Below are 133,319 nucleotides of genomic sequence, written 5' to 3'. Positions count from 1 at the left end.
ATTCGAGAAGGTCTTGCGGTAGATGAAGCATTTTCCTAACACTTATATGTAACTTTCCACATAGGGTTGTCAAGGCAGGAAAAAAAAAATGATTAAAATATATTTTTGTTTTTTCTGTCTTACTCACAGCAATAATGTCTAGGTGGAGGTCATTGTTCACGTTTGTTCACTTGGTAAAAGAGGCATCTAGCATACTGGTCATAAAATAAAACATTATATTTATGAAATAGTACAGCAATGACTGGTTTTGATGTTAGAAAGTGATCGTCTATAGCTCAACATCGAGATGGTTCTATATAAAAATTAAACAGATTTTGACAAATATCCTGATAAATTTATCCAGAGCATAACAAAAGAAAGAACAAAATTATGTGATTCCATTCATCACAAATAAAATGGGAAAACATATTGACGGTACATCTATTCTTATCTCTAAGAGTTTTGAACACTCATCGATCTAATCATGCTCCGGTAGATTCCTACTAGTCTTTTTTTTCTTTTTTTTTTTCCTGTCTAAAAGCAGGTACATTTGAAGCGAAGTCTAACCCAAAATGTGAAAAGATAATTAACGGGACCATCAAAGTAGTTAGACGATTTTAACAAATGAATAAAAATGATAGACTTGAGTAGTAGTCACATTAATTTTCTTTAAAGCTGATAAAGGATGCTTCCAAATGATGCTCCTTTTATACGTTTGTCTATAGAGACTTGTATGGTACTCTATAAAATGTGGGTTGTGTTTGGGACCTCGACATCCATTCGTCTCTTAACCCATAGTACTTAGTCATTCCCATGGATCTCCCCCGTTCCAACCATTCAATCTCTTTAGGAGCTCCACCCCGGCCGCTGGCTTATCTCTTTCTATTCCTTCATTGCACTACATTATTGTCCTTCCAAGCTCCTGCACTCTCTACCATTGCAACAAGAAATACCAATGACCTGCAAGCTCTCCTATCCATCAAGGCTCATTTGTATCCACCTGAATCCTCGTCTTTATGGGGCAATGAAAATCAAACTACCCACTATTGCAAATGGTTAGGTGTGAAGTGTGGTAGCCCTCAACATCCTAAGAGAGTCACAGCCCTGGACCTCGACTCCCTTAACTTAACAGGCCAAATATCACCTGATATAGGGAACCTTACCTTTCTCCAAAGGCTCAACCTCTCTGGTAACCAACTGCAGGGATATATCCCACAAGCGCTTGGCTGCCTGTTTAACCTCCAATTTCTCATTCTGATGGACAATGCTCTTGAAGGCACTATTCCCACAAGCCTAGCCAATTGCTCCAACCTTGTGCTTCTAAACCTAGATGGTAACAAGCTAGTGGGGGAGATCCCAATGGAGCTTGGGACACTCCCTAATCTTTCTCTTCTCCTTCTTGCTAGAAACAACCTCACAGGGGTCATCCCTCCTTCTTTAGGCAATCTCTCGTCTTTGGTGGGCATCGACCTATCGGACAACAATCTAGGGGGACAAATTCCCTCGAGTTTTGGTAGACTAGTCCGCTTAAAAAATTTTACTGTAACCAGCAATAAATTGACGGGAGAGATCCCACCCTCTTTTCTTAACTTATCTTCCCTTTGTAATTTCTATGTTGGAGATAACCAGCTCTCAGGGGTGCTCCCATCCAGTATGGGTAACACGCTCTCTAGTCTTCAAGTTTTGCAAGCATTCAATAACCAGTTAGAAGGTCCCATTCCCGTTTCACTGGTAAATGCTTCTAGGCTTGAAAAAATTGTTTTGTGTTACAACAAACTTAACGGCCTAGTGCCTAGGAATATTGGTATGCTACGAAATCTAGTTTCAGTGTGCCTTAGCAATAATTTACTAGAAGCTAAGCAAGGCGAGGATTGGGAATTTTTGACATCCTTAGGCAACTGCAGCAATCTGAAAACGTTGGATCTGTCCAACAACATGCTGGGAGGTATGCTGCCAAGCTCAGTAGCCAAGCTATCAACTCAACTGACATGGCTAGGCTTGGGACAGAATCAGATAAATGGAAATATTCCTGCAGAGATTGGGGGATATATCAACTTAAACATGCTTCGCATGGATCATATGCTTCTTACAGGTATCATTCATTCTATAATGGAAAAGATTGATCACTTCGATGTGATGGAAGTACCGATATATTAGACTGATGACTTAGTTTGGTCAAGGTTGATTTGTTTATCATTATTTTGAGCTCAATTCAAATTTAACCTCATACAAGTCAAAAACAATCCTAATTGATTAGGATTAAAAGTGGACTGGACAATATCCATCTAGATCCACTTCATATCCGAACCTAATGGAATATAGATATATATTTGAACGCTTTACTAATATGTATATCCATATCCTTATTCATGTCTATTAAAGAAAGAACCGTACAAATTTAGACAGACGACTATCTAAACTATATTGAATATCTAATTCAATTTGCAATCTTGTTTAATCACAAATAGAACTCATAAACTTTTAACAAAAAAAAAAGATTTATAATAATATGTCATGGACTTAATTTACCTTCATTCTATGATATTCATTTGTGTCCACTTCTATATCTGAATCTGTTGAAATAGGGATGTATATTTAAGCACTTAACTAATATTCATATTCATATCTATATTTGTCAAAGAAAAAGATACAAATATAGATAGACAACTATCCGATCTACATCCGAATATTCAATTTTTTTGTAATCTTATATAATTTTATATAAAACTCATATACTTTTAAGAAAAATAAATGACCATATCAACATATTACTGGCTTAATTTATATTTAGTGATATCTTTGATTTTATGGTTATAAAGTTTAAGTACTATTTAAGTTATATCCATATTTATATACATAGCTCCAATATCACAATATGTATCTGTGTCTGTTTAAAACTTTAAAACAATTACCAATATAAATTTTGCATTCGATTAATATTTATATCCTATTGAATGTTATATAGCACTTATGAACTTTTAAAAAAAATAAGTGACCATACTAAAATAATATTGGCTTAATTTATCTTCTGTTTAATAATATTTTTGATTCTATGGTTACGAAGTTTAGCTAGTATGTATTTGCAATATTCAATATATATCTGGATCCATTTAAAATAAATATGAATATTAAGTTTTGCATCCAATCAATATTCATATCTAGTTAATCTTGTATGGCAATCATGAACTTTTAAGGAAATAAATGACTATATTAATATGTTGCTATATTAATTTACCTTCTATTTGATGATATCTTTAATTTTATATTATAGAGTTTAACCTATCTGGTTTATATCTATATTTGCTTATATATTTTCAATAAAATTATATCTATTTATATCCATTTTAAAACGAAGAAGAATGACACATGCGCGATATGCTGTGTGATAATAAAAATGAAAATATAATTTTATACAATAGAAGAATATTATTAATTTGAAAAAAAATGGATGAAAAATTAGAGGCACGATACTAATCCTCATAATCGCTTTGATTGTCATGCCATGGGCTAGCACTTTAATTGTAGAAAGAAATAGATGGAGTTTCTTTTCAGTCTTTTACCACCTTCAATAGGTGTGATACTAAAAATTTCAAATTATTCGTATGTAGAAGATAAATAAGAATCATTTTTTGTCATTTTTTAAGTTATCAAAAAAAATAAGAACCAGAATTTTTTTTGACTTTCTTTTCTTTTACACAGCTTTGAAATAATATTATTTTTCATTTATTGCTAATGAATTATTTCTTCTGAATTTATTTCAAGATTTTCTGAATTTTTATGTATGTGTGAGTTTCCCTTTTTCACATGACTTACTACAATTGTTTGATTTTTTTTTTGTGTATATGATATTTTTCCCATTTTTCATGTTGATATATATATATATATATATAGTTAACCCATCTTCAAGTAAATTAAATTTTTAGCACCAGAACTGAAGGTCACGTGCTCAAATCCCTTTAAGCTTTTTTTTTAATTTATTTCTTTAATATATCCTTTTCTGTTAGAAATAGGAAAGAGGATCACACATCCTTCCACTTTAGAATTTATTGAAGTCCCGCTATTAAGGAAAACAAAGCAAGAAAATAAATAAGAAGATCGAGACGAGCAAGAAAAAAAAAAAATAAACAAGAGAAACAGCTAGGAAGTGACTTGTTCCCTGTTATTATCTGAACTCATTTGCACCTTCACATGCATGATTTAGACCTTGGCGAAGGAGGACAATTAATGCTTCATATGCAATGCTGGCCTCTTCCCTATTAGCTTGACATATGATCATTATTGTTATCGTTATTTTGGTGAGAAGTTAGGATTCTTACCATGATTTTGTGCACTCATTTGACGCATACATAGAAGTCATATAAATATACAAACTTTTGTTTCTAAACTTTCTCAATTTTTAGCTTTCTTTGTTTTTTTTTTCCTTTTCAGTTTGTGGCTACTATTATCATGAAAAAATATTCATTGCAATGGTGATACCATGTCAAATTTATAATAAATTAATGAAAACCTTTATATTTCATCGATTGTTGTGTATTGCATTGATTCTTATGAATAATACCCTATACTACCTCCGTGTATTTCATCCATTCCTAACTTTTCGTTGGTTTGTTACAACGGTGATGTGGTATCACCATTGCAACGAATATTTTTTCCCAGCATGCCATTGCAATGTTGCCATCAGTGTCACCATTAATGCTATTACTACTATTACTATCATTTTCGTTGTTACCGTTATTGTCATTACCATAACCACAACTGTGTCACTGCCACCATAGATTTCCATTGCAACCATCACTATTCCATTGCCTTACCACACCAAATTTATATTTATATTTTTAAAAAACAACTCATTATACCAAACACATTAAAATTTCTAAAAATTTAAAGCAACAAAAAGAGAACTTTACTTTTTCTTTTAATAATTAAAAAATCAAAAGTGATAACAAACAGAACCTTAACCAACTTATATATCTCTTTTCTTTTTAACTTATCTCTATCATGGAAGAAGTAAATGAAATGTATATTCAGTTGGATCATAAAACAATTTTATCCAGTTGGTTTGCTAAATTCAAATGTTCAATCGAGAAATGAGGCACCACATGAATCACTGCTCGCAACAATATGTTTTATTAGTCACATAAACAAATATTCGATGATATACCATTTTATCATGTTCTTTGGTTTGGTGCATTCAATGTAGTGAAAGGATACATCTAAGAATGAAATTGTGCATCCCATGAACCAAATACTAGTCATGTTTATGTTGTGCAAGCTTGTTCATAGATCACTAATATGCACTTATTTCACTGTCATAGGTGTCATTCCTGCAACTATTGGGAAGCTTCAGAAACTAGAAAAATTGTTCTTAAACGAGAACCAATTCACAGGAGTTCTTCCATCCTCTCTCGGTGACCTAACACAGTTGCTTGAACTCCATTTAGATCAAAACAGTTTGCAAGGAGGAATACCCTCAAGTTTTGGGAAGCTACAAGAGTTGCTACTCTTGGATCTCTCACACAACAAGCTTTATGGCTCCTTTCCCAAGGAAATAACAGAACTTACTTCGCTGACAGATTACCTTAACTTGTCACATAACTCACTGATTGGGCCCCTGCCATCAGAAGTTGGCAGATTGAAGAATCTTGGAACATTTGATGTTTCTGAAAATGATTTGTCAGGAGAGATTCCTAGCACCTTCTCAGATTGTCAGGTCCTGCAATACCTCTATATGCAAGGCAACCATTTTCAGGGGGCCATTCCATCTTCTTTGAGCTCTTTGAACGGTATTACAGTACTAGATCTCTCTCGTAATAACTTGTCCGGGTCCATTCCAGAATCTTTTGAGGGCTGTCAGAATTTGCATCTTCTGAATCTCTCCTTCAATGATCTCGATGGCCGAATACCAAATGCAGGGATCTTTCTGAATGCAAGTTTGGTGTCGGTTGTCGGAAACCACAATTTATGCGGAGAAAACCATGAGTTGGACTTGCAAATATGTCCCAACCAAGAGTTCAGCAGACCACATGAGCCTCATGCACTCAAAGTAGTCATCTTCACAACTGGAATTGTGGTACCTCTAGTTGTTGTGTTCCTGTGTGCTATTAGACTTTGGAAGCCAAGGAGCAAGATATCTTTGCCTCTGCTCCCCTCAGAGGGCAAGTATCCAATGCCTTCTTTTGCTGAGTTGGCCAGAGCAACTAATGGGTTCTCTACGGCTAATCTAATAGGTGAGGGAAGCTTTGGCTGTGTGTATAGGGGAGTGGTGAATTTTGAGCCAAAGGAGGTTGCTATTAAGGTATTCCATCATCATCAACGAGGGGCTTTAAAGATTTTCCAAGCTGAATGCAAAATCTTGAGAAGCATTCGGCATCGAAACCTCCTTAAGATCTTGAATGCTTGCTCTAGCTTCGACCACAGTGGTCATGTTTTCTTGGCTCTGGTAACCGAGTTCATACCGAATGGGAGTTTAGACAAGTGGCTACACCCGAGAGTGGACGGGGGGAGGTGTCGCATAAGTTGACCCTTCTTCAAAGAGTGAACATAGCAATCGATGTGGCTTTGGCTTTGGAGTATCTACATCAGTACAATGGCACACCAATTGTTCATTGCGATTTGAAGCCAAGCAATATTCTTTTGGACAAGGATATGGTTGCTCATGTGTGCGACTTTGGACTTGCCAAATTTCTGATCACACCCCCTTGTGGGGATTCTTCTCCAGTGACAAGCCATACAATTGGAATAAAAGGATCCATTGGATATGTTGCTCCAGGTGAACATCTTTTTCAGCTTGCATTCCGTCTTTGATGATATATATTTTGTCTTACATTATTCTCAAATTATACTGCGTTCGTTAAAGGCCTTGAAATTTTTTAAAAGTTTGAATTGGTTTGCATGTACACGTGTATAATATGCAGCCTGACCAAGTTACAATTTAGTAATTGGATAAGTTCTAGCTATTATGAGGGTTTTTAAAAGTTCTAGCTACAGACAAATTGTTATTTTGATGCACACACAAGACACAGACCTATATAAATTGAATGAGAATATTATTTATGATATTTTCAATTCATTTTTCGAAAATTAATATTTTATTATTTACCTTGACTAATTGACTTGGATAAGTTCGTCCGTCCATTTTCTGATAGTCTACTCATTTCAACCTATGCTAAAGTATACTAATAATTTTACGAAGACTAGTCGTATGGTAGTCAATAGGATATAGGAGCACATCATCAGAAAGGGAAGGCGATTTTAAATACTTGGTCTAGTAGTGTGAGAACTTTTGTTATTGGATCAATAACATCACACAAGTGCCAACCTAATTTTGTTTGAGCTGTAATGATTATTTTTCAACTATGTGAACATTTGCATTATTTTTTGAGATTGATTTTCTTTTGATAGAATGATACATATGGCATACTATGTTAGAACTAAAATATTATTGTCACAACCATGGCTCCTTTTTCGTGTATATTTAACAATTCTTATGTCATAACATTTGTAAAAATAGAGCTCGAAACCTTTAATCATTATGAAGGAATTTAAATATGTAGAGCATTTAATTTTATGGTCAGTTAACTATGAGCAGAGTCTCATTAAGTCTTGCCATTTGCTTTCAATGCGAAATAAATAATTTATTCTTTATTTCCATGTGAACTGTAAGAGTATGGCATGGGCAGCAAAGTCTCTACTCAAGGGGATGTGTACAGTTATGGAATACTTTTGCTGGAGATGTTCACTGGACTAAGACCCACTGATGATAGATTTAAAGATGGTCTAGACCTTCATACTTTTGTAAAGATGGCATATCCTCAACACGTAATGGATATACTAGACCAGGCTCTACTCCTGGACGAGGAGAATGGAATAAATATATCCTCTTGTCAAAGTGCAGTCAGTGCAAGCGAGGAAGCTCAGAATTGCTTGCTATCAATCATTAAAATTGGTCTCTTCTGTACCGAGGCATTGCCACAACAACGAATGAATTTGGGAGACGTCATCAAAATAATGCACGCCGCTAGGGAGACACTTCTAAGAGATTCACCTCGTGAGAGTCCAAAAATATCTCAATTGAACAACTACAATGCATCTTCCTGAGAAATATTTAGGATGGTGTTGCACATATTGGTGTCATATATATACTAATATATACTGCAAAGTATGAGTGGTAGACAGTCTTATAGATAAAACAAATCAAGAGTATACTGTGGTGTGTATCAAGATGAATCGAGATATGTACAATAATCTATGCCTGCTTCCTACTAGCATTGATCTTCATGTGTATCCATCTGTGCTATATGCTTATAAGCCTCGCTGAAGTGTCTTTCAACATTCTTCCAGATAGAAAATAGAAGAAAAACAACATATGATATGAGGTATATATGCCTGTCTACTCCTCCACCATATCAACCTCTTCTGCCCCTGGCCACTTTAGATCCTAATTGATCATCACCTTGACAAAGCATTAGCATCTGCATGCCTTGCGAGTTTCTCTCGCTCTCTATCTTTCTCTCAAACAAATGTTTTTTGTAAATTCTCTACTAGATCGATAGGATTAGCCACAGAATGGGCAGCTGATTCTGTTGCAGGCAAAGATTATGCTTGAGCAATGGACTTGTAGTTCATACTTTGGCCATGGTGCTAGATATTCACTTGTGAAGCTAACTGCTGATAATTTTTTTAATTGCTGATTTGTTGGATTACATTTTTGGGTATGATTTTTTTTTTTCTAACATATATTCTTGTAAATTGATAAGTTCCTCTTATATAATTAAAATGAAGCATATTTACAGTGGCGGTGTCATGGCTTTACGCACCACAAGATTTTCACTATGGTTTGCACATCACAGGTGCAACAATAGGAAAGGCATTTTTCTTTTTTAATCAACCATTGAAATTAAAATGTGTACAATTTTCTATGTGCCCTTGAATAGTCGATAACAGTCAAATATATTGGTGAATTAGGAGTTCACCCTCAGTATTTTTGTACTGCATGCCATTGTTTTACATCTTGGTTTTGCCCTTTTGTTTTGGTTGCTGGATGAACTTGTAGATGAAGTCTTGCACTTGGAACTTGTATCCTAATTCATTTAACATGTGCCTTTTGTTATTCTATATCACCATTCAATCTTCAAATTTCATTTTGCTTCAAAGTCAGCTTTCATGTTGGCAAAAGTCTTAATCAATTGAATGAATTTTTGTAATATGGAAGAAGAGGCAAGAAGCTTGTGTTTAATTTTTCATTTATTAGTTACGGGTTGCTGCTCTTCTCAAGCCTTTAGGTCTCATTGATATCTTTGCATTGTCTTTCAGCTTTGGGATGTTGGCAATCTGATTGCAATTTGAAAAATTGTTTCATATGCTATTTTACATTATTAGGCAAATTTTAATTTTGAGAAATTAGAGGCCTATTTGATAGGAAAAGTGGATGCTCTATGCTTATAGTTGAGAAAGTTGGCAAGGTTACTAGCTTTATCTAGTGATAACAATGGCACAACACTCTCTTACAAAAGTTTGTCTTGCTAGAAAATTAAATGTAGACTAGCTCATGGTTATGTCAACTGATGATTTTGGTATGATCTCCACATACATAGTCAAAAAATATTCTTTATTTTGGTAGGCTCTATAATAACTATGTCTTCTACATTAAGGATTATTTATTTAAAGAAATCGAAATATCATAGTACAAGTTTGATACTTGTATTATGACTCTAGCTATGCATATTTGATCTAAGGAGCAAGTCTTCATTACACAACCCTCATGAATCAGCTGACCCCATCAAGCTCCACTCCTTGGACTTCACATACTTGTGCATGTTTCTAATTTATATTGAATATAATTTCTAAGAAATGTTACATTTAGTGAGCTAATTTATTTTGTAAGTTTACCATAGAGCCCACTAATTTGAATTAGCATCAAGCTCATCTAGTCAGTTGACCCCATCAAGCTCCACCCCTTTGGCCTCATATGACTGTGCAGGTTTCTACTTTATATTGAATATCATTTCTAAGAATTGCTCCATTTAGTGACTTAATTTATTTTGTAACTTTATCGTAGAGCCTACTAGTTGAATCAGCACCAAGCCTCGTTAAGTCAATTGCCCCCATCAAGCTCCACTCCTTTGGCATCACATGCCTGTACAAGTTTCTAATTTATATTAAATATCATTTTTAAGAAATGATACATTTAGTGAGCTAACTTATTTTGTAACTTTACCATAGAGCCCACTAACTTGAATCAGTATTAAGCTCCATCAAGTCAGCTGCCCCCATCAAGTTCCACTTCTTTGGCCTCACATGCCCATGCAGGTAACTAATTCATATTAAATATCATTTCTAAGAAATGTTACATTTAGTGAGTTAATTTATATTGTAACTTTATCACATAAGAGCCTACGACCTTCAATGGCATCAAGTCTCATCGGCCTTATTACACCCCATCGATCCTCTGGCATCTCAGACTCCCTATATGTTGATCTAATTGCAAAAAGTGATTTTTTTTTTTTAAATGAAGTTCAGGAACTTAGCTCAATCAACCAATGATACATATTTTGTGTGCAAAACATAGCTTAATTAACCAAAGATTCATAGGGCTGTGCCAATATATACATATTGGCATATTATAACTTGCTTAACCCAAATAACACCATCCCATATGAATAGAAGTAGGAGTACAATGGCATGGCACATTTTGCATTGGCATAGCATGGCACATTTTGCATTGGCACAACACGGTGTAGTTTGTTGGCATGGCACAATTTGCATTGTCACAACATGATGTAGTTTGTTGGCATGGCATAGTTATATTTGATCGCCTCACCTTCTGATTTCTACAAATTCTCCCATGTTCTCATCTTAGCTTCCTTCCCCTTGTATGTTTTGAAAATGTGTAGAATGTTAGATTTAGGCATATCAAAATAAAAGTATTGAAGTTTATCAGCAAGATTTCAATAGTTTAGGGAAGCACTCTCCATTTCAATAGTTTAGGGAAGCACTCTCTAGAGTTCTCGATTGAAGAATCTTCTTTAACAAAATGGAGCTCTATGCTGACTTGAGAGTGATAGGATCATGCAAAGATTGAGTTACAGTCCTCTGAGGAACATAAATTTTCTTTTAGGCTTGTTAGGACACCTTTATATATGAGTTAATTTAGAGAAATAAATTAGCATATAAATTGAAGTATAGTAGCACAGAAGTTAGATAGCTATTTCAACTTGCATTAGTAGTGAAGCAAGCTACAATACTACTGCATTTTGGATGGCTATTACTTCCATTGTCCAATATGAGATCATCTTTGGATATACTTTGATTAAAAAGTGATGTTTAGTTCTGCATAATTCTGGGTTATTAGTTGCGACAGGTAAACAGGGCCATCACAGATTGGTTTGTTCCAATTGAAACATGTATTCATTCATTTATTGGGAAAAAAGGACAAAACTTGCAATATATAGTATGTTATCTTATAAAGGAATTTTCAGATCATAACTTCCCTATGTGCCAGTGTGTGCCTAGAACTAGTACTTGGCATAATGTGACAATGCACATCCTATGCTATGTGCTATGAGTTATGGTACATCTTCCTATCTCATCGCATGGACTAGGCACAACTCCATGTTCAGATTTTAAGCACCTAGTTTTTAATAAGACAAGAGACCAAGTTCAAATGTACATAATGAGAGATCTAAATGATCAAGAATGAGGTATTCAGCCACCACTAGCAAGACTCGCCATGCATTTGATGACAGAAACCATAAATAAAGGAACGCTAAAACCAAATTAAAAACCATAACAATAGATAAAGCAAAGTATCAACCATAGTATAGTACAAGCGCTTTTCTTATGCAGTACAAGTGCTTGCTTGCTCTTAAAAGGAGACTTTCAGCCACAAAGTAGCTAAACATCACCTCAACCAAACTGAAATTAACATAAACAAGCCAAGCTTGATCATGTTTTGAGGTCTAAAATAAAGTTCAAGCCAAGTGTGTGAAAACATAGCTCAATCAACATAAGATTCACAGGGCTATGCTAATATATACATATTGGCATATTATGACTTGTTAAACCCAAATAGCACCATCCTATATGAATAGGAGTATGAGTGCACTGGCATGGCATGCATATTTTTGCAGTTGGCACGACATGTCACATTTTGCATTGGCATGGCATGCCACAGTTTATTGGCATGGCACATTTGTATTTGATTGCCTTAGCTTCTGATTTCTACAAATTCTCCCATGTTCTCATCTTAGCTTCCTCCCTCTTGTATGTTTTGAAGATGTATAATAGGTCAGATTTAGACATATCAAAATAGAAGTATCAAAGTTTATTAACAATATTTCAATAGCTCAGGAGAAGCACTCTCAAGAACCCCCAAGTAGGAAACAGAAACTAAATTTTGTCAATGCACTAGGCAATACCAATAACATGAGCAAAGAAATTTCATTTTTAAAACGATGGCTGATCTTGCAATAGCATAATGTAAAAATAAAATGGTAATTTTACTTCGACATGGATTTTGCTGTATCTACTACTTCCCTAGAAGAAGCCTTAGCCTTCATTGTCTTCTTCCATTCTATGATGTTTAGAGCCATGGCAATGTGTTTCTTGAAAATTCTTGATTGGTTGTAGGGTTTTCTGACGATCAAAAAGCTAAATCTTGACACCATCAAACTAGTGGAATATGCTTTCACATGGTGATCTGTTATAAGTGAGTCTAGCAAGCAAGAACTAGTAGAAACTGAAGATGTTTGTCTTCTCCAAAAAGACACCTTTGTGATTATGATAAAGTCTGCTAAGAAAAGTTTGAAAATCTGACTATGATAGCCTGCTAATGAAAAACACATAATAGGATTCACCTAATTTTCTCTATTCTATAAACAACCAATTAAGGATCAAAGTGGAGAAGTGATAAAGATAGTGCAGGCATTTAAACTAAAGAATATGACAGTGCCAATAGATTGAGGTGATCAGATGTGTCACAGATGGGAGGGGAAGTTGAAGGGATCATGGACTGAAGTTGTTAGTTAGGACCATAAAAGCTTGTGTAATGCAAGGGGTACACTTTTGGAGTGGATAATTGGAAAAGATTCGTCAAAGTCGAGACAGATGGTTATGACAAGGCCTGCTAACCATGTTTCTTAAGTGCTATAAGTGCTGTTTTGTCTTGAAACTCTAATTGCTTGTTCAACCATTTTGTAATTTTGAACTTATATGTTATTAACCTCATCTTGGTGTCTAGGACATCATATACCTGGAATATTGCAGATGCCTCTAAGGGTGTGATTATGATAATCATATTTAGCTTTTGAACATAAGCTAGCATGTCAACTTTGAGTCCCTTGCCATAGAAAGCTTGGATTATTCTTTCTTATCCTTTTGGAATGTTATATTGTTACGAAATATTTGCTATAATTAGCATGCTGAAAGCATATACCACTCATACCGGGTTTGAGCATTAAAACCAACCAAATCCAGCCTTGTCAATTGCCCCTTCTTTCATGAACAAAACTTTAAAATCCACTATAGTTAAAATTTTTTTGAACTTCAAATTTGCTGGAATGGCAAAGTTTGCACTGGCACGATATAGTTCTCATTAGCATGACATAGTTCATATTGGCATGGTACAATTAGCACTAGCATGGCACTGTTCGCCTTGCCATGTATAAAACGAATGAAAAAAAAAAATATTAGACTTATAATGATATTTTGACCAAATAACATGATCAAATAAATGGCTAATTGTAGAAGACTTCATAAGATAGTCTCCATATTCCAAAAGATAATCTCATGATAATTGCTCATTTTGCATTTCTATTCTACATCATATAGACTCTATATGTAGTGAGAAGGGTGTTCGAGGCCCTACGAAATGCAAAGACATTTGGAGTTTACCATAGGATGTGCATTTGCCAATCAAAATAAATGATTTAGGACAGCTAGTAAGAAATAATGCATCTAAGTTTTCTAACTTCTTTGGAATATGCAATTGCTCTAAGAGGTGATTTGGCACCAATAAATTATCTTGATTAGAGGACCATGATGGATGAGAAGAAGGACCATATGTGGAAAATAGTCTTGGTATTAAAAGGTCCATATCTTACAAATTTAATGTATTAATACTTTTGTTGTATAACTCTGGTCTACTCAATGTGTTACAGATCAAGTGCGATATCAATCCATTTTCTTATGATTAGGTTATGAAATCACCTTTATAAAAATGAAAGGATTGGACTCATCTCAAAGTTAATTTTGTGATCCATCTCTATCTACTGCCTAGCAGCATGATGTCATGCCTAGCAGGAGAGTCATTTCTAAATAATATGAAGTTTTGGTCTTATTTTGGAACAGCGATGAAGTGAAGGTAAAATACATAACTTATTTTCACAATTTCATCCTTATATTCATAAATATATAATTTGATTCAAATGTGCTTAGGTGTTAAAATCTTGTTTTATTATTTTAGAATCATAGTGCTAAAAATAAATCTAGTTGAAAAAAGTAAGACTTTAGCTATATAGGAGGAACAAGAAGCTTTATAATCATCAACGACAAGCAGGTAGGTACCCAATCTTCTCCTCTATAGATATAAATATGTTGCCACATGTTAATATGTTTATCAATAAATGCATACCTAATTATTGAGAATCTTGTGATTGTAGGCTTCAAAGTCACTTGATGATAGGCCACCTACACGAGCAAAGCTTTTCCTTCTTACCCGTCAACATAAGGATAAGACCCCTATAAACGATGCAATAGCATAGATAATTGTTTGTCTAATGATTTAACTTTTCAATTCTTTCTTCTAAATTGATTTTTAAATTATTATTTATAAGAATCTAAATTGTTAGTTTTTCATTTCAAGATGAGCTATGTGAGGCTATTATCCAAAATCCTAAGTTAGTAAAAAGAGGTCCGCCCCGAATGCTCAATATGCAATAGTCATGGGATAAGAGAAAAGTGGGTACATTGAGTGGTAGGATTGGGTTTCTAACCTAAAAATTACTAAAGCAAGAACAAGAATCATGCGAAGCCATAAGAAATGCAACTAAAACTAAGGAGGTTTGTACCTTAAAGCAAGAGCTAAAAGTATATCAGTAAGAGAAGAAAAAACTACAAGAAAAGTGCATAGATGTGCAGAAAAAGTATATGGATGTAGAGTAGAAATAATTAAGAGATATAGCGTTAATTTCTTCTCTTGTATAGATTATAGAAGAACTATGCAATCATGCACCTATAGAGCATAGCTAGAGTTGATAACTTATGTATGCCCCTCGTATAATAGACAGGCAGTCATTTTGAAGTTTGTATGAAATTTTTTGTACGATGTAAAATTAATATAATATTTGACTTAATTCTTTGGTCATTGTAGGTAGCTAACTGATGCATCTAGCGATCATGAGGATTCGCTGATGCATGCTCTCGACTCATCATCCTTAAGTCATGTTGTTCCGAGTCATCAAATAAAATTTTTAAACCTGCAATAATTTATTTGTGTTATCTATTATGTTGCATTTGTATCCTCGCCTACTATTACATATTCTGCTTTTCATTTGTTTATTATATGCATCATCTATTAGAGTTATATATATATATATATATATATATATATATATATATATATATATATATATATATATATATATATATATATATATCAAAATATTTCTTTATTTCATTTTTATCTGATGATAGTTTAGGAAGCACATAATTATTATAGTTGAACTAATTTGGTACTTATACTGTAATAAAAATCAACAATAATATTTTCACATTATAGAGAAATAGAGAAAAAAAGATAAAGTTACAGCATGCTTCTTCCCTTAAAGTAAATAATCATACTTTATATGACTTATCTCAAAATTTATTGTCCCAACTTTTTTTGATATTTTATATTATTATATATGAATTTCTATTTGTAGGAAGGAAATAGAGTTGTGATAAAGAGTTTCAAAATACCTTATTTTGATGCAGTACTAAGAACTCTTGTAAATAAAGATCCTAATAAAGTTGTGGGAAAGAATACACTTAGAGATCAATTTTGGGAGATATATGTTGAGTGGATAATGAGCTTTTGATAAGACTTAATGGACATTATATAAGAATTGGAGATGTCGTGAAGGATACATTGCATGGCCTTCAACTTTTATAATAAACTTATTAACATAATATACTTTATAAATTATTTTATTATTTTTGTATACTAATTTATATAATAATGATCTAAATACTTGATTTATTTTTATTTTGCAAGTGGCGCCTACTTAGGCATTGGATGAATTTCTTTAAAACTTGGTTTCCATTTCTCATATTTATGTACATAGTTTTTAATGAATTGTAATATGTACTTTGGGTTTGTCTTTTCTGTAGAGTGTTTATACTTTTACTTTAAGGATAAATTTATATTTTCAATTTGATTTTGTGAGATGTTATTAGTATTTTCTAGAAGTATCAATAATATATAATTATTATTTTATGTGGATGGTTTTATTAAGAGCACTTTTTAATTCATACTTCTGGTTCCAGGATGTGTTATTTTATAATATAATGAACATACAATATATATTTCAAACAAATTCTATATAGATTGAATAAAATAATGATATTCAATCATTCAAAATATCTACCACTAGTATATAAAATGTTGCAAAAAATAATTCAAAAATTAAACTATAAAGGTATCACTTGCATCTAAAAGCATCGATAAATCTATCCTTTTGAAAAGCAATTAATCTCCGACAACGTTTTGCAATGCTGCTATTTACTTCTTTCTTTTTACTTTATCATTATGCTGTAGTTTTTAGTACTGCTAAATGATTTGGCAACATTTCAGAAATGCTATTAAATATTTCAAAAATACTATAAAATAAGAGTTTTTGTGGCATTAATAACAAAATTGCTATTGATTAATAATTTTTCACTAGCAAGTTTGGATGCCACTAATTAATGTTTATTGATTACATTTTCTTTTACCTTTTTCTTTGCATGACATTTTTTTGTACTGCTAAAAAAATTGAGGCGATCCTAAAATATTGGTAGATATTAAAAAAATGCTGCTATAAAGAGTCTTTTAGTGGCATAAATGAAAGTGTTACAGATTCCTCAGTGCCCTTTGCTGAAATGGTGGTTGCTTGGGTTAAATTAAAGTGGCTATATTTAAGCTACATGCACAGGAACTCTGGGTGGAGGGCGATTCACTAATACATTGGGTTTCTAAACTCATGTGGCTAGTCGGACATTACCTCCTTTGTTGTGGGACATGATGGTGTGGGAATGGGTTTCTTATGCATACCATGAGGCCAATCAAGCTGCTTATTACTTAGCAAACAAAGCCTGAATGTCTGACTCTATCATTTGAGTTAATGACCAAATCCATCCAGAGTTTGCCATTGCTTTATGGGTCGATGCTTGTGGGGTTGTCTTTGAATGATGATGATGTTGATAAGAGTGTATATATATATTTGATGAATGCCTGTCTTGGTGAAATATTAATATTTGCTTCCCAGATTAGCTCTATTATCTTTGGAGTAAGCTGAAATGTTGGTGGGTTTGTGTGTATCTTTCACCTAGTCAGCTTCATATTGTAAATTAAAAAAAGAAAGAAAGGAAAATATGAAGTAGGTACAACCTGTAAGAAAGTATCTCAAGCAAAATTGCAGCAAAACATATTAGTGATGCATACCTCTAACCATAATTCTTCAAGTATTTGATTAGAGTCTATCCATAAATAAACTTGAAGGAGTGTTCTAACCTATAACTTCATAAAAGCCATAAACCGATGGATTGAAAATAGACTAGGCTAGGGATGTTTATTAGATAACCAAAACATCATCAGCTTCCTTCCATCAAGGAAACTAGCTACCTTAGGCATAATTAGAGATAGTGGATACTTATATACAATCAAAAGTTATCCCATTAGAAAGCCATCTATATGTGCCACATATAGGGATATGTCTAATATTCTCCCATTTGGCCCAAATGATGTAGTCAGATAATCCTTATAAGTGATAGTTAACACAATAGTATGGCTATAATCATTTTATTGTCACTCAACTAATTAGTTAGTTACGTAATTATTATCCAAATAGAATTCTCTATATATAAATAATGATAGTTGTGCTCTTTTGGTGAGCATTTCTTCCCATGAGTTATAATATATGATACTTTCTGATTTGAGTTCCTAATGAACTTTGTGAATTATCTTCTTATAAATCATTCCGAGTCCAACTTTATTAATCCAAATGGATCATATTCTGTATATGACAAATTACTTAATGTGCATAATAGACATTATATTGTTAATTAATAAAATATGTTTATAAACATAAATAATAATTAGAGAATTAAAATAATAACTCAAAATGAGCCAACAAGCCCCATATAGCATACATGATCCCTGAACAACTGAGACGACAAATCTTTAGACATCGGATCAGCGGTCATTAACTTAATACTTATATGCTGAATAGCAAGTTCTTGCTTTTTAACATTTTTTCTGACAATCAAAAACTTCATAGCGATGCATTTTTTTCAATTTTCACTCTTGTTATTTGTAGGAAAAAACTATAACTAAATTATCATAGAAAATCCTTAATGGCCTAGCAACAGAATCGATAACCTTTAGCCCAGTTATAAAATTCTTCAACTATAATGCTTATGATATAGCTCCACATAATGCGATGAATTCTACTTCCATAGTAGATGATGCAATAATAGTTTGTTTGACACTTCTTCAAGATACAATATCACCAGCAATATGAAAGATGTATCATGAAGTTCACTTTTTTATATTTATGCATTCAGCAAAATCTGAATTTAAATATCCAACTACTTTTAGATGGTCAAAATGCCTGTATGTAAGCTTGAAATCCTTTGTTCCTGGTAAGTACTTCATAACTCTTTTGGTAGCTTTCCAATACTCTATACCTGGGTTATTTTGATATATACCCAACATTATTACTGTATATCCAATATTAGGTCTAGTGTAGATTGTGCATACATAAGGCTCTCTATTGTAGAAGCATAAGAAATATTTTTTTTATTTTCATTTTAATATATTTTGAGGATATTGATTCAAACTGAACTTGTCCTTTTTGGCAATCGATGTCGCAATAGAAGAATAATCCTTCATCCTAAACCTTTCCATAAGCTTTTTAATGTAGGATTTTCAAGATAGTTCTAAGATTCTTTCGAGTTCTAAGATTCTTTCGACTCTATATCTATGAATCTCTATGCTAATGACATAAGAGGCTTCGTCCATATCCTTTATTTCAAAGTTCTGGATAAGAAATTATTTGGTCTCATGCAATAAGCCGAAGTTACTGCTTGCAAGTAAAATATCATCTATATATAGGACTAAGAAAATATATTTACTCCTACTGATCTTAGGTATATAGATTGATCAATGATATTTTTTATAAAATCATATAGAGAAACAATATTGTCGAACTTTATATACCATTAATAAGAAGCTTATTTTAGTCTATATATAGATTTCTTTAGCTCCCAAACTAAATGATTATTCTTTCACTATGAAAATCTTTAAGCTGACATATGTATACCTCTTCTTCAAGTTCTAATTTAAAAATACTATTTTTATATCCATTTTATGTAACTCTAGATCAAAATGAGCTACTAGTGCCATAACTTTTTTAAATAAATCCTTCTTTAAAATTGAAGAGAAAGTTTCATGATAATCAATACATTCTTTTTTGAGTGAAATCCATAGATATAAGTCTAATCTTATATCATTTGATATTACTAGATGAGTCTCTTTGGCCTTATAGACCTATTTATATTCAATGATTGATCCTCCTTTTAGTAATTCAATGAGATCCTAGATTTTATTTTTAGCCATAGATTCTATTTCTTCCTTCATAGCATCATACATAGTATGGATTTTCTCCACCCATGGCTTGTGAACATAAATTTGGATAATCTTTTTCCAACATCATAGTCAGACTCTTGAACGCATGCAATATAATCACTAAAAATTGTCGGTCTTCTAATTTTTAAGGATATTCTTACTCCCACTATTTTAGTTGTATCTTGAATGGTGGTTTCTATATTACCAGTTCTTTCATGGGATAGCTCCTCATGAGGTTGTTGTTGTTGAATTGGTTACTGTTCAACAAAATCTAGAGAATTATCTTGAAAAGCTACCAAGCATGGTGTATTCAAGTGTACTACCAGTGGTTCCCTTATTTCCTCAAGTTCTATCCTATGAAGAAATTCACTCCCATTAATTTCATGATTCTTAAGAAATTTTGCATTTGTAGCTTTAACGATTTTGGAGTATGTGACCGACAAAAAACCTAAATCCTTTGGAATTAGCTGCATAGCTAATGAAAAAACCATTTATTGCTCTTGCATGTAGTTTCTTTATGTGTGAACTATAAACTCGCACTTTAACTAGATATCCTTATATGTGTAAATATCTTAAACTTAATTTTCATCCACTCCATATTTTAAATGGTATTTTAGAAACAATCTTAGATAGAATCTTGTTTATGATATACCAATGGTTTTTAAGACTTCACTGCATAAGGATAAAGGTAAACTTGAGTTGCTTATAATCATACTTCTAATTATATCCATAAGTGCGTGGTTTCTTCTTTCAGCGACACCATTTTGTTATGATATATCTGACATTAAGTATTAGATAATAATATACTCTTCTTCAAGAAACTTTACATATGGACCCATCATTTGTCCCTTTTATGTGTACCTTCTATAATATTCTCCATCCATATCTAATCTCACAATAATTTTTTTTTTATTTCTCTATCTCTACTTTGAAAATCTTAAAGGCATCAAGTGCTTCTACTTTATCAAATAAGAGTAGAGAAACATCTATCTTAAATGATCATCAATAAATGAAATAAAATATTTCTAACTATTTAGATATGGATAAGAAAATGGTTTATAGATATTCATGTATATAATTTCTAGAAGCTTAGTACTTCTTTTGATACATTTAGTGATCTTATTAGTCTGCTTTCCCTTTATGCAGTCTACACAAGTACTAAAGTCCATAAAGTCAAAAGCCTTTAGGACTTCATCGTCTACTAACACTTTAATTCTCCTTATGGAGGTATGTTTGAATCACATACGTCAAAATTTAGCAGAGCATTCATTAATAATACCACATTTAATGCCCACTCCATTATCATGCAATGTTAAAAGACTAAACATATAACTAGGGTCTAATACAAATTTAAATAAATTATTAACTTACATTTTAGAACAATAATTTTCTTATCTTTCAAAAGATTCATAACTGAACCATGAAAATTCATATACAAGTCAATCTTGATATAGAAACCAATTTTTTAGAAAAGGATAGAATATAAAAGGAATTTACAAGATCCAATTGAAAATCATATTTTAAAACCAATCTATAAATCCCCACTATTTCTATGTGTGAATGTATTGAATTTTCTGAATAGATACTTTGTTCACTTCCTATTAGTTTTCTCAGGTTTTATCCACCAAAAAAAATTATCAGAAACATCCTTGGCTTTCTTAGCATTTCCTTTAGCACGATTCACATAATGAGCACTTTTAGGTGTCTTATGCTTCATCTCCTGTTCTTGCACACACATGGTCAGAAGTTCATTAATTGATATTTTTTCTTATTTGTGCTATAAGATAATTTAATCAGTCTATATTTTGGATGAAGAGTTAAGAATGAAATGCACTAGAAATCTAGGGACCTTAATTGAACGGCAGTATCTATCATTTCCATAATGTTCTTTTGCATATGTGTCATGTCTACAAATTTCTTCATTAGGATGCTTCCTAATATCTTATCTGAGCTTACAAATTATTCATGTAAAGCTTTCATATAATCTCTAACCTTATTGTATTCGTAGATTGAACCTCCACTATAACAAAACAGGTTATTAACGATGAAAAATTTTCATCACTAACAATCTATTTTCATCACTAATAATTATTAGCGATAAAATATTCATCGCTAATTATTCATCATAAATAATTACGTCGTTGATAATATTTTATGATGAAAAAATATTTCATCACTAATAAATGATATTTACGATGAATAATTTTTATCATTAAAATATTTTCATCAAAAAATTTTAATCATAAAAAAAAATATTTACGATGAATTATAACATCACTAAAAAATAAAATACTAATAGCAACAAAAACTTTTCATCGCTATTGATTTAATTAAAATATTTTTTGAAATAAAATTTTTAAAAATTTTCAATGATGAAAAATTTTCATTGCAAAAAATATTTTTTACAACGAAAATTTTTCATCACTATTAATTTAATAAAAAAATTTAGAAAATAAAATTAAATAATATTAGCGATAAAAATCTTATGTCATAAATAAGATAATTTTTGATAAAAATTTCCATCACTAATAATTATTTACGAGGAATAATTATTCATCGCTATTAATTATATATAAAATTTTAATAATTTTATATTTATTAAAAAAATTAAACTATCATACTAAAATATTTTTGGTGATGAATATTTTATTAAAAATAATTCCATCACTAATAATTTAATCATATTTTTTTTTAAAATAATTTATGAATATATTTTTTTAATTTATATCTATAATATTTTTTATAAATTAAAAAAAATAAAAATAAAAAATTTATACAATAAATAGATAAATAAATTTTATTATTTTATTATATTAAATTAAAATTATAAAAAAAAATTAAATAAAAATAAAAAAATACATGAAGAAATCGTCAAGTGTCGGCATCTGGAGAACGAACTGGAGAAGGAGAGCGCTCGAAAGAGCTCAGATCGGCTTGCTGCTGCCTCATCAGCTATATCTTTGCTCCATCTGTGCCATCCGCTCCATCATTTGGATCTGAAGCTGCTAATACTCATCGACGCATGCAGCCAACTCCTTAGCTCGTTGCTCAGCCTACTGTCGATCCACGGTAGCCTGCCTCTGCACCTCCATCAACCGAGCCTCACATGCAGAATGAATTTCAACCCTAGATGAGCATGACGATGAGGGAGCAGTGATCCTATATCTTAGACCCCTAACATAACAGAATCTCGTACCAAGTATCTGATCACAGATCTCATCATATGTGGATGCGGTCGAGCCCTCAGGGATAGGCTGGGATCTCATGTCTGTTATACAGTCTTGAAAATTAAAGTTATAGCTATTTTAATTTTATAATAAAAATCAGTCTATGTATAAAAGAATAATTAAAAAAACTTACAAAGAGCTCCTGGCTCCCCGTCGTCCATTCCCTAACGGTCGCTGGTGGGTCCGCTGGTAGATATCGATTCTATCAGGAAGCTCGGCACTCTTAGTATTTCTCTATAATTTAAAAATTAATTAAAAAAATTTTAAATAACTACAGAATTATATACTAATTAAAAATTTAAAATTACCTACCATATGCTCCATATAACGAGCGAACAACCTCGAACTCTTATAATGCGGTACGGTCTGTCTCGCCTGATTCGTGGCATTCTGGACACATCTTCTCTGTATAGTTATCAGTCAAATTAGTAAATAACAAATTTAATTTAAGAATAAATGATTCAATCATTAAACTCTAAAAAAAAAAAAAAATTGGATGTGTAACCTGATATGCCAGATTCTCGTAATGCCGGCATATGACAGTCTAGTCATCCATAGTGATGCTGTCATAGGGCTGCTACCGCGCTGTCTCCTCCCCATGATCCTGCACCACATAGTACCAATGCTGATGCATGTGATGGCAATAATCCCTGAAATACAATGATAAATGAGTGTCCACGGCTCGCCTCACATGATCCTCCTCAAAATCAATGATGTCGAATATATCCTGCCAATAACAAATATTAGAAGAATACTATACAAATTAAATATTCATAATATAATTTATTTTACCTGTAAGTGGGTGTACAAAACCACTCTCTGAGTCAGTAGAATGTGATGCCAATCGAAGAGCATCACGGGGGTATAGCTGCGGCATATGATGTCTAGCTCAGTCTGCCACGGCTCGCACCATCTCCTAATGGGCCTGGTATAGCTGGCTGGTATCTTGATCCAGAGATACTGTCTCGAGTGCTCACGTCTTCAACACTCTAGAGCAAGGTTCTTCGATGGATCTCATCCTTGCCTCACTACAGATGAAGACTAGCTTGAAACAATAATAAATAAATCATTAGTATGATAGCTATCCAAATAAAAAAATTAAATTTTATTATATAAAAAATATAATAATACCACTGGGACCACTTCACTGGGATCTACCTCACTAGGACCTACTAGTGCAGGACCCTCTAACAATGGAGTTAGGTGATAATGGAGATCAATGAAGGCACCTTAACCTCCGGACTAGACTGTAAATATGAATGTCGTTGTCTGTCTTCTGGTGCCATACCTGCAATAATTGATATATAAATAAATATAATATTGAATAATAATAATAAAAAATAAATAATATTTTAATGAATACAATTATATCGCATACCATTATTGCAAAAAAAGATTGAACGAAGAATATATATCTACTCATCAATATTCGTATTTTTCTCGATATATAAATCCTCCTCTAAATCACAATAATCGATATATGTATCATCTTCTATCTCATCATCATTTATGAACTGATCGTCGCTCTTCGACTCATCAAGATTAAATACAAAATCAGCTTTAACTTCATTGGACGGCAGATCAACCATATTCAAAGGTGCCGTTACAAGTTCTTCATCAACCAAAAGCTCAGCTAATATTTGTTCTTCTTGCTGAAAAACTTCTTCTTCATATAAATTTAAATTTTTATCCATTTCTAATCGGGTTGGTATGTCATATACATCTCTAGTATTATTTTTTGTATAACATGCTAATTACCTCGATACTTTAGATCCTTCAAATATGTTATTTGTTTCGCTTAAGTTGCTAATATATACGGCTCATTTTGGTACCATGTTCGTGCAAAATTTATACTGATAAAGTATGAATCGATATAAATACTGATCTTTTTATTACTAATATCAAACCATTCACACTGAAACAAGAATATAGAATTACTGGACCCATACTTTAGTTCTATGATATCTACTAGTACACCATAATAATCAATCTCTTCTTCTTCTTCATATCCTGTTGTAGCAGTCTCACTATTCTGAATTCATCGTTGCATCTCAAGCTCCCTTGTGTGAAATCTCATTCCTCCAGTGATACAGGATGCGTAGTGATTAATCTTTCAATCGGGACTACATGCTAAATCGTACAACTCATCGGTCGCACCCACTTCTTTATTGAAATACTTATATTTCATCTACACCATAACATAAAAAATTATGTTGGTTCAAATAATATTATTTATAATTAAATAAATAATATATCACTAATGCAACTTACAAGATCACCAAACTATTTTGTAAATTCTCTCCAATGTCGATCATCGGCATCCATATTATTCTCTATACATAGTATACTCTTATGCTCACTGTAATAAGTTATGATTTTTAATTTTACATCGATATAAAAAAATTACTTAAAATATTAAATAGTATGCTAAGATGGTATTTACTCAATAAAATCTTCAATTTCTTCATAATTATTTAGAATGTAAAAGTGTGCCTTGGATAACTCATTAACGTCTATAAATTCATATCTCCTTGCACCAATAGGTTGAACCGTTTGTTTAAATATAGACAACATCGGTTCATTGTCATCCCATTCACGATCTGCATTACGATCTATACGATTGAATCTTATTTCGATATCGTAAAGATACATCGAGCAGAATATGACACACTCCGTAGCTACATATGCTTCTATTATAGATCCTTCAGGCCTTGCTTTATTACGCACTTACTTTTTTAAGGTACACAAGAATCTGCATATAAAAATAAATTAAAATTTTAGAAATATATTTATATCTTATAATTGATATGACAAAGTACATATAATTTTTTTACCTTTCAATAGGATACATCCATCGATAATGTATCGGTCCGGCCAAAAGAGCTTTCTTTGGAAGATGAATAGCTAGATGCACCATAACATTAAAAAATGATGGTGAAAAAATTTTTTCTAACTTACAAAGTATGAGTACAATATCCTTCTCTGATCTCCCAAGTAAGTTAATTTTTAATTTTCGATAACACAGTTCTCAGAAAAATACTTCTAGCTCCATCAATGCAATTTGAACATCACCACCCAAATAGCCATGCATGACCACAGGAAGCAAACATTGCACATCACATGGGAGTCATGACTTTTCATGCCAGAGATATTACCGTCGTTGTTCCCAACACACCGCGATATGTTTGAAGCATATGCATCAAGAAATTTTACGGTTTTGAACCATCCACAGAAATTCTTCTTTTCCTCCCAAACAGTGAATAACATGTAGGTGGCATAAAAAATATCTCACCTCAATGAACTAAATGTAATTTCGATCAGATTCTCATTTCTTGTAAATCAAGGTGAGCTTTTGTACTATCTTTTATTTTTTCTGAGTTGTTCAATATAGTACCGATGATATTATCACAAATATTCTTTTCAATGTGCATTACATCTAGATTATGATGAAATAGTAGCTGCTTTCAATATGGTAGTTCAAAAAAGATGCTTTGCTTCGTCCAATTCAGCTCAGCTTCAGTATGCTTCTACTTGTGAATACCTGATATTTTTTTAAATTGGATATTTTCAATGACTTCAATTTGTTCTAAAATTTTTTCTCCACTAACTTCTTAGGTGGGGGACACCGGTCGAACTTACTATCAAAATATTGGTTATAATGGATCCTCCAAGAATGATTAGCAAGGAGAAACCATCGATGACCATGAAACATATTTTTCGTCCGTGCTTTAAATATAAGGAGGATGCATCCCTATTGCATATTGGACATGCAAGATATCCTTTGATGCTCCATCCAGATAAATTTTCATATGCAGAAAAATCATTTATGATCTATAGAATCGAAGCATGCAACTTAAAATTACTTTGACTCACAGAATAATATGTCTATACCCCATTTTTCCACAGCTCCTTTAGATCATCGATTAAATATCGTAGATATACATCAATTTTATTACCTAGTACTTTCAGATCCAGAATCAACAGTGACATAAAAATAAATGATTCTTTCATGCACTTTCAAGGTGACACATTATATACAACTAGTATCACAGGCCACACACTATAAGAGATACTCAGATTGCCAAAGGGATTAAATCCATCTGTTGCTAGACCAAGTCGGATATTGTGCGGGTCACTCACAAAGTACAGATGCTTTGCATCGAAATCTTTTCATACTAAAGAGTCAGTCGGGTTGCTAAGTATGTTCTCTTCTAGAATTCGTTGCTCATAATACCATCTCATTTCTTCAGCTATCTTTGTGGACATATATAACCTTTGAAGTCTTGAAATCAATAGAAAATATCTCAAAATCTTTTGAGGAATCTTCTTTACTTTCTTATTATCGATTTTGTATCTAGGCTCACCATATTTCGGACATTCAGTTGCTTGTTCGTTATCCTTATAAAATAATATACAGTCATTTTTGCATGCATGTATAAGAATATATCCAAGTTTCAATTCTCTCATGTATATTTTTGCTTCAGAATATGATTTCGGAAGTCTCTCTCCATCAAAAAGAGCTGCTTTAATCAATGTCAAAGTTTGATCAAATAAATTCTAACTCCATTGATTCACGATTTTAATATGAAGCAATTTTATCAAAAAATCTAACTTGAAAAACTTTGTATAATTTCGATAGAGTGGCTCTCGTGCATCCTTTACAGGCTTTACAAACTGTTCAAAAGTCCCTTCTACCTCAAGTCAGATATTATGTTCATGATTAGAATTGCTTTCAGATGTAGTAGTACTCATGCGTATATTTGAACAAGTATCTTGATGTAAATCATCTAATAATTTTCTAATATCACTATGTTTGACAGGTCCAGTAGTATCACTATCATCTTCAATATCATCATCGTCGCACACCACTTCATTCGAATCACCCTCCCTATGCCATATCCAATAAGTATACTTCTTATCCATACCATAATGTAGCAGATGCTCCTCAACAAGTATTATGTGATGATATATCAAATTGACACACCTCTTGCATGGACACTATCTGACTAGCAATGTCAGCCTTATGCCGTGCAAATTCAATAAAATCTCGAACTCTTTTTTGATATTCAGGCAAAAAAATACCTCTAGCATTCATTCAATTTTTGTTGATATCCATCTAACAACAAACATAAAATCATTAACAACCAAAAAATGGTTCAGTGGTATTCTGGATCTCGATCTGAATTCTAGACTGAATTGCTATCCAAATTTTGACCAAAATTTCGATCCAGATCCAGACACGGATCACTTTATACAAAACAACATATATTAAAAAATACAAGTTGAACAGTAGCACAGAAGATATCCTTCCATCAATTTAATGAAGTAAAAATACATGATCCTATCCATTTCAAATCATTACTAACAGGTGTGACCCTATCTCTTTCAGAAAAATAATAATCTTATTATTGTTATCAGTAGATATTTCATCTTATTTTTATGAAAATTTTGACAGCATCTCTCCATGGTTCTCCAAGTATACGATATGAATATGGTGTCTATGTACCCTATCTACCATATATCCAGAGAATAATAGACAGATAACTACTGAATATCATATAATGAAATAAAATATCAAGTATTAACAATAATAATATTATTACTTTTTCAAAAAAATTTGAATACGAAATATCCAAGAGTCAATCTCGATGAAGATCGATTCTTGAACAGAAATCTACGTCTCAATGTAATTTAACTACCATCTTTGAACATGCATTCGAAGATGAATTTCTAATTTATCGAAAAAGAATAACTCCGTATTAAAATTTTTTCATCAAAAATTTCAATAGAATTTTTTCTAAAATAAAAATATTTTTTATATTTAATTATAATTTCAGCAGCATACAAACTAGCACATAAAATAATTAAATTGTAATAAGTAACAGTAATGTGCATTGTGTTAGTAAAAAAAATAATTAATAAAATAATTAAATAATTTTAGTAGAAACACTAAAAAATAATATGTAATAAATATAATTAATCAAATAATTAATCAAATAATTTTTTTGACCCCATCTCCTCCGATCGCCTCCTCCCCGGCCCCATCCTCGTCGGCCTCAACCTCATCCTTGCTGGCCCGGCCCGGCCCCATCCCCGTCGGCCCCACGATGGCTCGAGAAAACACCAAAAAAAAACTTACTGGTGGCAGACGCAGGCGCCGCCAGCCCGGCCCGACTCGATCCCCATCCTCGCTGGCCTCGGCCTCATCCTCGTCGGCCCGGCTCGACCCCATCCCCGCCGGCCCCAGCATGTGCCGCCGACCCGGCCCCATCCCCATCGGCCCCTCGGTGGCTTGAGAAAACATCAAAAAAAAAAACTTAATAGCGGCGAACGCAGGCGCCGCCGGCCCGGCCCCATCCCCGTCGGCCCCCCGATGGCTCAAGAAAACACCAAAAAAAAATTTACCGGTGGCAGACGCAAGTGCCGCCAGCCCGACCCGACCCGACCCCATCCCCGCTGGCCCCGGCCACATCCCCGTCGGCCTGGCTCGGCCCCATCCTCGCCGGTGTCTCTCCCATCCCCGACGGCCCACCGGTGGCCCAAGAAAACACCAAAAAAAAAACCTTACCTTACTAGTGGACGGCGATTGTGGACAGTGATGGCAGTGGATGCGGCGGCAGCCGGACGGCAAACGCGGCGGCAGCCGGATGGGAGAGGGGGGGTGAGCAGAGAGGGCGAGGGGGGGACCAGTTTCGTGTGAAACCAGGGGGGAGGGGAAGAAAATGGATTTCGAGATCGGACTTGACGAGACGCGACCTATTAGTGACGAAAATTTCATCGCTAATAATTTATTTTCATCACTAATAATTATATAAAAAATATTATTTATGATAAAATAAAAAATTTCATTGCTAATAATGTTATTAACGATGGAAAAAATTTTCATCGCTAATAGATCCCATCAAAAAAAAAATTTCTCGCGAAAAAGTTTTCCATCAAAAAAAATATTTACGACGAAAGGCTTTGTGTCGTTAATTATGTTATTAGCGACAGAAAAATATTTTCATCGCTAATAATTATTGAAAAAAAATTCTCTATTTTTTCAAAAAAATTGTGATGAAAATAAACATGAGCCATGTGATGCAATTTAACTCCTTGGTTGGTGGGTCTTCCACAGAAAGTTTATATATATATATATATATATATATATATAGCTAAGTTAGGATCAGAAAATAAACATGAGCCATGTGATGCAACTTAACTCCTTAGTTGGTGGGTCTTTCATAGAAAGTATATATATATATATATATATATATATATATATATATATATATATATAGTCAAGTTAGGATCAGATCGACAGTATTTGGACTCAGATATGATCATATCAAAATTCTATAATAGAAGTTCTAAATCAATAATTCAAGCCATTGAATGATTCAAGCCGTTGAATATAATCTAATATCTCAAAGCTGCTTGCACACAAAAAATCATATGATTTCTAATCCTTAACTTATGCATCTACGAGTTAAAAATTGAATAGTCTAAATAAAATTAAATTAGATATATTTTTTTGATCATTTGATGCATAGGTTAGGAATCTTCAAATCATATAATATTTTTGTATACAAGTAGTTTTGAAATAGTAGATTATATCCAATGATTTGGATCATTGATATGAGATTTTTATTATTCAGTTTTGATTTAATTGGATCTAAATATGTATATATTACTTTGAAAGGATAAACACTTTGTAATCCTTACTGGCCTCTAAAGGTTTCACGATAGGTACCTCAAGTATTCATGTGAGGTCCTTACCTCTAAAGATCCCACCATAGGTACCTCAACGATTCACACATCATTTTATCATGTCAGAATCTACTTATATTTTAGACTATGATTGTAAAGTTATAATATAAGATGGGCAACCAACATAAACGTCAAAAAAGGGTTTACAGATATAAGTTTGATTTTGTTTAGAATTGAATGAACAATATTGTTTGATATTTATATGAGAATGAGTTTAGAATCGGGATCCAAATCTTTCAATAAAAAATTATTTAAACTGGATCACGTTGTCTAGGATGCATATCATGTGACTTTGTTTCAATTTGCTTATCTAATCTTTTATTTTCATCATAAATACATATTATTTATGATATAATATTTTTATTACAACTAATCTGTTATTTTTAATTTTTTTTAAATATTAGCAATGAAATATTTTTATAGTAAAAAAAGGTATTAGCGATGGAAATATATTTTTTCGTCACTAATAGTCGAGTTTTTAAAATTTAAAATTTTTTTATTTTTTATATATTAGTGATGAAAAATATTCATCATAAATCATCAAGGATTTTGTGATGGATAATTAAAATTCCATCATAAATATAGGATTATTTACAATGTAACCTTTTCATCATAACTAATCTTTTATTTTTAAATTTTTAAAACTTTTTAAATATTAGCAACACAAAAGTTTCATCGTAAATAATCCCATATTTGTGATGAAATTTTAATTATCCATCGCAAAATTTTTGATGATTTATGATGAATATTTTTTATCGTTAATATATAAAAAATAAAAAATTTTAAAATTTTAAAAACTCGACTATTAGCGACGAAAAACCTATATTCTGTCACAAATAAGCTACTTATTTACGATAAAAATATTTTCATCACTAATAGTCTAGTTTTTAAAAATTAATTTTTTTTTATTTTTTCACATATTAGGCACGAAAAATATTCATCATAAATAATCAAAGATTTTACGATAGAAAATAAAAATTTCATCGAAATATAAAATTATTTATGACGTAATATTTTTATCACAAATAATCTATATTTTTTAAATTTTTAGTTTATTTTCATCATAAAAATTTTGGTATTAGCAACGTAATAACTTTATTTATCATAAATATATTAATTATTTATGATGAAAATTATTTCATCACTTCTAGTGGAGTTTTTGAATTTTTAATTTTTTTTATTTTTCACATATTAGCGATGAAAAATATGCATCATAAATGATGAGTGTTTTGCAATGGAAAATATGTTTTCCATTGCAAATATTTTGTTATCTACGATGTAATTTTTGCATCATAAATAATCTTTAATTTTTAAATTTTTAAATTTTATCGACAAAATTTTATCATTAATAATTTTTATTTGTGACATAAATGTCATTTTCATCACAAATAAGTTAATTATTTGTGACAAAAAATTTTAAAATTTTAAAATAATCTTTAATATTTAAAATTTTAAAATTTTTTATTTTTTTTCAAATATTAGTAATAAAAAATTTTAGTCATAAATAATAAATATTTACAACAAAAAATTATTTTTCATCGCAAACACTTGTATAATTTACGATGCAAAATTTTTCATCGATAATATTTAAAAATTTAAAATTAAAATAATATTTTATTATTTACGATGAAAATAATTATCGCAAATAAATTATATTTATGACTAAATTTTTTTCATCACTAATATTATTTATTTACGATAAAAATATAATATTATCGTAAATATTTGTTTATTAATGATAGAAATTTTGAAATATTATAAATAGTATTATTTGCGATGAAAATTTTTTCTGTCATAAAAAAATCATCGTAAAAACTCTCTTTTCTTGCAGTGCCCTAATGTTTTTACTCATAATATGAGACTTAATGGGTATAAGACAATCGATAAGATCACTGCCACCGCTTACAAGTAGCTCTCTCATTTGGTGTACTTGATTCTACAAGGATGAATGGTTTATCCATGTGGAAAGCCAAATCTAAATCCGTACATCTCCGGGTCTAGAGAATCTTATTCTTCTAGTCAAAATAATTATCACCCAATAACATTGAAATATGAAAAGTGTAATTAAGAAAAGCAATAATAAAAATAACTACAATAACTAAAGATAAATATACATCAATGCTATGAAACACAAAGTTAATTTGAATTAACTAATTGTTAAATCTAATAGTAAATTCTAAACCTTCCTATGGTCAGAGGTTACCAACATCCATAGAATTTATTTAATTTTTCATTAATAAGACTAACAAACATTAACACAAAAATAAAATATTCCACACCCATAGGCATAGAAAAATTTTTATTTTGATCTCTATTTTACTATTTTATTTCAATTAATGTACTAAAATGGCTACCTCCCTGTAGAGTTGGATAATCATGCCATTAAATAATCACTTATTCATATATGACTAAAATTCATCGTATATCACAATAATTTAAGATGTTGTGGCTACTTGTAAGCTTACGATGACTCAAAATTTTTACTATAAATAAATTATCAGCTCATTCAAATGCTGATAAATAAAATAAATAAATAAATAAATCATGTAATGTGCAAATCTAACATCCTGCCATGTGTAGGTCGTTGTTGTACCAAAGTGTAAACAGAAATTAATAAATAAATCCTCAAAAAATTATCTATAGATCCCTATTTTCTTTTTTTTGTTATAGATTAATTCTTTATGATTTAGGTGATCCCAAGCCAGATTGGTTCACATGAACCATAGTCAAATTAAATCAATAAAACATCTATCTCTGTCTAATCAGATAAAATTAATTAAGTCTGGTTTGACCACTTATATGTGAATCAAAGTATGATATTATCTCCCCGGCTTTCATTCTTTATCTATTCTCTTATTTATTTATTAATAGTTTATATATGATGGGAGGATGAAGTGTTTTTAAATTTCCCGTTTTCAAAAACCAATGTCCCATCAACTAGGAAAGAAAAATTGAAAAACAATCGAAACCTACTTTCGTTGGTGCTTACATCTTCTATTTAGTTCCTGCACAACCTGCATTGTCCGCTAATATATCCTTCGCGAAATGCAAAGCGCCCAGCCGCGTATGCGAGATATCCGATCTGGATGCCAGCATATTCATATCTATATTTATTTTATTTAATAAATATAAATATAGATATAAATATTATTTAAATACAAAAATTTATATCTATATTTCTTTTTAAAATAAATACGGATATAATTTAGATACTGAAAATATGAATATAATTAAAGATATAAATTAAATAATTAAATTTTATGACCATAAAATCAAAAATATTACTAAATAGATGGTAAATCAAATTAATAATATATTTATATAATTATATATTTTTTAAAAAATAATAAATATTATATAAAATTATATAACATTATAAGTATATTTGGATGTTTGGATACGGATCGGATAGTTATCTATTCACATCTATATCTATTTTTCTTTGATAGATATACGGATATGAATATTACTTAGATTTTAAAATTTTTATTTATATTTGGATAAATTTAGATACAAAAATAGACCCAGATAGATATTATCCATAACATTTTTATCCTTAATAGGCATATACTATGCAGCTTAGCCATATACTTGGGCCACCTGGGCCATATGCATGGTGGTTGAGGCCCGCATAGGGAACCCCAAACAGTAACGATGCGGCAAAAGCTACAGGGTAGCAGGACAATTGTATGGAATGGCCAGCGGCAGAGCTCTTTTAAAGTCGTGCTGAATAAAACTTTATGAGGATTAGAATCTGTCTCTCACATTTTCTTTTAGCTGGGATCCATGAAACAACGAGATGGAGGTCCGATTTGGGTTGGATATAAATAAAATTTTTACCCTAACAGGACCTCAAAGATAAAATTTTTATAGTTAAATTGATAATAAAAAAAATTATGATCGAATGTGTTTCGAGAATGTTCATCAAAAAATAAATATTTGAACAGAAAAATTATGATCGGATGTGTGTGTTAAAATATTAAAATAAATAAATAAATAAATTTTAAAAATATTTGAATAATTTAGATAAATATTATATAATTATTTTTTTTATGAATGTTTTAATATATATATATATATATATATATATATATATATATATATATATATATATATATATATATATATATATTTATATTTATATTTATATGTGTGTGTGTGATAGATGATGATAATTCAATCATAATTTTTTTTCTGACCGATTTGATTATAAAATTTTTTTCAGACCCCAGGACCTTATTAGGCCTTCGAGATGAATTAAAATAGAAGATGAGAAAGACTTCGGCACATATAGAGATCCACCAACAATAGTCCGACCAATAAAAACAGGAGGGGTGACTCATCCCGTCCCCTGTAAAGGCCATGGCCAGGCGGGGACTTCATCTACCTACCGACTTCATCATTTCTTTATTTTTTTTTTATTGTTGTTACCTTTTCCCCGCAATGGGTTCCTTCCCGCATGCGGAGGGAACCTCTCTCTTCCCAGTTCCAACCCTTGGTTTCTTCCTAGTCTTCGGTTCCGGCGAGCGCCATAGGCCAGGTTTTTTGAGAGATTTTAACAAACACAAGCAGAGCCATCATCCTCTTTCCTGCGAATATGGTTTGGCTTCCTGATCTCGATGTCTTGCACCGCCACGTGGAAGCAGAAGCTCCCGCAGGCAAAGCAAAGAACGGCTCTCGGGCAGAGTGCAGCTTCGGCTGTTCTCAGATGCCACCAAGGTGACTTCTGGAGCAAACCTTTTTGCTCTCTGTTTGTCTTTCCTTTTTTTAAAAAAAAAATTATTATTTTAGCATTTGAGTTCCGTTACAAGTTCCGATCCTCTCTGGTTCTGGCCTTGACCATAGTTGTCTAAAATTGTCTCTGTACCGAAGAGAAAATGAAGAGGGATCCATACCTGTAATCATGGCCATCCATGTAATACACGGCAGCCCTGATCATAGCAGCCTCATGCGGTGTCCGGAGCAGCGCTCTTTGGCAGTATATGTCTCTTTGCTTGCTAACTATTGATCCCAATTTTTTTTTTTTAAAAAAAAAAAACTTGAAGAACATGAAAATTTCCTGGACTCTTTGATACCGGTTTGAAAATTTAATAATCAATTATCTTGCAGTTTACATCAATCTCCTTGCATACTTGGCAGGAGAACTTTTTTAAGTATTTTCATCAAATTAAAATCCTAACTACTCTTGTAATGCATCTCTTTCCCATTACGGTGGTTTAAATTATTTTAGAACAAAATTAGATACACCGTAGCTGCACGAAGAAAAGAAAAAAGAACAGGGAAGCTAAAAGGCAAGAGCCACCAGCCCAAAATCTCCCCGAAATCTTCTCCCTTTACCGATTGCCGGGGCCATCCAGAGTCAGTGATGTTGGAGCACGATCCCGGCTCTTCCCACGAACTTTGGGTGCAGCGGAACCAGCAATAAATAGATCTGGAGTCGTCTAGACACGATCCAAGATCCTTGACGAAATCAGTCTGGTTGCTGTCTTCTTCGTCAGCCTTTCGTTCCAGATGAAGAACGCCTCTGAAACTACCTCTAAAAAATCCAAGATCTGGTACCCAACCAGATCAGACATGGACCGAGGTCCTCCAATTCGTAGATCTCGAATCGGGGTATTTTAGATAGGGAAGAAGATAGATGGAGACAGACCTCGCAGATCTATCCTGCTGCAGCCTTTCTTGTAGATCTATTGATGGAGATCTCACCCACGCCTCAAACGACCTCAGATCAACTCCAGATCTGAGAGGGACTTGTACCAACCTCTTCTCAAGAGATTTCAGATCCTGGACCTGGTGTTTGGGCGCCTGCAAGAGGGGGAGAGCAGATCTAGTAGGCGGCTGCAAGGGGGAAGGGGCTAGTGCCTCCCCTTCTTCTCTTTCCTTTTATGGACCGGCGGCAAGAAACCCTAGGGTTTCTTGCTCCTGGGGTGTGGAGAATTGCTGGAGAGAGAGGGAGAAGAGAGAGAGAGACTTGGGAGAAAGAGTCTTGTATTTTCTTGGCTTAATCAAACCTATACATGTACATGTATATATAAACACCGGGTCAAGTGATCCAAACCCAAATCTCCTTTGACTAAATTTATGGGAGATTAGGTTAACCTAAGCCCATGTACACCCATGACTCAACCTAATCTCACCTATCCTGGGCCCAGACCTGACCCATAAAGAGTTGGTCCCTTGAGGTCCACATAACCTAGGCCTCAAAAACTCGAAAGGCCCACAGCCTTTCAACCTAGGGCCCAACTAGCCCTAGAGCCTCCATGAAGCCCTCATGAATGATGGACCTTGGCCTTAGCCTTGGTCTCCTGGGCCTTGGGCACACCACCTGGATCATAACAATCTCCATCTTGGTGTCCCAAGGTCTCAACCAGCTCCACTCTGTCCTTGCGACTGTAGATCCATTTGCAGCCAATGGACCTCTTCCCCTGTGGCAACTGCACCAATCGTCATGTCTGGTTCTGGTGGAGAAACTGCATCTCCTCGGACATTGCCTGGATCCACCGCTCTCTGTCCTGGCTCTCAATAGCCTCCTGATACGTATATGGGTCTCCATTCGCTGTCACCAGGGCATATGACAGCGTCTCCTCGAAGCCATATCGGTCCGGTTGCCTGATGGTCCTCTTGGGCTTGTGTAGGGCAACACCGATATCAGTCCTCGATCCAGCTCGCTCCTGCTGGACCTCTCCGCCTCGATCATCTGTCCGAGTCCTCTCCACCTATGGAGACACCTTAGGTAGGTGCTCCACCTGAATGTCATGTCCTCCAGTAGTACCTGCAAGAGGCAAAATCAAAGAGGTAAGCTGTCCAGCAGCGCCCTGCTGGACCTCCTCCTGCTCCTGCTGCTCCTCCATGCCTGCTCACCTCCGTAGGACTGACTCCTCATCAAAAGTCACATCCCGACTAATGATGATCTTCTTCTCCAAGGGATCCCACAGCCTGTATCCCTTGACTCCTCGCGGATAGCCTAGAAACACCGTCCTACGTGATCTGGCGTCTAGCTTGCTCCGCTCACCAGCTCCAATGTGCACAAAGGCTGTGCACCCAAATACCCATAGATGGCCCAGTCCAACTGTCCTCCCAGACCACACCTCCTCTGGAAGCCTGCCATCCAACCTGGTGTGAGGTAACCGATTGACCAAGTAACCGGCTGCGTCAACTGTATCAACCCAGAATGCCTTTGGAAGTCCTGCCTGCAGCCTCATGCATCGTGCCTTTTCCAAAAGTATTTTGTTCATCCTCTCGGCCACCCCATTCTGCTGTGGAGTCCCTTTAACTGAGAAGTGTCTCCTGATCCCACACTCCTCACAGTAATCCTGAAACTCTCTGCTGGTGTACTCTCCGTCATTGTCTGACCTCAGACACTTCACACTCCTCCCCTGCTCCTTCTCCATCTCAGCTTTTCAGATCTTGAACTTGGTGAAAACCTCTAACTTCTCTCTCATGAAGTAAATCCAGAGTTCCCTTGAGAAATCATCAATCAGGGTCATGAAGTATCTAGCCCCATTTCTAGCTAAAACTGGGGCTGGTCCCCACACATCCGTGTACTAACTCCAGAGGGACTGCACTGCGGACTGTACTGATGGTGAACTGAACTCTCCTCTGCTTTCCCATCTGGTAGAGCTCACAGATCTCTCCTGTAGCACCATCCTCCAGATCAGAGATGAGTCCTCTCCTGCTCAACTCCCTCAGCCCCATGTCACCCATGTGGCCTAGGCGGTAGTGCCACATCCTGTAAGTCCCCTCCTGGTCCTGTGCTGCAGCTGCTGCATAGACTCTCCGGTCACCACAGATCCTTCCATGCGATAGAGATTATTGTCCAACCTCCTGCCTCTCATCACCACCATAGCTCCATTGGAGATGTTCAGTACTCCGCTTCTAGCCCTATTGCTGAAGCTGTATCCACTGCGCTCCAAGTAGCCAAGTGACACCAGATTCTTTTCCAGCTCCGGGATGTGCTTTACATTTGTCAATGTCCTCACAATCCCATCAAACATCCTCACCTTGACTGTCCCTATCCCAGTCACCTTGCAAGGATGATTGTCATCTAGAGTTACTGATCCCTCATCTGTCTTGGTGTATGTAGCAAACCAAGACCTGTGTGGTGTGTAGTGATGTGAGCATGCAGAGTCTAGTGTCCACTCCTCTGTGTAATGTCTGTGACCATCTGATACTACAAGTAGATCATCCTCCACCTGCTGCCCAGCAACTGCACTCACTGATTCTGAGCCACTTCTTTCTCCCTTCTTGCTCTTCCATAGTGGACATTCTCGCTTGAAGTGCCCGAACTCATTGCACTTGAAGCATTTCACCTCTTTCTTTTCCTTCCTGGACTTAGACCGTCCCCTGGACTTGCTTCTGCCTCTGCCTCTACCTGTCCTCTCCCCTACTGCCAAACCCTCTTGGGGAGCCCGATCTCTGGTCAACTTTTTCCTCTGCTCATTGGACCTCAGCACCGAGATCATGTCCTCAAACTCCAGAGTCTCCTTGCCGTAGAGCAGTGTAGTCACCAAAGAATCATATGATCCGGGTAGCGAACATAGAAGCAACAGGGACTTGTCCTCCTCATCCAGCTTCACCCCGATATTCATCAACTCCGTGCACAACTGGTCGAACCTCTGAATGTGGCCAATCACATCAGATCCCTCCTACATCCGAAGACTTTACAACCTCTTCTTCAGCATTAGCTTGTTGCACATATTCTTCCCCATATACATGGTGTGCAACTTTGACCAAAGACCCTTCGGGGTCTTTTCTTCCAGCACCGAATACAACGCCGCATCCGCCAAATATCCTCTGATCATCGAGCATGCTTTCTTCTCCAATGATGCCCACTGTCTATCTGTCATTCCCTCAGGCTTCTCATCCAAAGCCTGATCCAGATCTGCTTACACCAGAAGATCCTCCATCCGGATTTTCCACATGAAAAAATTCTCCTTGCCATCAAACTTCTCAAAATCGACCTTCATATTGCTGTCCATGACTGGATCCAAGCCAAACAAGCAATATAAAATCAAGAAGTGTAGAATATACCTTGATGGTACCTTGCTGAAAATTTTCAGCACTTGGGATCTTCAACTTCTTGTGCTTGGAACCGCTTCCTCACCATCATGGCTCTGATACCAACTATTGGAGCACGATCCCGGCTCCTCCCACAGACCTTGGGTGCAGCAGAACCAGCAACGAATAGATCTGGAGTCGTCTGGACACGATCCAAGGCCCTTGACGAAATCAGCCTGGTTGCTGTTTTCTTCGTCAGCCTTTCGTTCCAGATGAAGAACGCCTCTGAAACTATCTCTAAAAAATTCAAGATCTGGTATCCAACCAGATCAGACCTGGACCGAGGTCCTCCAATTTGTAGATCTCGAATCGGGATGTTCTAGATGGGGAAGAAGATAGATGGAGACAGACCTCGCAGATCTGTCCTGCTGCAGCCTTTCTTGTAGATCTATTGATGGAGATCTCACCCACGCCTCAAACGACCTCAGATCAACTCCAGATCTGAGAGGGACTTGTACCAACCTCTTCTCAAGAGATTTCAGATCCTGGACCTGGTGTTTGGGCTCCTGCAAGAGGGGGAGAGCAGATATGGTAGGCGGCTGCAAGGGAGAAGGGGCTAGCGCCTCCCCTTCTTCTCTTTCCTTTTATGGACTGGCGGCAAGAAACCCTAGGGTTTCTTGCTCCTGGGGCGTGGAGAATTGCTGGAGAGAGAGGGAGAAGAGAGAGAGAGACTTGGGAGAAAGAGTCTTGTATTTTTTTGGCTTAATCAAACCTATACATGTACATGTATATATAAACACCGGGTCAAGTGACCCAAAGCCAAAACTTCCTTGACCAACTCTATGGGAGATTAGGTTAACCCAAGCCCATGTACACCCATGACTTGACCTAATCTCACCTATCCTGGGCCCAGACCTGGCCCATAAAGAGTTGGTCCCTTGAGGCCCACATAACCTAGGCCTCAAGAATTCGAAAGGCCCACAGCCTTTCAACCTAGGGCCCAACTAGCCCTAGAGCCTCCATGAAGCCCTCATGAATGATGGACCTTAGCCTTAGTCCCCTGGACCTTGGGCACACCACCTGGATCATAACAAGTGACTCCTTTGCTCTCCCTTTGCAGTGATGAATCTCTCCTCCATTGCTACCCCATTATTCTTTCATTTCTCCTCTTGCCTCGCTTCGGGCCCAACGAGCCAACCTAGAATGATAGGAAGTTCCTAGCCTGACTTGAGCTCAAGCAGATCTTGGCTCGCTCACATCTTGCTTGCGGCCAGTTTATACCCTTATGTGCATCTTTCAAATGCCGTAATAATTTTTTTTATAAAAAAAATTATATGGATATTATCTTTTTGAATTTATTTTTATATCTGAATTAATCTGAACATAAATTTAAGAATTCGATTAATATCTATATGCATAGACAACTATGCGATGCATATCCGAATATTCAAATTTATATATTACTCTAGATAATTTTATATAGTATTTATTAATTTTTAAAAATATATATATTTATGTAAATATATTATTAATTTGATTTATTATTTATTTAACAATATTTTTAATTCTATAGCTATAAAATTTAATTATGTAAGTTATATTCGTCATTATATCTATACTTTCACTATCCGAAATATATTAATATCTATTTAAAATAAATATAGATATAAATTTTTATATCCAAATAATATCTGTATCCGTATTTATATTCATTACATAAAACAAATATGGATATAGATATGCTGGTATCCGATCTGTATCCGGTCCAATTTTTTGTCAAGAAAAATTATCGAAAGAGAGAGGTTTTTGTCTCCCCTAAACCGAAACTGTTTGGTTGGTTTAAGTAATAATAAAATTTATTCTTGCAAAAACTTGTGTTTGGAGGAGATGTTAACTTTGTTTTTGTTGATTCTGGCATTTCATAGAACGTGATTTTCGAGGTTTATGAACTGAGAACCTTATTTTTTCTAAAACCGAGTCTCTGGAAACTCTTCCTTCTTCCTATTTAGAAAGAAGATCCCATCTACCTCTCTCATGGGAGACCGACAGACCTTGAGCCTTGGCTTCACATCCCTCTCTCTCACACAAATGGCGACAAGTCTTGACCATTTCATTCAATCATGGAGATCCAAAACCTCCATGGCTCTTCTCTCTGCATTCTTTTTTGGTCCCTTTAGTTAGTAGCTCTTGTAGAAAACTGCCAAAATGTTACAATGCAATGGGCTTTAGTTCATTTTGGTATTATTGTTGAGTAAGCTTTAGAATCAAATTTTAATCTTTTTTTTTTTTGGTAGCAAAATTTTAATCTCTTTATTCTCGCTTAATAGAAGTCTTATATGAAGCAAAACATAAGCAAACAGAAGAGCTAATAAAACAAATTCCTCATTACCAAATGTAGAATCTACTTTCATAAAATCTACACCGTGGGTTTCACTCGTTTTTCTCAAAATAATACCGGGGCTGAGATACTTCAAGAATAATACTTAGGCTGAAGTTCCAAAAATATTTCTAAACCATTCGGATGCGAACCATGCACACTCTTAGATAATTCAATTATTCTTCGATGGTATTACATAAGAGTGTGCAAATGGTTCGATTAATTGAAAATCAAATCATTAATTTCCTTGGTATTTGGTTTGATTTTCTCCTAAAAATTTCGGTTTTGATTTACAATCGAATCGAAGTTTTTTAATTGGTTCGGTCTTCGATATTTAATTGGATAACTTTGATGAATCGAAAATTGAAATTATCTAATCCTCTTCTACTTAATATTTAGATTTGATCTAAATATTACTTAGATCAGATCCAGTAGGACAGTGCCAAATCCCATGGTTAATAACACACCATGTTATCTATTGTATTTCACCAATTCTCAATTTTGTGCTATCCACCGTGCATATGCTCCGAGATTTGTCCAAACCAAAACTAAAAGTCCAGCATAGAGAAGCTCAAAATTGAATTACTGAATTGAAATTATTTCGATTTGCTTTGTTCGATTTTAGGCCACTTCGATTTGATTTTTGGTTCATAAAATATAAGTTTAGATGTTTGAATCTCAGTTTAGTTTGAGCCGAAGAACCAAATGCACACCCCTAGTATTCCATGCGCGAAGACTGACTTCCACCCTTTAATTGCTTTACATTTGTGAAGACTTCTTTGCTCCAAGAAGACTTGGTCAAACACGATGAGTAGGTGCAACCGTCCCACAAACAATTTTCCGATCGACCAATGAAAATATGAGGGGCGGCTCGTTCCTTGCCCTGCAAGAAAACGCCGTCATCAGGTTGATGAATTTGAGTTGGCTAAAGGTTCGTTCCTTTCCCTCTAAGAAAACGCGCTTAATTACTTCCATCTCACGCAAAGTTACTTCATGGATTGATTCCGTAGTTGGCATTCAGCAACTAATCTTGGAATCGGGAGCTATTTATCCAGTATGATGGTTGGGAAAGTCGAGAGTCCCACGCAGCAAGGGATGGTGACTTCCTATGCTACAATATATACTACATTTGGGCATATAAAAATAGAAGAATCTTTGAAAATGTTCAAGACAGCCCTTCAAGGAGGTAATGGGATGGTTGATGTCTCTGATTTTATGGGGGCCAAAAGTTTGGAGGAATCCTTGACAGTTGGAGAAATCTGGGGTTCGACATTATAGGTTTAGCATCCCAGGTGATTTATTTTTATCGAAATATTATTTTATATTTTTTAAGATCAACTTCAACAGCAAATAAAAGATAGAGGTCATCATGATGGTGCTGACTTTATTATTTATGATTCGTGGTGCCTCAAATTGAGTTAAGGGTTGTTCGAGAGGATCTGGTACACATTGTTACCATCTTATATACAGATAGGATGGTGTTGGAAGAGGATTTGAGGATGATAATTTTCTGGTAGACGACCAACTCCTGATGGCAGATACTCAAAAACTCATCATGCAATGTTCATATTATCTGATTTGGCATTAATATGGCTGATTGGGTGGTATTCTTTGCGGATGATAGCTGAGATTCTTTATTCACTTTATATTTTGGTTATCTATGGTAACCATTTTCAACAGAGGCAAAGGGGAAAAAAAAAAAAAGCATCGTGCGCTCTTGATGCCATGTACTGCCACGTGGAAGCAGAAATACGCAGAAGCAAAGCCAAGAATGCTTGTGTAGTAGCTTCCTCCATTTTCGGTTATCATCAAGGTGATTTCTAAAACAAATTTTTTGACCTCGATTAATTTCTATTTATTTTATTATTTACTTTTCTATATCCGCAGGCATATGTTGGCTGTTTCAGGTTCTGACGCTCTATTGTTCGGGCAAGTAGCCCATCATTTGAATGGCTCTGGATCTAATTTTTCTGCACCGTGGATTGGATCAGATCAAAAATTTGAGCCTATCCTTCAAATGGACAGAACTCGAGTTTGCATTGACCTAGTCCAAGTTCAACCTGGATCCGATTATTTAAACTATTTATATCCCTCAAATATTTTGAGAGTTTACCAAATTGGATCCCAAACCTAATCTTAAAATCCCAAATCTTATTGTTGCCTCGCCTCACTGCCTTCTTGTTGCCGCCACATCACCCGCTCCCCCTCTTGTCGCTGTTGTGATCCAAAAAGCCTTGACGTTCGACTCGACGTCCAAAGCGACCAGGCTCGAGTCTAGGCGGTAAGCTCAAAACCCAAGTCAGACTGTGAAAGAGCCTGGCTAATGTTAATTATGGATATGGTTGGGCCGACTTGAATCCAAGCCAACCTACCCGACAAATATATATATATATATATATATATATAGTAAATTAGATAAAAATTTTTATTTTATGTTTCAAATTAAAAATAATTCTCATTTGAGTTTAAATTAAAGGTAGCTTTCTATTTCAAACATAAATTAAAAGCAACTCGCCATTTTTATCTGAAATGATCTTTATATCCTTATACTATCATATGATTATACAATAAGACAGTATTGTTTTACAATAACGTAGTACTGATTTATAATAAGATAGTATTGTTTTGTAATATCGCAGTATTGTTTTATAATATGGTAGTACTGTTTTATAATAAGGCAATACTGTTTTATAATAGTGTTATATTATAATAAGACAGTACTGTTTTATAATAAAGCAATACTGTATTATAATAAGACAGTACTGTTTTGTAATACCCTTACATCATAATAAGATAGTATTATTTTACAATAAGATGGTATTACATTATAATAAGACAGTACTATTTTTTAATATCGCAGTGTTGTTTTAGTGTTAGTTTATAACTGTAGGGACAATTTGGTTATTTATGTTAATTTGGAAGCTGCTTTTAAGTGAAACTCAATTGAAAAGTTATTTTTAATTTTAAATTCAAACGAAGAGTTTTTACTAGTTTACTTTTTTTTTTCCTTGAAATTGAGACACTAAAATATCTTTTATTACAAGAGCCTGCTCAAATCTTTTTGTATATATTCATATCATTTTAATCAACTTTCCATCACTTGCTCTGTTTGTATAACTCTTATGATCTCTTAAATATATTTATTTCTTAATCTATCATTTCTAGTTTTACTATAAATCCATCTTAACGTTCTCATATCTGCCATATAATTTATTTTTGTATACTTAATTTCCCTGTACCATCATACGACATTGCAAATCTTACTATTATTCTCTTTTAGATCTCCAAGATGTGCGCTCATTACATAATATTTCAGTTGCACCACTCCACTTCATCCAACCAGCTTTTAATTCCATTATATATTTTTGTCCATCTCTCATATTTTGTACAATGGATCCTACAATAATGAAATTGATCACTCTGTGGTCTTCAAGGCTAGTTGAACCATGCTAAATCGGTTGATTTGGTGCATACCGAATAAGACTAGTCAGTTATCGATATGATTTATTCGATTTGCTCAAATTGTAACTCTAACTGACATCAAATAATAAGAAGAGCACCACAGTCAAAAATTTACCTCATTCGTGTGAAAGATGGATGTGACATCCTACAACCTGTTGAGCAAGTGGACTGCTCATGTGCGAGGTCGTGTTCGGTTTCAAATTTAGTTTGCACTTAGCTTGCTCATCATGAGCTGCTCAATGTATTTTGCAACCTTAAAGATTAAATCAATGTAGTTTAAATATGGTTCAAAATTAATTAATTTTTTAAAATAAAAATATTATATAATATAATATTTTATATGATATTTTTGCATCCTGAAAGAAAAAAAAAAAAAGAAAGAAAAAGAACCCATTTACCTCTCGCATTGGAGACCGACAAGCCTTGAGCCTCGGCTTCACATCCATCTCTCTCACACAATGGCAACAAGTCTCAACCTCTAAATTCAATCATGGCTCTTCACTCTATGTTCTTTTCTTGTCCCTTCAGTTAGTAGTACTTGTTGAAAACTACCAAACTAATAAGCACGCAGCGGTCTTTCATCCATTTTTGGTATTATTGTTGAGTTCATATGCTTCGGAATCAAATTATTTTTTCTTTTCTCTCCTAATAGAAATCTCATATCAAGCAAAATATAGGCAAAGGGAAGAGCAAATAAAATAACTTTTCTGGCCACCAAAATTTAGAATCTATTTCTATAAAATCTACACCCTAGATTCCACGCGTTTCACCCAAAATAATACCCAGGGCTGAAATACTTGAAGAATAATCCACGAAGAAATTATCTATAGATTCCTAAATTGATTCAGAATTATTTTTAAATTTTTAAATTTTTTAAATTTTATAAAAAAATTTTGAACTGCTAAAGAGTTATTTTTAGATCTCTGCCGTCTATATTCAAATTACATAAGTTTATTTTCAGATTACATAGATTATGCAAATAATCTGAATATAAATTTGTGTAACTCGAATATAAATTTATGTAACCTGAACATGGATCTGTATAATCAATCTGTGTAGATGGTAGAAATTTAAAAATAATTTTTAACAGTTTAAATTTTTTTATAAAATTTAAAAAATTCAAAAACTTAAAAATAATTTTAGATTAATTTAAAAATCTATAGATAATTGTTGCGTTCCCTGAACGCAGACGCCGTTTTTGACCGTAATCCGTGTTTTGTTTTTGGTAAAATTGGCAACCTTAACGCTTCGACGTAGTGGCTTTTTGTTTTCTTTTTGGGTAGAACGCAGTAGCCTATCTCAGGACCTAAAGAAGATGGTTTCAAAGAATACGATCGCGTTCTTGATCTTGTTACCTCTTATGTTTGAGGTGGCGCCATCGCTTGCTCAGCCCTCCGATTCCCCAGACCGTGGAGTTGCTCCTGATTTTTCCTACTCCCGGGGCAATCTCGAGGTCTCTGCACCGAAGCCGTCTGCTTTGGGCCGCCGTACCCTCCGCGGCGGAGCATCGCTCGCTGTGAACAAAAACCAGGCTCCCTCCCCCGCCGATGCTTGCAATCTCCAGCCCCACGCTCTTGGCCCCTGCCACGGTATTAGTTTTGCATCCATAGATTATTCCATGTTATTAGAGCCATATAATTGCTTAACCCACAAAGTTTATAAGAAAATTGTCATATATGATTTCTTTACTTTCTTATAATTTTTTTTAATGATAAATTTTCATGTTGCTTTTTTCCTTTCATTCTCTGGCAGCCATATAGCCCCATATTTTACCTAGATTTTGTTGAACAAGAAGCGTGCTTGGTCATCCAAGATTTTCCTTTGTAGCCTTCAGTTTCTTCGAAATCACTGAGACAGCGAATTCTCCTACGTGAATTGGTTCACAAGGTTAAGAGGAAGTGACAGGAGAGTACGGCAAAATACTCAAAATAATAGAAAATGTGGAAAAAGAGATAAAAATATATATTAGATTTAAAGGTTCATTTTTTTTTTTTTTGGGTATGTTAAAGGTTTATTCTTTAATGGATAAATACTATAGGAAGATAGGTCAATTTTATTATGGATAATTTTTTTTTTCATGAATAAAAGTTACTCATGATAGAAGAAAAATCATATCTATCTAGAATATGGATAAATCATTTTTTCATCGGTTCTCATTTAGTATATTTATATTATTTATTTATATTATTATTTTATCTCCTGTTAGTTCGGTTGGAAAATCATATCTTTAGAGAGAGAGAGAGAGAGAAAGAGTGTGTGTGTGTGAGCGAGCTCAGCTTTCATTCTTAGCTTTGTTTGCGGTTGGCCCGGACGGAAGAAAAGACCATATGAGTAAGAATTGTTTTATCAATCCTAAACCTTTAATAATGAGGCTCCTCAGTTCAGGAAGTCGATCAGTGGATCGATGGGAAGAACCTTTGCCTGCCGCTTTTGATCCGGTCAAAAAAATTTTTTTATTTTATTTGTAAAATAATATTAAATATATAATAATATCATAATAATAATATAATATAAAGAGGAAGAAAGATCCAATGACGAAGGAAGAAACGGCGTCGGATCCTCTTGGAATCAAAACGCTAAAATGCAAGCGACGCCCTATGCATCCTTCCATTGGTTATCGAACTCGTGTTCATGGTGTGAATCGTGGGGCCCGCCCTATATCTTGAACTTCTGATGCAAGGAACCTAGACGCCCATTTCTTTTTCTTTCTTTCCTTTTTTTTTTTTTTTTTATCTCTCTGGCTTTCTTTCCTTGCTGCTCAATCTTTCCGGCGACTTCAGTTTCGAGCCAATTGCTGCTCAATCTTTCCGGCGAGTTCAGTTTCAAGCCAATGGCTGCTTGCTAGCTGTTGAGGACTTTTGGGATGGGATGGGGAAGCTGACCGTAATCTGGGAGTCAACGAATTTAGATGGTTTGGCAGGACGATTGATGATGACTTGTTGGATCGGTCTAATGGACAGATCTAAGAAAGCTTTAATTTAAAAAAAAATATATTTAAAGTGGAGTGAGAAATAAAATAAATTTTTTAATAATTTTATTTTATATAAATATATTATAAATAATTTAATTTATTTGACTATCACAAAATCAGATATTTTTAATTTAGTTGACATTGCCGACCATTATATACAGCATTCTTGATGATCACATATCAATCCAATTATACAGGTTCTAAGATATATTATTTATTGATTATAATATTTTATATACTAATAATTTTTTAGTTAACTCAGATATATTTTATTGTGGAACATATGATATATAATATGATATGTTATATAATATCCTTAATACTATATTTTATAATACGACGAAGGAAGACGTGTAGGTGTGATGTAAACGCAACTCTTCCTACCCCTGATCTATCTGGCACCCCCATTCAAAATCCAATTGTGCTGCCTCCCCACCGACTCCAGCCTCCGCCAGTTTGCCTGCACCCACCTCCACGTCTTCTCTTTCTCACCGTCTTCACCCGTCTCCCCATTGCTCACCTCCCAACCAGTGCCAAAGAGCATTCGAAGGTAGAGGCAGAGGGTGGAGGGTGGCGGAAAGGGAAGAGGGAGCGGATGAGGGTGTTATAGGAAGAGGTGGTGGGAGAAGACGGGCCAAGGAGGGGAGGTGGAGGGGAAGTGGTGGCGGTGCTGGGATGAGTCTGGTGGAGGAGGTGATGACGGTGGCGGAGTGACTCCGGTGGAGAGGGAGGAGGTGGAGGAGGAGACGGGTAGAGGGGAGGTCAGTGGTCAGTGATGGCGACGACAGAAAGGAAGGGGAGGAAGTGGTGGTAGTGGTGGGGTGAGTCCGGTGGAGGAGGAGGAGGAGGAGGTGGTGGTGGTGGCAACGGTGGTGGAGTAGTCCGGTGGAGAGGAAAGAGGTGGCCCCGAGGGGGTGGCTGGATGGAGTAGGTAGATCATGAATCGCGCATGCAAAGAGAGGAGAAAGGCCGTTGGTGCCACTGTAAAATAGCCTTGGCGTTCTGCAAAATTAACCGGACCGGCTACAGGGTGTTGCCGTGGGTGGATCTTGACCATTCATTCTGGATTAGAGGACGATTTTATCCTTTAGAAATTGAGATCCAAAGAGGTTAGAAATTGTAGAATATCAAATATGATATTCTATATGTACATGAAATTGGACATATTCATTCCATCTGAATGGTCAATTATGTACATTAAAATCCAATATGGTTGAATGTTTCATTCTTTGCAAGCATGGCCTTTGTAATGCTGTACTATATATAAGAATATTCACAGTCGTACCGGTCTAATTAGGCCAATGAAAAACTAAAATTTATAAATAGTGATGGAATAACTAAGTCACATCTGATTTTCCAACAAAATACCATATTAGATCGCATTAGAGTCAGCATAAATGCAGTCATGCCAAAAAGTATTTATGACACAATTTAGTTTCAAATATCGCTAAAGATAATCCTATCCACACGTTCATGTGGATCAAATGCTCTTCTGCTCAATATGTGGCATTAAGCACTATGTAACATAGGCCCAAGTTATATCAAATTTCTAGCTGACAATTACTTGCAATGCATGATTCCCTATCCTAAAGAAACCAAAATTTATTCTATTTTTCACATGTTTTTAAATTGTTATGCTGCATTTCATGTCTTTATAAACAATTTTTTAAATTCTTGCTCCTACAAATTTGTTGTATGCAGCTGGGTCTGGAGTGACCGAGTCACCAACGGAATCTCCGAAAGGGATGTCTGCATCATCGACCCATTCGCTCCATACAGACAGTAGGTCTCTCTTGCATTTAGGGAAGATTATTTTTGGCATATATTGCTGCTTTAAGTTAAAACAAGCACAGGGATTTAGCTTTTTCTCTCAGGAAAAAAAAAAAAAAAAGATTTCAAGCCTTAAACATTTTGAGCAGGTTTTTTTCGCAATTGTAGAGCAGGCTCTATTGGTATTATTGTTGAGTTTACATGCTTTAGAATCAAGTTTTGCATTCTTTTTTTTCTCCCCTAATAGAAGGCTGATATGAGGCAAAATACAAGCAAACAGAAGAGAAAATAAACAAGTTTTCTTACTGCAAAGTTTAGAATCTATTTTTATAAAATCTACATCATAAGTTCCACTCCTTTTTCTCAAAATGATGCTTAGGGCTGAAATACTTGAAGAATAATGCTCAGATGATTCTATTGTTCTTTGATGATATTACATGCGTGAAGTCTTCCTCTTTTCCTCTTTTATCATAAAAGAAAATATATAATTTAATCCTTCTAACTTTTCAAGCAGGTTTTTGTCCCGATTGTGAGAGCGGCTCTATTGATCCAAACACACCAATACAGACTCCACCGTAAGAACATCCAGATGCCATCGCTACCATTTGGTAAGTCTCGATTCCTCACTCTCTCTCGCTGATGAAATGAAACACTTTATTTCTGCAATTATTTTTGACGATGGACCTGTTTCTAATTATAATGCCAATTCGTCAACCATGATGATAGCCATATCTATTAATTTGCTTTATGGAGCCGATAAAGATCCTGATTGTTTTAGCTTGCATATTTGATAATTTGAGTAGGAATGATGTACATGTTACACAGAGATGGACAAACCGTTTGTGTTAATCCAAGCAGGATCCTAAGGAAAAAGAGTTCTTTAATAATTCATTTTTCTATGTTTAGAACCATTGTTCATCCGGATGTGTCAAAAATCAATGACTAGCCCGGGTCAAAAACCCAGTAAATAGACCTTAATGGCTAACCTCCTAGCAGCAAACCTGCAGTTGCATGACAGAACAAGCAAAATGGGGAATATTAAAAGGAGGATGCACATAATCTTAGACTGCAATGCCAATTCTAGTGTCAGAAGGCAGTGATAGATGATGGGATAAGAATCACAAAGAAAGTTTTTGATGATAAATGGCAGCCTACTTTGGGTTCTTCCTTGAGTGGATACGTGCAACATAATATTGTTACAATAGGTTATAACAAAGTATTTGTTACACAATAGGTTATAATAGAATATTGGTACAACTTAAAATCTGGATTATAACAAAAAGTTGTTATGAGCTAGCATAGTTTGAATATTTTCAAATCTCTAATTGCTTATTTGCTAGCGTCATGAGTTTCTCTCTGACACACGCTCCCTCAAGCTAAGCAACCGTAGAATTACACTAAGCTTGGACCGAAGATAATAAGCCCAATGTGGGTGAAGCCCCTTATTGAAAATATCAGCTACTTGGCCCAGAGAAAACACAAACTTGACATTAACATGTTTATGGGCTACCTTTTCATGCACAACATTGTAGTCAATTTCGATGTGCCTCGTTCGAGCATGGAACATAGGATTGAAGGTAATGGCAATAGCAGAGGCATTGTCACAAAGAAGAAGAGTATCTTTAAGGGGAATATAAAGCTCTTCAAATAGTAAGCATAGTCAAGAAATTTCTACAGTAGCATGTGCTAGACTACAATATTCTTCCTCAATAGAGGACCAAGCAACCATAAGTTGCTTTTTAGTGAACCATGACATAGGATTGGGGCCTATGAAGATGCAATAAGCACTAGTTGAGCATGGATCTACCAAATTTTCTATCCAATCTGCATCACAAAAGCCTTGTATACAAATTGAATTTGATGTAAGGCTAAAATCGGATCAGATAAGGATTAGATACCAATACATCCATATCCATATTTATTTTATTTGATGAATATAAATATGAATACAGATATCATTCAAATATAAAAATTTATATCCATATTTGTTTAAAGTAGATACGGATACAATTTGGGTACTAAAAGTATGAATATAATTGTGGATATAAGTTGGATAATTAAACTTTATGACTACATAATTAAAGATCTTATTAAATACATGATAAATCAAGTCAATATCATGTTTATATAGTTGTATATTTTTTTTAAAAATTAATAAGTACTATATAAAATTATATAGAGTTATAGATAGATTCAGATATTCAGATATTCAGATACGGTTGGATAGTTGTCTATCTATATCTATTTTTCTTTGACGGATATGGATACAGATATGGATATTAGTCGGATCATCAAATTTCTATCCGTATCTAGAGTGATTCAGATATGAAAATAGATCCGAATGGATATTATCCATACCACTTTCATCCTTAATTTGAAGTGAAGCCCATAATCAATCGTGCCCTTGAGAAATCATAAGATGCACTTGACAAATGACATAAGTTTGCTTTAGATGGGTGCTGGAGGTACCGAGATGTTTGGTTGATAACGAAATTAATTTTTAGTCGAGTTAATATTAAATACTATGAGGCACCAACAATAGATGAATGATTGGAAGGATCAACCACAACTAGGATAGAAGTGAAGTTAGATGTTTGTGGAGTGGTGGGTGAGCTGATGGGTTTAGAATCCAAGAAGCCGATACGCTGAAGGAGGTCGTGCATTTATTTTGTTTGAGTTAAATATAAACTAGTAGCAGTGCGATGTGCTTCAAGGCCCCAAAAGTAGCAGGAAAGCGGTCCAAGGTCCTTCATTTTGAAGTATTCGCCCAGTTGAGAAATAAAGAGCCAAATGAACTTGAAATCACTCCAATAAGTAAGATGTCATTCACATAAACTAGGAGATAAGTAGATTTTGAACCATCATGACAAAGTGGATCTGATACTGCAGTAGAGAAAACCAACTCCACTAGTTTAGAGAAAAATTCTTCATACCAAGCACAAGATGCTTGCCAGAGACCATAGATAGACTTTTACAACTTGCAAACATGGTTGGATTTGTCAAGATCCACATAACCTTGAGGTTGGGCCATATAGACATCCTCCTTGAGATCACCTTGGAGGAAGCGTGCTTTCAACATCTAGTTACTGAATGGACCATTTGAGGTTGATGGCCAAACCTAGGAGAACATGAACTATAGTGTGCTTAACAATAGGACTGAAAGTTTTTAAAAAATCAATCATGAGCTGTTGATGAAAACCTTTGGCAACCAAAAGAGCTTTATATTTGTTGATGGAACCAATGGGATTGCACTTGATTCAATAGACTCATTTGGATCCCATAATGTTTATACCTGCTTGGTATGGAACAAGGGTCCATATATCCAAGTTTGTTACAAGGTAGTGAATTCAATATCTATAGTAGATCATCATTCAGTTGATTTTGAAGTCTATGTACGTATATGAGGAGGGTTCAATATTAGGATGCATGGCAAGTAGAACCTTAAGCGGAGATATCACATGTTTCGTTTAACAACACTAGATTGTGATCTTATTGTCATTAGATGATTGAGAGCAGGAGTAGCTAGAACTGATTGATATAGTTGGGATGTGTTAGAGGCAGTGGTAGAACTATTGGGGTGATTTTCTGAGTTTGGTCCAGCATTCATTGGTTGCTGAGACTGAGATGTTAGACTTGTCACAGCTGTTGGGATAAGTGAAGGTGGGACAAAGGCACTAATATTGTGGCTAGATATAAAGATAGAAAATGGGCTACGGATAGAGGCCCACTGTGGTTGGCAACACGGGACAACTCCACTTGAGAGGTATGCAAAGACATCCCTACAGAAGGAGCTGAAGTAGAAACTAGGGTGATAGGTGGCAAAATGCAAGCCAGTCATCAAGAAAAACATCAAGATAGACCCTAAAGAAAGGGGAATTGGATGAAATGGGTAATATGATTCGTCAAATACTACATGGCAGGAGAGATAGAGATGATCGGACTTATATAGGGTCTAAAATTCTAAACATCTATATCCTTTTTGAGTTGTGTAATAGTCTAGAAAAATACATTATATTATCTTAAAATCTAGTTTATGAGTGCAATATGAGTGAAGTTATGGATAATAAGCGCATCAAAAGGCATGAAGATGACCATAGTCTAGTTTGGTATTCAACAAAGCTTCATATGGTGAAATTTTGTTACAAAGTATTGGCATCCAATTAATTGTTAGAAAAAGTTAAGATACGTGGTGAAAAAATAATAATAATAACTTTTCGATTAAGCACACGAGATCTCATCTCGAAATAATATGAAAAATCTGGATCCCTCATAATTTTAAGATTAAGATTAATAAAAGAAAGTGAGATCAAAATCATAATCTTTGCGTAGATAGATCTTTATTGCAATCTGATGATCATAGATATCTTCGTGGTTTTTTTGAAGCTGCGCAAATGCCGGCCTCTACAGATATCCATATAAGATTCTAATCTAATCAATGGTCTCTGATCTCACCAGAGTGCTAGTTTCCTCACAGAGATTCCTCTTATATGATGGTGGATTTTTTCCTCTTATTTTTTATTACTGAAAATTTTTTTCAAGGATTTCAGCTTTTCTCCTCACCGTGAGATTGCACGCTATGCCCTCTTTAGTGTGAGAAAACTCCTTTTATAATGTGAGCCCTTTCACATGAGAATCCTAGGGCATCATCTTTGATGCATCAAACTCTTTGACCAATCAAACCTTAGGCATGAAGGACTCTTAGGCATCAACACTTTTAGCGCGTCCAACTCTTGGGCACGTGAGATGTCAGGAGATAAACAGAGTGTGAAGTCTTTTTTACATGAAAAACTTGGGGTGTGGACTCTCTTGCATGTTAGATCTCATATAGGACGTGAGAAGTCCTTTTAAGCATCAAACACTTTGACGCATATCAAATTTTTGATAGATCAACTTTTGATTGATCAAAGGTTGTTAGGAGTATAAGTACTTTGAGATTTGATGGCGTCAACTCTTTGATGTGTCAAACTTTTGACATATCGATCTTTTAACTAATCAAATCCCATGGTGATTCAAAACTGATAATCCAACCATCTGATCAATCACAACTTTTTACGTGTGTGACCCATAGATTCTATTCTATTTGGTAGTAAGATATATTATGATCTTTATTATAATATCATTGAAATTATTTTCAATGGGTCAGAATAATTCCAACTCATCTTAATAAAAATTATCGATCTTCAAGATAATTTTTATGGATCCCACAATCCATCAGTGATGCCTAGCAGTATGTAGTGGTAATCCAACAGAACGAAATTGAATGAACCTATAGGTGTAATTAATGCATGATATAGTCCTTCTATCGTGAGTTCCGACTAGATAGAGATTATGAAATTACTCATCAAACCCTATCATCTGTTATATATTTAATTATTCGACTCGTGCTCCTAATGTGAAAACGGTAAAAGCCCTTTTTCACTATTTATGCTGCCCTAGCTAAGGTTTTCTAAACTTAATCTCATAAATCATATAGGATCAAATTTCTTATCTATCAAGAGTGATAGATTCCATACAGACGTACATCCTATTTCTATTATAAACCTACTATAGCCAACATATACTGCAAGGATCTACATGGCTAGAGATCAGATATATATATACAGTCAAACTACAGTAATCTTATTGTGAAAATAGTTGAGGCATCACTGGCCAAAGAACTAGTCACACTACTACAATATCGAGTAAGTCACTGATAAGTAAATAGACATCCAAGTAACTTTTCGTATCGATCATATTCGATATCCTTACTCACTAATAACCATCTGCACTCTCGCTTCAATATCTCCATACTATAAACTCGAGACTCATCTATGCTTAAAAGAAAATTGACTTGTGCACCAATTTCATCAGATCAATCATCGCCTCGATGATGATCCATTGATTAGAAACATTTAAGAATCAATCACTAATGATACATACCTCAAATATTTAACTCTTAAAAATATATGTTATCATCTTATTAATTTTTTGGATGATTTATGGATACATACACAACATGAATAAAATTAAAAAACTCAATTTCATTAATAACAAAAGATCAAATACAAAATGATGTCCTAGAATAAATTTATGTGTATGGTTGATTGATTTCTAGGACATTCATCTAATATTAATGAGATAGGTAGCAGTGAAGAAAGTATTAGACCAGTATTTAAGAGGAATTGAGGAATTAGCCATTAAAGTTTGTCTAGTTTCAACAATATGTCGATGTTTACATTTTGAAATTCTACTTTGTTCTTGGGTGTACAGACATGTAGTTTGTTGGATGATGCCACGTGAGTGGAGGAAAGGAAAGAATGAGGTACCCACATATTCATCCCCTCCATCAGTACATAGGATTTTAAGATTGGATTCAAGTAGTGTTTCCATTTGGGCTTTAAAGGATGCAAACACAGAAACAACATCAGACATGGACTTCAAAGGGAACAACTATGTATATCATGAAAAATTATCCACAAAAATAACATAGAATTTAAAGAAAATATTAGACACAATGGGAGTTGGTCCCCAAACATTATTATAAACTAATACAAAAGGTTTAGAGAAAACATATGAGGACAAAGAAAATGAAAATTTTTTACTTTTTCCTAATTGACAAGAGGTGCAAATAAAGGAAGACTCTTTTAGTGGAAGAGATGCTTGAGATAAAATCAAATGCTGAATATTTATAGATGAATGACCAAGATGCTTGTGTCATACCTTTGACTGAATCCGAAGATTGATTAGGAATGAGGGAGATGTGCCTGTGGGTCCGTAGAAATAGAGACCATCTTCAAACTTACCTTGGTAGAATGCCTGCCTCAAATGCTTATCTTTTATCACAAAGCCACAATCATCAAAACAAAAGCAACAATAATTATCATGACATAGTTTTTATATAAAAAGTAAATTAGCAGAAGCATCAGGATAATATAAAACATATGAAAATACAAAGGTACGTGAGGAGGTGGAGAGTGAGGTAGATACAGTTCTAGAAATTTTCAAACCTTGTCCATTTCTAACTTGGACATTATAGGTACCCTAATAAGGCAAACTAATGGATAGATTGGCTAGATCTGCAATAATATGGTTTGTATCTCCAGTGTCAGTAAATCAAGTAGTTGCTTCTGGAGTCAGAGGAGCCACCATTGCTGCTAGACATTGAGGTGGAACCAGCCCTTGGTAGGGATGGTCCATGTGGTGAAAGCAGTCAATTGCAGAATGATCAAGTTTTCTACAAATTTGACAAATGGGTCCATTATTGTTGGAGCTGGTAATGCGATCGATGATATTGGTGCTGGCCAAGCCGTTGTTGCAGACCCCATTAACTGACAACTATTGCACAAAGTATGGGAACAAAAAGAGACTTCCACAATAGATAATTATTTGCATTTAATTTGATTGGGATAAGGCTTGATATATTAGAAATCATCATAGTGGGGGCCGTAATACTTTGGACTAATGATGAAATGGACAGCGACACTTGAAAACTTGCTGCAGATGAAGTTATGGTAGATGCATCATAGCAAGCTGGGGTAGAAAAGGATTATCTAGCTATCACGCTCTTGTGACTCTGATACCAAATTACAAAAGAAGTTTTCGTTGATAAATAACAGCCCACATTGGGTTATTCCATGATTGGATATTTGTAACATAATATTGTTACAATAGGTTATAATAAAGTATTTGTTGTGCAATAGATTATGACAAAATATTGTTACAGGCTAAAATCTAGATCATAACAAAAAGTTGTTATGAGCTAACATAGTTTGAATATTTTCAAATCTCTTGCTTATCTATTGGGTTCATGAGTTCCTCTCTAACAATAAGGTCTACAACCATTTTCATTTAGGTCATATTTGATTGTGAGGAGTTAGACTTTGGAATGAAAATTGAAATAAGTGACTTCCATTTTAGCCATTTAGTTGGAGAAGTTACATTCCCATTTTGATTTTCAGAGGGAATGGGAACACCGCAATCCCCCAAAACCCAATTCCTATGCTTTTCTTGTATTTAAATCTCATTTTGATTCTGATTCTGGTCATGAATCACATGCATCAGGGGATATGATCATTCCAATTCTGATTCTAATTTGAACTGATTTTGATTCCAATTTCAATTTCGGTCATGAACCAAATGCACCTTTAAGGAAATGAGATCTAATGTTATTGTTGGACATCTTTAGGAGGAAAATAAGAAAGAAAAGTTTTCTGGTTTCAACTATGACCTAGCATTCTAAAAAGCATTCCAATACTTACAAGGGTTCGAACCTCTAGAAATAGTTTTTCGCATCTACTGCATGGGACATATATTAAGCCTTGGCTGATTATCGAATGCACTATATATCACCTCATTTGAGCCCCTTCTTCAAAAATAAGGCTCTTTGGATGGCACACAAGGTTGGAAAATATGCTTCTAGTTGTCAGCCTAGATGCATTTGTTGTTTGATAGTTGACATAATATAGTAATAGACATCTTACATACATTATTGGATATATAATTTCATAATAACTTTGAATATGGTTTGGCACAGAGATTGTAGAGCTAGGTGGTCAGTCCAAAAACAAGCTTTGATCAAGCAGCCACAGGAGAAAGAGTAATGAAAATAGGGTCTCAATCCTAACTATGTGAATGGAAGGGAGAAGGGAGGCATCGCACTGCTCTAACTGGGAGAAGGAATGGGGTAGCGGGGTGCCATCCTATGACCTTATCTTCTCAAGGCATTCTATCTCCCCTGCTAGAGCCATCCCCCCTTCTCTCTCTCTTCCCCCATGCTGATTGCCATCAAGGTTATCGGACGTTGCCACCTGATCAAAGGTAAAACTAGCCCATTTCCCTTCCTTCCCTATTTCTCCTATTCCCTACCCTATGTCTAACATTGTCACCTCCTATTGGACATTGCAGACCATATACGGTCACCTCGCTAGTGAACCCAAAGTCCCCTTCCTCTCTTCTCTTCATGTCCTTCCCCTTTGAGGGTTGAAGCCCCTTCTCTCCCTTTTGCACTCAATTAGGAATGGCATAGCCATCCCCTGTTTCATCACCACTGACACCCCTTCCCTCTCTTTCTTCCTCTCTCTCTTCCTCTTCCTCTCTCTTCTTATTCCTTTCCATCTCTCTTATAGACAACCCTAGGCCCTTCTCATTCCCTTGCTCTCACTCTCTCTCTATATATCTATCTCTCTTTTTCTCTAGTTCTCTCTTTTTTTCTATCTCCTCTTGTCTCTCTCTCTACTTTCCCTTTTTCTTTTTTATCTTTCTCTTTGTCTCTCTCTTGTCTTTCTTTGCCTTTATTTTCTCAATCTAAGTCAAGTCGAACTCGATTCTCTCCCCATTATTGACTCTAGTTGAGTGTCATTCCCACCTTGCTACTACAACAAAAATAAATAATGACATATTTTGATCATAAAAAAAAATTATTAAGAAAATATAACTTTGATGATGAAAATTTGCTATCATAATGCTATTACAGCTAGTGATTTTTTCATAATGAAATTATTTTTGCCAAAAAATTGTATTACCAAACATCTTGTACCAATTCCCACCATATGGACAAAAATTTTTTATGTTGACTTTTACTAATTGTGGCAAAATTTATCATGATTAACAATTTATAAATTTCTTGACAAAATATCTTGGATCACTATTTTTTTTTTTACTTTTGATGACTTAAATTTCTTATCACCTGTTGCATCAAGGTTCTGGGGGTGCTGATGTGGTCGAGGATAGAAAGAGGTCCGAATGCCAGGATATCAAAATGGACCTACAAGAGAAGTCCACTCAACCAAAAGTGGGGGCCTCTGGCAGGGGATCCTCCAATACTTAAGTCAACTAGAGCTTGAGCATAGAGAGAGAGTATGGGAGCTGAGAATAGCATGGATTGGCTTATCAGAGCTTGCCCCGAGGGTCTCCTTATTATCTTTTTGTATAGAGAGGTACCTAAGTTTGTTAGGCCTAGACCTGTAGGTTATCATGTCTGAGCCCGTAGGTTGTTAGTCATGGGTGTTTGTTGTATCCATGTGGTTACATTTCGAAAGTTTATTAGGAGATTCCAACAGATTATCCACATAGCATGATCAGTTGGCAGACTGAGATCGTCTTGTAGATGAGGTGCCGTCCCAATCAGATCTGTATTAATACAGATTGTGGGAACTTATCCTTGGTGGTCAGCGAAATCCCGACCCAAAGGTCGGCATTGGTTGCGGACTTCATTTCTATTGATAATGAGGTGTCGACCTGGAGGTCGACGGAAATTTGGGCTGGTGTGATCATTTTATCTTGGCTTTCTTCTGTTATCATCTCGGTGTCTTCATTGACCCTTGATTTCTGAGGATGAGTCTCGAGATCCATGACTGAGGTGGCATGACCCCATAACATCACCTATTTTTGTTCTATTTATGAAAACTAGAAATTATCTATGGCTATTTTTTTTTGGTAAAATAGTAGTATCACCAAATGTTTGGCACTAATTCCCACTGCAAAAGAAATTTTTTTTCTGTGACAACTTTTATAATATGGTGACAAAATTTATTTCATCACTAAGGATTCATAAATTTCATGATAAGATATTGTGGGTCACTAAACTTTTATGCTTTTAGTGACCTAAATTTCTCATTATAGATTTTCTAGAGCTAATTCCCACCATATGGAGGAAATTTTTCTGGTAGCTTTTACTGTATAATTATCACTAAAAATTTAAGAATTACATGATAAAATATTTTGGGTCACTAAAGATTATTCTTTTGGTGACTTAAATTTTTTATCACTTACACTTGCTTCATTTTTTAAAAATAGAAATTATGTACAACTATTATTTGTGATAAAAACAATAGTGTCATCAATGATTGCAACTTTGCTATAGAAAAAAATTATCACCACAAGTATGGTCTTTTGTATAGTTTTGAGAAAATGTTTGTGATAATTTCTATTATATCATGACAAATTGTCATCACTAACAATTCATATAATTTATGATGAAATATCAGTAAACATTTATTCATTTATCACTTAGAAAATATAGAAATAAGTTAATTGTAAATGTTGCTATGGATTAAAGATGGAATCAAAAATAAAATTTTGTCACCACAAATATGTTACAAAATTTTGGATCGTTACATGTAGTTAATTATAAGTACTATTTGGTGACAAAATAATGGTTGCAAAATATTTTTGTAACAATATTTTTCCAACCAATTATTTATTTATTGTTGGGGGTCTGGCCAGGACACCATCACCATAGGATCTTTTCGATACCACTCGCATTGCACTCGATCATGTATAGATATTGTAAGAGAAAGAAAGAAGAGAAAAAAAATATAAGATAAGAGAAAATAATCAAGTACATGGATCAACTCAAGACTCACCTCCACGGGGTATGCAAAGCTTCACTATGAGAAAAGAACGAGTACAAGAGAAGATCTTCACACTCTCAACTCTTATATACAATCTCTCTTAACTAGAAGCTACTCTTACAAAGCTCTCGCTCGAACTAAGAAAGACCTATCTGCCTTACGGATCTCTCACTGCCGACTGCAACAAAATAATCTTAGGGTCAGCACTTATTTATAGCCCAAAAATCTTCATCCACAATGTATCAAAAGGCCCTCACCAAAGTTCTGTTATGACTCTATATCCGAAAGTGAATATAATTCCTCTTTGATCGCATCAAACAGCCTCTCCAGCCGCTAGATCAAGACCACAAGCCACTCTGGCTGCACGATCGTGCAAAAACAAGTCGTAGACCTGATAATTCAACTGTAAACCATCCTCGATCTATCATAATACTATGAGCCACGAGAAACGAAGGAGAAACCACCTGTCGGTCCATGTGGACCATGTGAAATGGGGCGGGAAATGCCCGTCGGTCCACGATGAGGCATGGACTGTGTGGAGTGGCCTCCCACATGTTTGCCTGCACGCTCGCCTGCTCGAACTGGGCTTGGGCTTCGCTCAATTGGGCCACGGGCCTCCTACTAGCTTGTGCCAGCTGTGGGCCACTCCAACTACTTTCAGTCTGCTTCTTCGCATGTATCTCCTCCATTTGGACTCCTTTTGGATCATTTTTGGGCTCGTTGGATTTCGTTCGTCATCCTAGATTTCATTCTAAGCATATTATGGATCGAATCTCAAGATTTTTTTCAATAATCTCCATCTTGACTCAATATTAGACCTTCATAATAACTCTAAGAGCTCATCTCTCACCCCCATATCCTGGGACAAACATCTATTGCTCATGGATGGGCAAATATAGGAGTCGAGCCAAGCCACTCGATCCCATCTCCATCATGGGCCATGTCTACTCTGATTTGAGACCTGCTCGAGGTAGCCACTTGCGGTAATAAAAATTTCACCTTGTGATGTCATCTGTCATCCTCTCGAGTCTTCTGTCTCATATTCGATCCATCTGCTCTTAGAGCTCCATCTCGCATTAGGCTTTCTGCCAAAAGGTAGCGTCCTCCATATTGCTTCCCCTTCATCACGATCCTATTACCGTACATGACCTTCAAGATTCCTCCATCAGCTCTCCACCTATAGCTGCTTGAGTCAAGTCTGCTCAGAAAAATTAGATTTCTTTTGAAGCTAGGTATATATCGGACCTCACCCAACTTTCTCACTGCTCCATCATGTATCTCCATACTGACCGTCTCGATGTCTTTAATCACACAGCTCGATCCATCCGGCAAGTAAACAGTGCCCTCACTATTCTTCAAGAACTCAAACAGTTCTTCTTTACAACAAACATGATGGAAATAAGTAGAATTTAAGATGTACTACTGGAAAGGAGTAGATACCTCGTTTGAGACCATAAGCGCATTACCGATCTCAATGTCACTACTAGCCATCACCATAATAGCCATCGTCCGACCCTTAAGTTGAGGGCAATTTCTGACTTGATGCTCTAACTCATTACATCGGTAGCATCTGATCTTGCTGTAGTCCCTCGTCCTGGACTTGGACTGCCCACCTCATGATCTTCTATCACTTTATCTTCTGCCACCATGTCTTTCAGTCACCGTCAGAGCTAAGTCACCATTTGAACTCGAAGCTTGATTCTCCCGTCTAAGAATCTCGTTCTAGAGAAGTACAGAAATTATGTCTTCCATCTTGATGGTGCTCTTTCCTACTAGAAGAACAGTCACCAAGGACTCAAAAGAGGAAGGAAGTGATGATAGCAAGATCAATACCTTGGTCTTCTCCTCAACTTTCTCACAAACACTGAGGAGGTCGGTAAGGATCTTCTGAAAGTTGTTTAGATGCTCCTATATGCTCTGTCCCTCATCATCCGTAGCTAATAGAACTATCCTAGAGGAAGAGAGGGTTGGTAAAAGACTTCGCTATATACAACTCCTCAAGCTTCGATCACAGCACCGTCGAAAAAATTTCACCAAGCACGTGGATCACCATATCATCTATCAAATACAAGCGGATCGTGCTCACCGCCTGCATTTGAAGTCGCTTTCAAACCATCACCTCCATGGTAGTCGGCATCTCCTCGCATAAGAGAGTGTCAATCAACCCCTGCTAGATGAGCACGTCCTTCATCCTTGATTGTTAGAGGAAGAAATTGCTCTTTCCATCAAATCGATTAATCTCCATCTTGATTGAACTTGTCTTCTCTATCTTTTTCAATCTCGATCAACACCATCATGATCTGGGCAACCTCGTATACTGGTACCGTCTGAGCTCTGATACTAGTTGTTGGGGAGTCTGGTCAGGATACTACCACTATAGGACCTTTTCGATACCACTCGCATTGCACTCAATTATATGTAGATACTGTAAGAGAAAGAAAGAAGAAAAAAAAATATAAGATAAAAGAAAGCAATCAAGTACATGGATCAGCTCAAGGCTTACCTCTATGGAGCATGCAAAGCTTCACTATGAGAAAAAAATAAGTATAAGAGAAGATCCTCACACTCTAAATCTTTATACACAATCTCTTTCAACTAGAAGCTATCCTTATAAAGCTCTCACTAGAACCAAGAAAGACCTCTCTATCTCACGGATCTCTCACTACCGACTGCAACAAAATAACCTCAAGGTCAGCACTTATTTATACCCCAAAAATCCTCATCCACAATGCATCAAAAGGCCCTCACTGGAGTCCTGTTAGGACTCTATATCCGAAAATGAGTCTAACACCTCTTTGATCGTATCAAACAGCCTCTCCAGCCATCATATTAAGATCACAAGCTACTCTGGATGTACGATCATGCAAAAACAACCTGTAGACCCCGTAATTCACCTATAAACCATCCTCAATCCACTGTAATACTGTGAGCTGTGAGAAACGGATGAGAAACCGTCCGTCGATCCATGTGGACCATTTGAAATGGGGCGGGAAATGCCCGTCGATCCACGATGAGGTGTGGATCGCATGGAGCGGCCTCTCACATGCGTGGCTGCACACTCGCCCACGTGCGCTAGGCATGGGCTCCACTCAACTGGGCCACGAGCCTGCTGCCGGCCCACACTGGCCATGGGCCCCTCCAACTACTCTCGATTTCTTTCTTCACGCATATCTCCTTGTTCTGGATTTCGTTTGGATTGTTCTTAGACTCGTTGGATTTCGTTCGTTGTCTTGGATCTTGTTTTAAGCTGATTATGGACCGAATCTCGAGATATTTTCCTCAACAATTATCTTGAACTTGCAAACAAGTTGGGTTGGTCAAGGGCATGTTTAATTAGACTAAACCTCCATGCTTTCATAATTGAGTCTTTCATTTTAGACTTGGACCATGCATATGTTATGCCGAGAGAAATATTTTAAATTCAATTGATCATTTATGTCAGGTCTGACTGAGCAAAGCATGACCTAGATCCAACACAAAATTTTCATGTTTCAGTTATGCTTAGGTCTGATCATATTTATAATTTGAGTCAAATATTTAGCTATCCTTTGACAGCTTAAAATAATATTTGAAAATTAAATAAAATCATGCAAAAGTTTTAAACAAAATCAATATATTTATAAAATAAAGAAGAATTGTTATTGAAAATGTTCTTTCATTTGTTTTAAGGTAATAATCATTCTTAGGGTACAAGTTACATGATTTTGGACAAGGCAAAAAGTATTACATGATTAAGGTTTTAGGTAGGTAGGACTAGATCTTGGTTGTCGGAAATATTTTTGGCCAACCTGGTATATTTTTGGCAATGACAACATTCTAGTGTTTGTTTCACTGCATTAACTGGTTCATGGTGCCATGAATCTGTTTTGATGATTGGGTGACTCTAATGGACATAGTCTATTACATTTTACTCGAATGTTTCCTACCCTATAAGAAACTGTTTTTAAACTATTGTTTAATAATAAATTCTTGTTTTTAACATTGTTCTTCTGGTGGTCATGCTGTTAAATTCTTTTTCAACCTCTTCCATTATGATTCTTCAACTTATTTTTGATTATTCTATATGCAGATTGATGATGGTACTTACGGCTCACTATAGCTTTGGCGATTATAGATTTTCTTCTGGTCATGACTCAGAAGCATTATCTTCCGGCCTTTTATTATCAATGATCAGGACATTTTGGATGGGACGTTGTTTTTTCCTTTATGGATGATATTATGTTTCAAATAATAATTGTAGATTTCTACCAAAAAATAATAATAATTGTAGATGTTGTGGATATTGACTAGCTTTGTCGACATGGACGATGAATATGTTGAAAAATTCTTGATATTTTTGTAATAAATATCTTGATTGTGGATGCAATATAATGGATTGTATTAATGATATTATCAATTGTATTTATAAGAAAATTAGTCATGGCTAAAAATTGGTGCTGAAATGCTTGTCATAAAATTCAATTTTGGTAATGGAACATAATCAAATTATTTTAATATACAGTGATGAAATATTTTTATCACAATAATGATTTTGGTGATGATATTTGTTGTCACAAAATACAATATTTGGTGACAAAAATTGATTTATTATAAAATTATTATTTTATTTAATGATGAAATATATTTGTCACCCTATGTTCATCATATATGCAATATTTTGATCATGATTTTTTTTTGTCACTAAATTCAACACTTGGTGGTGGAATTTAACTCATCACAAAATTGCCATGATATTAAGTGATAAAAAGATTTTGTCACCGTATGATCATCACAAATGCAATATTTTGGTGATGAAATTAGTTCATCACCAAATTCAATGTTTGATGATGAAATTTGACTCATTACAGGATTACCATAATATTTAGCAATGAAGTATTTTGTTACAAAATCTAAACTATTGCATCATAAAAACTTGAAGTCGATCCATTATTATAGGCTTAGTTATGCAAAAATTTTAAACCTTTTAGAAGTTTTCAATTTCATCATAAACTTTTATTTAGTACAATTAAGTCATCAAACTCTTAATTTATTTTAATTTAAAAAAATTGACTCTAACTTTTGTCTGTCTGTCATGATTGAGTTATCACGTGATATCATATAACCTGCTTATGTGGATATAGAAAAGATACTGGAGTCTTTCTCTCCCCTTTTCTCCTATTTTTTTTTATAGGGTTTCTACCAATGGAAAGACTAAAAAAATCCTCTTCCTCTGGATCTATATCCTCTCTCCTTTCCATCTCTTTGGATTAAAAGGAAGAGTTTTCATTTTTGGTTTGATAAACTATGAAGCTAATGCAACTTATCTCCTCCAACCTCCTTTCATCACAACTTCACCATTCTACTCATCTCTCATCAATGGGAGGAATCCTCTCTCTCTCTTTTTTTTTTGATATAGGTAGGGAATCATGCAACTCTGATGCGAGTACACCTTATCAAATCAAAGTACAAAATATCCTGCAAGGCGAATGGGTACCTCGGGCTGTGTCGCCAAATCTAGTCTCCTTCAAAATGCTCAGTGACAAAAGAAGCAACCTAGTCTGTCGCATTGTTGGCCTTACGGAAGACATGACGAACCGACATATTGATAAACTCTCGGATGGAAGCCTAGATAGCACGGAGTAGCAGATGAGCCTCCAGTTGTCTCGTGTCATCTCGAATTTAGCTGATAACAGTCATTGAGTCACCCTTAATACATATCTTCTTTGCCCGCAGCTCCCGTCTGATGCAAATGGCGTTCAAAGCTTTACATCTGGGACGGAGGGCTCAAGTGGATTAAGAGCTTATAAGGAAGATTAGATTTATAGGCTATTGCCTTATTCTTTTTATTGATTTTTTTTATTATTTTCTTACCACATAAGCAACTTGATACCATATAAACAAGCTAAGTGATAACACCATTACGATAGGACAATAGAAGTTAGAGCCAAGGTCCAAATTGAAACAATCTGAAAATTCTATGATTTGATTGTATTAAATAAGATTTTAGGATAAAACTAAAAACTCTAAAAAAGTTAAATATTTTTTGCATAATTAAGTCTAAATTTTTTTAGTGATGAAGACATACCCTTTATTGACAAAGTTTTTCTACTTTTTGTGATAAATAATTTCATCACAAAAACTATAACCTCTTTCATGATGAGTTTGTTTACATCACAAAAGGGTATCCTTTGGTGGCGAAAAAAAATTATATGGTGATGAATATTTCTAAATTCTTATGACAAAAGAAAGTGCCACTAAAATATTTTAGTATTTGGTGACAAAAATATTTTCATCACTAGAAATATATATTGAGTGATAGAACATGTCTTTTGTCACTGTGTACCTCTAGTGCGCACTTTTCATGATGAGCATCATGATGATTTTTTCATTAATCAAGGATATTATTTTTTGTTATGGTGCTCTTCTCTATTTTTGTAATCTAGTGTCTATCTAACTATGTAGGTGAATAATAATTCAGATGTGGAGAGGATTGGCATAAGGTCTCCCTGAACCCACTAGTTAAGGTAAAATCTAATCCATTAGTTCCTTAATTTAACTATTGAGATTAGGTTGCAGAAAACTTAGGCTAAGGAATAGGGTTGAGGAACCAGATTTTTGGAATTTAGAAGACTAGAAATCATCAATTAATTATTTAAATTAGTGAAATTGGTTAGGTTGGCCTATGGATTGAGTTGACATGTTATGCTACCAATAGAGGTTATCAATGTTGATCAAATAGGATACTTAGAGCTCAAAATAAAGAAGATTAAAGAGGTTTGAAAAGAGAGAAAGCAAAATTACAACATGCACAAATTTGCATGGTTTAGCGGTCTATGTCAATGAACAAAAATAGAGCAAAGATTCAACTATAATAAAAATAGAGTACAATAACAAAATTACTGGACAAAATGGAGTATAAGAACAGAACTGTTCTCAACAAAATCCTAATCCTAATACATTCTATCTCTAATTTCCTAAAATGAGGTGAAAGAGGATGTATATCACAAAATCATTTCCATTCAAGTTTTTTCTCCAAATTTGTCGAACTAAAATATGTAGCAGGATAGGTCATGGAACCTCAAGACACACTTAATAGATCCCTATGCATAATCACCTATACGTGTAACTATGGATATTTCATATATGCATATGTATCATGTGCTAGTGAGTATAATATGGCAAAGATTATAGTACCATTTATATTGATTTCTTATGATATTAAATTATTCTTAATTGCAGTAAACATATCATACATAAATAACCTATAAAAAGAAGGTATAATTGAAAGGTCTAAAACTAAGGCCATTGGACTAATTACAGTATTGTGGATGGCCTCACTATAGGTAGGAGTGTAGTACTATGGTTAGCTAGTTATGGATTGGAGCATGATCGTGAGCAGTGCAAATGCTAGAAATTAATCATGCATATTAAAAATAATTAAATAATAGAACTATTAATCTGGTAATATATAATTGCATATTAAAACTGCTATTTTAGAGATATGGTAAAAAAAAATCTCGATATGGATGTTGGTATTGTTTATATGTGAGATATATATTAGATATATTAAATAATTATTATCACTAGATTATTGATAAATTATTGTTATGAGTCTTATTATTTTTTTTAAAATTATATATTTATTAAAATTATTATTTTATTTATATTGGTGTGCATATGTGGGGGATTTTTAACGAGCTAATAGCTCATATCAGTATTTTATCTCCTTTCTGGATTGTAAAATGCCAAGCTTTACACGATTTAGAATTTTGAAAAAGGTGATAGATTCTATATTTGATATCAAATGTATTGAGCCCTGTATTTTGGACACTCATTATTTATGAAATATTTTGCTTATCTTATTTTTTAATATATTGTTATTAAGTATTTGGTTCAGATCTATTGACCTAGCATATATTCTAAGGTACCAACGGGATGCATCGTCATGTCATGCAACGGGCCTGAGTGCCAGGTTTCATCTATTTATAGCCTACTGTCCTCTATTATCATATCAAATCAGTATTGATTTATTAATATAATCAGTATTGATTTATTAATTTTCTAATTTGGCAAGTAGCATAAGGCTGGGGCTTATTTTTTTTTTTTTCTTTTTTTTTTTTTTTTTTTGTTCTAAGGGAACATGCATTATTTCAACTCAAACATTTTTTTGGTACAATAGGTTATTTGCTATTTTTTTTTGGATCTGCGACCCATAACACATAAACAGTTGGAAACCAAAAATCACAAAATCATGATACTAATTTGATTTATAGAATAGAAATGCCCAAATTAATCTGTATTTATTTTAAACAAGAGTATCACAAATCCCGCCTTTTCCGAGGGCAGAATCATGAAGAACACAAGATCTGACAAAGCAAGGAGAAGGCAAAAATATTACGGAAATTACAACTTCACTCTAATATCGGAATTTTCAGACGCACCTGTGGCCAAAATCGCACTCACCGCGTGCTTTATCCCGTGGGCAGGCAAGTCGCTGAGGAAGTGCACGACGACGGCCGAGCACTTCTCCTAAAGAAGAGGAAAGGTATTGACTTGAGTCAACCATTTAGATTTTTCAAACCAGTGGCTAGAATTTGGCCTTTCGCGTGCTTGTCCTTGAGTGTGGACCGAGCATCCTTTTTGCGGGATGCGCGGAGGCTGTGGGCCCCATACAAGCCCGTTGCGGGAAAAACCATAATAAAAGACTGTCGGGCAAGCACCGACCCGGCGCGGTAGTCGCGGAACAAAATGAGACCTGTGAATTAGGAAAAGAAAACTGGTAATGGACCGAAGATAAAAATAGTGAAAGGGCAAAAGATATTTGCTAATAATCAACATTTGATCAAATCTAGGAATAATCATCAATGGGTAATAACCCGACGCGGTCTCAATTCATCCAAAAAGAAAAATCATAACCAGCATATAAAAAAAGTGCTGCACCACAATATGGTAGAAAATGAATATCCTCGCGGTCCTAATCGCACAGATTCACATCTTCATTTGTATAAATATTAGGTACAAGAGACCCCCGAATATAACGAAGAAAATTTCTAACATCATACTTACAAACTTCTCTCTTTTTCATCCATCATGTTTCTTCTTGAAACTCTATCTGTTTTGAACATCAGAGGACTCTCATCGAATATATTTTGGCAACCCCCCAATTATTGTTTATAGCTATATATCAACTCTAATGCCGTGCTATGCTTCTCCAACTCCACCAAGCAAAGTAACTCACCTCTCTATCTATCAGGTCAGATTTTGAATATACCAGGTTGGAGTATGGGGAAGGATTCTTTTCTTTTGAGATTTCTCTAGAGAGCTCAGAGAGATGAAGTCCAGATAAAACAATCATCACTCCATCAATCAGCCCCAATAGGAGTCCCACGATTCCTAGCCTAGCCTATGCGGTCTCTTACTCTATAACTAACTCCTGAGGCAGTAACGACAAACCAGTTTAATCTACTCATCCAACAAATATAGAATTTGATGAAGATGGTTCATGATGTATGACACCTGAATCGGATAAGGACCATAGTGCATCTAGATCGACAAGTCTGCCCGGTACAAAATGTTGGTTACTGCCCCAAAAACTCAAGTTGTCTCCAAGAGGATGACCTCTCTGGTGATCATTCCAAATGGATTCTAGTTTGAGAGACTTGGAATCCCTCCAATCGAAAAGGCTCTGCAAGAGGCCAGCCACAATCAAATAATCGAGGAAATGAACCTCAAAATCGAAGCCTTAAGAGAAAGACATGCTGACCAAGGAGAAGATCTGGAGATTACCATCGATCCACCTTTTTCTAAGGCAATTACGGATGAGCCACCACCAAGGAGATTCAAGATTCCCCGTTCGAGATGTACGATGATGGCTCAAACTTGACGGACCACCTTGAGAGCTTTAAGGCTCTTATAATGCTACAGCTGACCACCGATATAGTCTTATGCCAAACTTTCCCAACCACCTTGAGGAAAGCAGGAAGCTACTTTGTCTCGGATCTATTCATTCTTTTGATCAGTTCAGCTGATAGTTCATGGCTCACTTTGTAAGAAGCTTGAGGGATAAGGACTCCACTAGCCTATTCGCAGTGAAGTAGAGGTAAGATGAGTCCCTCAGAAGTTACATCAATCATTTCAACATGGAGATGTTGGAGATTCATAACTTGGATGACAAGACTGCAATATTAGCATCAATGGGCATGTTGAAATTCTATCACTTCTACTTCTCCTTGAAAAAGAGGATTCTCAAGGATGTAACCACATTGCTATCAGGAGCTAAGAAGTACATCGAGGGGTCAAGAGGATGGAGAAGAGTTGACAAAAAGGTCTAGATGTGAAGGAGACAATTGCCCATAATTGAGGAGCATACCACCAGGGTTTGGCAAGTTTACTTCTCTAAATACACCAAGGATCCAAATCTTAATGGAGATAGAATGTCAACGTATTTATGATAGCCGAAGAGGATGGAGACTCCTTCAAACATCAAGAATTTTTGGAAGTGTTATCAGTTCCATAAGGATTACTGACACAGCACTTAAGAGTGCATTCACTTGAAAGATGAGATCGAAGTATTTATCTATCAAGGATATCTTGGGCAATACTTAGAAAACCATTGTTGGGAAGAAAGAGAATTGTGGGATAGGCCCTCCCTTGAGAAATTGGAAAACCATCGACCCACGGCAAGGGTCATTAACACAATCTCGAGAGGACCCATAGCATGAGGGTTGAGTTCATCGGCCTAGAAGAATTATGCTTGAGTAGCTCAAATTGGAGACTTTGCTCCAAAGAGACCAAGATCTGCATAAGATATATATCTTTCTTGGATGTTGATCTGGGTGGTATACAGATCCCTTATGATGATGCAGTTGTAATTTCTTTTGCAATAGCTAATTATGATGTATAGATGGTTTTGGTCGACAACGAAAGCTCCGTGAATATCTTATTCTATGAGGTATTACAAAAAGTGAATCTACTAATAGGTTGGCTTAAGAGAATTGACTCTCCTTTGATTGGTTTCTTTGGAGACCTTCTATTAGTGGAGGGAGTAATCATCCTTCCAGTTACAACTGGCCAAGAACCTCAATAGGCAGCCCTCATGCTAGACTTCTTAGTCATCAAGGTCTTCTTAGCATACAACATAATTTTTGGTCAGTCTGGATTATACATGATGTGAGCTATGGTGTCCACCTATCACTTGATGATGTGATTCTCCATCAGTGGCAGAGTAGGCAAAGTTAGAGTTGAGTAGGTAGTGGCTTGGCAGTGCTATGTAGCCACCCTTAGGAGAAATGAAAAATTGCTAGAGATGTCACCAATCGGAGGTCTGGACATCTGATATGAGTAGAAGGAATAGCATAGAGAACTAATTGAGGAACTTATCTCCATCCTACTTTTTGATGGGAAAAATAGTCGAGCAATCCAAATTAGCTCGTTTCCCAATGAGAAAACAAAGAATCAACTCATCTAGTTCCTCCACTCCAACATCGTTCTATTCGCTTGGTCATATTAAAAAATACGTCTCAAGATTCAGTCCACATGAGCCCACAGCGAGGTCTAGCACAACGAACGGATTCCAACGAGCCCAAAAATAATCCAAACAGAGAAAATACGGGCAAAAGAAGATCGGAGCAGACAGCACGGTGCAAGAAGCGGCGAAGGCCAGCGGCAGACTGGCGGCAGCGCGATCGGGCCCGATGGAGATGCACACATGCTGCCCAACACACGGGCAGGCCCAACACCGGCCCGTGCGTGGGTGCCAAGCCCAGCGGTCCTGCACGGTCCATTATGGACCGTAGGGCACTGGCGGTCCATGGGAGCCGCGTGGACCAAACACGCGGTCCACACATGGTTTAGGATATTTTTTGCACGATCTGACGGCCCGGATCATAGCCAATCACGATCAGATGGCTGAGGTTGATTTCAGACTTGATCAGGTGATCGATGGCCCGAATGTGCGTGATCGGATGGCTCTGGTGTGAGCTAATCATGATTGGATGGTCATGGATAATTCTAGGCTTGATTGGGATTCTGTTTCTTAGTGTAACAGTATTTTGAAATTTTTGGAGTTTATAAAACTCCGATTGATGAGTTGTCAGTTGTGTTGGAAAGCTGATACATCCTGAAAATATAGAAAGGCTTCAAGAGAGATTTTAGAGAGCTTTTGTAAGGATTTTAAGGCTTCTTATTGAAAGACTCTTGTACAAGCATTGAGTGGTGAGTTTCTCTTATATTGATTATATTTTATTCTCTCATAGTGAAGCTTGCACACCCTGTAAAGGTAGGCTTAAAGCTGATCTACGTATTTATACAATAAATTTTATTTTATTTCTTCTTTCTTTCTACTGCACCATGTGGTACCGGATCCTTCGCAACAATTGATATCAGAACAAGGTGGTACCAGAGCATAGGTTGCAGTGGTGGTGATCGAGATAGAAGATAGAGAAGATAAGCACAATCAAGATGAAGATCAACAGATTTGATGAAAAGAGCAATTTCTCTTTATGACAGGTGAGGGTGAAAGATGTGCTCATCCAATAAGAGTTGATCAATGCTCTCTTGTGCGAGGAGAAGTCGACCACCATCAAGGTGCAGGATTGGAAGTGGCTCCAGATACAAGCGGTGAGTATGATCCGCTTGTACCTAACAGATGAGGTAGTGATCTATATGCTTGGTGAGACTTCCTCAATGATGCTGTTGTCGAAGCTCAAGGAGTTGTACATGGCGAAGTCTCTCACCAACACCCTCTTTCTCTGGAGATAGTTCTATCAGCTATGGATGATTGAGGGATAGAGCGTGCAGGAGTATGTCAGCCACTTCTAGAAGATCCTCATCGACCTCCTCAGCGTTGGTGAGAAAGTTGAGGAGAAGACCAGGGCATTGGTCTTATTAGCATTGCTTCTCCCTCCATATGAGTCCTTGATGATTACTCTTTTAGTAAGAAAGAGCACCATCAAGATGGACAAAGTCACCGCAGTGATTCTCCAGAATGAGATTCTTAGGAGAGAGAACCCAGCTTCAAGCTCAGGGGGTGGCAGCTCAACTTTGATGATTTTTGGAGGAGTAGGAGGCAGCATATAGAGCAACAGAAGATTGCGGCAAGGGCGGTCCAAGTCTAGGATGAGAGACTTGGACAAGATCAGATATTATCAGTATGACGAGTGGGGACATCTAATCAGAGATTGCCCTCAACTCAGGGCTCGGATAAGGACTACTGCAGCGACGGTCAGTAGCGAGTCAGAGGATGATGTCCTAGAGATATCTGATGAGGTATCTACTTCTTTTCAGCAATAAATTTTAGTTTCTGTATGCACCTATCATATATATTGCAGAGAGGAGCAGTTTGACTCTCTGAAGAGCAATGGGCATTGTTTATCTATCGGATAGATTGAGCTGTGCGATCAGAGACATCGGGACGGTCAGTTGGAGGACACATGATGGTGTAGTGAGGAGATTGAAAGAGGTCCGATACATATCTGATTTCAGACAGAATCTTATCTCACTAAGTAGACTAGATTCGAGAGGCTACAGGATGATAGTTGATGGAGGAATCCTAAAGGTGTTGTGCAGTGATAGGATTGTTCTGGAGGAGAAGAAGAGGACGAGAGGATATTACTATCTGATGGGGAGTCCAATACGAGGTGGAGCTTCAGAAGTCAGAAAGAGCTCAAAGCGAGGTGGAGCTCCAGATGGAGGTGGTCGGTAACTAGACGAGAGACTTGGGAGGATAAGAGGCGACATCACAGGATGAGATTTCTATTACCACAGGATGATACCCCGAGCAGATCTTTGATCAGAGTGGATACAGCCCATGATAGAGGTAGGATCGAGCGGCTTGGCTCGACTTTCATATTTGTCCATCTATGAGACAGCAGGCATACCCAAGGGCGTGAGGGTGAGATGGATCACAGGCTCTCAGAGATAGGTATAGATCGAATATTGAGTCGAGATGAAGATTGTTAAAAAATATATCTCAAGATTCGATCCATATTGAGCCCACAACGAGGTCCAGGATGATGAATGGAGTCCAACGAGTCCAAGAATAGCTCAAATGAAGTCCAAACAAAGAAAATACGTATGAAAGAAGATCAGAATGGATCGCACGATGCACAAAGCGGTGGAGGCCAATGGCGGCATGGCTGGACCCGATGGAGATGCACGTGTGTTCATGGCCCAGCACACAGTGGGCCCAATGCGGGGATGCACGCAGGCCGGCCCAGCTTGCATAGGCGCCCAGGCCCAACGCTCCTACGCAGTCCACCGTGGACCGTGTGGTGCTGGCGGTCCATGGGAGTCACATGGACCGAACATGCGGTCCACACATGATTCAAGATATTTTCTGCAAGATCCGACGATCCAGATCATAGTCGATCGTGATCGAATGGCTGAGGTTGATTTCAAGCTTGATTAGGTGATTGGTGGCCCTGATGTGCACGATCAGACGGCTCTGATGTGAGCCGGTCACGATCGGATGGCCACGAATAACTCTAGGCTTAATTGAGACTCTGTTTCCTAGTATAACAGTATTTTGATGTTTCTAGAGTCTATAAAAATTCGATTGATGAGCTGTCAGTTGCGTTGGAAAGCTGGTGATATCCTGGAGGTGTAGAAAGACTTCAAGAGAGATTTTAAAAAACTTTTGTAAAGATTTTGGAGCTTACTATTAAGAGACTCTTGTACAATGACTGAGTGGTGAGTTTTTTTTGTATTGATTGTACTTTATTCTCTCATAATGAAGCTTGAACACCCTGTGGAGGTAAGCTTGAGGTCGATCCACGTATTTATATTGTGTTTCTTATTGTGTTTCTTTTTTTTTTCTGTTGCACCATATGGTACCGGATCCTTCGTAACAGGTCGGCTACCAAATATAAATTTTTTTTTTATGATGCATAAGTTAAATGTAAGTCGTAAGTATCATTCAGTCGATCAAAAAAAGTGGAACTTTCTCTTCAAGATCCTAATAAATGTGAGAAATTTCGAATAGACCGAGGGATGCCAATTGGTGTTTGATAAGCTAAAGCAAAACCTCAGTCTCCACCACTTCTCACCAAATTCGAGATTGGGAAGAATCTATACTTCTACATGGCCATCTCCCTTATAGTAGTTAACTCAATTCTTGTTAGGAAAGAGATCAAAAACTAGAAGCCTATCTATTATGTGAACAAATTACTTCAGATGTTGAGATAAGATACCCAAGAATGAGAAAAATAGCTTATACTTATCATAGCTCGAAGGTTGTGACCATATTTTTAAAATCACATTATTATCATCATAATTGGTCAACCATTGAAGCAAGTATTACATAGATTAAAAATTTCTAGTTGCTTAGCCAAGTAGGCCATTGATCTTGGAGAGTTCGATATAAATTATCAATCTAGATTTGGTATAAAAGCACAGACCCTTGATGACTTCACCATTGAGGGTGTGCTTGTTTGGGGGGAGTGGAGGTTTAGAATTGAAATGGGAATGGATGACTCCTATTCCAACCATTTGGTTGGAAGAAGTCTCATTCCGATTTTAATTTTAGGATGGAATGCAATGGCCCAATCTATTAGATTTTCTATAGGTATTAGTGCATGTAGATTTTAAAATTTTTTTAAATCTAAAATATAATAAAAAATTAGATTAAAATATTTTTAATTTAAACATATATCATCTTATGAAAGTACCTATAGATCTAGTTTATATACTGAAATTAACATAAACTGATTTTAGAATGAATAAGCAAAAGTCTGTGATCAATTCACACATCTGAATCATTTTTCTTTTGCCTAAAACCTATAACTAGGGTTGAATCCGATTCAATCCCTAGATCTGAGATTGAACAGGCTTTGAATCAGCAGCACAAGCATCCTGTCTCTACGGATATCTATAGAGCCGATCTGGATAGACTCCTCTTAATCCTTCTTGCTTGAACTGAAAGTCTGAATGGGCTTGAACCAAGCCTGAATAGGGATAAAGTTGTGAACCCTTTTGATCTTTCTTTCTTGATTCTTGAAAAAGACAAAAATCTTTCTTGATTGCTCAACTAATTAAGAAGAATAATAATCAAGAAGTAGTTGTAATTAACTCTCAACAAACTTGAGAGAAAAAGAAAGAAACCATCAATAATTTATGGCACCAACCCTTGACACCAACATAAAATTGCTTCTCTCTAAGATCCAAAAAGGGGACGTCTAGAGAGAGAGGGCGTGGGTAAGAGAGAGGGAGGAGAGGAGGCATTGGGCACAATAATAGGTGGCAGCAAGGATGGAAAAGCATGAGATTATGTGAGAAGTAACACTAGGGTCCTTTAAATAGACAACATAAGGGTGTTATAATCAAATTAGGATCCCTCCTCCTAATCATATTAAAAGTTCTAGCTTAAATATACTTGGACCAAATAAATAGAGTGCCACCCATAACTCACTCACGCCTACACCCAATGCTAGGCGTCCCATCACATGGGATCCAATTAAATGTTCACAAATCAGCCCACATGGTTTCATCAATCAAGAATTTCTTTCTTGATTTAATCCAAACCATAAATTAAGTATCCAACTATTGGAGGCCATTGAATCAAATTCAATCAGGTTCAAATCAAGTATAAAAATTGACTAATGCTTATCATATAAGCAAACTAACTACAAGAGAAATTAGGTTCACCTAACTGCAAGTAAGGTTAACATAAACCCAATAAGATTTCTCTAAATTCATATTAATTGATGTCTCATAAGCTCAATTATAACCAATCCAGATCTTGTCTCTTTATGTGTGACTTCATAGGTTCAATTCTATCTAGTAGTGAGATATATCATGATCTCTATCATAGGTATTATTGAAACCCCTTTCAGTGAGTTGGAACAGTTCCACTCTAACTTAACAAGGATCATTGATCCAAAATGATCTTATTGAGTACTCACAATTCATCAGTGATATCTAGCAATATATAGTGACAATCCAGTAGAATCAAAATAGAACCTCTAGATGTAGTTGACATATAATATAGTCCCTCTATCATGACTCTCGACTAGAGGATAAATCATGGATAAATCGTCAAATATCATCATCAGTCATATGATAGATCCAATCAGCTTAAGTCTATTAGTGATTCTAAATGAAAATTTTCTTTCGTCAATCATACTGCTATGACCATAGACTTATGGACTCAGCTTTTCAAATCTCATAGGATTATTTTTCTCTATCAAGATCGATAGATCCCATCTAGATGCACATCTTGCTCACACAGCTCAACCAATTAAAGCCAACATTCACTACAAAGACTCACAATCAAATCAATACTTATGTGTAGTCAAACTACAGCAGTTTTACTTTGAGCAATTGTGACACCATAGGTCAACGGATTAATCACACAACTACAGCATTGAGATGATCATTGACAACTGGATAAAAATCCATATGATCTCGCATATGATCACGCTCAATACTAGTTATTCTCTAACAACTATCCGCACTCGTCGCTTAGTGTCGCTACACTATAGACTAAAGACTTATCTATCTCAAAGTAAGCAAATCGTGTGTCGGTCTATCTTGATGGATTACCATCCCCGTAACTATCTTATGATCGAAAGTAATTTAGAAATTGATCATACATGGCTCTAATTCTCAACACTTAAGAATATGTATCGTAATATCAATTTCAAGGATGATTCAATGATGCATAATACTTGAATAAAAAATAAAAAATTATCTTTTATTGATTAAATTAATAATTTAAGTATAAATTTATATCATAGAATAAAAATATGTCAGCCAATAATTGATTTCTAGGACATACATCTAACAATCTCTCACTTGGACTAAAATCAATTAGCCATTAATCTAAACTCCATCTTTCCAAGGTGGGCTTCTATTTTGGACTGACTCAACTGCTGTATCAGTAGATCTGCCATGTTATCAGTAGAGTCTATTTTTCGCATCTCGACATATTACTTCTCAAGATAGTCACATATGATATGAAACTATCATTCAATGTGCTTTGATTTTTGATGAGATTGGAGCTCCTTAGCAAATGCTATGGCTCCATTGTTGTCATCATACAGCAGTATGAAACTGCTGTTCAATGTGCTTGAACCAAGTTCCGCGATAAACTTTTTAAACTAAAAGATTTCTTTTGTAGCATCCAAAGCGGCGACATACTCAACCTCTATGATCAAATCTGTGATGATGCTCTACTTGGAATACTTTCAACTGACTGCACCATCATTGCAAATGAACACATACCTCGATGTAGACTTTCTATCATCAGAATCTGACATGAAGTTTGAATCTATATAATCCTCATTCATAATTCAAGTGCTCCTCCAACGATCAAGAATAAATCTTTAATCCTTCATAAGTACTTAAAGATATTCTTCACAGCTATCCAGTGCTCCTTATCTAGATTTGACTGATACCTGCTTGTGACACTCACAGCAAGGATAATATTAGGTCGAGTACATAGCATGGCGTGTATGAGGCTTTCTATTGTCAAAGCATAAGAGATCCTACTCATATGCTCGATCTCCTCAGAAGTGGTAGGATACATCATCTTGGAGAGTTGAATACCATACCTAAGAGGTAGCAAATATCTTTTAGAATTTTTTATGCTGAACCGCTTCAGCACTTTCTCTATGTACATCTTTTATGACAGGCCAAGCATCCTTCTAGATTTATCTTTATAAATCTTTATCCCAAGGATATAGGATGCTTTTCCTAGATCTTTCATAGAGAATTTCTTAGACAACCAAGCTTTGATCAAGGTCAACATGAAAATATCATTTTCAATAAGGAAGATATCATCTACGTACAGTACGAGGAAGACAAGCATGCTCTCACTGACCCTTTTGTAAACATAATATCGCTCTTCATTTTTAATGAATCAAATGATTTGATCGTATCATCAAAATGAAGATTCCAGCTCTGAGAAGTCTGTCTTAGTCTATAGATGGACCTTTGCAGCTTACAGACTCGGTGATCATTGTCATCGGATGTGAAATTCAGAGATTGCTCCATATAAATATCTTTCTCAAGATATCTATTCAGAAAAGTAGTTTTCACATCCATCTGTCTGATTTCATAATCATAGTAAGCTGCAACAGCAAGCAATATGCGGATGGATTTCAGCATAGCTATAGATAAAAAAGTATTATGATAGTCAATACCTTCGCACTGACTATAATCCTTCACCACTAGCCTCGTCTTATAGGTATCTACCTTACCATCAGTATCTATTTTTCTTTTATAGATCCATTTATATCTAATAGGAATAATTTTCTCAGGTGGATCCATTAAGGTCCATACCTAGTTCGAGTGTATTGAGTTAATTTTTGACTTCATTGCACCTAGCCATTTTTCAAAATTAATATCAGACATCGCCTCACCAAAAGTACTAAGATTATCACCATGATCGTCATCTCCCATAAGGAACACTTCTTCTACATCCTCTTTCAGTATACCCATGTATCTTTCAGGTGGATGGGAGATTCTACTTGATCTATAAGGTGGAGGTGGAACATCAACTACTGACTCATCATGAATAGATTTTTGAGAATTTTTAGCTTGTTCCTCTTCAGAGATATTCTCATCGAGCTCAATTAATCTCCCACTACCGCCATCCTGGATAAATTATTTTTCTAGAAATGTGGCATTGAGACTCATAATCACATTGTGATTGTATAGAAAGTAAAAATAGTACCCCATAGATTTCTTGAGATATCTTATAAATCAAGCTATAATAGATCTATCCTCTAATTTATCAGCTTTCTGTCTCTTGACATAGGCTGGACATCTCAAAGTCTTAAGGTAACTCAGACTTGACTTCTTACCATACTATGTCTTATATGGTGTGGTAGGAATGGATTTAGAAGGAATCCTATTTAAAATATACATCGTGGTAAGTAAGACGTATCCCTAAATAAATAAGGATAAATCTATGAAACTCATCATGGATCGGACCATATCTAATAGGATCCTATTTCTTCTTTCGGATATCTCATTGAGTTGAGGTGTGCCGAGAGGAGTCCATTAAGAGACTATGCCTTCTTCTTAAGATATTTCAAAAATTCAGTACTTAGATATTTTCCTCCTCGATCAGATCATAGGATTTTTATGGATTTATCTGTTTGCTTCTCTACCTTATGCCTAAATTCTCTAAACTTTTTAAAGGCTTCAGACTTGTGTTTCATGAGAAATACATCTCCGTACTGTGACAAATCATTAGTAAAGGTAATGAAGTAACTATAACCATCTCGGACCTGCACATCAAATAGGTTGCATACGTCGGTGTGTATTAGGGCTAGTAACTCAGTGGCCCTTTTTTCTTATCCCACAAAAGGTAATCTAGCCATTTTTTCTCGAAGATATGATTCATAGGCTGAAATTGACTCAAATTTAAAACTCAAATTTAACTAAGTCTAGGATCCTATCTTTTTTCAGTTTGTTTATCCTATCCTCTTCAATATGGCCAAGCCTATGGTGCCACAAGTATTTATGGTTAAATTCATCTCTAGATCTCTTTTGACCTACGGTACTCACTACTTGCTCATTTAGGTTCACATTAGCATCAACATGCAAGTGATAAAGACTGTCAATCAAAAAATTAGATGCAACCAATTTATTTTATAAATAAATAAAATAAAAATCTTTATTAAATTAAAAAATAGATCCATCCTATGCTAGTATAAAACTTGAAATCAGATTTCGGCTGGCTACAGGAACAAAATAAAAGTCTTTTAAATCTATTCTAAAACCTGACGGTAATCGAAAAGAATAGGTTCCAATGGCCTCTACAGTAATTTTTGCTCCATTGTCAATCCGAAGGATCATATCATCTTGCCTCAACCTCTTACTTCCTATTAGATCCTACATTGAAGTACGTATATGTGCACTCGAACTAGAGTCCAATATCCAACTAGAAGTAGAAGAAATTGCTAGGTTAGATTCTATTACAAGCATGCCTTCACAAGGCATTTCATTTTTTTTTCTTTAGGCTCTTCAGAATAGAGTGCCTTAAACCCTTCAAGGTTCTCTCAGCAGTGACCAGCATATTGATCAATTCGGATAATTTGTAATCCAATTTATTCATATGATAGTTTATGATAAACTGTCCAAATAAATTAGTCAGGGATTAGAAGATCAAATCCACCTTTAATTTTCTCTGTATATTTAGCCTGAGCTTCTCAAGCTCCTTAAAGTCCTTGATTATTGTCATACAATGATCGTGGATTGATTGCCCGTCATGCATCTTCATATTCAACAACTGCTTGGATAATTTAAAGTGCATGGTCCGACTCTGCTCACCATACAACTCTTATAGATGAGTGATCATGATATGGGTAGTGAACATGTACTCATGTTGGCTCTACAACTCGTTTGACATGAAAACCAGCATATAGCACTTCACCTTAAGGTCATCATCCATCCATTTGTTCAGAGCAGCTCTTTGCTCTGTCGTAGCATGGGCTGATAAGGTTGGGGCATGCTGGTCGAGTATATACCCAATCTTCTTGGATGTTAGGACTATCCTGAGGTTTCTGAGTTAATTCTTAAAATTTATGCCAGTCAGATGGTAGGTTTTAAGGATGCGGGCTAGTGGGTTAGAGGTCGGCATTATTTATCTGTAAGAGTAGAGATTCTAGTTAGATATTTGTACTTAAATTTATAATTGCTCTAGAAACTTTTAGATGCAAATAGATCCACTATTTTTTTGAATTTTGACTCCCTAGGTGGAAAGCGAAAATCCAACACGACCAATACAAGATTTCTAGTAGGTGCTGCGATCCCACCAATGTCGTGCATCTCATCTAATAGTTATTGATGATATGTACATCGATGCGTAGGTAATTTTTTTTTTAGATGCTTCTTTAAGCATATTGCAGTGACTTGGTCTCTAAGTTATGAGAGCTCATATAACACAAATTGTCCTACTTCTTAGTTAAGCCAAATCCACTGTTCACAAGTAGGTGTAAAGTGGTCATTGAGTCCCTTAGATAACACATATTGGGTCCAATCCATCTTCACCCTGGAGCAACTCTTTGCTAGTAGAGTGATTACATATTTTCGATGTAATTGAACCACTATAACCAATCAAAAATAGTCAATGCCAATACCATGTCCGTACTTCTACAACGGTGGAAGATCATAAGGCTTAATATTAATTAAGAAGATTTAGGTCAGATTTCATCTAATCAGTCATCATATGACTGATCTAACTGGTATGAGCTAAATCAAAATACCTTAGCAACTAATGAGCCCAATCATCTAATTGGCCAGATAAGTGAGATCAGTGAGAGGGTATGCTATTAACTCGTCAGAGGTAAAATTGTCTAGGTGAGTAGCCTCCAAATTAAAAATCACTGATCGAGACTTGTCTTAGACACCAAATGATTTATTGATTTCAATTAGTTAACTTAGGTGAGTTAGGTTCAAGCCATAAAATCGAATTAGGTCCTTAGGTTAACTCAATTCTACATATGGGATTCAATCGACTCAATCTACAATACTTGTAGAATCATAAGCTTAATTGATCCAAACTAAATCAACACTTGACTTAGTTTAGTCAATAGCTACATCGATTTTTATCCAATATGATTTAATCATAACCCAAAAGGTAATCCAATTACATGACCTAATGCAAAACTACCTATGCCCAACGATTCATACACACACTAATTTTAGACCATAAAAATAATTTTTAGATCTAAATTTATTACATAAAAAGTAAATTTTTATTTCTCAAAATACTTTCAAAATATGTATGCAATCATATTTCATATATATGAAAAAATTTAAAATTTTTAGAAATCAATTTTAGATCTAAATATACCATTATATATTGTATATATGAAAAATTTAGATTGCAGAAATTTAATTTCTAACTTATGCATGCTTTCATATATCGCAAATATGAATAAAAATTAGAACTAAAATACTTTTCAGATCTGCATATAAACACATATATCGTGTGTATGATCTAAATTAAAATTTTGAAAATAATTTTTAAAACTTTTATGCAACTTTCATACATATGAACATGTGGCTCTGATACCATAGTTGGATTTTCTACAAGTGCTAATGCATGTAGATTTTAAATTTTTTTAAAATCTAAAATATAGTGAAAAAATTAAATTAAAATATTTTTAATCTAAGTATGCATTTATCTTATAAAAGTATCTATAGACCTAGTTCATATGCTAAAATTAACATAAATTGATTTTAGGATGAATAAGTAAAAGTTTGTGATCAATTCACATACCTAATCACTTTCTCTTTTGCTTGAAATCTATAAATGGGGTTGAATCCGATTCAATCTCTGGATCTAGGATTGAACAAGCTCTGAATCAGTAGCACAAGCATCCTATCTCTATGGATATCCATAGGGCCGATTTGGATAGGCTCCTCCTAATCCTACTTGCTTGAACCAAAAGCTTGAATAGGCTTGAACCTAGCTTGGATATGGATGAAATAGTAAACCCTTTTGATCTCTCTTTTCTGATTCTTGAAGAACTCAATAATTTTTTTGATCACTCAACTAATTAAGAAGAACAGCAACCAAAAAGTGGTTGTAACTAACTCTCAACAAATTTGAGAGAAAAAGGAAGAAACCATCAACAACTATAGTGCCAACCCTTGACACCAACATAGGATTGCTGCCCACTTCTCTATAAGATCCAAAAAAGGGACGTCTAAAGAGAGAGGGCATGGGCTAGAGAGAGATAACAGGGGAGGTATTGGGCACAATGATAGGTGGTGGCAAGGATGGGAGAGAATGAGATTATGTGAGAAATAAGGTTAGGATCCTTTAAATAGATAACATAAGGGTATCCTAATCAAATTAGGATCTCTCCTTTGAATCATATTAGAAGTCCTAGCTTAAATATATTGGGACCAAATAAATAGAGTACGATCCATAACTCACCCACACCCACACCCAGTGCTAGGCGTCCCATCACATGGGATCCAATTAAATGCTCACAAATCAGCCAACATGATTTTATCAATCAAGAAACTCTTTCTTGATTTATGCAAACCATAAATTAAGCATCCAACCATTAGAGACTATTGAAGTAAATTCAATTAGGTTCAAATCAAGTATAGGAATTGGCTAATACTTATTATATAAGAAAACCAACTACAAGAGGAATTGAGTTCACCTAGGTACTAGCAAGGTTAACATGAATCCAATAAGATTTCTCTAAATCTATATTAATTGGTGCTTCATAAGCCCAATTATAACCAATCTTAGTCTCTCCCTTTATGTGTGATCTCATAGGTTCAATTCTGTCTAGTAGTGAGATATACCATGATCTCTATCATAGGTATCACTAAATTTTTTTTTCAGTGGATCGGAATAGTTTCACTTTAACTCGATAAAGATCATTGATCCAAAATGATTCTACTGAGCTCTCACAATCCACCAGTGACATCTAGCAATATGGAGTAGCAATCTAGCAAAATTAAAATAGAACCTCTAGGTGTAGTTGATGTATGATACAGTCCCTCTATCATGATTTTTGACTAGATGGCAGATCATGTAGACCTATCAACGGGTTGGGTTCGGGTCAAAACCTAGATATCCAAACCCAGACCCGATCTTAGGTACCGGACCCAGACCCAGACCCGAATACCCGATGGGTCTAGCCTTGAAGTATCAGATCTGGACCCTAATGGGTCCTGAGTATCCGGACTTGATTTCGGGATCAGAAACTCATATTTAAAGTCTCAAAAAAAAATCTAAAAGTTATACAAGAACCTAGAAAAATTTTTAAAAATTATGCAATCATATGATCATACAAATAAAAGTATAAAAGTTGTTCAAATTTAATAAGTAAAACTTCAATTAAAGCATCCAAAAATATAACAATAAATAATTATAATAATAACATACAATTATAATATATATATATATTATTCAGGTTCTGAGTCTATTAGGTGTGGGTATTAAATATCCAGACCCTATCTGTTTATATGATGATTTATTGGAACTGGATCTGGATCCTGAAAAATGGGTCCAATACTAATACTAGACCTGAATCCATCAGATAAATACCCATGGGTCTCAGGTCTAGATCTGATCCGTTGACAGCTCTAGCAGATCATGGATAAATCATCAAACGTCATCATCAATTATATGATAGATCCAATCAGCTCAAGTCCATTAGTAATTCTAAATAAAAACTCTTTTTTATCAATCACAATGCTATGGCCATAGACTTGTGACTCAGCTTCTCAAATCTTATAAGACTACTCCTCTCTATCAAGATCGATAGATTCCATCTAAATGCACACTTTGCTCACACAGCTCAACCAACTGAAGCCAACATCTACTACAAAGATTCATAATCAAATCAATACTTATGTGTAGTAAAACTATAGCAGTTTTAGAGCAACTGTGACATCGCAGATCAAAGAACCAGTCATACGGCTACAACATCGAAATGATCACTGATGATTGGACAGAAATTTATGTGATCTCTCATATGGTCATGCCCAGTACTAGTTATTCTATAACAACTATCCGCACTTACTGCTCAGTGTCTCTACACTGTAGACTATAGACTTATCTATTCTGAAGGTAGAGAACCGTATGTTGGTCTATCTTGATGGATCATCATCTCTATGACTATCTTATGATCGAAAATAATTTAGAAACCGATCATACATGACTCTAATTCTCAACAATTGAGAATACGTATCGTAACATCAATTTCAAAGATGATTCAAAGACATATAATACTTAAATAAAAAATAAAAATTTATCTTTTATTGATTAAATCAATAGTTTAAGTATAAATTTGTGTTATAGAATAAAAATATATCTGCCAACAATTGGCTTCTAGGACATACATTCCAATCTACATAAAACTCAATCCCTACTCTACTCTATGTGTTGGGTATAAAATACCCCCAGCCGAAGTCCTCAACAGAATCAACGACTCCGCCCACGATGCCGACCTCAAAGGGAGACTCCGCCCGGGCTCCTACGGGAGCCGGGCTTCACCCTCGGCTCCAACGGCTGCAGACAGACTTCGTCCGGACTCCTACGGGAGCCGGACTCCGCCGACAACTTCGACCGCAAGTAGACTCCGCCCAGACTCCTACGAGAGCCAGGCTCCGTCCTCAACATCAACTGCTGGTAAGCCCCGTCCGGACTCCTACGGGAGCCGGACCTCGCCTTTGACTTTAATTGCAGGAAGACTCCGCCCGGGCTCCTACGGGAGCCGAGCTTCGCCCTCGGCTTCAATGGCTGCAGACAGACTTCGTCCGGACTCCTACGGGAGCCGGACTCCGCCAACAACTTCAACTGCAAGCAGACTCTATCCGGACTCCTACGGGAGCCGGACTCCGCCAACAACTTCAACCGCAAGCAGACTCCGTTCGGACTCCTACGGGAGCCGGACTCCGCCAACAACTTCAACCGCAAGCAGACTTCGTCCGGACTCCTACGGGAGCCAGACTCCGTCGACGACTTCAACCACGAGTAGACTCCGCCCGGACTCCTACAGGAGCCGAGCTTCGTCCTCAACCTCAACTGCCGGTCTGGACCCCCTGGCAGGCCACGGTAACGGACAACACTACTCCACTCCCTGCGGCGGACCCTACGCAGCTCCATTATTCCCTGGCAAGCCATATTAACGGCCACGATTCTGCTCCACTCCCTACGGCGGATCCTGTGCGATTCCACCACTCCCTGATGAGTCACAACAGCGGACGTCGCTCCACTCCCCGTAATTGATTCCACGTGGTGAGCCACGATGATAGCCACGATCCCACTCCACTACCCTCTGCAATAAATTCTTCCTGACTCTGGGCGGCCCACTGCCAGACGGTTACGGATGTCGCTGTCAGGCTACAGCCCCCTTCGCCTATAAAAGGGACCCCAGATACGTTATTCTCTAAGCTCTCATTTTTTCATCTTAAAACTCTGCTAAATTCTCCGTTCGAGCACTCTATTCTTGTTGAGGCAGAGAACTGACTTGAGCGTCGGAGGGTCTTGCCGGAGCAACCCCACCTCCGGTTTAGACTTCCTTTGCAAGTCCCGACGGCGACCGCGACTTCCCCGACTCCAGCTTCTCCGGCGCAAGCGAATTTTTGCACCAACAAGATTGGCGCTAGAGGAAGGGGTGTGTCTTCGCAATACCCTTGTTCTTAAAGGAGCGCTCAACGGATCCACTTCCGGCCATCTTTTCCGGCACCCACTCCTCCTTCCCTCATCTGATGCCTTCTCGCGAGGCCTTTGCACAACTACCTCCGACTATGGTCGTCGATAAGGAGTGGTCGGATGGCCAGCCTCTGTCAGATTCCGTCAACGCCATCTCGGGGAAATCCCGACGGGAGGCAACCAACATACCAGCTGCATCCCCCAAGCGGCAAAAAGTTGAAGAACCCATAACCTTTACCGAAGAAGACACCCAGGGAGTCCAATTCCCTCATAACGACGCGGTCGTAGTTTCCTTGAATATAGCGAATTACGACGTCCGTCGCATTCTTGTCGACAACGAAAGTTCGGCCGACATCTTGTTCTACGATGCCTTTTCAAGAATGTCCGCTCTTGGCGGTCATCTGAAACCGATTTGCTCCCCCTTGATAGGGTTTACCGGTGACGCCATTCCGACGGAGGGAATGATAGCTCTGACTGTGGCCGCGGGTCAGTATCCAAAGCAGTCCAGGGCTCTGGTGAATTTCTTGGTGGTAAAGGCGCCATCCGCCTACAATGCAATCCTTGGCCGACCCGGTCTCAATGCTCTCAGAGCAGTCATTTCAACCTACCATTTGAAGTTGAAGTTCCCCACCAACCAGGGGATCGGAGAGGTCTGGGGAGACCAAGCCCTGGCCAGACATTGCTACAACATCGCCTTGCAAAGAAGCGATCGGGCTGACCCCTATCCCGTCGATGGATTGGATGCTCACGACAACCTCACCGAAGAAAGGGGCGGCCCAATCGAAGATCTGGTACCAGTCCCCCTGAATGATGGGAATGCGGAGCATGTGGCGTTAATTGGCTCCAACCTGGGGGAGGAGGTGCGGACGCGTCTTATTGATTTCCTCCGAAGGAATGCGGACGTTTTCGCTTGGGTTCCGGCGGACATGCCGGGGATTGACACGGAAGTCATGGAGCATCATCTGGCAGTCGATCCGAAGCATCGACCGACAAAAGAAAAAATCCGGAGTCATGCCCCAGAGAGGCAGAAGGCGATAGCCGAGGAAGTGGATAAGCTTCTCAAGGCCAGATTCATTAAGGAAGTCAATTATCCTGATTGGATTTCCAATGTTGTTTTGGTCAAGAAAACAAACGGCAAGTGGAGGATGTGCATAGACTTCAAAAAGCTGAATAAGGCTTGTCCAAAGGACAGCTACCCCCTTCCCCGAATCGACCAATTGGTGGACGCGACCTCAGGCCATGAGCTCCTCACCTTTATGGACGCGTTCTCCGGCTATAATCAAATTAGAATGGCGTCGGAAGATGAAGAAAAGACAGCTTTCATCACTAATCGCGGCCTTTACTGTTACAGGGTCATGCCTTTCGGCCTCAAGAATGCGGGTGCAACCTACCAACGGTTGGTGAACAAAATCTTCAAAGAACAGATCGGCCAAAATATGGAGGTCTACGTGGATGATATGCTCGTAAAAAGCAAGTCTTCCAGAAATCATGTCGCCGACCTTGAGGAAACCTTTGACGCTCTTCGAAAGTATAGAATGAAGCTGAACCCAACTAAATGCGCTTTCTAGGTAACCTCAGGAAAGTTCATGGGCTTCATGGTGTCAGGGCGCGGGATTGAGGCCAATCCAGAGAAAATTTGCACCATCCAGGAGATGACCGCCCCAAAGTCGATCAAAGAGGTTCAGCGCCTCACAGGGAGGATAGCGGCTCTTAATCGCTTCGTCGCGAGGTCGGCCGAACGATGCTTGCCCTTCTTTCAAACCCTCAAGCAGCCGAAGAATTTCTGTTGGACCTCTGAGTGCCAACAGGCGTTCGAAGAGTTAAGAAGCTACCTTGGCTCACCCCCGCTGTTGGCAAAGCCTGAACCTGGGGAGGAACTATTTTTGTACCTAGCGGTCTCTCCCATGGCCCTCGCGGCCGTCCTTGTCAAAGAAGAAGCGAAAGTCCAGCGATCGATCTACTACATTAGTCGCGCACTGAGGGACGTCGAGACCAGGTACACCAAATTAGAAAAATTGACTTACACCTTGTTGATTGCAGCTCGGAGGCTCCGACCCTACTTTTAAGGGCACACCGTGACACTACTCACCGACCAACCAATCAAGGCGGTCCTGCACCGGGCAGATATCTCCGGGAGGATGGCGAAATGGGCGATCGAGCTCACAAAATTCGATATCAATTATCGACCCAGGCCAGCAGTGAAGGCCCAAATACTGGCAGATTTCATAGTAGAGTGTACCATCCCAGAAGAGGCTGAACTTGAACAAAGCAAAGGTGACGACCTGAAGTCCCAATCGAACTCCCCCAACGAAGAGGCTAATCCCTCCGATCGCTTTTGGACCCTCTATGTGGACGGATCTTCCAACATGTCGGGCGCAGGCGCAGGCCTGATTTTGGTCAGTCCAGAGGGGGTCATCGCGGAGTACGCCCTGTGTTTCGAGTTTCTCGCAACAAACAATGGAGCAGAATATGAAGCTCTGATCGCAGGACTAAGGATCGCCAAAGAACTGGGAATAGGTCAACTCCGGGTACACAGCGACTCCCAACTAGTGGTGGGACAAGTCAGCGGGAGTTATGAAGCGCGGGAGGACAGTATGGCCAAATATCTTGAGAAAGTAAAGGAGCTTACCCCCGCCTTTAGCAGCTTCGACATTAGGCAGATTTCAAGGTTGGAGAATACCAGAGCCGACCTTCTCTCCAAGCTGGCAACGTTGGCTCCGTCCGAGTTGCCCAAAGGCGTTCTCTTTGAAGTTCTGAAGCATCCGAGTATAGAAGAGTCACGGCCCGTGATGGAGATTAACCACGAACCCAGCTGGATTGACCCCCTGATAATCTATCTCAAAGATGGAGTCCTCCCCCAAGATGCGAAAGAAGCTCGGAAGCTCCGAAATCAAGCCTCCAAATACCTCCTTTATGAGGGGAAATTGTACAAGAGATCATACTCTTTGCCCCTCTTAAAATGTCTCCGGCCCTCGGAAGCTGACTACGCCTTGTGGGAAATACATGAAGGAATTTGCGGGAACCATTTGGGAGCTAGATCTTTATCCCACAAGTTGCTCCGCCAAGGATATTACTGGCCAACGATGCATCATGATTCGATTGAATATGTCAAAAAGTGTGATCGATGCCAGAGATACGCCAACGTCCAGAGACAGCCCGCCACCGAGCTCACACCCTTGAGTGCCCCATGGCCTTTTGCACAATGGGGGATGGACATCCTTGGCCCCTTTCCCATGGCGTCTGGACAAAGGAAGTTTCTCCTTGTAGCGATCGACTACTTCACCAAATGGGTTGAAGCCGAACCACTAGCAAAAATCACAGAAGCGAAAGTGCAAGATTTCGTCTGAAAATCGATCGTGTGCAGGTTCGGTTTGCCTAGAACCCTAATCACTGATAATGGACGGCAATTCGCGGGAGCAAAATTCACCGAATTCTGTGAAGATCTAAACATCTCCCACAACTTCACATCAGTAGCCCATCTCCAGACGAACGGCGAAGCTGAGGTGACTAACAGAATCTTTTTACAGAGGATTAAGACAAGGCTTGAAAAAGCAAAGGGAACTTGGGCGGACGAGCTTTATCATGTGCTATAGGCGTATCGAACTACCCAGAGGTTACCTACGGGGGAGACCCCCTTTGCTTTAGCCTTCGGTACGGAAGCCGTCATCCCGATCGAGCTTAAACTCCCGTCGGCACGAGTCGTGGCATTCGACGAACACCAAAATTCACAAAGTCTTAGAGCCAACCTCGATCTGCTGGAAGAAAGACGGAAGATCGCTCAGGTTCGAATGGCAGCCTACAGACAGAAAGTTGCTCGATATTACAATGCCCGGGTCAAGAACAAAGCCTTCAAAGCAGGAGATCTAGTACTTCGACGAGCTGCTGTCTCGCAACCTCAGGACCGGGGGAAACTCGCCCCAAACTGGGAAGGACCGTATGAAGTCAAAGAAGTAGCCCGGCCGGAAACTTATTATCTTAAGGAACTCGGAGGAGCCGACCTCCCGCGACCGTGGAACTCGAAAAACTTGCGGGTATACTACCAATGACTTCATTTTAATTGAAAATTGCATACCTGTATGTCTTTGAACAATTCGCACAAGCTGTGTCAGAAACGAAAGGGAAACGTCATCCCGACAAAGTCGAAGGCCCGGTTCCATTTAGACCGGATGGGGGGAGAGGCCTTACAACGCCCATATGTGCCCCCACAGCCCTGTTAGGGATAGGAGGAGAACCTCGCCCTAACTTGAGCAAAGTCAAAGGCCCGGTTCTATTTAGACCGGATGGGGGGAGAGGCCCTACAACGCCCATATGTGCCCCCACAGCCCTGTTAGGGACAGGAGGAGAACCTCGTCCTAACTTGAGCAAAGTCGAAGGTCCGGTTCTATTTAGACCGGATGGGGGGAGAGGCCTTACAACGCCCATATGTGCCCCCACAGCCCTGTTAGGGACAGGAGGAGAACCTCGCCCTAACTTGAGCAAAGTCGAAGGCCCGGTTCTATTTAGACCGGATGGGGGGAGAGGCCCTACAACGCCCATATGTGCCCCCACAGCCCTGTTAGGGACAGGAGGAGAACCTCGCCCTAACTTGAGCAAAGTCGAAGGCCCGGTTCTATTTAGACCGGATGGGGGGAGAGGTCCTACAACGCCCATATGTGCCCCCACAGCCCTGTTAGGGACAGGAGGAGAACCTCGCCCTAACTTGAGCAAAATCGAAGGCCCGGTTCCATTTAGATCGGATGGGGGGAGAGGTCTTACAGCGCCCTAATGTACCCCCACAGCCATGTCAGGAACAGGAGGAGGATCTCGTCCTGACATGAACAAAGTCAAAGGCCCGGTTCTTTTAAACCGGATGGGGGGAGAGGCCCTGCAACGCCCATATGCGCCCCCCAAGAGGAAAACCTTGCCCTAGCTTAAGCAACTTCGACCGGTGGTAAACCCAGTCCGGATTCCTACGGGAGCCGGGCTCCGTCGCCGACTTCGACTACAGGACAGCTCCGTTCGGACTCCTACGGGAGCCGGGCTCCGTCGCCGACATTGACTACATGACAGCTCCATCCGGATTCCTACGGGAGCCGGGCTCCGTCGCCGACTTCGACTACAGGATAGCTCCGTCCGGACTCCTACGGGAGCCGGGCTTCGTCGCCGACATGGACTACATGACAGCTCCGCCCGGACTCCTACGGGAGCCGGGCTTCGTCGCCGACATTGACTACATGACAGCTCCACCCGGATTCCTATGGGAGCCGGGCTCCGTCGCCGACATTGACTACATGACAGCTCCACCCGGATTCCTACAGGAGCCGGGCTCCGTCGCCAACCTCGACTGCCGGTAAGCTTCGTCCGGACTCTTACGGGAGCCGGACTCCGTCGACAACAGCAACTGCCGGTAAGCCTTGTCCGGACTCCTACGGGAGCTGGACTTCGCCTATGACTTTGATTGCAGGAAGACTTCGCCCGGACTCCTACGGGAGCCGGGCTCCATCCACGACGTCAAAGAAGACACCACCCGGACTCCTACGGGAGCCGGGCTCCACCCGCGATTCCAATCGCAGGAGGGTTCCGTCCGGACTCCCATGGGAGCCGAACTTCGCCTTGACTTCAGCGGAGAAGAATTCCAAGCAAAAAAGGAAAAGGGAAGCAATGGACCACAACAGCAATGATTGGAAAACAAACAGTGGCCAAGGCACAGGGAACCCTGCCACAGCAAGGATTGGGGCTCCCATCAGGAGTCCCATCTTTCAAGGAAGCTTTCGACGCGAAATAGGACAACTTCTTCAGGGTAACAGAAGCTTGGACCTCTGAGCCCGAGCTCTGAGGGGGACTCCAAGCCCGAACGGCCCCAGGTGAGCCTGCAACCACTGACGAAAAAGATGGGTTGATGCAATGGCAACCGGGTATCTTCGAATGGTGTAAAAGTCGAAAAAGAGCTCGGCAAATAACAACCCTACATGAATAAAAGAGGTCGTCGATGACCTTAAGACGACGTGAAAAAGAAAAGAAGAAAAGGAGGAAGAAAGAGGAAAGGAAAATGAAGAAGTTCGACAGACAACTATTCGATGCAAGATGCAGACAAGGTAACAAAATCTTCTTTTCATTTTTCAACTAACAAGATGTACGTTACAAGACCCGGTGAGTCAAGAAAAAAAAAAAAAGAGATATACATCATTGCAAGTCTCGCGAACACGGTTCGAAAAGGATATACCGGAGGCCGCTCCAAGCTGCAAACTCCTCTTCCCGTCTCTGTCCTTCTCAGCCGCGTTCTCCAGTGCGTGTAACGGACCTATCGGCTCTCGCCCCGCCTCGCTTCGCTCCATCTCCGAAGTCCCAACCCTAGGGAGAAAAGGGTGGGATAGATTCCCGGGGGTGGTAAGGGCAACGGCAGCAGTGACGAAGACCTGTTTCAAGAAGAGCCGGAGTCACCTTGGAGGCAACGGTGATGCCAGAGATATGCTCCATCTCCGAATGCTCCACGACAGCCGCCATCCGAAATGCTTCGGTAAGGTCGGCATGCGCTACTTCCACCGCCGCCGCAACGAGCTTTACTGCCCCACCGTCGACGCCGACCACTTCTGGTCCCTTGGCCCCGACGGCATCAAGGATCCCGCCACAGCTTGTGATGACAGCTCTGCTCTCTTGACCAGTATCACCCCGCCTTGCTACTCCAAAATTCTCGGGCAGAATACCTTTACCAGCGGCCCCCATTATCAAACCCCTGTTGTTGAAGGAATTCTTCCTTGAGCTCCCTTTGAAGCGACGGGGATCCTCAGCGGCCACTTGGTGACCGGAGAACTCACTAGCCGCTATTCTCCTCCTCGCCTTCCTCCAAGCCCTAGACATCCCTTCGAGGATGGCCTCCGGGGTGGAGGACATGACGTGGGAACCCCTCAGAGAAGAATCAAGGGGCTGAAGACGGCAAGGACCAGTGCGGAGGAAGTGGCTGAGTAGCTAGGCTCTCAGGCGAAAGAAAGGTGCCGTCCTATCGGCAGGATGAAGCCACGAAGCGAGAGTAGGGGGTTTAAATAACCGACAGATCTTCGATAGCGCAGTTATGGCGGCGGGTGTTCCTAGGCCAACTGGTGCGTGCCACGTGTCCCGCATGTCCCACTCGTCGCTATCGAGGATTGATTGTTCACAAATTTTCATAGCGCGGCGCTTGGGATCGCGTTTCGGCAGGAGTTCAAAAAAGACTCTTCAGGTCGCCTTAACCGGAAAAAGGGCTCCGACGTGCACACATTAAATGCCAAAATATCTGGGGACGGCAGTGCGCAGGCTTCGAGGGGACAGCTTCGACTGTGCCCATCTCTCTGTACTTTCTTCGTACGAAATTCAAACTCGAAAGTAGGGAGACTGGTGTTGGATATAAAATACCCCCAGCCGAAGTCCTCAACAGAATCAACGACTCCGCCCACGATGCCGACCTCAAAGGGAGACTCCGCCCGGGCTCCTACGGGAGCCGGGCTTCACCCTCGGCTCCAACGGCTGTAGACAGACTTCGTCCGGACTCCTACGGGAGCCGGACTCCGCCGACAACTTCGACCGCAAGTAGACTCCGCCCGGACTCCTACGGGAGCTGGGCTCCGTCCTCAACATCAACTGCTGGTAAGCCCCGTCCGGACTCCTACGGGAATCGGACCTCGCCTTTGACTTTAATTGCAGGAAGACTCCGCCCGGGCTCCTACGGGAGCCGGGCTTTTCCCTCGGCTCCAACGGCTGCAGACAGACTTCATCCGGACTCCTACGGGAGCCGGACTCCGCCAACAACTTCAACCACAAGCAGACTCCGTCCGGACTCCTACGAGAGCCGGACTCCGCCAACAACTTCAACCGCAAGCAGACTCCGTCCGGACTCCTACGGGAGCCGGACTCCGCCAACAACTTCAACCGCAAGCAGACTTCGTCCGGACTCCTACGGGAGCCGGACTCCGCCGATGACTTCAACCGCGAGTAGACTCCGCCCGGACTCCTACGGGAGCCGGGCTTCATCCTCAACCTCAACTGCCGGTCTGGACCCCCTGGCACGCCACGGTAACGGACAACACTACTCCACTCCCTGCGACGGACCCTACGCAGCTTCATTATTCTCTGGCAAGCCATATTAACGGCCACGATTCTGCTCCACTCCCTACGGCGGATCCTATGCGATTCCACCACTCCTTGACGAGTCACGACAGCGGATGTCGCTCCACTCCCCGTAACTGATTCCACGTGGCGAGCCACGGCGATAGCCACGATCCCACTCCACTACCCTCCGCAATAAATTCTTCCTGACTCTGGACGGCCCACTGCCAGACGGTTACGGATGTCGCTGTCAGGCTACAGCCCCCTCCGCCTATAAAAGGGATCCCAGATACGTTATTCTCTAAGCTCTCATTTTTTCATCTCAAAACTCTGCTAAATTCTCCGTTCGAGCACTCCATTCTTGTTGAGGTAGAGAACTGACTTGAGCGTCGGAGGGTCTTGCCGGAGCAACCCCACCTCCAGTTTAGACTTCCTTTGCAGGTCCCGGCGGCGACCGCGACTTTCCCGACTCCAGCTTCTCCGGCGCAAGCGGATTTTTGCACCAACACTATGAATTCAAATTTTCATTCTAATTTCGATTTTCATTCTGATTCCGATCACGAGCAAAGCATTTCGAGGGATTTGGCCATTTTGATTTTGATTTTAAGCCATTCCAATTTTCATTTCGATTTTGATTCCGGTCGTTAACCAAGCACCCCCTGAGTAGACTTTATCAGAGGAAGCCAAGTTCGAATATCGAGCAAAAGTTGAAGCTGAGTTCGCATAACACAAATCAAAGGTACAACCCTTTTGGATGCTTCATATTAATGGATCTTCTCATGCAAGAGGGTGTGAAGCTGGGCTAATCCTTGCCTACCCTAAGGACATCGTGGTCGAGTATGCCCTAAGGTATAACTTCAAAATCTCTAACAATGAAGAGGAATATGAAGCACTCATCATTGGATTAAGGTTTGGACAAGCCATAGGTGTAACCCGACTTAGGATCTATAGCACTTCACAAGTTGGTCATTAACCAAGTCTGAGGAGACTATGAAGCCTGAGACCCTATAATTGTGAAGTACTAAGATGAAAAGGATTTTCTTTGCCTTTGACAAGTTTGAAATCTTACTGATACATCAGGAAGAAAACACTAAGGTTTATGTGTTATCCAAGTTAGCTAGCTTAGAATGCTCCAATCTGAGTAGAACAACTTTATTTAAAGTACTTAATGAATCAAGCATTAATAAAAATCATGATCAAGTACTTTAAGTAGAGGATGAGCTGAGCTAGATAGGTCCGATCGTTAGTTATCTCAAGGAAGGAGAACTCCCCACCGATCAGAAGGAGGATCACAAACTCAATTATTATGCCACTCGATATACTCTGATTGGATGCCAACTATACAAGAGGTCCTTCACATTGCTATATCACAAATGCCTCCACCCTGTTGAAGCTAAGTATGCCCTCTGAGAAATCCATGAAAGCATATGTAGAAATCACTTAGGGGATAGGGCCCTAGCTTATAGTGTTGAGGTAAGGATAGTATTGACTCACACTATAGAAAAGCACCACTCAATTCATAAAGAAGTGTGATCAGTGCTAGAGACGTGTTGATATTCAGTATCAATTGTCTATAGAGTTAACTCCGATTAGCGCTCCATGGCCATTCACCCAATAGGGCATGGACATTCTTGGTCCCTTTCCACTAGCTACTGGGCACAAAAAGTTTCTTATCATTGCCATTAACTACTTCACAAAATAAGTCAACATAGAATTCTTAGCCTAGATCACTAAGTGCATGAAGCTTCATTTGGAAATCTATCATCTGTCGAGTTGAAATTCCTTGATTTTTCATCACCAACATGTAATATATAATTTAGAGAATTTTACTCTAAACTTGGCATCAACCATTGGTTCAACTCAGTCAGCTATCTCTAAACCAATGGAGAAGTTGAGATAACTAACTGTACTATTTTGCAAGGCTTCAAGACCAAGCTTGATTGAGCTAAAGCTCTTAGTTGATGAGCTAGCCAATGTTCTATGGGCCTATCACACAACTCATTGGACCCCAACTATAGAAAATCCTATCAATCTCTCCTTCGGCACTGAAGCCATCATACCCATAGAAATCGATATCCCATCCTACTAGGTGGAGGAATACAATGAGCAAGTTAATGTCGAGAATCTTCATGCCTACCTGGACCTACTGGATGAAGCCAAGGAATGAGCTTGGATCATGATGGCTGCCTATCAACAACAGGTGGCTCAATACTATGACTCTCCAATCAAAGCAAAGCTCTTCTAAAAAAGGGATCTCATCCTCTAAAAACCTGAGGTGGCCTGACAAGATGATTGCCAGAAGCTTGCACCCACTTGAGGGATCTTGTCTCCAACTCAGCGCATATCATCTCGAGCAACTCAATGGAACTCTAATACCTCAAACAATCTTAGTTGAGGTACCAGTAAGAGGTATAATTTGAGCCTTGTTTTATTATTGCTAATAATAAATGAAGTTGAGTAATGTAGGTCGAATATATTAACCACCGATCAAGAAATCTTAGAAAGCTACGGATGGAGTGAGTTCATCAAATATCTCTGATCAAGATTCCACTAGGCCTGGGTAAAAGCTGAAGCATCAACTCATAGATAAAATGATGGATGAGTCTCCCAAAAGACCACTGATGGTGCCGCACTTGAGCATCATAGGTCAGACGAGGCTCCCAAGAGACCACCAATCTATTATTCATGTGGGCCTAGCCAAGATACCAAATCATTGAATCATGAATGAAATATTGGATAAATCTCTTAAGAGACCATCAATAGTGCTGCACTCGAGCACTGTAGGTTAAGACAAGCTTCCCAAGAAGCTACTTGCTAAGAGCCAATGAAGACCTAATCAAGGCTAGGCTTGAACGGAAGGAAGCATTCTCAACTTAATCATCTGGGTACTGGCTATCCAAAAAATCCAATTGATAGAAGAACTAATGAGCCAAATAATCTATTTTTTTCAAGCAAGAGAAACCATCACCAGGATGAAGAAGTGAACTTTGAATAAAATAATTGAAGATTTGGTGAGGGGAACTAGGGATAAGAAGTCAAACTCCAACCAAATGCTTGGACAACCAAATGACCCACCTCTTTAGATGAAGGAACAAGGAACCAAGATTAGAAGCCGAGCTACACCACAGCTACAAAGTGGGCATGATCCACCAACTAGAGATCAACCACAAATAGAGAGCAAGGGTTTGAACTAATCACAAGTGCACTATAGAAAATCTGCTCAGAAGTTTGAACAGGGACTCTAAATACTCTGACCTCCAAAGTATGAGCAACATGACTATGCCTAAAAGATCCAAGTCTACAAACTCAGCAAAGCGAAACTAAGAATGAAGGCAATGCACCTACATCACCTAGACAATTCGTATCTCGGCCTCCGACACATTGGCAAAAATGAATGATAGCTGCCAAGGTAGCCTGATTAGTGCTTAAGCCATTCAAGCGCATGAAAATAAGCTACAAAACTTACTACTGCCAAAATGTCATGGCAAACAAAATAGGAGATGTAGACAAAAAATGCTTTCATTAATATTTGAAAGCCATAGGGCAAAAGTACCTTGACAACCAAGTAGTACAAGCATGAAGAAGATCCAATTGTAGTAGGTCTTATAGGGTTGATGACCACCGAGAAGGTCAAGCTCACTGGGATAGATAACTCTAGCTAGGTCATGTGGCCTAGAAAGATGTACACCAATTCTTATTACTCGAGACTTGGTGAAGGGACCTTATTAGTTAGGGGAACGTCAAAAGTAGACAAAGAAAGAATGAGGGCATCTCCATCCCACTATACCCACTCAATGGTACTCTCCTCTCATTTTATAGCCTTGGCTTACTATTCTTCCTCCTCAGTCTCCATTTCATTGCCCTAATGTAGGATAAGGCGGCTAATGTCAAACTTGGGGAAGCATCCCATTCTCTACTGCTAGCAGTCATAGAAGCCGGTAAAGTAGGAGTCAGTAGAAGCAGAAGCAAGGTCCTTCTAAAAACCTTGGGAGGCCTTGTACGCATCTATAGCTCGAAGGACTTTTTCATCATTCAAAGCTGCCATTACTTAGCTACCTTCTACTCCTTGGCCTCGATAGCCCCAAGCTGAGCTGCCTCATATCGAGCCTTCAAGTTCTTCATCTTTATGATGATGGCTTCAACTTGACCCCCAGCTCATCCATTTCATTCTTAGCCTCATCTAGCTCCTGCTGCACCTCTGGTCATGCTATTGGAGCTAGTAGTATCACTTATGAAGGAGCACCATATGAGTAGTGCTTTGAAAGGAAAGACTAGTTGTCAGCAATAAATTACCTTAGCAGAAGATCTATATGATACAAGAAGTTGCTCACCTCAACAATTGCTTGGTAAGCCCCACCAAAAAGGATCCCTGCATTCCCATCCTCAAGCTTCTTCCAGTCCATGGGAAAAATAAGTCCCCCTATAAACTTTCAAGCCACCTTTGGCTCCAACACGGCTGAGGCAGAGGTCTTCATGGCTCAATTAGGGCAAGAGACTTCCTGCTCAAGGGTGGAATGTAGTAAAGGCATCAGTGCCATAAGAGGTGCAGACTAAAAAGTTGCTAGAATCTCTACCTCTAAATCACTCAAGAGGCCTTAGAAGGAGCTCCACTGACTTAGGGGGCTAAGGCAGTTGTATTTGCACCCAAACCCAGGCAAGAAAGTGAGATCTCGCACAGCCTCTTTAGAAGTGAATGCGAGATATCCTCCAACGCCACCTTACGCTGGGTGATTGCCGCCTACCTCACCAATGCTTTGTTGAGCATATATGCAAAGACAAAAATAAGTCAAGAAAAATTAGTAGGCATATAAAGAATAAAAAATGGAAGAGCTCTTATGCTAAGACTGAGTAGGGCTTATCCCGACAAATGACCAAGGTTTGCTCAACCAATAGCTCCGAAATAGGAGTTTTGATACTGCACAAAGAATCCAAGATCTACTGCTTGATGTTGGAGAGAGTAGGGACTCTATTCATGTTTTTCTTGGGGATGCCCTAGAAGGTGTTAAACCCAAGGATTGCTTGGAGAAAATATAAAAGAAGCTATGCTTCCAACTATGAACAGAAGAAGAATTACCCTAAATCATCCGGAACCCCTTCTGACCCAAGATGTACTATCAATTTCATTTGGTAGGATGTTCCTTAAGGATGTAACATGCATGGAACAACTCAACAGTGAGCTATATACCATGTAGGGATAGAAGAGACAAAAATCTAATAATGATCCACCATATGTTGGGAACCAACTAGATGGGCACTAATTATCGAAAATTATTGAGAAGAAGGATAACAAAAGAGGGAGGAGGGAGCTTCAATCTAGTCTTTAGAGTCTCCTCATAAAGACTAACCTAGGCAGGATAACAGGCATTAGCCCTCTCTTTATCTCCCAGGCAACCTAAACGAGAAACCTAAAGTCTTTTCGGAACCAGTCCAAATTGTATTGATCCAAAATGCACTCAGCTTTCGATGCAGCTCAACCAAATCTATCGAAATGCTAGAATGTAGCCATCTGAGTTAACTAACTAGTGGGATGCTTGCTCTTGAAAGAAGCAACCATGGCAGCAAAAAATAGATGAAGAGGGAGAAAAAGGCGAAGCCAACTTATAATAGTTCACTGGACAAAGGATAATCGATGGAAGGATGCCAGAGAAAAGATGGAGAAAGAAAGAAGACAAAGGATTATATTTTGCACTTGATCGGGAGCTCCAAGAGACAGAAGGGCAATTGCAAAGTGGAAGGAACCACCTCAGCTTTCCACCCCTTGTAATGAGCCTCGAACATTGCTGATCTCATTACCTCTCCTCTCATCCACTCATTTGCTACCACATATAAGCTCAGCATTCAGGGGTTGTAGGCTCCTATAGGTTGACCTTTTCTGAACCCCAAGATGGAATGATGGCAGTGGCAACAATCCGATCTATATGCGTGATGCTTTAGAAATGAAACCAACTCTACAGTAATCGTTCCTATCATTAGACAAACTTTCCAAAGAGACCCAAGGCTGATCTAACAGCAAGCATTCAGCTTAGCTAGCTCTTATTGGACAAATGATGTAACTACTTCCTTTTTTTGAGTCGAGCAAGTACAACTCAGGCCTAGAAGTGGGGGATAAGTGATATGGCTTAGAGTTACCATCCCTAAAATCTCATCTGATAGCTTAATGTGCCAAATCAATGATACATATGCAGTGACATCAATTGCTGGTCAATTCTCCAAATCATTAGCAATTGATTACAACTTAATACTATCTCAATCTATCCAGAAAGTTATATCATAACCAACCATAAGATAAGGAAAGTGCTCAATCACAGTGCAATTGGAAAGGAATATCCCTACTACCCCGATCGACAAATAAAGAAATAGCTCAACTGCTTGTATGTGAATCTCATGACTTTAATCATACAAATTCGCATCCTCATCTCTATAAATCTAAGCATAAGGATCCCCAAGTACGGTGAAGGAAACTTCCAACACTATACTCACAAAATTCTCTTTTTCATCTCTCCTATTTCCTCTTAAAAGTTTATCTAGACTTAAGTATCAGGATCTCTGCCAGATATAATCCGACGATCTCTTAATTATTTTTTATGATTGCAGATCAACTTCAGTGCCGTGTTGCACTCTTTTAGGGGTGAAAGTGGTATGGATATTATCCATGCAGATCTATTTTCGTATCTGAATCAATTCAGATATGGACAAAAATTTGAGGATCCGACTAATTCTATATCCGTATCCATATCTACATCAGTCAAAGAAAAATAGATATGGATATAAATAGAACTATCTGATCCATATCCGAATATTCGAATCTGTATGTAATTTATAAAATTTTATATAGCACTTATTAATTTTTAAAAAAATATATACCATCATATAAACATATTATTAGCTTGATTTATCATCTATTTAATAATATCTTTGATTCTGTAGTCAGAAAGTTTAATTATCTAAACTATATCTGTAATTACATCCATTATTTCAGTATTCGAATTGTATTCATATCCGTTTAAAATAAATATGGATATGAATTTTCGCATCCAAATAATATCTATATCTGTATTTGTATTCATCAAATAAAATAAATATGGATATGGATATGGATATACTGATATCCGATACACTCTTCTAAGTCTATAGAGTAGAGAAGCTCATTTATCCATCTATTGAGTCGGATTTTGAGTTATCCACCTATTGAGTTGGATTTTGAGTGGCAACAATATGTATGTAGGTGTGTGTGAATCTAAAAGAAAATTGTCAGATACTCATCCATTATCATGCTAATGTGGTGCTAATATAAGACGTCACGATTGGACCAACCTTGGTGAATCCTACTAATATCATATATTGCACTGATCTATTCATGCCACATATCACCGACATACAAAAAAATATTGCTAGGTATCCCATAACATTGCTTGTAAAATAAGAGAACCATAAGCCCCGTCTTTTCATGTATGCACTTACTAGTCCTAGTACAGACTAATGAAGGAAATTTTACAGATAAATATTGTATAGTATTATTCTGATATAAACTGTTTGACGCGCACCTGAGACCAAAATCATCGGACATGGATCGATTCTGGCAAGAGCTGCGTATGCGGAGGACTATCAAGTCTCATGCCGTCGTCTGCCGCTGCCGCCGATCACCGAGCTGCTTCGGAAACGTGGCCTCGCAGAGCGGGTGATTCCAAGCAACGGGTAGGCAACAACCATCGCACATTTAAAAAAGAAACAAACTACTTGGACTGGCGTTTCCTCGAGTCAAAGTCGTCACAAAGTCAGTCCACTCCGTCTATTTGTTGGAGATAAGCCCAGCTTGCATTTTCTCGGTCACCTTCCCCTACTGAGAGTGATAGCTATTGGGTGCCCCCATTGGTTCATTATTTTTTTTCTATGTATCATTTCTGTTTTCCATGCACAGTCTAAATACCTTAAACAAATGGCTCAAATTTAATATGGATATTATTTAATTCCTTATTGACCGATTGTATCATTCTCAATCCACATAAATAATTTTTTAAATTATTTTTCAATACATAAAAAAATATAAATAAATTATTTTTTTATTTAAATATTACTTGAGAAATACTTATCTAGATTCTGAATGAATCTTTTATCCTCGAAAGAACGGCCCTTAAATATCCAGCCCCATTCCAGCCCCTCCTCACTCTGAAATTCCAATTCTACCCTTTCCCATCCACCCCGTTGTCCGCTTAAAAAAAAATTTCTAATCTCAGGTGCTCAACTTCCACATCCCATCCCTTCTCATTTGACAGTAGCTTCTCTTTCCTTTTCTTTTTTTTTTTTTTTAACAGGAAAAAAAGGCTAGGCCACCTGATTTGATTAAGAATGAGAAAAAAATGTACGAAAATAGAAGGATGTAGAGAGAAAAAGTATGAAAATAGTTGCAATGATTTCCATATGATAATGAAACGCAGTCAGTCTCCAGCTGATTTAGAGGGAGGTAATCAGAGGAGCAAAGATACTAAAAGAACGTATAAAAGGATTTGAAGCAAGTCTAATGAGGTAACAAAACACGGGCTTCCAAATTAGCAGCAAGAGCACGAAAACTCCAGCAGAATCACTAGGTGCAATAACACAAATCATATTTGTTAGCAGCAATTATACCAACGCAGCAATCTACTTCATGACGGGGAATTGTTTTCACTTGTTTGGGAAAGGGAAAGGATAAATCTCTTCGTCGAGGGTTTCATCTTTGCTCTCCTTTGTGGTGTGGTTGTTGGGGGGGGGGGGTGGGGGGGGTGGTGTATATGGGGTTCTTTGCTGCTGTGAGGGTTCTTTGCTGAAATCCAGCTGCTCTTGGTCTCAGGTCATCCAGAGGCCTCGGAAAATTCCATGGACCACGTCTCGTCCCTCTGATGATGATATTTCGGCTCTTCAACAATGATTTTCATAGGTTGTTGCTTTCTTGGATGAAGATCTGCATCTCGCATGTTCAAAGTGGCAATACGCTCCTTTAAGTGGTTTCCATTTACACTTTATTCAAAGAGAAATTAAACTCCATTGGGGGTTGGAGACTAATCTCTAAGTTGTTCCTCTTTCTTGCTGTTTAATCTTCAATTGGAAGAAATTCGTGAATGCGTGATGACCAAAGGACTTTGATGTTGATGTGGCTCACACAGATATGCATCGAGATTTATTTTACATATTTTAATTGATTCAAATTTTTATTAAAATAAATTTTTAATAAAGAGATATTATATTTATTGGTTTGATAAAATTGAATTCCATATAATTATTATAGATAATGCCTATCTTTTAATTTTTGTGATTGATACTGTCCTTGATGGATGAAGCATATTATAATTTCTACTCATCCGAGAATTTGTAAGATCCTTTCCATCGAATATATTTGGATTAGGATTAGAAAAATCAAAAAGCTGCTCGACATAGCGAGGAGCATCCAAGAATATTAGTTCTCTTGTGGTATAGGTTGCAGGTCGCTTGTGATACAGATTGCAGGTCGTTGCAGGCTTTAGATTATTGACCTGTTTAGGTTTGAATAATGGCTGGAGGTATATTTTCATTAAGATTTTCTACAGTCAGTGGTATCAGAGCAACCTCTATGTTATTTTATTCAGTTCATTGATCTTATTGCTATACAAAAAAATTTAATATATTATATTTTTTATTTATTTTTGCTATATTAGAGATTATTTAATTATTATTATGAATAAAATAAAGAAGAAAAGGATCACCATTTCTGCTTTCGACACCCAAAGGGATGAAGTTGATGGCGAATCTTGAAGCCACAATGTTGGATATAAATCAGACAGGCCACCTGGTCGGTCTTGTGATTAGAGTCATTGAGTTCTGGATTCGTTACTCTATAACAATTTGTGTTTTTATTTATTTATTTTTGGGCTAGGTTTACCTTTGAATAGATAAATAAATAAATAAATTGGGTTCTTAAAGATAAGGAGAAAAGGCTGATGGTGGATCTCCTGCAACTGCCCTCCCTCCTCCATTCATGATGGTTGGACTCCAGTCGATCACCGACAACCATCATGCTATGCTGCCCTGCTGGTCTCCGATCTCTGATGACTGCCGTGTAACCATAAAAAAAAAAAAAAAGAGAAAAAGAGGAAGGAATAAGGCCAATCGTGTGTGCTTCTCCTCTCATCACGGTGGCTGGATTTCCATGCTATCACTGGCATCCTCATTTGATGAGGATGGCCAGACCTCCGACCTGCATCCGGTAGCCACCACAGTTGCTGGCAGCCACCCAAAGTAAAGAAAACAAAAAAATGGGAGAAAGGAGGAAGCCACCGAATCTTGTTCAACGGTGGTTATCCCTCTTGATTGGACTTTTCGATGGCCATTGATTGAATTTTTGGGAAAAAGAGCTATGGTTTTTGAATCCTCTCTCACCGATCACCCATCTAAAAAAATGACCTATCACCAGTACACCAACACTCTTAGGCCAACCACCGGTGGTTGAGAGCCACCCCGTGCCTCACCGACAGTGGATTTAGAGCAATCAATCGACGACAAAGAAGGGATTTAGGGGTTTTTGATTGTAATCAGGAAAAAAAAATCAAGGAGGAAGGAGATGGGCCTAACAGGTTTGGGTTTTGGGTTGGGACCCAAACTCAAAATCCGACATGAACCCATTTATTTCAAAGAGGATATTTGCACTTAGGCCCTTGACAAAGTCTATATTCAATTGAAGCCCTTTCAATTTATTGAAATAGATCGGTGTAATTTAGTTTAGAAATTTTTATAATTTAGTCCATGATAAAGTAATTAATTCTATAAAGATCCTTAGAAATTATATTTTGATCTCTGTAATAGAGTTTATTATATAAAGACTTTTGGATATTATTTAGTCCTGTAATAAATATAATTATATAAATATTCATTGATAATTATGATGGGATCCTTGCTATATGGATTTATTATATAAAAATATAAATTTTCATATTATATAGTTAATTTATGTACTATTTGATTTGTTAATATCCAAATAAAAAATTACAGACCTATTATCATATTGATGATGATGTATTTAATGCCATATAAAGTAATGGGTCTATTATGTTCAGGAGTAGTCACAACATCCTAGATATAGTAAAACCATATAAAGACTATAAACTAAAGAATAATGGCATGTGAATAAAATTATAATTAAGTAATAAAAATAATTAATTTTATCTATAGAGAATAATTATTTTTATGATTTAATTAAAATAAAATAAAATTTTAGGTATTGAGGATAGAATTTTTTCTAGACCTATAGGTATGAAAATTTATTATTTTTTGATACCTATATTGCTGGTCTTATTAATAAAGTATTAGTAAATTCTATGGGTGATGCACCTCTGCCTATAGAAAGATTAGAATTTACTACTAAAATAATATGATTATTTCAGATTATAGTTTAATTAATCTTATTATTTAATGATATCATGAGCATGTATTATTTATAGTATTAATTTCTATAATTAATGATAGTAGCATAGAAAATTTTTTTCTTAATAGATTGAATTTTTTGAAATAGAAAGAGAAAAATAGAGCTTACATTAGGATGTGCTGATTTTGATCTGATATTTTGAGTGAATAAATTTTTATCACTTATAGATGAAAGTACATCAAAATAAAAGAGTATTTTAAAAAATGAGAGCGATCTAATCGATTCACTTTGCTCTACAAGAAATCTAATATAGCACAATAAGAGATTCATCCCTTCATATAATAAGACATGTATTTTCTTGGATGATATAGACCAAAAATTAGTAAGCTTTGATAAGGCAAAGGCAGGCATCCGTGAGTGTATCGAAGTACAGTAATCTGATATTAATGTTTTTATATCAGATACACTTTGGTCCACTTTATTGTCACTTCTTTTCCATTAGAGTATGATCTCTTTAAGATCTCCTATAAGTATAGACAACGAGGATTGAATAGTTAGTAGATTACTGACCAAATATATGCAAATGGAGAAAAGAGATTAAGAGAAGGAGAAGGTGGAGAGCATGAACTTTGCTTTACATCAAGTTAGTAGAAAAGTAGATAAAGAAAATAATGTACCTAATGTAATTGGAAAAAAGCATTTATTGTGACATTAGGTGAATCCATTAATAAGATTGTCAAATGCTTCTTCTGTAAAAGAAAGGGATATCTAAAGAAAACTGCATGAAGTATAAAAAGTCATTGCAAAAAAGAAATATCCTTTACTCTTGTGTATGTTTTGAATCCAATTGAGTAAACGTTCTTAGTTCTACCTAATGCATTTATACACATTGCCAACAACTTATAGGGCTTTTTATTAAGAAGGTCTCTAACTGAAAGTGAACAATCTATTTTCATTAGGAATCAAACACGTTCATTTACTGAGGCAGTTGGATACTACAAGATAGTCTTAGATCCTGGAGTATGTTTTCATTTTAAAAAATTCTTCTATGTTATGACATCGGAGAGTGGGATAAATCTCTGAAGAAAGAGTCATAAGGCTAATGAAGTAGAGGATCTTAGGATCATTAAACTTCATTGATTCTATGACATATATTGATTGCATAAAGGCAAAATAGACATACACATTTAAGAACGGTGCTGGGTAGATTAAAGAAAATTTAGAAATCATTTACACAACTATTGCATGCAAACCTTTTCCAATATCTAAGAGGTGAAAAGTATTTCGTCACACTCATTCAGGACTATTCATAGTATATGTATCTATATCTTCTATTTGATAAAGCTGATAAGTTTGAGGCCTTTAAGAAATTTGAAATAAAGATAGAGAGATAATCAGAAAAAATGATTCAAGTAGTCAGATCCGATAAAATAATGAGTACTATGGTAAACATAGAGAGATGGGATAAAAGTCAAGACCATTAGCAAAGTTTCTAAAGGAATAAAGCATTATATTACATAATGTCAAAGCACATCAGATTAAAATGGTGTCATTGAAAGAAGGAATATGATGTTTAAAGAAATAATTCAGATTATGATAAGTTATTCTACCTATTAACTTGTGGGATGAGGATATAAAGATAATTGTACATATCTTGATAAGATCTCTACTAAGGCCGTTCAAAAGACTCCTCATGAGTTATAGACTGATAGAAAACTTATTTTAGAATATATGCATATATAAAGTTGTCCAACCGAAGTCAAGATTTATAACCTATAAGAAAAGATGTTTGATCTCAGAACGATTAATGATTTCTTCATTGATTATCCAGAGAGATTAAAAAGAGTAGAGATTTTATTATCCATCTCATATACTATAGACAGTAAAAACTAATAAAGCAAGATTTTTAGATGATGACATGTTTAATGAGAATGGAGAACCTCAAGATATTGTCTTTGAGGAAATACTAGACCTCTAAAATAGACTAAAGTGATGAATCCTATTGTTTGCTCTTGGGATAACATTCAGGAGGGATCATCAGTTCATCAAATTCTACTCCATAAGGTTTTTATTACCAAAAAGGTAACTATCTAATCGCCACCATAAGTGGATCATGAGACAATTCTTTGAAGATCTATTAGAATAAGATTATGTGATATATTTGATAGATATGGTTGAAAAAGATATGACCTTGAGATATTCTTATAAGCGATAAAAAGTGAGAACTTCTTATAGTGGTTGGATGCCATAAAAAAAATAAGAGCTGGGTTTTATGGATAACAACCATATCTGAAAATAAATTAACCCATCTGAAAAATATGACTAATAGGTTGCAAAAGGATCTATATGACTAAAAGAAATTCCAATGAAAAGGTCAAATGGTATAAAGTCAAACTTGTGGCAAAGGAGTTTACAAAAAAGGAATGCATTAACTATTCTTTTTTTAAGATTGTTATGGACTTAGTAGCTTAGTTTTAACTTAGAGCTACATTGGATAGATGTGAGAACGGCCTTTTTTAATAGTGATCTAAAAGAAGGGATCTATATGAAACAATGCAAAGGTTTTTGTGATCAGTGGATGAGTATATATGATATGCAGATTCAAAAAATTTAGCTATAGACATAAACAAGCTTCCACATAATAGTATCTTGAATTTAATGAGATAATCATTTTCTTTGGGCTTAAAGAAAATATTATTGATTAATATATAGATCCCAAGATTAGTAAAAGTAAATTCATAATTTCAGCATTATGTGAATAACATTCTGCTTGCTAATAGTGATTTTAGTCTACTAAGAAAATCAAATAGTTTCTGTCCCAATATTTTGAGAAGAAAGAAATGGGTGAACCCACTTATGTTATCGGCATTTAGATTCATAGACATAGATTTTTAGGACTACTTGGAGTATCTTAGCGGGCTTACATATCTATAGTATTAAATTTAGGATGATAAATATTCCTCTGGGAGTGCTCATATTGTAAAGGATGATAAATTTAATAAAGCTCGATATCGAATAATTAAGATAAAGATAGAGAAAATAAGGCTCATAACCTATGCATCTGACGTTGGGAGTCTATGCGCATGTTTGTATGCATCCATATATTGCTTTGTTTCATCGATGCTTGGACACAACATGATCCAGGAATGGAGTATAGGAAAATAGCAAAGAAAGTCATGCATTACTTATAGGGTATAAAAATTTACATGCTCACATACAGGCAATCTGATCATCATAAAATAATAAGCTACTAGGATTCATACTTTGCTAGATGCACAAATGGCAGGAAGTCTATTACTGATATATCTTTCTACTTACAGAAGATACTATATCATAGATATATATAAAAAAAGGTTCTCTTTACTACATCCACTATGGAAGCAAAATATGTAGCCTATATGAGATTTCCTCATAAGTTATAAGATTATGAAATTTTATCACAGGACTTAGAGCTATTGACACTATTAGTAGATCGATAAAGATATACTATGATAATTCTGCAATAAGATTCTCTAACAATACGAAGAGAATAAGCACTTGCAAGCATATCGATATCAAATATTTTGCTCTTCGTGAAAGGCTAAAGGAAATATAGTGTCTATGGAATATATTAAAGAACAGCTGATAATTGCAAATCCGCTGACTAAAAATTCATTCTTAAGATTTTGAGGATCAGATGGATCATATGAGATGCAACTTATTTTGTGATATGTATTAGACACTATGTATAAAGTCATCATATTGGGTTTTATGATAAAGTTTAGTTTATTTTATGCTGATCAGTTGTTTACCATATGATATAAAGATGACCAAGAAATAAACATAAAGTTTTGTCTACTCATAAAGTAAAATTTCACATAAAAAACTTGATTATAAAGTGTCATTAGTGTTGTGATACATAAAAGGTTATGTGTTGATTAATAACATATTTGCCATCATGATTCATACTAATGATTATTTTGTAATCAAGTATACAGTACTATGAAAAAATTAAATTTCTTTTAAATGTGGCCACATTAATTTTTTTTTTAATTATCAGATCTAGATAAGATTTTATTAAATATTTTTTAAATACTTTAAATAATTAAAATAAAGATGCCTGTGTTAGGTTAGGGCAAGTGGGAGAATGTTGTAATTTATCAGATTAATCCCATTCGAATGTGGCCTATACTAATATGCATCGAAATTTATTTTATATATTTTAATTGATCTGGACTCTAACTAAAGATAAATCTCTAATAAAGAAATAAGGATATATTTGATTGTTTGATGAAGTTGAGCTGTATGCAACCATTGTGGATAACGTCCATCTTCTAATATTTTTAACTGATTCAGATACTGTCTCTGATGGATAAGATACATTATAAAAGGCCTTCTACGAACTTGGTCTCCTACTCTTTCAAGAGTTTGTGAGATTCTCTCCATTGGGCATACTCGGATTAGGATTAGGAAAACTAAGGTGCTGCTCGACGATAGTGAGGATCATCCAGGATTGGTTCTCTTGTGGTGTAGGTTGCAAGTCGCTTGTGGTGTAGGTTGTAGGTCATTGTAGGCTTTAGATCATTGACTTGTTTGGATTTGAACAACAATGACAAGAGGCACGATTATTTCCATATTCAAGATTAAGATTTTCTATATTTGGTCCTTGGCCGGCCAATTGATGGCTTTTGAACCTTGGAAGCCAAACTTTAAAACCAAGCTGAGATCCTCTAAATCGAATTGTGGTTCAGTTAAGGGTGCCCGATCTTCCAATTGAATTGTATAACTGAAACAAGATTCTTTGTATCGCATCTGAAGCAGGGTCTCCAGTGTTTTCGGATGATTGCACCCAAGCCACTGCTCGAGCTAGCAAGGTTTGCTAGGATATTAGTGTTAAGATCAATCTATATAAACCTATCTGTCCGGAGTAGACCTTAGCATTAAAGGGAGAATTGCCTGTCAGGAGTTTGTTTATGAAGAACTGCCTGATTTTTGTTATGACTGTGTTTTGGTTGGTCATTCAGTGGATGCGTGTTCTAAGCCCTCTCAAGTTCATCCTCCAAACTCTCTGTTAATGTATGGCCACATATGAATACTGTTCTTCCTCCAGTAGAGGGGTCACGTTTTGCCTCTTATGGCTGATGTTTAACCAGAAGACCCTCAAGCAATGGATGTAGGTCCATCTTTTGCCACAGGTGCGCCTTCAGCAGGGTGTGTAGAGGTCAAACAAAATGGAAGTGGTCTCCTCCTACATCAAAAAGTAGAGGTGTAGGCTGATGCCATGGTTCTGAGTCCCCACCACAAGCTAAGGTCCTGATGGTAGAGGAGTCCGACTCCACTCTTGCAAAGGATTTTCCATCCACTGATGATGCTTTTGCTGTTTCTGCTAAGTCCCTTCAAATTGTTCCAAATGCAACCATTGAAGGTCAGCTAATGATGCAACCTACAGTCTCTGACTCCCATACTCAGCAGCTCCCACTCAACAGGAGGGGGGTTCTAATTCTTCAACTCTTCCACAGTTAGCTCCTGTTCTGGGTGATTCTCCACATGTTCATGCCCTATACTTTGCTCAATTATAAGTATGCCTAGGTACAAATTCTCTGTCCATTATTAGTGATACCTCTCTACTTTTTGCTCAGGATCTCATGTGTTCTGCACCGCTCCAATCGGGTGTAGTGCTTTAGTCTGCACCTGGTTCTGATATGAGCCGGTGGACAAGGATCCTTGAGTTCTATCTTCTCTGAATTATGCATATAAAATTATTGTTTTGGAACTATAGAGGGCTGATACTTGTCGATATGGAATCTTGGGATATATGAATCAGCCATTAAATTTTGATAACCATTCGCATATCCAAAAGATATCATTTGAATTCTCCCGCATGTCAATTCCTATGTATTTAATGGAAACTGCTTACCATTAGGCTAGTTGTAACCAGATAGGTGGAGATTCGGGTATCTCCACGCTCCCCTATACTAGCCATGTGGCTAGAGCTAATTGGCCGAGGTGATAAAGGCTTCATGGTGAGCTCGTGGCAGGCTTTGATTGCCCAGTTTTGCCATGTCAGTTGTAGTCGATTTCAAGGTATATCAGTAATATTCATGATGTAACTTCTTAAAATTCAAAAATTTTTTGATTCAAATCTGTCTTAACCTAGAAGCTTTAGCAACATAACAGGCACAGGGGACTGTCAGGTACAATGAAGGAAACTCCCATATAATACTCTTCTCTCTCATATCTAGTTTCTTCTAAAAATTCCATCCGACTAAACCATCGAAGGGTCTCCACCAAACATGATCTGACAGCCTCTTGACCGTTTTCTATGGTTACAAATCCATTCCAGCACCATGCGCGCTATGCTACTCCATGTCCACTGAGTAGAATAAATTACCTGTCCACCTTATCAGGTTGGGTTTTGATTAGCAACAAAATCTATTGAAATCTAAGAAATGTGATGCAATTTGTTTCCCGACCAAATGCGCTTGCATCTTGGAATGATGTGTCCAAGAAATTTGTGGAACCATATCTTTTTGATATTTTTCTAGTAATTCTTTTAGGATCTACATTTTTTTCAAGGAACTGTTTTAGGATCTACATTTTTTTTTTGTTATGCTGAATTTTATATCGACAACTAGAAACGTTGGGTTTAATAGTTACTTATTCTTTTTGTGTTGATGTTTATTGTAATTTTGCATGAAATTAAACTACTCAAAGAGTCATTGGATTTTTCTTTCATGGTCTTTAATGTTTCCTCTCAAATCGGAAGTTTCAATTGGGAAACAACATAATTGGATGATTGAAGCTTTTAAACTTTCACAGGTTATTACACAATTTTCTATTGTGATTCTCATATTGTTTGCTAACAATTCCTTTCTCTATGTTCACTTGCTTTATTGGGCCATAAAGCTCACAACTTTTTTTCTCTTTTGCAAAGTTGCAGGACACGGTTTCGGATGGGTTCGACCCGAAGTTCAAGCAATGGAGTCATCTTATAGCCCTTGTATGATCTCCAGAACTTCGCTTTAGAGTTCATGCAGCCATGTCATGTGGTCTATCCATGAGTTGGGTTCAGAGCATGATAGAATGGTATCAGAGCTTAGGTTATGATCATTTGAGACTTTGATGTAAGTGACTTGGGCATGACATAAGTGATATTAAAAACTTAGATTTATGTCATTAGGTGTTGCGGATGAAATAATTCATAGGGTTTGGTTTCGATAGATAATTTGCATCCAAGATTATAATTTGAGGATTTGACAATCTATGATTTTATTGGTTCAGAAATTATTTAGCAAACCCCAAAAATTCAGTAGGTTAAATTAAAATGCGCAGCAAAAGCATGATGGTTTAAGCGAAGGTGTTATGATAAAGGATCAAAATTTATTTTCTAAATAAAGGAGGTTATTTAGGAGCTCGAGGATAAGATAAGGATATGTATCTTGATTTTGAAGAATGTCAATTTCTAGGATGAAATTTTTCTTAAGGAGAGTGGAGAATCTAATGATCCAGCCTCAAAGATTCCTCAAGCCCAAATTTTCCCTTGCATAAATCTCAGGGCATGAAAAAGAAATGAAAAAGAAGAATCAGACTACTATGAGGAGTCTGACTTCTTCTCGATTTCGGTAGGAGAGAATTAGAACTCTGAATCTCCCGATTAACCCTAGATTTTTGCCTATAAAAGAGAAGCCCTTCCCTCCTCTCTACCAACTACTCTTGGAGCCCTCATTTGGAAATGGCTTTTGAGCTCTTTCATGAAGAAATCCTTGGGATTTTCAGGTGAACCGGCTATTGGACCTCATTAGAGCCACGGTATATAGGGCCTAGATCTTTCTTTTCTCTTCTTCTAGTCAGTAAGGGAGTTGTCATTGCTTAGGATTTAGCTGGTGAAGTTTTGGTTAGTAGTGAACAGGATCATTCTCTATTTCTTTCGATCTTCTCCTCCCATCAAGTCAACTATCATCATTGGATTTGCTGTACCTAGGTTGTTGAGAGCCGGCGTAGCCATCGGGGTGGGCATAGGTCACCACGGCAATTGAGGACTTCTTATGGAAGAGAGGGGGGTGTGGTCAACCTCTAGCCTTCCACCCCTATTTTTCCAAGAAGAGAGAAGAAAAACGAGAAAGAAAGAAAAGAAAAGAAGAAAAGGAAAAAAAGAAAATAAAGAGAGAAAAAGAAAAAAGAGAGAGAGAGAGTTTCTCTCTCTTCTCTCTTCTTCTCACTTCCTCTCTCTTTCCACTTTCTCTCTCTACTTTCTCTCTATAATTTTCTCTTTCTCCATGGATTTCTTTCTATATAAATCCTATGGACCAGTAGATGGTCCAGATGTCTAGGGATACTTAGATTTACCCATTAATCCTAGGAGAGGTCTTGAATCTATAGTGTTAAGATCGTTGACTATAATTTTCTACCACCCTAATCATCTATGATTTTTTATATTTCACACTGATTATGTAAATGTGCGATTGACTGCACAAGGTGTTAATTGAAGTGGAACACCTTATTTTTGACTTCATAGATTAAGAAGTTCATCGATTACCGTATTTGAGTCAATCATCGGTATAGGTAAGGGTTCTTTGACATGATTACCTACATAAATATAAAAATTTTATTTATAATCATACCTACATAATTGCATATTTTATTTATATATTGGCTGGTGTATCATATGTTGATGAATTGCTGTTGCATGGTTCATGATAATTGGTGTTTAATTATATATATTATGTTGAATAAGAAAATTATGATTTAATATAATTAATGGGGTGGGCAGCATTTAGGTTAGTTGATTATGTAAGAAACGTAGTGCATATGCTATGTTAATCTCAGACTGGGGTGTGGCATTATTTTTGACTTGCCGTAAGCCAGAGCATGACGGAGACTAATCTAATACTGAAAATAAGATTATGATTTCAATAATATGGATAGAGAGCGGGCAGTGTTTGGACAGATTAACCATGCAAGAAACATGGTGTGTATGTTGGGTTAGCCTTGGACTGAGGTGCAGTATTGTGTTTGGCTTACCACGATTTGGAGTATTTATAATTAGTTCAATATCGGAAAGGTAAACATAAATTTGCATAATTATAAATATGGAGAAAAGGAGAGCATATGAACTAGTTGGGCATATATGAAATATGGCAAATCAACTATGGATTGAGATGTTTTGGCCTGTCACAGACTGGAGCATGGTTATGACTAGTCCAATGTCGAAATCATTTTAAGATGATGAACCATGTCTAATTGAAGGGTATTTAGATCAGCCAGCATGCGTGAAATATTGTATTTGGGATATCAACCATAGGCTGATATGTAGTTGCTGGCCATGGACAGAAACATGGTGTATGTGTTTGGCCAGCCACGGGCTAGAGCTTGAGTGGGTCTAGTCCAGTATCAAAATAATAATATTATTTAGATCAAAACCATATTAATCAGTTAACGATAAGTAATCTCATTGAATTACTTTTGATTAGAATTTTGTTGATTTGTGATATGTGACATATTTAATAGAATTGTGATGATATTATTTAATTATCAAATTGATGATGCGTGAATCTTATTATTTTTTCATCAGTTATATATATTCATTAAAAAATAATTCATATTCATGCTGATGTGAGTGTGGGATTCTTACTGTGCTGTAAAACTCACAACCCTTCTTTCCTTTTTCAGAATTATAGAACACAGTTTCGGATAGGTTTAACCTAGTGTTCGAGCAATGAAATCATCTTATAGGCTTTGCATGATCTCTTGGCCTTCGCTTTAGGGTTCATGCGGCTGTGTTATGTGTCATATAGTCGACCTAGGAGTTGGGTTCGGAGTGTGAGATCTTGGTATTTTAAAACTTGGATTTTTGTCTAAATTGCTTAATATGAGTATGAGATGATTTACTTCTAGTTGCTTTTGCATGTAAGCATATGTTATGACATGCTTCCTTGATCATGCGCTGGTATTCATTCTTGCATCAGTGTTATATTCTGAGCAAAAGAAAAGGAAATTTTGCAATGTTGTAAATTCAATGCCTTTTGCGAATGTAATCTTTTTTCCTAAAGATGGGTGATATTATTGGAGTGATTTAGTAATTTATTGAATAACAATGTCCTGTTTTAGTGGATTGCATTGGAATAGTTTATTGTGAATTCGGAATGACTTCTATGTTGTTATTTTTTTGGTGAAGTTACATTGCTTCTATGTTTGTAATCCGAGTCTAGTGTATGTTGGAGAAGCATTGACCTATACACGTTGTAGGCCTCAGGTGTTGCATGGACCGGCGCAACAATGATCAGTGTTTCTCCTTACACTACGGTGAAAATGGTCATTAACGACGCTATTAAGGTTATTTTACGACGCTAATAAGCGTCGCCAATATCCTTTACGATGCTTCAAAAAGCGTCGCCAAAGCATCGCCTATGTAAGAGTGGAGACGGAAAATGCCGACGCTTTTTAAAAGCGTCGTTATTTTATAACGATGCTTTAAAACGTCGTAAAATTAACTTTTAACGACGCTTTTTAGCCGTTAATGACAACGCGTCCGCCACTCTACCAAAACGCTTTTTGAAGCGTCGGCTGTTAGGTTTTTTATGACGCTTATAAGCGTCGTTAAGTTTGTTTTAACGACGCTTTTAAGCGTCGTTAAATTCATTTATAACGACGCTTTAAAGCGTCGTTAAAATCACATTTAACGGTGCTTTTTAGCGTCGTTAATGACTCCGCGACCCGCACTCTACCAAGACGCTTTTCAAAGCGTCGACTTTTTTGTCTTTAACGACGCTTATAAGCATCATTAAATTTATTTTAACGACGCTTATAAGCGTCGTTAAAGGTTTTAAGAGAAAAAAAAAATACAGATTTTATATACAAAAAAAAAAGAATACATACATTTCTGTACAAAATTATATCAATTATTCTAACATAAACCTGTACAATTATCACCATTCACACCTGTACAATCACCACCATTCACACCAAAAGCATACTTAAATAGCAAATTTAACCAAACCAAAAGATATTATTTTATATAAATAAAAATAAAGTACTAATCATCCATTACAATCAAGAGTAATATAAATAAATATAAAAATATAATAAAAATAAAATAATATCAATCCGCAGACGGATGGTCATCGTTGTCTCCACGTGACGTGCCGCTGTCTCGATGGGTGCCTGATGTGCCAAGAGCCTATAAGAAACATATCAAAAGCATGATTTGTATATCTATAAATAAAACTATATAAATCATTAAATTAATATAAAAATATATATTTAATAATATATGTTTACCTGAGATGGATCATACATCTCTAATAAAGATGTAAGGCGATCAATCTGTCCCCTCATGGCCTGCATCTCGGCACGGCTCTGTCGCATCTCCTCCATCTCAGCGGCACGACTCTGTCTAATCTCCTGTATCTCTGCCTCGAGTCTGCGAATGCATGAATTCTGAGCATCTGCTGCAGCATGCTGCGTATATCTACTAACCTCAGATAACTGAGTGGGGGTGACTCCTACTCCATAACCCCTCACTCGGCCGTAGCGCTCTGGTCCCAATAACTCTATGAACACCTCGGCCTCGATACGGCTCTGCTGCGTAGATGCTGCAGACTCGTCGTCACGCTCCGCAATGAGAGATGTAGCCCTCTCCTGTATTTTTTTTGAAAACAAGAGTTATACATTAATAGCTAACAAAATTAAATTTAAATCATTGCAAAAAATAGAATATTAATAATGTCGTACATATAAATCTCTCGACTCATCTCGAACAAAAGTACCATCCTGATGAGTATGAGTCATCCGGTAAAACTTCACTTGTCCGGGTTCCCTCCCATGCTCATCCACCTACACAAATAATTTTAATTTTAAGCAAACAGTTATAATAATTTAAAAAAATATATGAGTATCATGATACAGACATGATCCACGATACATAATGATATTAGTTATATAAATATTTCAACATAAAAATTAAAAGTTAATTATGAAAGTTTAAGGAACATACAAACTCCTATCGGAGTCGTGTATAACTCTTCGACCCCGATGTATGAGGAACAGACTGAGCTGCTCGTGCAGCTCTACCAATAGCAGAATAAGTCTGTAAAATAAAGTAAAGAACTTGTTATATGTATAATATATAATAAAAATTAATATTTTTATAAAATATTTAGAAAAAAAGATAATAAGCAGATAATATACCTGTGCCCTCTCGGAGAACCAATAATGAACCAACTCCATCCACTGATGAGGGGGTACATCAGGAGGATAATTCCTAGCAACCTCCTCCTCTGTCATACCCTGTTTCATATAGTCCTTCTTCAATTGTGCTCTATATTCTTTCCATTTGCGGTTGAGAGACTTCATTACAAAATTATGAGTAGATGGAGGGAGAACAAACTTGCTCTATAAAAAAAAAATGAAATGAAATAAATTATATAAATGATTAACAATTAATATACAGTATGAACATCAATTCATTACCTCTATAACTCGGAGGAGCTCAACTTTGTACGTTGGAAGCATGTCATTCCATTTTGCATAGCCCAACGGACATAGCTGAGGCCTCCGAGCAACAGTCCCCAAAAATGAAGTCAATAAGCAGGCAGCTTTCTTAATTGGCTGACCTAGCTGATTGCACTCCATAACAATCCTCTCACCCTCACGCATCTGCCACACATCTCGTACTACTGTGGGTCCGCGTCTGGAGCGTACTCTCCCGAATCCGTCTGCAAAAAATACATAAAAGTAACTATATCATAAATATACATAAAATAAAATAAAAATAAAATTACATGAAAGACAATATATACCCTGCACGTGTATCTCATCATCTGACTGATGAACAGGAGGATCGTGCTGTGCTGATGATGAAGGACAGGGCTCAGAATGCTGTGCAGCTGAACTGGCCTCAGGCTGCTGTGCTGAAGAAGACGTACCGGCCTCTGTCTGTGAAAACTGAAACTGCACACCAGCATATCGTCTCCTGCGACGCATGATGTCACCTAACATTCATATAAATAAAAGATAGAATCAGTTAATATATGGAGTAAAATAACATAATAATTAATACAAAATATATACATCATAAATAATTATTACCAGTAACAATCAAGCAGTAGTGTTTCCTTCAAATTCTGTTCTAACCAACGTCGTCGTAGCATTTAAATCATCAGCTGCCACAAAATTGTAGGGCATACATTGTGTATAAGTGTCATCGTCATCATCCTCCACTTGGTTTTCCATATCATATAAGTCTCTAGGTTTTGTTTTGATGACAGTAAACCAATCTTTATCTTTTGCGTCTTGTACATAAAATACTTGACGAGCTTGAGATGAAAAAATGAATGGGTCATCCTTCAATAACACACCAGTGTGTATCAACCTTGAAAAATTTACAAGTGTAAATCCATTTGCATCTTGTTTCAAACCCCTTGGTGAGTTTATGTCTATCCAATCACATCTAAACAGTACTACTTTAAATTTTCTATAATAATCCAACTCATAGATATCTTTAAATGCATCATAATAGGATTTTCCATCCGCTTCCACCATAACACCGCTATTCTGTATTTTTCTAAATTTCTCATGTTCTCTAGTATGAAATTTAAAGCCATTAATTATGAAACCGTTATATCTATTCACAATCTTATTAGGTCCTCGAGCAAGAGCTATTAGTTCATCTGAATTATTTGTCTCCATCATCTTTGATACCTAACAAAAAATGATATGACGAAGTGCAGTTGAGTTATCTGATATTAAATATGTATCAAAAATTAATATATCCCATAATTAAATATAAATCATACCTGATTCGAAAGTCACATAGGGAATAACTCGACCAACCATCGCTGTTCAATCCTTGCATTAGGACGAATGTTATGATTGGCTCGTCTCTGATAAATTAAAAATTCACTGCATAAAATATAAATATATCATTTAGAACATTATATCTAATATAAAATTTAAATTTTGATGTCATTCCTTAAATATACTAACCTGCGATGGTCAGATATTATGTCACTATGAAGTAACACATAACGATGTGCTTGTGCTAAGGATTTTTGATCAAGTACAATACTTTCAGCTCTTCCCAAGAATTTTTCAGCAGTTAAGAACTTATACAGTTCTGCATTCTCCACAAAGTCATTATGCCGTTGAGGTCGACTAAAAATAGTCTCTACACCTTGAAGATATCTTGAACAAAATGTCAAACATTCATCCGCAATATATGCTTCAGCAATCGAGCCTTCGGGATAGGCTCTATTTCGCACATAATCTTTAAGACGCACAAGATACCTTCAAAAATTAAATATTTATTAAAATATCAGTATGCTGTTGTTTCTAATAAAATTATCAAAAGATTTAAGGTTTGCAATAATACCTCTCAATAGGATACATCCATCTATAATATACCGGTCCACCAACTTTAACTTCTGAAGCTAGGTGAATTAGCAGATGTACCATAATAGTGAAAAATCCAGGAGGAAAAATCTTTTCCATCTGGCAAAGTGTAATTGCAATATCGGATTCTAACTGATCAAGTTTTCGAGGATCAATAACTTTGAAACATAATGCTTTAAAGAATGACGATAATCGAAGTACAATTGTAACAACTTGTTTCGGCAATGACGATCTTAAAGCTATTGAAAAAATATCTTGCATCAATATGTGACCATCATGACTTTTAAGATTTGAAAATTTTCGATCCTTTAGATGCACACATCGTGAAATATTTGATGCATATCCATCAGGTACTTTGATACTTTTCAAAACTCCCAAAAAACTATCCTTTTCTCGAGCAGACATTGTGTAACATGCAGGAGGCACATAAATTCTATCATTAGCAAGCATTTTAGGATGAAGTTCCTGTCGGATACCCATTTCTTTTAAATCAAGACATGCCTTCATGTTATCTTTGCTCTTTCCATCAAGATTTAAAAATGTTCCAAGTAAATTATCGCAAACATTCTTCTCTATATGCATGACATCAAGATTGTGCCGAATAAGATTATGTTTCCAATAAGGTCAGTCAAAAAAGATACTTCATTTTTTCCATAAATGTTTACTGGGCTGTTGTGTAGATGCTATCTGTGTGTCTTCCTCATTTTCATCCTCAAAATAATTGTCTGGATCTTGAAACACCTCTGCATCTATAGTACTGATACTGACTTCCTCTGGTAACCCTTCGTGCACTGAGCTTTCAACATCATCCCTTCCTCTTTTTTTAGAAGACTTTGAGTGCTTACCATAGCTGTAATTGATGCCATCCATTTGTCTATGAACATCAGTTCCAGAAGGTGGAATATGGGCACATCCCAATTCTATAGTACCATCAAACAAATCTTTCTGAAATCGAAACGGATGATTTGCTTCCAACCATCGACGATGTCTCATGTAACAAAACTTACCTCCATGTTTTAACCAAATTGAATGTGTTGAATATCCACAACAAGGACATGCGACCCATCCCTTTGTATTCCAGCCAGATAAATTGGCATATGCTGGAAAATCATTAATAGTCCATAACAAAGCTGCCCGTAGTTTAAATGTTTGGCCGTTGGAAGCATCAAATGCATCAACACCCTCCCACAACTGTTTCAATTCCTCTATCAAAGGCTGTAGAAAAATATCAATATCATTGCCTGGACCCTTATCTCCTGGAATAACCATTGACAAGATAAGTGATGATTGTTTCATGCACATCCACGGTGGCAAATTGTAAGGTATCAAAATGACTGGCCAAGTGCTGTAGGTAGAACTCAGGGTCCGAAATGGATTGAAGCCATCAGAAGCTAAGCCAAACCTAACACTGCGAACATCAGAGGCAAAATCAGGATGCCTATCATCAAATGCTTTCCATTGAAGACTATCTGCTGGATGTCTCAACATTCCATCCTTTGTACGTCCTTCATCATGCCATCTCATTGATGAAGCTATTTTTGATGATGCATAAATCCTTTTCAATCTAGGTATAAGAGGAAAGTAACGCAATACCTTGGCCGGTTTTTTTTTACTCCGCGTTGCATCCAATTCATTCAGTACATCGTCTTGATCTTCTTTTTGTGTTATCCATCTTGAAGATCCACATACATTGCATGACTCTTGATTAGCGTTTTCACCCCGATATAACATACAATCTTTCAGACAACTATGAATCTTTTCGTATCCAAGATCCAATTCCTTTACTACTTTCTTGACTTCATAATACGATGGTGGTAAACGAGTGCTTTCTGGAAATGCATCCTTTAATAACTTGAGCAGCATGGTAAAACTCTTTCCAGACCATCCATTCAAATATTTTATATGAAATAAATGTACAAGAAAAAAATCTTAGAAAATTTCGTACAACCCGGATATAATTCTTCGTCTGCATCTTTCATTAAGTTGTGATAACGAGCTGTCTCATCATTAGATATATGTATAGGCTCCTCAACATGCATACGTTCTGTATGCGTACATCCATCCAACATCCCAACTGTTTCTTGTATATTACTGGATTCTCCTAAATTTTGAACACCAAATCCAAAAGCATCTGTGATCAAACTCCTTATATCATCATCTCTTGCAGAATTGTCTTGTAGGCTAGTGGATCCAAAATGAGTCAAGGGTTGGTTACATGATGATGGCAACATAGATTCTCCATGAAAAATTCAGTCGGTATAACCTCTTAAAAAACCATTCCATACCAAATGTTCTTCAATATTTTGTGGATCTAAAGAAGAACTATTTACACATTTCCGACATGGACATAAAATCTTTTCATTCAAACTACTTTTCTCCATACCAAATTTAATGAAGTCATGAACTCCATCTAAATATTCTTTACTATTCCTTGGTTTATTTATCCAACTTTTGTCCATTGTAGGATAAAAATGACCGAACTTATAATTTATCTAAAAATAAAAAAAATTATACAATCTATATTAATGCAATGAGAAAAAAATATCAGTCATTTCATAAAATTCAAAAAAATAACAGCTAGATAAAGTTTACATAGTAAATGCTTGCTATCATCAACTAATAGGTAAAGAAGGTCCTATCCCATTCAGAAAATGTATTAATTCTATAGGTCAATTACCAAAATCAAATGATATGCAACAAGAGCCGAAAAAAATTTCGGCAGCATTTTCCCTTAGTTCTTCCGTATAGGAAGAACAAAAAAAAAATACCATCTGAAATTTATTTCGAACCCTCAGCATATCATTTGATTATGGTAATGACCTATAGAATTACTCATATTTTCTAAACTGTCCATACTGGACAATCAATTGATCAATGTACATAATTCTTTTATCCGTACAAAAATAAATAAATGTACGGATACAATAGAATATGTACATTAATCAAAAGACGGGTCTATGTTTCTATGCAATGCAATTTTTTTTAAAATTAATTCATAATTAACTTGATTTAATACCTGATATTAACTTGGGGAGTAGTGGACAAAGAAACTTGGCCCAGCTTAATCCAGATACTTAGTCTTCATCAGTCACGAAGATAAGGATAACGTAGGCCACACGATATAAGGGTCCAGCCACATAACGAACGCCACATGTCAGATAAGCAATCAATCAGGATTCATGAAACTATGAAATTATCCATTCATCAACCATGTAGCACAACCTTAATTAATTATACTACATAGAATGTTTAAAGAATCTTTAAAGAAATTGAAAATATAGAATGTTAAGAAAAGTTTGGTACATTGATCACAAAAGTTTTTTAATTATGTTAAATATAAAGTATATCAATACCTATTTTGAAAAATTATAATATGTGAAGTTGTACCTTAAGGATGATCATTTTTTGGGATCAAATTTTAAAAAAAATCCATATTTAATATTTAATTTTAATTATTATTTTTTATTTATAGATAATAGCTAAATATTTGACTTGAACTATAGACCGATTTTATCTAATCCTAACCTAGATATCATACTTCAGTCCAACCCAACTCGAATGATCTGTGAGGTCTAAAATTATTTTCATATACTCAATCAGACCTATTGTGATCAACGAATGGTTTCGGTCCGGGTCAAAATCAAGACCTAAGAATGAAATTGGGTTAAATTGAGGTCAACCATGCCCGGGTCTGATCCAACCCATTTGCAGCCACAGATTTACTCAATTTCATACTTGAATTCCTAACTTCTCTTCCATAGGATATAGAAGTTTTATTTGGCACATCCAATATCTAAATTTTAGATTTTATAGATGAATAATGATCCAAATGACAAAGCACAAGTTCAAGTATCACTATCATAAAACTGCATTACTTCCAAATTAGTGACAAGGGAACCACAAAACTAGGTGGTGAAACTTTGTACACAAATTTTTCAAGGGACAAGATGTTACTAGAACAATGGGGATTTTTCTTGATTTTTCCTTATTCCCCCCTTGAAAACACTGCTTTTCAAGGTTAAGCTAATAAACTGAATAATTACCCACACCAATCGATTTGGTGGAGGTTCCATTTTCTAGGTATTGAGAGGTACTACTTGTCCCATCATTTGCTAGGTTCTACTGGAGGCGTCATCGTTGAGTCATAATTTTCATTATCTAAAAGAGCAATTCAAAACCAAAGGAGGACTACCTGTACCTTTTTTTTTCTTTGTTCCTTCAAAACTGAGATTGAAGGAAGAATGATGTATTTAATTAAGCAAAAAATTGAAAAGGAAGGCCATCTTTCAGAATCATGGGGATGGATCTGTTGCAAAAAAAAACAAAAACATAAACAAAACAAAAAACAAAAAAAACAAATGTAACTCAATCTACACCAGAAACATAATAATAATAATAATAATAATAATAATAATAATAATAATAATTCAAATAATAATAATACTAAACTGACAGAGAAAAATAGCCCCCACAAAAAAGGGCAACTGCATCGAATAACAAACTACAATTTCAGAAGAAATCAGCAATTACATTAAACATTTCTTTATTTTAAAGCAACCACAACCACATATCTCCCAATTCATAAGCAACTAGGCTAGAAAATCACAAAGCAACCAGATATTCTGAATGAATACCCATCTATCTCTTATTTCCATCTGTTTTTCTGCGGATTAATTCACCAAAACAATCAGCAAAAAATTAATGCAAAACAGGCATGTTATTATGAAATTCTAGAGCAGTTGCAATAATATATATTCATCAAAAACACCCTAAAATAAGAAAGTCTTTCTATTCGTGCTAAACACCACTTGAATTCCTTTGCCGAGCGAAGATGATGCTGGCCGCGGCACCAGTGTACCATCTCTGAGCTCCGATCTATCAACATCAGGTTTCGTGCCCCCACCAAGGTTGGGTAGTTTTCATGCCATGGACTACATTGGAGAGGCCATGACCCAGCAGCGAGGCATGGGAGCTCATGGATTAAACGAACACAAGCTTGTCAGGGCACGGCTCTCAGATGAGAAGACCGAGACGCAGCCAATTAAATCAAGGTTTGGTACTTCACGTAGAGGTAAGCCTAGGGGTTGAACCGGCCAGTGTCATGAGCCATGGTTTGGGGGATTACAGCGGAGCGGTGGCGGCAGTGGCTGTGCTAACGGACGGGAAGGGGCCGGGGGCGGGGATGAATGGGGAAGAAGGATGGCAGAGCGGTGTGAGTCCATGGTTCTAAAAGCTCCTAAGAAGAAGAGAAGAGGAGGAAGAGATCTCACCTGATCACGGGAGCGAGAGAGACAAGGGCGAAAAGGCGGCTTGGGAGCGCACGGGAAGATTGGGACGGTAGGGCTGCTCTGAACCAGTGAATCGGGCACTGAATCTGGAAGCCCGTTCGATCGCCGGGAGGGGGGAGGGGAGGAGGGCCGGTGCGGTATGGACGGCGGCTGCGCTGCCGGCGGCGGAGATAGGGTCGGCGGAGGAATGGGTGGAAAGGGGCGGCAGTAGATGGATTAGGGCACGGGAGATGGGGGGTATTAAACGAACCTAACGACGTTTTTTAGCATCGTTAAATAATGGCGTAAAAAAGTGTCGGTATTTTCTTTATTTAACGACGCTTTTGCTAAAAGCATCGGCGTTGACAGTGCTCAAATTTTTCGACGCTTTTAAGCGTCGTTAAAAAATGACGCTTTTTAAAAGCGTCGGTAGGTTAGCGCAACCTGCCGATGCTTTCCAAAAGCGTCGGCAAAAAAAAGTCGGTAAATTTTTATTTTCTTGTAGTGTTAGCTGGCACTTGGGGGGAAAAAGGCTGGGCATGGCCGACTTGATTGCACGCTCATCCATAATCAACACAGCCTTTGAGCATGAAGCTTTTTCTGGACATCTTCTCAAAACCAGCCAATATCTTTGAATTGAACCCACTGTCACCAAAATTTATATTTTTAGGCCAAGAGACCTCAAGTATCTAATCTGCATGAGATAAAATAACCTGAGGACTTTGTAGATGGGCCCTTGGCTGTGGCAAGCTAAATCCATCACCTTGTAAATCATCCTCTGTTTCTAGACTTGTACGAAATCTTTTTTTTGGTACAGACTTGTACAATATATTTAATGGTTCATTAGACGTCAATGACTGGTGGATATCAGCATTTGGCATTCCCTGCTCGCTAATGATAATGGTTCACTGAGGATTGGGATGTTCTCATGGAGAAATGCCTCAGCAATGATGAAGAAAACTGATGAATGAAGGACCATTAACTGAGTCGACAGGATACTTGACAAGGTTAGAGCATGTGTAGGTTGAAGATATCTATACATGTACCTCTGGTATTCCTCTTTTTCTTATCCATGCAGTGTATTTGAAGCTTCCTTGACATGCAGTTGATTGTACTCAGGTTGAAGGATGTTCTAGGAATCTTTACTTTGATGATATCTGCTTAGCTATCTCATTTCTTTCATAAAAAACATGACACAAATTGATTCGAATGCAGAAAAAAATTGAGGTGATCTCATGTCTTGTCAATTGATAACTGTATTCCTGGTTATGGATGTCAGTGTTCTGCTTTAATTCAAGCCATCATATGGTTTCAGATGTCATGACAAGCTACATTTGACCAATTAATCATGTGAATAGGCTCATTGGCTTATCCTTTTCAGTTTGGAGCTTATTGTAGTTTCCTTAATTGTATCTTTAATAAAAATCAAATTCTTTTTTATTTTCCCTTCTGCAGGATAGACACTGGGGTAAGCTCTTGAGGCACTGCGTGGACCATGATTCATACCAGGGCTGTTCCCTACCTGTCCTAGAAAGCCAAGACTACCCGGAGGAAGATGCTGGATATGACTGTGGACCAAAGATCCCAGAGCCATACTCCAGTAATGTAGACCAGTGGGGAGAAAGATGCACCAGCCCAGAATCAGTGGCACCAGAACGAGGGCAAGTTGGGTAATTATTCATCAGCAGCAAACCCTCAGGTTGAATGGGATAGTGATAACTTCAATATATCAATGCTGTGTTATGCTTTATGATCAATTCCAGGCCCCTAGCATTGGCTTGGGCCTTTGCCTAAAAAGCATCTTTTGGTTGTGTTTGATGGATGGCTATGATTTCATCAAACAATATAAATAACAATGGGTATTATAAACATAATCTGCATTATTAGTTTGTATTACATGTCATATGATTATCATTTTATGTTGGTTTTGTGGTTGTACTTCTATAAGATATCCCATGGATTATTGTTCTCTAACTGGACATTTTCTCAGGAACTGAGTTACGTTTCTTGGGAGTCTGGATTAACTTTCTCATATTTTTCAGTCTAACACAAGTCATGAATACTTATCAATGTGAGATATCTTTGGATGTTCAATTTTATAACTGCGGATTCACCCTATATGGTAGTAAAACTAATTTGGGATTAAAAAGTTTTATATTGTTTGGCAAATGTGCGTATTATACTTATATATCAATGCTGTATTTGGAGATTTTAAGCTCAAAAACCACAATTTATTTTTATAAAAATAAATTTTATTTAAATTTAGATATATCAATGCTGTGTTTGGAGATTTTAAGTTTAAATTCCAGTGGGTTTGTTAGTCTATAGGAAGGAAAAAAGCACCACGGGATTCAGGCCATAAGGTATTGGGTTGACATAGGCCATGCTCAAATAGACTTTTCAGAAATCTGGGAGAAAATTCGTTCCAAATTTTGATGGATTACCTAAAAAGAGCTCAAACAGTTATTCGTTACATCATTTTTTTTATAAAATATTTATTTTCACAATGATAAATTTATAATAAATTTATTACATTATTATCAAATGTTCCTGTCATCATATGCATAGATTCAGTATCGTGGGATGTATGTTTGGTTTCGAATAACTCTTAGAATAGTTTTTGCTAAAAAAGCAACTCTTAATATAATTGGTTGGTATCCGAGTCGAAAAAGATTGAAACAGATTGAGCAATGGTTATATTTAAAACACTAAAAAAAAAAAAAAGTAACCGGTAGAGAAATGGAAGATGAGGTGGCGCATCCCAATGCCTACTTTGTAAGCAACTCAAAAGGAGAAATTATTGCATGCATCGTGTGCAAGTGAATCAGGATAAATTCTAAAGTATATGCATGGTGGATAGCGCGCAATCGAGAATTGATGAAATACAAGAGGTAGCATGGTGTATTATCCATCATGGAATTTCATATGGTCCAATTGTATCTAATGTATTCAATGCAGAGGCCACAAAAAGGATGTGAGCGTTGGCTTTAAGCCAAAGATTATTGTGAATGGTGGTCAGGTTGTATATTCCGTGCAAAAAAATGATTGATCTTGTTTCATGAAGCCGACCATTAGGTCACAGCTCTCAAATCACTTTGACTCCTTCATCCAACTATTTTTATGGATCTTAAAGTGACTATTACACAATTGAATAGTAGATTGACAAGAAGAAAGTTCAGACCCTTCGTGCGAAAGACGCAACCCTTTCCTTATCCATTGTTTATGTCATATAGTAGGCCGTACGACCTAACTCCACATCAGTCTTCTTAATTTACACCTACCCTTGTCTGAACACACCTAATCTTGTGGCTTCCTTCAAAACAGAATAACTTGGTTAGCTGGACAAGTCTAAATAAAGTTATTCTTCTTGGAAGAATAATGCTTCCCGAGTCTTAGATCCCCTTCGGATTTGGGCCCATTCTGACAACTCCTACGAGCACGGAGGAATTTGAATAGTCTTTCGAGGACCTGCCTAGAAATGAGTGGACACCTAGGTAGCATTGATCAATGGCTGCTGTTGAGTTTGACGTGGGGAGACTAACTGGGCGAATGATGACGTGCAACGCTGGTACTTATTACATAATAATTTTTTAAAAAATTTTTATATATTCTTACAAATATGATTTATAATATATATATATATATACACACATACACAAAGAAAGTTTTATTAGGATCAGATCGGTTAAAATTTAATTAGATAAAAATTTTATAATAAAAATCTTACATCAGGATGCAAGTTGTTGAATGTAATTGTATGATTTAAAATTTTTTAAAAATCTCTAGTAAATTAGTAGATGTCAAGCATGGATCTGTGGCTGCTGCTATTTGGTGTTTTGATTAAACAACTGAGCAACATGATCATTAGTCTAGGAAACGTCATCCTTATATATCAGCAAATGATGTATTACCGCATTAATACTTTGGAAGCTACCATGCTTACCCAAAAATCCCGCCAAATGGGTTTAAACCTGGATTTTTGGTGCAAAAAACTGAGGGAGATTTCAGGAAGGTTTTGGAGTACTAGATGAAGCATTTTCCTTGTATATATGGAAACAAAGACATTGATTCCCAAATAAGGTTGTCAAGGCAACAAAATTATTAACTGATTAAAACATTTTTTTTTTTTTCACATAGATAATATATATTGTGGAATTAAAGATTCATGCAAAATAGTTTTAAATTCTGAAAAAATATGTACGAAACAAAACTTTCCTTTTAAACGAAGAGGGGGGAGCTTTCTGGTCTCCACTGATTCTTCTAAATAGTAAGTCTTTTTTTTTTGGTAAGAAATAGTGAGTCTTTAAAATAGTATAAATGGTCTAACTTCGAAAGATGCTGACAGACTTAAAAATAGGTCATTGGTGTCTATTACTATTGACTTTACTAACCGAATAATTCAGCACCCACCCAAATGTATATTAAAAATTCAAAGCTAGTAACTAAGACATGACATAGCGGTCACGATGTCTTGGTGAAGGTCATTGTTTACATTTGTTTCCTAGGTAAAGGAAATAACTAGTTTTGAGGTTAGAAAGTGGTTGGCTAGAATTAAACATCACGAAGTTTCCATATAAAAATTAAACAGATTTTGATGAATATCCTAATAAATTTATTTCATTTATCACAAACAAAGTTGGAAAATATATTGATGGTAGACATTTGGACTTCTTTTTGGGAGTTTACGGAGATGCCAATTCACCGTATCTTTCAAGAGATGAATAGTATAGCAGATTGGATCGCTTCTTTTGTCACTAAGCACACCAAAGATTAAACTTGATGATACAGCCAGAGGCATGCAGATTGAAGATGAATATGACAAATAAGTTATTATTTTTTTTTTTTTGCATGTAGAGTTTTCAAAAGAAATAAGAAGCAATTTTTTTTTTTCTTTTTTGTACATGGTATTTTTTTAGGTGCATGTTTCTTTTGAAAAATTCTTTTCCTTTTTGATGAGTCCCACTAAAAATCTAATTTATTTTGAATTTTTTGTCCTCATGGGGAAAATATTAAGAATGAGTTATTTTTCTCTTTTGGAGTTTTCATAATAAATAAGAAGAAAAATTTTTTTTTTTGAGAAATGTTTTTACGTGTGCAACTTTTTGCTCATGGAGAATTTTCCTTTTTGAACATAATATTTTTCTTTCTTTTTCAAAGATTCCACTAAAACTCTAATTTGAGTTCCACTAAAAATGAATTTATTGTTTTCTTTTCTATGCATGGAAATTTTTCACGTGCACATTTCTTTTTGAACAAATTCTTTTCTTTTATAAAAAGTCCCAACAAAAATGAATTATTTTTTCCTATTTTTGGGTATGGAATTCCCAAAATTTTTTCCCTTTTTTTTGTGCATGGACTTCCTCAATATATTAAGAAGTGATTTTTTTTTGATTGGAAGAAAACATGTGCAAAATTTTT

General features: G+C 36.8%; 3 protein-coding genes and 1 long non-coding RNA gene across 4 annotated transcripts; 2 read left to right on the top strand and 2 right to left on the bottom strand.

Moving 5' to 3' along the window:
* Positions 1 to 7,650: 7,650 nt before the first annotated feature.
* On the top strand, positions 7,651 to 8,076 carry LOC105042351 (receptor kinase-like protein Xa21). The gene has a single exon (XM_073253324.1). It carries the CDS (start codon positions 7,651 to 7,653, stop codon positions 8,074 to 8,076), a length of 426 nt encoding a protein of 141 aa, XP_073109425.1.
* A 38,799-nt stretch (positions 8,077 to 46,875) lies between these two features.
* LOC105042318 (uncharacterized) lies at positions 46,876 to 66,079 on the top strand. The gene is made up of 4 exons (XM_010919470.3): positions 46,876 to 47,241; positions 50,325 to 50,405; positions 50,908 to 51,001; positions 65,793 to 66,079. Exons 1-3 carry the CDS (start codon positions 46,968 to 46,970, stop codon positions 50,970 to 50,972), a joined length of 420 nt encoding a protein of 139 aa, XP_010917772.1. The 5' UTR covers positions 46,876 to 46,967; the 3' UTR covers positions 50,973 to 51,001; positions 65,793 to 66,079.
* Positions 56,544 to 104,570, bottom strand: LOC109505634 (uncharacterized). Its single transcript, XR_002164224.3, has 3 exons — positions 104,441 to 104,570; positions 70,144 to 70,457; positions 56,544 to 57,205 (listed from the first exon to the last, which is right to left on the bottom strand). It is a non-coding gene; the product is annotated as an uncharacterized lncRNA (long non-coding RNA).
* A 16,117-nt stretch (positions 104,571 to 120,687) lies between these two features.
* On the bottom strand, positions 120,688 to 121,713 carry LOC140856041 (uncharacterized). The gene is made up of 3 exons (XM_073253219.1): positions 121,333 to 121,713; positions 121,044 to 121,235; positions 120,688 to 120,959 (listed from the first exon to the last, which is right to left on the bottom strand). Exons 2-3 carry the CDS (start codon positions 121,225 to 121,227, stop codon positions 120,703 to 120,705), a joined length of 441 nt encoding a protein of 146 aa, XP_073109320.1. The 5' UTR covers positions 121,228 to 121,235; positions 121,333 to 121,713; the 3' UTR covers positions 120,688 to 120,702.
* Positions 121,714 to 133,319: the final 11,606 nt, after the last annotated feature.

Source organism: Elaeis guineensis, chromosome 3 (assembly GCF_000442705.2).
Source record: "Elaeis guineensis isolate ETL-2024a chromosome 3, EG11, whole genome shotgun sequence".
Classification (NCBI taxonomy): domain Eukaryota; kingdom Viridiplantae; phylum Streptophyta; class Magnoliopsida; order Arecales; family Arecaceae; genus Elaeis; species Elaeis guineensis.
The sequence above is the reverse complement of the archived record's forward strand: the minus strand, read 5'-3'. Positions and strand labels throughout refer to the sequence as shown.

Coding starts and splice junctions, on each gene's coding strand:
- LOC105042351 (XM_073253324.1), top strand. CDS start 7,651: ATGGGCAGCAAAGTCTCTACTCAAGGGGATGTGTACAGTTATGGAATA.
- LOC140856041 (XM_073253219.1), bottom strand. CDS start 121,227: ATGCGTCGCAGGAGACGATATGCTGGTGTGCAGTTTCAGTTTTCACAG. Junction 120,960..121,043: donor TGATGAGATACACGTGCAGG/GTATATATTGTC, acceptor TATTTTTTGCAG/ACGGATTCGGGAGAGTACGC.
- LOC105042318 (XM_010919470.3), top strand. CDS start 46,968: ATGGTTTCAAAGAATACGATCGCGTTCTTGATCTTGTTACCTCTTATG. Junction 47,242..50,324: donor CGCTCTTGGCCCCTGCCACG/GTATTAGTTTTG, acceptor TGTTGTATGCAG/CTGGGTCTGGAGTGACCGAG. Junction 50,406..50,907: donor CCATTCGCTCCATACAGACA/GTAGGTCTCTCT, acceptor CTTTTCAAGCAG/GTTTTTGTCCCGATTGTGAG.